The sequence below is a fragment of the Manacus candei genome, unplaced genomic scaffold, assembly GCF_025592945.1.
Source record: "Manacus candei isolate 608988 ecotype Guabito, Panama unplaced genomic scaffold, ASM2559294v1 h1tg000026l, whole genome shotgun sequence".
Taxonomy (NCBI): Eukaryota; Metazoa; Chordata; class Aves; order Passeriformes; family Pipridae; genus Manacus; species Manacus candei.
In genome coordinates this window covers 6,884,399-7,000,648 of record NW_026138074.1, presented here as the reverse complement: position 1 = coordinate 7,000,648, position 116,250 = coordinate 6,884,399, and the positions used below count along the sequence as shown (strand labels likewise).

General features: G+C 37.6%; 1 protein-coding gene and 1 non-coding gene across 12 annotated transcripts; one reads left to right on the top strand and one right to left on the bottom strand.

Moving 5' to 3' along the window:
* Nucleotides 1-1,056: 1,056 nt before the first annotated feature.
* On the bottom strand, nucleotides 1,057-94,867 carry SLC4A7 (solute carrier family 4 member 7). 11 transcript variants are annotated; one of them, XR_007904751.1, is made up of 27 exons: nucleotides 94,675-94,867; nucleotides 59,452-59,533; nucleotides 48,296-48,439; nucleotides 46,017-46,152; nucleotides 44,330-44,490; nucleotides 41,969-42,157; nucleotides 33,533-33,648; nucleotides 31,946-32,103; nucleotides 30,310-30,397; nucleotides 28,553-28,699; nucleotides 27,089-27,192; nucleotides 25,399-25,573; nucleotides 22,895-23,028; nucleotides 22,081-22,326; nucleotides 18,807-18,912; nucleotides 16,756-16,917; nucleotides 15,684-15,797; nucleotides 15,104-15,265; nucleotides 14,595-14,846; nucleotides 12,320-12,388; nucleotides 11,729-11,902; nucleotides 11,268-11,399; nucleotides 10,444-10,535; nucleotides 8,610-8,717; nucleotides 5,434-5,534; nucleotides 3,565-3,639; nucleotides 1,057-2,648 (listed from the first exon to the last, which is right to left on the bottom strand). XR_007904751.1 is itself a non-coding variant. In XM_051788962.1 (26 exons), exons 1-26 carry the CDS (start codon nucleotides 94,720-94,722, stop codon nucleotides 5,453-5,455), a joined length of 3,750 nt encoding a protein of 1,249 aa, XP_051644922.1. In that variant the 5' UTR covers nucleotides 94,723-94,867; the 3' UTR covers nucleotides 1,057-5,452. The 11 variants fall into 11 exon arrangements, 7 of the variants coding, with proteins under 7 accessions (XP_051644922.1, XP_051644918.1, XP_051644917.1 ...); XR_007904752.1 differs by having other exon boundaries at nucleotides 1,057-2,566; XR_007904749.1 differs by having other exon boundaries at nucleotides 3,565-5,534.
* TRNAG-GCC (transfer RNA glycine (anticodon GCC)) lies at nucleotides 75,182-75,252 on the top strand. The gene has a single exon. It is a non-coding gene; the product is annotated as a tRNA-Gly (tRNA).
* Nucleotides 94,868-116,250: the final 21,383 nt, after the last annotated feature.

The following is a 116,250-nucleotide window of genomic DNA, read 5'->3' as shown; positions in this document are numbered from 1 at the left end:
TGAAGAACCCATAAAGACAATGTTTGAAGAGTATTTCTTTCATTTTATTGACTGAATCAATATGGAAATCTGTGTTTGCTGTATATGACAACTTTCACATGCATATATATTTATCAGAAATTTTATTTAATAACTCCTTTGGGGATTCTGTAAAGATTAACTAGAATCCAATGTAAGGTTCCTGCTTTCCTAACAAATAAGAGTATTCAAGCTTCTGCTGGTTTGGGTTTGATTGGATTTTTTGTTTTCTCTCTGCACCACCTCAGTTCCAGTGGAGCCATAAATGGACAGGCCTGTTCTCAGATTCCTGACCTCACGCAGTGTCAGTCTCTGGGCTGTTTTCCACAGCATAACTTTTATCTGTAGTCTGCCTAAATCCACCCTGTTAATCTGCAGTTCACAGATGGGGGGGGGGGAGGGGAAGTAGAGGGAGGAAGAAAAAACCCCAGATTTCTGAGGTCTAGTGAGCAGCTCAGTATCAACTCAAGAAAAACACGTAGCTCTGTGAAGTTCATCCTCTCCGCCCTTGCTACCGGTCAGACCTTTATGGGGAATTACACCGCTATGACTTGGAGCCTCTGTGAATCACGAGAGGTTGTCTAATGCCTCCTGAACGCTCAGAGCTGGCAAAGGTGCAGGGCTGGGGAAGACGTCATCAAGTGGAATGGGGGAGGGATGGAGATACTGCCCTTCCTTCCCCCTTCCCTCCCGTTCCCTTCCCGGCGGCCGCTCAGCGCGCCGCGCGCTCCACCCGCCCCTTCCCACTCACGCCGCGGCGCGCGCTCGGCTCCGCTCCGCGGCCCGGCGACGGCGACGCTCCCTCCGCCCGGACGGGCCCCCGCGGCCAATCGTCTCCCCTCTTCTTGGAGCGAGCCGGCCCGCCGGCCTATCGCGAGCCGTCGTGCTCCGCAGCCCTGCGGGACGCTGGCTACCGCTTCCGCCCGGCGCCGTTGCCATGGGCACGGGGACGCCACGGCCGAACCCTCCCCGTAGGGTCAGATCCCGGCACCTCCAGGCCCCTGGTCCCGGGCAATAAAAACAGAAACGGCCTGAATAGAGTCCAGGAGATTTTTTTATTGCTTTTACCAACTTTCTGAAATGTTACAAAAGATAATTTTATTCTAGCAGTAATTAACACAAAGGCTGAATCTTTCACATTAAAGACAAGTCTGAGAGTTGTGTTTTCTGTATAAACTGAATTTTGATTCTACAGCTGGAATAATGTTTTCGTTTGCTTTGGATTTGGTTATAAAGTAAGAAAACGTCACTGTAATTAGAAAAGCAGTTGTAAAAAATTCAAACCGTACAGTATGTAATCACATTTCAAATAAAGAGTATTAAAATCAAAACCTCAGTTCAGCTGCAGAAGCCGAACCTGGAAGACACTTTTGCACAGGACCATCAGCAACGATAGAAAAGAAAATACTATAAATGATGTGTCTTTCCAATAAAATAATTTAGAAAAGTATCCATTTTCAAACTTATTCATTATTCCAAATAAATGTCAACAGATACTAAATTCAATATGAAAGTGTCTTTAGGTTAACTTCAATGCCAACTACAAAGTTCTAGAGGTTTTCACTAAAAACATTATAAAATAAAATCGACTTAAACTTACTGAGCAATTTGCTTTATTTATAGCACTACATTTATGCTGACTCAAAGCTGTGTGTCTCTATAGTCTTAAAATTTGCCATAAAATAAATTACTGCTGGTATAAAGAAAATATTTCACACATTTGTACTGTACTTGATAATTTTGTCCTAGATGAGTAATTAAAACATTACTAATCATAAAAAAGCAAAAAGAAAACTAAGCTCACTGTGGTGCTCATCTGACAGACTAAATTTGTGAACTGAAAGTCATGAACCATTTACCTTATGATTTACAGAACATATGTACAAGACAAACCCTTTAGAATGGTGCAGGCTCTGTGATGTGACAACTATTTGTTACAGATATATTTTACAGCCTGTTGAACCTGCCTTTAGGAAGTTACTGTATACAGACAGAGATGCAAGTGAATGAAACAAATGATAACTTATGGGAGAACATTCATTAAATGTGGAAAAAATGGCCAAGATACTTGGTTGGAAAAAAACACTATTAGGGCACCAAATTCTACCCTAAAAGGTTTTATGATGACAAACTTGGCAATTTAGAACATTTCACGGAAAAATTTTAAAAATATTATGTTATAACTGCAAAATTAATCTAGGAAGAAACTGTCATTAACTTGGGCATATGTAAACAGAATGAGAAACATGTCACTGTAATACATATGAAAACAGTAAGAATGACTTGTCTAGAATATAATTTAAACATGAAACTGCATTTTAAGTGATACATTTTAGATGATAATTTAAATGGAGTGGTCAAAATTAAGACCTACACTTCATGTAAACATTCATATTTTTAAATAAATTAGAAAAAAAAGAAAAGAAAAAAAATGAAAAAAGAAGAAGGGGGGGAAAAAAAAAAAGGAAAAAAAAAGAGGGACTTCCTGAGGTGGCTCTGCAGCCAGGTACACAGTAGCACTAAGCTCCATTCCAGGAAACCAAGGCATCTAAAAAAAGTGCAGGGTTGTTTATTTTTCTCTGACTGTTGGAATGGAAATACATTGGTGTAGTTTTTACAGGGTTTAAACCCTATGAAAAAAAATCAGTGCACAGCAATTATCACTGCTCTTTTGCATCCATTAAGGCAAAATGTATATCTAAAATAGAAACTACATCCTTAGCCATTTCATTTTAATACCATGCGTGATTTTAAAGCAGAGAAGGTGTAAAATGAGCAGCGAATCACTTAACCATGGATTATCAATAGAGATTTATGCACTTAATACCAGATCTTCTCCTGTTCATATGGGGAAAAAGTGCAAGTATAACGTGCTACTACTGCCTAGGAATACTGGAACTAAAGATTACTGTAAACTGGTTTGCCAAGTTATGGTCTGGCACTGATTAAAATATCTACACAATAAATAAATACTGTGATTAGACTTGTGGGCTTTGGTTTTGTTTCCTTTCTACTTTACTAGAAATATATCCACTTCCTGTAATATTGACCTAAACTTAACCTTCCCAAAGTAGAAGCCAGATACAAGGTGTGCAGCACCACAGAACCCTGATTTCCAGCATTAAAGAGTTAGAAATCCAAGAGGCTTATAGTAATTTTTTGTGTCTTTGGAAACTGTTGCAGGACTCTGAACATTAAGTGTAAAATACTACTGGGAGGACTAGAACAAAAGTAATGTGTTGTGGACGATGTTACCTAAAATGCTCAAAATATCTTCTCTCTTCGATTCAGCAAGAGCTACTTAGTAGTCAACAACTGACATGCAGATATGTGCTTTTTATTCTTTTAAATAATGTAGAAAGTTTTGGGAAACCATCTGCTGTAGTTTCACTGTATCTCAGTTTGATCAGAGGGAAAACATGGGTTATTTTCTAAAAGAGCACAAACTCAAACTAAGGCACAAGCTACACTACTATCTAAGAACACCGGTCATTACACAGTATTGGTCAAACTGCTAATGCAGGCCTCACTTGCTTTGCCACTGACCTGAGCCTTTGTTATGACAGTTTGGATACCATTATTCATACTGCTGTACACTACAACTTCCTTTCTTTAAACTGTCTTCTTGGAATTCAGTCAAATGAAAAAAGGAAAAAAAAAAAAAAGGAAGAAAAATGTTAAATAATTACATTACATTTAAAGGGAACAGTAACAGTCCGTGTAATGTAAATGCTATTTTTAAATGTTTCTATTTATTCCCACTGATTGCTTTATTTTTGTAATATACAATTACCTTCTCTTGAGATGACACTTGGTTGAAGTGCACCAAAATTCCACCTCAAGTGGTATTTTCAGATAAAGTCTGCCTTCCTCCAGAATCAGCTCCTTTTACTGGACCACCTCAACTGGTCCATGATAATACTCCCAATTTTGCCAACAGTTTGCTTAACAGCAAACAGCATCTTCTAATTTTAAATTAGCACAGATTCTAATTAAAGTCATTGCAATACATCCAGAAAGGTCTAGTGGCAATACAGAATGTAAAGAGATGGAAAGTAAATACAAAAAAACCCCCTAAGGTATAAGGCAAAAAGTATTAACAATGGAAACTGCGCAGGTAATTGATCAAGATTTTCATTTATATATAAAATTCTCATTATTTCAAATATTATAGTGCTAAACTCTAGAACTTGAAAATGTTAAGTATAATAAATGCACACTGACTGTATCTTTATCAGTAGAGCCCCCCAAAAATCCCATTTACTTTAATAAATGAATATTTATTTCTTCAATTCATTGTACATGATAAAAATTTATACTAATTAAAATAAATAAAATGTTTAAAAATAAGTTGGTGTGATATCATATATGCCCTTTACAATGGAGAGGATCAGAACTGTACACACAAATACCACAAGCAATTAGTAATCCATAAAATAATACTGATCATAAACCTATTCCAGAATTAAACTACAGCTAATTTAATCAAATACACAGTAAATTTAAAACCCAAGAAATATATTTGATGAAGACATGAAACTTTTAGAGTATTTCATTCTTAGAGTGAAGTAAATTAGACTCTGCAAGTTAACAGAAAAAAATGCAAGTAAAAACCAGAAGAAAAGAATTCAAGAGTACTGTTGTGGTAAGTATGTATAACTTTGTAGAGACCAAATTGCTGCCTGTAATTTCAAATTATATTGTGTAAACATGGAGTGTCCAGAATGGCAAATACTGACTTGGGGATCTAACTACAATTACTGCACTCATACTGCTACTGGACAATAATGAAAAACTAAGACACAATTAAAAATAAAAAAAAAAGGGAAAGCAGGAAACCAGGGTATTTAGATATATTTTAAGGCTTAACTAACCATCTGACTTAGGGCTCTAGGCCACTTCTGTAGAATAGGAGAGATAGATTCCAGAAAACACTAGCATGGAGTGGAGACATAAACCACAGCAGTTCTTGTCAACAGCACATTAATATTTGTTCTATGAAACCACAAAAAAAAGTATACCCTGCAAAAAAACAAGCACTAATTGCCTGCATGGAAAACAAACTTCTGTAGCGCACATTATAAACAGAGGTATTGCAAAACTTTAAGCCATGTGGACCAGTAACCATCAGCAAAAGCTGATGCAACTTTTATGCACATATTGATTATTGAAAATAATAAGCATTCATTACAGTCTTCCTATTTAAAAATTAAAATAAAATTCCCAATAAAATAAATAGCTGAAGTGTGATTACCACTCCTCTTACTTATTGGAAAAATCTTCGCATTACGCAAGCATATCTACAGTGCCCTAAACAATGGCAGAATTAAATATATGTTGCTCCTTAAATTGGAAATCACACTTCCATGGTATAATATCCTACAGTGATACATATATACACACACAAATACACACAATTCCTCTTGGTTCCGTTCTATAAAGATGTTTCAGCATCCACATATTTCACAACAGGTGATTTTTCCACTTCTATTTTCACACTTTCTGGTTTTTCAGGGCTGTTCAAAAACAAAGAGGAAAATGCAAGGTTTGGTTCACTTTCAAACATTTTATACTTTACAAAGAACACTAGAAGTATTTACATAGAGACACTTTCATGATGCAATTCTATTAAATTTTAGTAATTGTTAAATACTATTCACAAGAACAGTACAAGCCTAAAGAGAGAAAATGCCAATCTCTCATCCATAAATACCATTTCCAATCCCACTGCTATTATTGATTTGAAGCTGTTTGGCAAAACATCTTTAAAAAGAAAAAAACCAACAACACAGCAACCTGCAAAATCGTCTAGTTAAAAATACTCAAAAATACTTAACAAGCAATATTACTAACACTGCTTTATTCCTGGACAGGGAAACTATTTTGTTCGTAATACAAGACTGGGAAAACATTTAGGTCTTTTCAAAAGGGAGAACCACACTTGCAACAACAGTAGAGGACAGTTAGAAACCTGCATAAGTGTCCATTCAAGTGAAGTGGAAGACCCTAAAGACAAGTGGTTGGCTGGCACCTGAACAACTGATCCTTTTAGGGACGCAGCCATTGAACGGTGCCTTATTCAAGGGCAAAAAGGAATGTCCCGAGGTAACTGCAGGACAGTAGAAGATAAAATGAAAGAGTGTAAGAGGAAGGATTCTCGAGGCATGAGTATTAGAAGAGATGACATCTGTAAAGTTGCTCTCTAAGGAAAAAAATGTATTAAAAATTCATACAAAAATTCTGTGACTCCTTTGAAAATACAAGTGTGTGCAGACTCCACAGAGTCTGTAAACTATGACAGATGGTTGAGGGAGAAAGAAAAAGCAATCTGAAACAGTTCAGAACCAGAAAAAAAAAAGAAGAAATGTATTTTCTTTTAAATATATTATTTTTAATAAATAATGTCAACCCACACAACATGTCCTCTGGAATTATAAAAGACATGCTTGCATTAGTATTTGAAACTGATAAATCTGAAAATAGCACTGCCTACAGAACCATTTTTACCACAGCACTGAATATCTGTCCATACCATGAAAAGAAGACTGTTACACAGAAAAACCTTAACAGAACTGAGATGAATAATTTACTAGTAATTACTTTTGACTGAGCAGTAGTGACATCTCTAAATCTTGACAGCACCCACTAGACAAGAAAGTGTAGCAAATATCTCAAAACAGTAACTGAGTTAAGGTTCAAGGAAGTCCTGCCTTTTAACATTTTCTAGATTGATGCAATATCAGATTGCCTCTTGAAAGAGCTGGTTTCTGGCATCAGTTTTTTATTTTCAATTTATAGTTTTAGGAAGTTCTCTACCAAGATGAAATTTTTACTGTACTAAGCTCAAGCAGGGCATGTTATGGAATAAAAGGGAAATGTCTAATAGCAAAACATAACAAATGGATGGAATAATGAATACATGCTTAGTAATCAAAAAACATCGCAAAATTGTCAGAAGCCTGATTTGCTAGTACTGCATATAATTCTATACTAACTTAACTTACTCAGGAAACAGTACATCTCCATCTTGTGCTTTCCTAACTTGTAACTACCTGAAAACCAAAATTTTAATTCTTCTGGAAAGAGAAACACAGGTCTGTATCTCTTCAAGCCTTATACACCCAACAACTATCAGATAAGGTACTAGAAACATCCACAAATTCTGTAACAGATTTCTGAGAATTTAGCATGAAAGAAAACAATTAAAAGAAGAGGGTAGACTGATAGATACGCTCTGTTATCTAATGCCTCTATTATTTGTCTTCCTGACAGTCTTGTTCGTGTAGTACTCAAGTTTTAAAAAATGTTTCAATTAAACACGAAATTAAACATTTTAAAAGTGTTTAAACAAATACAGGCTAGAGGTTCACTCGAAATGGTGCCTGCACTCACAAGTCTCTTCAGCTTTTCCTCTTCACCCTTGGCTGACCTCCTGTCTGGCCAAAGCAAAGCCGTATTTCCATGCCTAATTTGGAGCAACACACGTGTTGAATAGTCAGATGGTACAAAAGTGCTAAGTGGCCACTCACTTCTACTGTTTCCATGATGCAAGCTCAATGGCACCTGAGATAGTTTGCACAGTTACATATGAACACTCCCTTCTCACCATGAACTCCTCCACCAAGATGTAATTTTATACAAAACCTGACAATTTTTTATCTTTGAAACATGCCTTCCTTTGACAGAATTGGCTGAAAGGGATCAACCAAGAGAGATGCGTAGACAACAGGATTGCATAAGCTTAGTGTTCCAAGGCAACCATGCCCATTCTCCCTTCTTTCCTACATAAAAACTACTAAGCAATAGTTGCATTGTGATGGAACAGTTCACAGATACCAGTCCCTATAAAATACAAGCCTTTCAGGAAGTTGAGGATATTCCACGTATTCAGGTTTTGGTTTATTTCCCTTGATAGATTTGGCCAGACAGGAAAGAAACTAGGACAGAAGAGCAGAATGATTCATTGCACCCAGAGTTGGTTGTATGACAGGGACTTCACTGAGAAAAAGGCTCCCAATCAGTACAGAAGATGCACGTCAGCTCACAGGGAACTGAACTCCTGATCTGTTCAGTACCTCATTCAAATATATTTTATACTTAGTGAAGGTAGTATTTGAGACAGGTTTAATTTTTATAATATTAAAAATGAGTTGAGGAAAATTAATCAAGTGACCCACCCACAGAACCCTAAGGCAGATCCTAGGCAGCATAAAGCAACAATGAAAGTGACTTACCATTATTCCCAGTCGAATTTGTAATGTTGAGGATCAAACCACTCCCATGCTCATATACACTCTAGTATTTAGAAACCCTAAGCCCATCAGAGCAGTAAACACTTGTATTAAGCAAATAAAGAGTAATTTCAAAATTACTATTTAAAATAATTTATTTAATTAAATAATTCCTTATAGAAATTTATAAACTTCATAATGAAGAAAAATTAAGTTTGAATTCAAGTTCCTCTAAACTAAAAGTCAGTAACTCATTACAAACCACATATATTCATTTTTTTGATATACATTTCAAGAAATACAAGTACAGCTGCTAAACACAAGACCACAGTTAGAAAACATGTGAGTAATTATAGCTACCTCAGGTTAGCTCTGGTTACTTTGGCATTCTCAGTACTCATGGAAAGAGCCTTCCACTGTGCAGTTTTGGCCATTTCGTCTGATATGTTTACAACTGAGGGATCAATGCTAAAGAACAAACATACTTTCTGGTTAGTATTCAATTCCTTGCAATAGTATTATACTTACTGTCACTCATCATTTACATCAGTTGTGCCTTTTCTCAATATTTACACAGCCACAAGTTGAGTTCATCTCTCAAAAATGTATTTCAACAAAAAAATCGAAAATTTAACTCACTAGCACTACCATAACCACACATCATCTTGAAAGAGTTTTTCACATAGATACCACTAAGACATTGAGAATATTTGAGAGATAACTCCTATGCTCAGAAATAATGAATTTAATCACACTGTTCTGCTAAGGTTTTCATAAACCAGTTACTTTAGGTGGCTTCCAGGAAATAATCAAGAGCAAAGAAGCAAATGTTAATAAACTTTCAAAACTAGTATCTCAGGTGAGAGTTAAAACTACTAAAAATCCAGAAATTACAATTATCTAGACAGATTTCAAGGTTTGGTTTTTTTCCAGCAAAGCCTTACTAGACATTTTTCAAGGTTCTTTTGCCAGACCACCCTCCTCCCAAGTCCTGTAGAAGTTCACCCTCAGAGATGGTAAGTTTTTAAAATCTATTTCCACTTTTGTCCCCCACACATTTACATGTACAGTGGACTTAGGTGTTGCCTGTAGGTATGTTTTCTGTCCTGTTCCATACTTAAGCTTCACAGTCTACTCCAGGTTATCTGTAAAAGTTTTTCAAATGGCAAAGAAATTTTTCAAAGCCATTTTTCCTCAGGAATCCCCATAGGATACAAGGCAGCAGAATACATAGTAAACACACACACAGAGCTGATGAAATCATAGTTCTACTGTGAGAGCAATTAGCAAGTCAATTGTTTTTTAAAAAAGCTTTAGCATTTAGTATTTTCATTTGAGTTGCTATAGTCTGATTAAGCCTGCTTTCCGAGTAATACTCATCAGGAATAATTTCTGCCTGTTCCCAACTCACATCAAGGTAGACCTGACACTACCCTAGATTCATAGGAAGGCCAATTTTTAACCCAGAAACCCTCAGAGAGGAAAAGAAAAGTGGTAAGCTACTTGTCTGTCACATCTTCAGAGTGTGTTGGAACAGTTGTAGAATACTTGACACTCAGTTAAATACAACCCCCAGTAAGGGAGAGACATACTGAGACAAAATGCCTTCCAAAGCTGAAGGAATTTCCATCAGTGAAATTCCAGCACTCCCTTTTCTGGAAAAGAACCTGTCCTCATATCTACTTTCAGAAAATGACCTTTTACTAAAGTAAAAATGGTTGCCTGTAAAAAGTAGTTTTTGCACCATAGAAGTTACTGACTTTAGACCTCACTGAAGTAAACCAAAGAATTAGACACTCAGACTTCGTCTGAAAAATCCAAGTGGCTGGTAAACACATGGCTCAACTGATGCTATTAGTTGCTTAATGCTCAGTATTTCATGCACAGTAGCACACAAATATTCCATAAAAACTGACCAAGGATGCTTCTTCACCTTTAGTACAGCTGGTCGAAATTGAGTCATCTGATCTGTTCAAGATGGTCATGTAAATTTATAATTAAGATGCAGTTTTAAAGAACAATGCAACATAAAAATACTACTGTAGCATCATGAGATATACCTTCATAATTCCTAATCATGGCTAAGTTACAAGCTTGAGAGGAAAAAAAATTAATTCAACCCATACCAACTTAATATAAAGCAAATTACACCATGTGATACAAAAACTTTTAAAAGACCAACATGTTATTATACCTGCATTTCAGCGTTTTTACAGGAAAATTCAAACTTGCTTCTCCATATGCAAGGTGTACGCTTTCATTGTCTGAAAGCATTCTCTCTGCTTCCTGTAAATTCCAAGTAAGAAGTTTGTAAAATTAGTCATGCAGCAGAAACCAAAGTATCTCACACTGACAGTTATTCCATTCGGATAAGGTATCGGAGTTGCATGCAGGAGAAAAAGCTTATGACCTTTTCTCTTAGAAGTGTTTTATTCAGGCAAGGGAGATGGGAGAATGGGGAAGGAGGGTGTTACAAGCTTTGTAAGGAATTCAGCTAGGTGATGTACAGCAAGGCTGGACTTTCATGGAGAAGTTACGCAAGCTGTATTACTATATTACTGGTAACTCGCAGTTGCTTTTAATGAAAACACACACACACACGAGCACCATATCCCTGATACTATGAACAGTTCTGTGGTGAATTTAAGCAGGATAAGGAACCCTACTCCACCACTTCCATCTCCCCTTCCTTTTTCTCTCCCTCTTCATTTTCTCTCCTTCTAATCTGATGAAAGACAAAAAACTCAACATTTTTGTGTTAACTACTGCTTCTTTCCACTTTGCTTGGTAATTTTCATCACAAATAAGAATCACAGTCCATAATAGCATAATTGAAACAGTGACTTAATTCCTTAACTGTCAGCAATAGTTCCTCTAGAACTAAATCTCATTAGTAAGGAATTTCAAAATGTATATTTGGTATATAAGGTCATATGCTCCAGTCACTTAAAATTCTTTTTCATCTTATTATCTCCTAGTAATTTACAACATGCTTAGTTTGATTGTTTTCACACTTACTTCTTTCTCTTTTATCTTTTTGTCATCTTCTTTCTTCTTTTTACTTTCTGGCATAAGATCATCAAGCCAACTAAGTTCTCTTTTGGTGAAACATAAATCCATGAGCTTGCGAATAAACACTAAAGCTAGAACCTTAAGGGAACCACAAATGAAATTATTTATATTTAACTATTTAAATGAACAAAAATTCACACATGCTTTCAGTACACTCAATCTGTAGTTGAAGCCCTTTTTTCTACTACTAGTTTTATCTTACCACAAAGTTAAATAATTTCCACTTTCAATAGCTACTCACAATTGAACTGCTTATTTTCAGGAAATGAAAAGTCTTTGTGTTTCAAAGGGGTTTTTGGTTTCTTTCCCACTCCTTTCTTTCTTATAGCAACAAACATCTTTTGAAGAGATTCTGGATAAATCACATACTCTGGTAAAATTACTAACTTGTAAAAAAGAAAACTTACCATCATAGGGAAAACAACAGCAGCTGCAGAGGCTTTAATCACCCACAACAGAACTAGACAAGTGAGTTGAATGACTGTAAAGATATGAACCTTCCAGAGTGGCACATAACGTAGATAAATCAAGTCAGGTTGATGTTTGGCAGGCATTCCAAACAGTTTTATACGGTCAAAAAACTGCACAGAAAATGAAATCATCCTTCAGTTAATTATTTTATGTCTCTCCGAAAGAAAATAAACATTTTTACGGGACTCCACAAAGGTGAGTTAATTCCAAATAAAACACTAATGAAAGACACTGAATATACAAGGAGGTGGAACTGGGGGCTATTTTGTTGGGTTCCCCCTCTCACACTAATAATAAAAAATTCCAGAATATTGCAGAAAATTTGTTTCTTGGTTAGACTATTGAAGGAATAAATTAAAAAGAACTGGAAAGTGAAGGCACAATACTGTAAGAATCATGACACTCAGGAAATTATCCTACAAGCTATTCAGACAATATGGAGTAGCATTATTGTGGCTCACATAATGTGGTCTGTTACAGTTTTCTTTTCAGTGTTAAACAAACTGCTCATTAATATCAGATTTTACCTGAATGCCTTTTAATGAAGATACTCCCATGTAAAGAAATACACCATACAAAACTGGCATTGGAATAAACTGGGGAAGAAAAAACACTCACAGTTAAAAGTGGAATCAACACGGCATAAGATAGCAGTCCATATCAGAGAAAGACACGGACCAAATTATTTTTTACTTTATATTTTACTGAAGTGAAATCTGTAAAATCTGAGGCCCTTTATTTATAGAGAAAATACATGCATCAGTGAGTAGCAAAAAAATCTAGAACTAACAAGGCTATCCCCAGGATTAAAAAAGCAGTTCCATCTCGACTGCCCCATTCATTCAATTTTCTAGGTTGCAACCAAGATTTTTATTCATGCTAAGTATACTGCTTTATGTTGCAATTTGATAGGAACTGTACTGACACTACTGGATTCTGCACAACTTCATGAAATTACCATATGAAGTCTTACTTTTGATCACTTATCTTGCATTTCTGGAGCAGTTGAAACAAAAACCCCACCATACCAGCTGAGCTATGAAAGTCTGCTAATTTTTCAGAGCTAAATTTTGCTTCAGTAAGATCAATTTAAAGTTTACTGTAGATAAAATTTATAATAATTTAAATAATAATATATAATATACATCTTATATAATTTAATATTAAATAATTTTATCCTTTAATATAATTTAAAGTCTAGTAAGATAAAGTTGTCCACTGATTTCAGTGGCACTTGCATCAAACCTCTACAGTGAAGCTTTCAAGTAAAGGACAGCCAACGTACAATTTGAAATCTTAATAAAAACTGCTGCTATCAAGCTTGAACTTGAACTTAATCAAGCTTTGATTAAACAGTGTGGAATAAAACTATGCCTTAGGGATTCATTACTGCATGTGTGGTGTGGCTAGTGTCTTCACTGTAAGCTCTATAATTTGATATTTTAACTTCTACTGCATTAAATCAGTATAAATCCACACATGGAACAAAAGCACAGCAACTGACAGATGCAAGGCTTTGTTCTCCTTACTTCTTTTGAACAATAACAGTCATTCACACTGAAAAAGAAAAACATTTAATAAAAAACAAGAGAAATTATTTCATTCCTACTACCACAGGTCCATTAAAAAAGCATTTGTTTCTAAGAATCAGCTGTTTTAACATGGGGTAAACATCTTGCTTCAGCAATCAGCACTTTTAACTTTTGCTTTTGAGCAACAATAAATCTATTTCATTATTTTTGCTTTTGTTTCTGATTATTTGCATTATATAGCGAAGTTCTTGGTAGCTTTTCAACCAGAGACTGTCAACTCTGAATACCTATTTTTAGTAACTAGTACGGTCTTATTGTTTTCAGACCTTGACATTCTTTAACACATACAAATGGCCAATTCTTTAGAATTTGCAATATGTAACTCTAATTACTAAACTATAGCTGTGTGTTCACAGGTTTATTCCTTCCCATTATCTAAATTTAAGAAGCTATGTTTCTCATGAAATTACTTATGATCTGCCTTTAATCTGACTTTTGCAAAGTTCTATAAAGGTACTAGCAATGATGCAATATCTGATATTCTGGCAACAAAGAGCAGTTCTTTTGTTTCTCCTTTTAACTACTGGATTTGAAACAACTAAGCAGAAGTTGAACAGCTTTTAGTAAAATCTGGTCAAAAAGCCACCCAAACTGAGTAGTTTTCTTTCAATAAAGTCCTTGAAAGGCCACTAGGGATATCAATTAAGAGACAAAGTGTAATCTGAAGCTACAATACAACCAGCAAAATCACTATTACACCATGATGATGCATAAGATAATCTTGACACTATAAGCATCAAATGAAGTTTAATAAGATGAAGATAAGAACAAGTGAACAATATAATTTCTGACTATCACCTTTTAAACCAGATGGTTTTGTTCCTTCTGCTGTATTGTATTACTTCTGCTCAAGTAACCTGATATCTTTATCACACTCCTCTTCTCTCCTCATTTATGCACTCACATAAAAACTACGTTTTTTGGGTAACATAGATTCAATAAACTAAAAAAGAGCTGGCAAGAAAACCAGGTATGACAGACAAAGGTTGCTTTCTTTACTACTCACTACATTCCTAGTTTTCTCAGATTTTGTTTTCTTACATCCTCCCACACTGTTTCTATTCAACTAACATCTGTTGCTAAAAAAGAAATTAAAGAATGGGTCCAGGTATGTTTTACTTAACATAATAAAACTTCCTAACATTATGAAATGCTAAATCACAACATCAAAATCAAAAGCACAAAGAAACTATTTTGGAAAAACATTTACCTTTAACACAGAGGTCATGAACACTGACATCCCCATCAGCACAAAAATCATCAATCCTGTCACTCGCTGCTCCCGGATTCCCAAAAACTTTGGTTGTTCTCCTGGTGCTGAGCACTGAGATTCAACTTTCAGGCTGTTAACGTGACTTATAGACAGGACAGTTGCAGCAACAAACCATGGTAAACCCATGAGAGAACATATCCCCAACATAACACCAACCATCAGCAGATCAAGATGATAACCACAGCCTTTCTGTAAAATTAAGCAAACAAATATCTTGATAAACTTTCTATTTATATGATACCATATTTCCAACTCAGCCAGTAAATAATCTATAACTATAAAATTACATACTTTGAGAGGGTCTACAAAATTGTATTTGTTCTTTATTAGTCAATTTAAACATTTATTTAGTAGCTGCTGTTAATGTTCCATAAATTTGCAGAATGAATCTGATTTAAAATAAACTTGACTTACGCAACACTAGGTTCTCAGAAAAATTACTTTACCTTCAGTTTATGCTCTTTCCTGTTTATAATAACAGCTGTTATTTGTTGATCCATGAAAATGAGAATAGTACAGAGTAAAGCAGGAACAGCAGCAACTAAGAGTGTCCACCAAGGGTTGCTTCCAAGAGGATCTATGAACCATCCTCGGTCTTTTCGGGTGGGCTGTAAAAAACCCCCAACAACAATAAGAATTAAATGACTATAAGAGAATGCAGATTTTATTGCCGCAAACAACTTCAACGAACAACAGATCAGTTTCTTAAATATGCATTCAGATTTTTTTCCAATGGCTTTGACCAAAAGACTGATTTAGCTATTACAAGTGAACATAACATTTTTGTGGAAAAAATTAAAACAAATCCATTCAATCCCTCATATTTGTACATTTGCACAAAAGAATGCTTCCTTTTCAGTTATAGTATAAAGCAGTCTCTTCTGTCAGGTGAGACATCCATCTTTTCTGAGAGACTACTTGATCAACTACATTGTAAGCAAAAAAGAGACATTTCTGTTTCTATACAACTCCATTGTTTTATTGTCTATAAAACTGTAAGCATTTTCAAAAGGTTTTATTTCTTACTTCAAATTTCTCTGGAACATGGAGCTTAGGAGAAGGTATTCCTATAAAATAGTCAATCAAAACCATGATTACTATGGTCAGAAATACTGCAAAGTCACTGATGGTAGAACGCACCTATAAAGGAAAGACTCGTGTTAAGTCTTGTTTTTTCATCATTACAATTTGCATGTACAGAAAGACAATTTCTCCCCTATGAAAAGTGAAGTCTGTCTACATTATACTATGTCACTGAACATGACATATTTTCTCTGTTTTTTCACACTAAGCTGCCTGCCAGCATATGAAGTTGCATAAGATAAACATTCTGTACATTCAACTACCTCATAATGCTGTTCATCCAATTACCTCATTTAAAAGTGGTTTACTGCAAGAGGCAAAATAACTCCCTCATCATCTTCCTGTCCCCTCAACCCTACTAGGGGACTCAGCCATCACAGCTAGTGTCTTGTAGCTTAAGTCAGTAACATTACTGAAGAGTTCTGAAATCAATATTCATACATTTGATGTTTTAATCGATAGGAGGCAGATAATCTGCAATACATTCAGATTATCAGAGATAATTTTATTAAACGTAAGGAACATTTTGCAAGAGTAGGCTGAGGTTTACAGAAGATCTAACCACTTCATTCTGCCACAAGAAAATGTGTAAATCAGTCCAAGGATCATCATCATATTAGCCTCTATTAGAAAACACATTCCCCTGAGAAACCACTCAGAACTCTACAAACATCAGTAGTCTGGGGAAGGCAATCAACTGTTTTGTACGGATAAGCGAGAAAAACAGCAGCAGTATTATCTCTCCAAATGATATCTGGCAATTCCCATTAACTTAGGGGATTAGGTCTTCCAATGTTTAGAACATCTTGTTACAACTATACCAAAGTACAGAGAAAGAACTGAATTTTCTGCAGCCAATTTCTTTCCTCTAATGTCTTCATTTTTGCAATTATTAGCTAATTTTGGGGGTTTAATTTCCTTTTCTGTCTTAAAATAAATATCATAATAAAAATTTCAATTTAAGTTATAGTAAGGTATTTATCACAAGATAACAATAGTCTCTAATCAGAATTACCTTAGTTGGGAAATAGCGTTTAGTCTTGAATTTCTTAAGGAAAGAGGAGAGGAAAAATGTTGTAAAGAATAGTATGACAGACCAGAAGAGAACATCTGGAATATATGGTCCGTGATGGCCACAAGCTGATCCACGAAACACACCATGAAATTTTAAACATTCCTGCAAAGAGAAAAACTCATTAAATTTCTATGTTTTATACATTTAGTATATTCAATCAAGCTTGCAACTTTTTGATTTAAAACACATTTGAGAACGTCCACAATCCCAAAAAAGGGGGTTCTTTCCTTTATCACTACCTACTCTGAAATGCCAAAAATGTGTGCTGTCTGTTCCAGAAAAGCCACAGCAGCCATCACTGATTATTTCAGGATGCCAAAATGTTGGGAGATGCCCAATTCCTTTACATTCACATTATTTCTATTCTGTTTCTCAAAGCATTGCAAGATAGAATGTATATAAAATAAAAGACTGAGGACTAAGCCCATGAAAAGCAGAAGATCCAACATCAACTTTCAAGCTAACAGACATAAAAAGACCATCTCCTCAGTTTCTCCCTCCTCTTTATTGATGATTTTGTTTTGTTCTGATACAGTTAAGGAAAACAAACAGACTTCGTAAAACAAGATTAATCCAACCATAAGAAAAAAGTTTCTGGTAAAGTAGAAATGCATGGTAAATAATGGATTTGAATAAAAAAGAAAACAAGGTAAGATGATCCCTATCCAAAAGGCTTATTGAAATGCAAAGCAAAAATTTAAAGCAGATGCAAGGAGGTACAAGGAATCGACAAGCCAATAAATCAAACAGTTGGAAACAGCACTGCCAAACCTAGTCTTAAAGGGGAGTAATCACTGGAAATGTAACTTATGACAAGAATTCTTCCTGTTAACAACGTAGTTTGATTACAAGCACAACCAAATCCTGGATCAGTTCCATCTCTCAGGTAGACTAAAGGTGATTCAGAGGATGAAAAGGCATATAAAATAAATAATAAAGTAAATATAAAAACTAAGTCCAAGAGAAACTGCCATTCTAAGTGATTATGGTAAACTAGAAGTCATTAGTGGTACACAGAAAACAGCACTGCTAAAGTCCAAGTAAAGCACTGAGGTTTTAGCATAGTACTTTTGCTGTGGAAAACACATATTTCAGTGTTAATGTCTAGGCTTAGACACAATGGGAGCCCATATACAGATTGCTGTTGCTGCTTTAGTAGCCTCAGATGCCTAAAGTGGGCACACAGAGCTAGTAAATGCAACACAAAATTTATACCAGATCCAAATCAAAGATGTAGGTGGAAACAAGATGCCAGGGTACACAAAGTGGCTGTACACAGCTGCATTTAGTCCACCTCACACCACCCAAGGAACTACTAATCAGCAAAAGTGTTTCTCCCTAAAGCCTCTCAGAGCACTTCCACATAGAAACTATCCCCTCTTTACCTACCCACAAAATCAGATACTGGTATAAAATCCACTTCAGAAGGTAATGCTTTCAACCTTGTTCCAAACAGTTATTTTCAATTTCAAATAATTATTTTCTTCCAATCAATATTTAGGTAGTTCCTTTGATTCTGTTGTAGTCATACCAATGTCCAACAAACTAATGTAACATGTTTGTTACCACATTTTTACTGCAGATTCCATCTTTACATCATCTTAAAAATATTTGTTCATCCTTTCCAGGAAACGGAAGAAACAAAGTTCCTGTTTATTCCCCTCATCATATTCATCTGCACTTCACAAAGACAACTGTGGTGCCTATCAGGTTAAATTGGCTACCTAAAGCAGACTAGTGTAGCATTAGTATTAGCATTTACTAAAATATTAGCATTTACTGCCCTGGACTCACTCACTGAAATCTCTACAATGACTGTTTAAAACCTCATGGAAGGAATGAGAGGGTTCAGAAATACAGTTATAAGGAAAACAAACCACGTTCAAATAAAAAAAGAAATCAGATAAAAAAATATTAATCAAACTGGTATTGTGCAGATATTTTTTATACATACAAACACACAGAGACATATATAGATCTCAGATACTCACAGAAACTGTAAGGTTGCTCCATGCTATATCTTCCCCAGACTTATTCATACTCCTCCACACACGCAATGTTTCATTGCTTGGTTTCTCAGGCTCAGAACACACACATCTGAAGGGAAGAAAAAAAATAGTTTTCCTGCTTTTAAGCTGTATGTGCCAAAATGCAGCAATTTGCAGTAAATTCAAAAATGCTTAAGAGTTTAAGCCGGAGTTTATCTCAACCTTTTATGAAAGAAGCAGAGTACAAGGCTCCTCCTTCCAACAGCATGCGAACTACTGGCATGGTGGGGGAAATCAAGAATCAAAGACACAACTGCTGAGGAGGTTTAACAAATAGTACAAAAAACCCCCAAAACTATGTATTTTAAAGAATGAGAAGCAGGTAAAATATTGACTTAACTATTTGACTGATCTGCCAGTTTTTAAAAACAGAAGCACCTGAAAAAAAAATGAAATACAAAACATATGTGGACTTCTACATATTGTGAGTAACAGATGAAGACAAAAATCCAAATGACTCCACTTTCCAGCAACCCTATACTAACAAATATTGTGTTATTTTTAAATAATTCAACAAACTTGGCACAAATAGTTTTCTATGACTGTGTACCAGTAAAGGTTTTTAGACTTCTATACTGCATAACATCCCACAATGAGTGAATCTCAGTTAGTCTTACTGCATACTAACATAAGAGGAAACAGAGATACTGAAACCATTTCATTTAAAAAACTGGTGTAGATGACTACATTTCAACAACTCCTTTTCAAACTAGACTATGTGACTAGCCTCTAGAAGTTTCTAAGTCTTTTGTCTGTTCTAAAGCTCCGATAGTTAGCCACTTATCTTATATTTGCATGCCTTCTGATCTATACATGACCAAAACCTGTCATGCTGAAGTAAGACACCATTTTTGAGTATGCAGTGAGCTAACTGAAGATATAAATGCATACACTGTTTGGGTTTAAAGCAACTACCTAACATGCTTTTTTTAGTAACATTTTTGTAGGAGTAAAAGTGTCCCTCCCTACTGCACTCTTCTTCACACTTGGACCAGAAACCCTTCTGTCAGACAGGTTGACAGAAGCACACATCAAATAAAAAAATAAAAAAAACTCAAACCAAAACACAATTTTGACTTAATGGGATGTTTTCAAATAAAATTCAAGTACACAAATGATAAGCTTAACAGGTAAACATTTATGTAGAAAAAAGAAACAGGTAATAAGGAAGAAATGAGTCTCCTTTTCTATGAGATTCACTAAGACACTAAAAAAAACCCCAAAGAACCATGGAAGGGCAAATTTGCATTTGATGGTGTGAAGGTAAAGAAGGAAAAAAACCACTAAATGTGCAAAGGCAGAAAGAACCTAGATTTGCAAAGTACAATGTTTTGGGGACTTAAAAATTAGTAAGTAAACATATTTTGTTAACTGAATCCTACAGTAACAGCATAAGGAAATAGGAGAGGACTGAAAAGCAGTAATTCAACAAGGTAGTTGCAAACACAGAATCATCAGACGAGAAAAGAATTGCAACCATAAGTATGATGAGAAAAAAACAAAGCATACTTAGTTGTTAGTCAAGGCAGTAAACATAAACAAGCATGCTGAAAGGGAAGACTGACAAAAGAAATTTCTCAACAAATGCAATGAAGATAGCGGATGCCACCAAGTAGATAAGTGGAAATCCAGAAGAAGAAAAAAAACATAAAATGTAAGAGTATTGAGATTGTCTTGTGGCTCACTTAGATAAGCATGCTTGTTTTGCACGCTCTTCACCATTGGGGGTACAGAGGGGAAAAAAAAAAAAAAAAAAGAGACAAAGAGCAATTGTAAAAGGCTGAATCTCCTACAGCTCTGTGATAGAAAAAAAATACAGGACAAATCAAAGCTGAACACCGTGGCACGTCCTGAAAGACATGATACCTCACAGAGACAAACCAAAGAAAAATCACACTTTCTTCTCTCCACCCTCGTGGCCTGCCTGTGGCAAAACACAATCAGGTGGCGAGGGTTAGAAGACCTACAGAGCAGTTTCTGCCTTATTAGTGAATTTGACATGCTCATATAGGAGTCCAGTGAGGTCCCAGAGCCATTTAAACAGAGGGATGATCAGCCAGTAAATAAAGGGAAATTGGGAAGTGAATGTACTTCCACGGTCCACTCCTGGCAACAGGACCTGGTCTTAAAAGCTGTTAAGACAATAAAGTGAGTGCAAATGTCATGTGTGAACAGAACACAAGAAGCAGTCTGAGAGGGTGTTTGCCTTTTCATCCTGAAAAAAAGTAGCAAAGAAGCATCAGTGTTTGTAAAAGTGAGAAGAGATCTTGGAGTAGACACACAATAGTCAAAACCTTGCCAGGAGTCACGCTGTGTGCAAGATGAGCTCTGTCTTAGCCAGGCAGAGCAGCTGACCAGTGGAATGGTGAGTACTCTGCTCTCCAACTAGGGAGTGACTGCCCAGTGCAACAAGCAGGAACTCCCACCTCAGGTGTATGGACATGACCTCGCTGGGGGCTCCCTCACCACCACTTTGTAACCACACAGGTACAACTAAAACTGGAGGATGTACATGTCCAGCAGGAGGGGGGGCATTAGCAGAGAAACCTGTACTCCTCAAAGATGGTGTGTGAGACTGTAATCCACATGTCTGGGGCAGGAGGGTAAATATTGGTGTGGGTGCAATTAGAACTTTTGGAGATTAGTAACAGAAGACAATTTAAAGATGTATAGGTTCTTACTAGTATTTCTGAAGTGTTCTCACATTGTGGTTTATCTGCTGTATTACTGATACTGATCTTGAACATATGGATCACTGATAAACAGTTAATTTTGTGTTGCTGATGAATCAAAGAACAGCTGCACTTTTGATTTCATTTAAGCTATGTGAAATGAGCAGCTTCTCTCAGCAACGGTGAGCAGAATCTCCTTCTGGCAGGTGTGAGCTCGTAATCCAACTCCTCCTCTTTCAGGAAACTATAATATAAGCTTTGATTTCTAGAAGTAGTAAGGCAGAACTCCTTTTCTGACCTTTAGTAAAGCTGCAGTTAAAGCAGGCTTTGTCACGGCCCCTCATCCCTTCCAACCACCCATAGCTAAGGCAGAGAATTCAATTCCACTGCATCCTGAATAGAATTTTTCTGAGGTTTCTCATGCCCATACCAACCCCAGCATTCCTCCTACCCTTCCTGGAAGAGGCACCCATTGCTAGTTAGTAAATGGTATGTCTCTATATTTTCCTACTTATTTCACTAACAGATAGAAACTTGGTACTTACGAATATAAAGTCAGTTTATTCAAATCATTGTGCATATTGAAGGCATATACTTCTCCCAAATGAAAAAGCTTTTCCAGTGCCTCATAGATAAATATGATGCATATAAGGGCAGCAAAAGCTTCCTCAGTAAAACGAGTGATGTAGCACACAAGGCTGCTGGCATCAGTGGCTACAAGCACAATGCATAGAAATGCAGTCCACAGACCAATGCTAGTTCGCAGGGAGAGGTAGGAAAGATCGTAATCCCTGTGTGAACAAAGAAACAAAAAGTATTAACTGAGCCAAAAATCATGAATACTATATTCTATTTGAAAACAGATACTGAGGCCAAGTTCAATAGGTATTCATCCCTTTTCTCATCCTTGATGTTAGCTCTGAAGGACACAAAAACTTTTTTTGTCTAGTCTTCCACCAAAGCAAAGCAACATTGCAAGGTGTTTCTAGGATTGACAGTGCAACTACCTAGCTTGGGAAGCACCACAGGGATGATCTCTCCAGAACTACCCAGACAGTTTCTCCTGGATTGATCTGCCAATCAACCCTTGCTTACCCCTGCAGAACCAAAACCAACATGTCCATTCACTCAGAATATAACTTTAATTAAAGTCCTAAACACTTCTTATCACTGATTTTCTCATTAAGGTTCATCAGTGCCTCACAGCTTTCCCAAACTATATAAATTTCTCAGTCTCTTGCCACTGCATTTATCATCTTAGACATATACACATTTAATGCACATAATGTTTTCAATTACAGCTATTCTAATAGGTTAGAAAGTTAAAAAGTTCATCGGGCTAATATAAACATCACTTACCTGCAAAATTTAAATAATATTTTTTCAAATACTAGAACTGGTCCGGTGCTTCCCAAGATAGTAAGAGGTTGCCCCGCAAAGAGAGAATAGGCAATCCCAGTTAATGAGGCTCCAAAGAGAGACTCTATTGCACTCTGTTTGGGGGAAAAGAAACTGCTGTAACTATGCTGCCTTTCAGGTTAACGTTTAGCATCACATCTGCATAAATACAGCTTTAAGACGCATTAACTTAGAAACAAGACAAGATGCAAAAACATTGCAATTAATATTGATGTTTGAGACAAGAATAACTTAACACAGTTTTGCAGTAACAATACCATGGACAAAAGATTTTGAAAGTTTCACTCCTGAGAAACATAAAGCCATCCAACTAGAACAAGTTACTAGTCCTGCTAGCTATGGAGGAAAAGCATACCAACAATTATATATATGTTTAAAACATAAATTAAAAAAAAAAAAAGTTACTGAACATGTAGTTTATGGGAAGAATTATCTGTCTCTGTAAAGAAAATTAATATATATATTGCAACATACCTGTGCCAAAACATGATACGGCCTGCCGTATCAAACCTGCATTAGTCAACCAAGCATTACAAAAGAAAAAACAAACTGACAGGTGGAGGTGCAGGGGAAATTACTGAACAATACTGGTTTATGTATACATGACACCAAAAATAGATGAGCAGTAAACCAATGTCCCACCTGGTAATGCATTTCTTTCACTGAATTAAGATAACTACTTCAGTTCTTGAATTAAATGTTTTACTGTAACATTATCTGCTAAAAAATAAACCAGTTAAAATGCACCTCAAAAGGGAGGGGCAGGAATTTTCAATACTAAAATTATACTAAATTTAATTTTGAAAATACTTAACTACACCACCTACCACTATAAGAAGTCATGGACTACAGATTCCTGTAATGGAATTACAGGGTTCCTGATGGAATTTTTAGGCGTTTGCTATTATGCAATTATGCAAGCCTAGTATCTGTGCAATCTTGAGCTCCAATTCAGGAAAGCATCTGAAAATGGTCAAAATGGTTTGCTGAACTGGGGTTATTAAAAATGAAAATGAATCCTTCGTCCATTATATTAGGAAAAAAGATATAATCCCAGTCTCTTGTTCTATTACCTTTGAATTACTGCTTTTGGTTAGTCAATGCATTAACCTTGGGGCTCTCAGTCAGGGTAGCAGGGAGAGGAGTACTGTGGACGTGATGACCTCTGAGAATGCGAGGGAAGGTTTCAAAGACAAACTGTGTACCTTACAGTATCAGCTACTGTGCTTGAACATGTGTGTGCAGTAACTAAATGTTTTATTCAATGATGCACACCAAGTATCTGAAGGCAGGAACAAACCCACAAACAATTCCAGATAGCTAAAAGAAAGAAGGTGTTTAAGAATCAAGCTTTAAAAGGAGTATATTTTCATAATTATACGTGTAAATTCAGAATTTACACTGACATTTTGATAATAATTCCTACATTTAGAGTGGCGATACCAGCATGCAAAAAAGATACAATTTATTTCTGTATTTTCTATCAGCTTCAAGTGCTACATCAATTAACAAAAATGTGAGTCAACGGAAATATTTGGAAGAGACAGAAGAGTTAACTGAATTTTAATATAATACAAGCTTTAAAACTTCATCTAAGTATCAAGTAGAATTTTATATCATTATAAGTTTTACCAGAATCTTAAAATTTGTAAAGGACATGTCTGAATATATGCTTCCCTCCCCTGAAAGGACAAAGCCTTGTTTCTTTGTGATAGATTTAAAAACAGAAAATACACTTCAAACTAGTTTACTCATAAGCCAATTGACACTAAGTTATAAACATTGCTGATATGAAGTAATTTTTCCCTGCTCCAAAAACTCAAGTACAATGATATTCTGGTGAAAAAGGTGCTGGTATTATGTTATATAACGCTATCAAAATTTTGTAAGGACATGATTCACATTCAAATCATTTACAATGAAGAGTATTTTCTGCTCATAAACCTTAGACACTTGATTTTATTGCGACCAACATACCTTTAGTGCAAGCACATACATATCCTGTCCGTTACATAAACACACAATGAACTGCTCGCCATACACCGCAGGCATTATCATCCTCGTAGGCCTACTACTCAAGGCCAGTACATGTTCTTGGCTATCCACCTTGAGCCTCTGACTTTGCCTAAAGTAGGCCTAGTGGGATGGTGCACCTTTACTGCTATTCATTACTTTTAAGTAGCCAAAAAGAAGGCAATGCAAGCCATTCATCCAATAAGGCAGGATAAACATTTTTTACCTCCACTGTGCATCTTCTCCTGTTCACATGGGTTCCCCACATTTTCCACAGCATTTACCTTTTGGGGAAGATCTGCTTTGGGGCAGGCTAATCAAGTGCTGTGGGTAAATTCTTCAAATACAAGTATAAATAAATGAGACAAATGCACACAGTGACTTGCCTCTGAAGGTCTAAAAGCCTGGCCACTACCATTCTTTGTACTCACTATTCTGCCTTGTGTAGCTTCTCCCAGGAGCCCTCCAAAAGTGATTACAGGAGACATACAGGCACAGTATAGGAAAAGAATCGAGGCCAGGCACTGCAGGCTTAATGCATCCTTGAAGTCACTCAAGAAAAAAGGTGCTTTCCTTTGGATGTCAAGTATCAAACCACCAAAAAGCCTAAATAGGTGAGATGAAACTCGTCAAACTGTACACTAAAGGATTCTAGCTAGTTCAAAACTATGGGCTACACATCACTGCCAGTGCCTATTGCCGGCACAAATTAGCTATTTCATAATCCAGATTAAATCATAACAGTTAAAAACATAAATGAGAATATTATCTATTCCAATTCAGCAGTATTCCAAATACAATCAAGCAGGTTAGCCACATTTTTTAAAGCTGGCTAGGTATTGTATATGGGCTAGACACTGAAAAAATATCTTTGCAAACTATTTTACCTAAATGCTGTTTAAAGTCAAATCTGTTTTATGATATTCCAAACAAGGAACAGAAGAAATATGCTAAACATCAACCAAGACCACTGCACTGATACATTTCAATATTACTACTCCAAGTAGTAATTTTGAAATACTACTTGTTGGAGTAGTGATTTGAATTCCCTACATACATATGATTAGGTCCATAAATAAATTTAGGTTGGTATTTGCATCTGGAGTACACAGATATTCTATAAGTGTAAATACAAAACCAAACATACGTAAGTTAGTTTAACCAGATAAGTTATTATCAAGATATTAAAAAGATTTGGCAATTTAAAAAAACTTTAGGACTCCAAAATACCAGGTATTAATTTGCAGTTACAAAAATTTATTTTAATTATTAAAAAAAAACAACCAAACATTCCTAAGAAAAAGAACAGCTTCATCTGTGGGCAGAAACGAACTTCTCAGCTCCACATAGTGTCTACAAAGAGGCAAAAAGTAATTATAACAAATCACAATGGTAAAAATCAACACAAATGTTGTAACGCCTTTCTCGCAAATGTATGAGAAAGATGCATTGCATTTGGAAGTTTATTATTCTGGGGAAAACAACACTGCACATATATTCCAGAATCTCTCAGTTGATTTAATCTTTACTCTCATTTGAGATCTTAAAGTTTAATCTTAACCAAGTATTTCCAGTGTTGAGATTTCTTTGGAAAGTGTTTCATAATTAACAGAGAATAACAACTGAAAGAAATTCCTCAATTTTATTTTAGGTCTAAAAGAAACCTGACCAAAACCCAAAGCTAACCAATACCAAAGTACTTTTTGCCACTTTATATTTCTTGTTGTTCCATTTCATATATGTTTAATAAAACAGATTTGCATTAATGGAGATTTTTAGTACCTAGCCCAATACTTAAAATTGCATATGCCTGCTGTAATTATGATAATTGCATGCTCTTGAAGATTAAAATTTAAAACCCAACTCTTAAAAGTCAGTTAGTTAAATTAGGCAGCATCTTATGTGAAATCCTTCGCAAATGTGTTGAGAAACATTGCCACAGACTTGAAAATACTTCAGCAGATTGGCACTTACAGGCAAGAATCCAACACTTGAAAAGGACAAAGGATGCACTTTGACACTTATAGCATGATTTTTTTATGTTCAAATGTCAATCATTTAGATGAAGATTTATCACTTCTATTTCTTTATGGTAGCTAGCATTTAGGGAAGTGAACACACCTTCCAGTTCTCTGAAGTTCAGGTCCAGCATGATGGCCTTCTTCTTTGAGAGTCTCTCCTGTAGGAGTAGATCCATTTGGAAATTTAGGTGCCTTCCTTTTCTCCTACAGAAAAGACAGGGGGGAAAAAAAGGAAAAAAAAACAAAAAGAAAAAAGAGAGATTCTCTGAGTCTATGAAGTATAGTTAAAAGACAGCGTGCAGAGACATTATGCCTTCCAAACCTTTTTTGATATTCCCAGATTATCAGTAGTCCTCCGTTTGCCAAATTCATCTTTTGTTGTTTACAGACAACTAGAACTGTACAACACTCTCCAAAACATCTTACTAGTACCCTGCACAACAGTATTAATCTTTCCTCTTTCTACAAGAAATAGGTTCCTGAAACATGATAAAACAAAGCCTGGCTTTTCAAGTAGAGGCTCAACCATGAGACCCAGAAATATTGAGATACTTTTTCTCAACCATTTCCAGAGCAGAAGCCTCTAGCACTTTATGACATGCACAGTATTTAACTGAAGTATAAATGACAAGTCACTCCCCTCCTGAACAGGCTGCTCACCAGCTCCTCATAAATTTCTCAGCTGAATTTTCCTTCCAAAAAACCTTGAGTCCTGCTTATTTTGGAAAAAAGTTACATGGTAGCCTCAGGCAATTCACCAATAAACTGCATTGCTGTCACCCCCTTCTATTCCAGCGGCTCCACCGAAACACCACTAGACTCAACCTTCTGAACCAAGAGCATTGGTCTCTCCCCTGCTTTTGATCCCGTCGGCCCAAATTCCCCTAAGCTGTAAAGAGGGAGAAGGAGAAGAAACAATCTTTCTAAGGACTCACTTTTCCTGGTTCTCATTCTAAGCCTGTATCATCACAACTGAGTGGTATGATCAATTTTTATCTATTTCATAAATATTCTGCGAACACTATAAGCTAGACAAAATACATTAAGGCATTTCAATCAAAGCTGCATGCAAACAGAAGTTCTTACAAGAATAAAAATATCCTTGCTGATCATTTCTAGACTGGTAGCAAAATTTATAATACGAACTCAGGTACAATTTCTGACCAATTCTCCTACTTCTCATATGAACTCATTTCAGTACTTCAGAAGGAAATATAGTAAATACAATTTACTTAACAGCATAGCAGAAAACTGATTAATGTCTTTTTTCCCCTCTTCTTTTCTTCATGTCTCTTTTTTAAATTTTTTTTTAACTTAAATTGACAATCCACTTTTTCTTGCAAAATAGATGTGGGGACTTTCTTGATGGTTTTCAGCCAAAGGGATATCAGTTAGCAGTATGCCCAGGTGGCCAGAAAGGCCAACGACATCTTTGTCTGTATCAAGAATAGTGTGGCCAGCAGGACTAGAGCAGTGCTTGTCCCTCTGTACTTGGCAGCTCAAATCCTGTGTTCAGTTTTGGCCCCCTCACTACAAGAAAGACTGGACTTTTTTTTTCTTTTACCTGGGAAGGAACACTTTTTGGCGGCTCAATTCGTATAGAAGGATCCCACTCTCCTGGAGGCAGGACTGTCACTTGGTCTAAAAATTCATCAATTCCTGACAACAAATCATTTCGGTCTTTTGCTTTATAGGCAACATCATGGAAAACCTACAGGAAGAAAGTACTCAACATTTGTTTTTATTTTATTTTTCTGAAAGAGTAACTGGTTATCATTATATAATGATTACACTTCATTAGTTTTAATTTAAAAGACCTGGAAAATATAGGTCCTGAAAAGTTTGACTTCTGCTTTACCTGCATACTTTTGCATTAAAAGCTACCTGTATGCACTGCCATAAAATGAGGCAGTTTTATCTTCAAACTCAGAATGAATACTGAGTTCACTTTTAAAATTAAATTAAAAGTTAATCTTCAATATTCACGCCATCAAATTCATGTACTATTGCCTGAATAATTCTGCCCTACAGCCACTGTACCACTGTGCTGTGCTAAATCAGGACAGAAAGTATTTCAAATGAGTTTCAAACCAAAACACGAGTTTTTATTAAGAATAAAAACTTCATTTGTATACATCTAGCTTAATTAAGTTTAAAAGACTACTTAAAAAGCACATGAAAACAATCCTCCAACTATTAAAAAACAAAACAAAACCACTGCACTGTTTTACAGATGACAACAGAAAACTCTGAATTGACAAACAGGCAGTATAAAATAAAAAAACAGTCCTTGAACCCCAAGATGTATTTTATACACAGACAGAAGAAAATGTGCTAGTTTTGCTATTAAAAAACTGTCTGCAGAAGATGATCCTAAATTGCTTCTGTACGCTTGAAACCTGAACTGTTTGTCTCTAATTACCTGACCATTAAATTATCTGATCTTAAATTAGATCTTGTAAGCCTATTTAGGTCTTTTTAGACCACTAAATAATTCATAGTTTTTCATATTTCAATGATCTACAGTATTCCTAAAAATCAGATCAGCCTACCTAAAAAAATCAGAACATGCAACTAAAGCTTTCAATATTCAGTTCTCACATTGAACAAAAACTCTATTCACAGGCTGGTTACTCAACTGCAAAATGACAATTTTTTGGTTTACATTTCCAAACTTCAAATTGTGCTAGAGTAAAAAGTACTTGAATTTCTGCCAGATAACCCTAAAAATTATCAGTAATTCAGTAGGTGGCGCTCAATGCAAAGCCAAATTTAAAACATCCTAATTCTGCTCAGTAAGATGGCAACGACCTTAAAAAGTTCTGATTCCCCTGTGGCCTTTAAAACCAATAGGGCTCTTAATATATGACTTCAAATGGCAAGAAGAATTCTAATTTTAATTATTTGACCTTGGTTAGATAAAAAAATACCTATGATGACTCAATTGCATGCATTCTTAAAACCTTCTGTCCTGAACACTTACACAGTTTGTTGTGTCCTTTTTAACATACAGTGATTCATATCAAAACCAGTTCTATATAGTCTTTCTGTTAACTGATTTAAAACAAAAATGAAATCTATACACCAAAGCCAAAATAACTTTTTCAGAAATGCATTTAGGATTTCTTCAAGACAGACAAAGAGGAAAGTTAATTTACCATGATCTACTTCACCAACACAAGAAATAATTAACCGTTATTTATTTAACCGGTTTGCAGGGGTTTTTTCTTTAACCTGTCACTCCAAAATCATTTCTTGAAATCAGGTGGTAAATATATTATTCTAGACTTTAACTACAAGCATTTAAAATACATCACTCACATCATCTGTCATAAGTGTTGCTATTGATCTTCCAATTTCATGGTACTGTGGAGCTTTTCCTACTGGTCCCAGTAATAAAAACAAAAACCTGTGGAGAAAGCAATGGAGCTGAATATGGCTGACTCATCTGCATGTACTCAGAAGGGGTCTTTCAAACTAATGTTTAAGCAAAATTTAGTAGTGAAGTAAAAATATCATTTTTACCATTTCAGATCTTAAAAGACTGCTGCAACACTGAAAAAACTTGCCTCAAAGTCATTATAGGAAGGAATTCAAATCTGAACCAAAATTTCTTCAAAAATCTTCTTAAGTAAGCCTAACGCATATGTTAACAGACAGTCTCTATTTCCAACCCCAGTAATAGTTATTGCAATTATTTTTTTATTAAAAACAGAAGAAACAAAAAACTCCACCAAAACCTTGAACACAAGTAGCATCTTATGAATTCAAAAGGATACAAACCAAGGAGTAAAAAGTAAAACCTCAGTCATTTGTTTCACAACCTTCTTCCTATAATCCATGAAAATGAAGTTCCTAAGCACAACACACTTGAAAGAAAGTAACATCATCTTTTATCTCACAGTACAAAAAGCTCAATTCTATGTCTCCTTTACAAATTTACTACCCTTATTGAAACTGATAGTGCATCTTCAGGATCCAAGCATGCTATTCCAAATCTGCAAGTCTACACCATTCTAAAAACTTAGAACAGAATTTTAGCTACATTAATACAATAATCTGTATGCAGAAATTTTGGAATTTTCCAAAAAGCATAAGCACTAATGTCAAGTATCCTCTGAAAATTCTCACATATATTTTTGCCTTTCAAAAGAGTAAGCTGAAAATTACAAAGATAAACAAACACTGAAAAAAAACACCAAAAAACATGAATGTACAAATGTTGCCAAACACCACATAACAGCCCCATACATCAATGTGCCCAGAAAATCAAGTGTCCTCCATGATGACTGATGAAATGATCTGCTACCTTCATCATGGATGGGACCAGCATTTTGATATTCTGAACATCTGTAGTAAACATACCCACAGTATACTTGTGAGACCCATGATTCTGGGGGAGTAGGGGTGGGTGCACTAGACTGGATGGCATATTGCAGACTGAAAACCACTTCAATGTATTAGCTGCAGATTGGTTACTCTAGTGTTAATCATGTAGATTTGAGCACATAATAATTAAAAAAGGTCTTTCTACCACCTAGGTTATTCATATACAGAGTATTTGTATAGAAAAAACAGAGATTCAGGTCAGACAATCTTTCAGACTTAGTGAGCTCTTCCCCACTGACAAGCTGTGTCACACTGAAGGGAATTATAACAATCTTCATGCCCATCTTTAAAATGGCAACACAAGCTTGGAAGACTCACTGCTTTTACTCCAAGTCATCTATCAGTTTCAACTCCTGCACTTGCTTAAAACAGCATCATAACATATTTTATGCATTCAGAGAATTTTATGGTAGATCTCATTCATTCAAATTTTGCAGCAAATGACTGGCATAATGTTAAACAAAACTCTACACTTCTTGAGCTTAATACAGTATACATAAAAACTTTCAGCTACTTGAGATCTTAAATATTGCATAAGTAAAGCCAGACTTTACAGGCATTTATTTACCGTGTAGGAACTGGAACCTCTGTGAGACCCGAGAGGAGCACAGCAGGGGAGAGCCTCACAAAAGCAATAATGGGTCTTTCTAAAAAATCTACTTCTCCCACTAACACATTTGATGCTTCTGCTCCTGAAGGAATTTTCCTCATGAAGTTCATATCAACCTATTCATACAAAGATGAAACAAGTGTTTTTATTCCCTTACATTTTTTAGCAGAAATTTTGTAACATAATTACATTTATCAGTATTTACTAGACATTTATGCTACAAAGAAAAATTAAAAAGCAAATTAAGTATCCCACAGTACAGAAAAGACAAACACATTTAGAGAATGTCAGCCATCCAGCCAAATAATAATAAACTATTTTCTATAAGTTAGAATTACTAACACCTAGAAGACTCCAAACTGCATAATTACCTTTCTAATACTATAATGACAAACATTTTATGATAGGACATAAATTAACAAAATCTATGCACAATTAACTAAAGAGAGTTCATGTAATTACACATGGTTTCTAGAATGCAGTGAGTTATTTCGCAGCTGTGTATTTCAAATGCGTCATAATTTTGAAAAATAATCTGTATGTTTATCTCTTCATCCATAAAGAATATGACAGCTGAAAATCTTCACATCCGTTTCTGTACATAATTACACAAGTGCATTAGAAAGCGGTGCAGGACATGAACTCTGTGTTCACATACACACACACAAGCACCAGGTACATCGTTAGCTAGGGAACTTACAGATGGCCTCTTGAGTCCCACACCAAGTGTGCCACAACTACAGTGCCAGGAGGCTGACTCCTGTCCAACAGGAGACAAGGCAGGTGTACACAAGGACAGGCCAAGCAAAAATACAAAAACTGTGACAGAGGAGCAGGAATATATGGTACCTACTATGATTAGATCAGAACTACACTGTAAGTTAGCTTTCCTTACACATAACTATTGAACTTGGCAAACCAATTCTCTTACTGTGTTTCGCAGTACAGATGACACTACAGACTAAGTTTTATAGTAAAAGCCATAATGGAACTTGCCCAGGAAATTTAAATTATGAAAGAAAAACAACAGATTTACAGTAGATTTTTTTACAAGGTTTCCTTCAGAAAGTGATAGTATATGTTCCTAATGATTAAGAGGTACAGTAACTTTTGTACAGGAAACTCATAATACATGTACAGCAAATCCTCTTTAAAAGCTCTCTTCAGAAAAAAAAAAAACACAAACTGAAAAACAAACAAGAAGTCGAAGGAAATCTACAAAATTCTTTTCACATGAGACTCAACAGTAGATCTGAAAATACCTCCATCTGCATGAGAAAGTACAGCAGCTGCACTCTTACGTTACCAAAATACTGAGAAAATCAAACAGTACGTTCCATCCCACTGGGAAGAATTTCAAAACATGTGACACATCTAACCTAGACCATATTCTGACACTTGTATGTACAAGTTATCTCTAAGTACCTATGTCTTGTGTACACTGGTACATGTCTTAGTTGTAACTAAGGGGGAAGTTACAACCAGCACATTTTTTGTTTCACAATTAATTTGTGCTAAACACTAAGGTATTTAATGTTTACTTACCTTACTAAAATCAACGGTGCTGTTTTCTCTGCTTCCTCCTGTCCCAGTACCTTTAACATCTCCACTTTTCCCAGTGTCTAAGTTTCCAGGTGCTGACTGTGGAGATGCTAACAGCCCTAAATTAAAACAAAGAAGTTAAGTTCAAAATGGTGCATGAAGTGAACGGAGTGTGCAACACTACCAAAACTCAATGTGGCAGCTTGCTCAAAGCAAATGTGCATGTTATTCAGTACAAGTGCCCTACATTAGTATCATAAATGCAACACTAACAAGTCACTGTGTTGCCAAATAATGACACAATTTAAAAAATTAAGTATTGCCCAAATGATGGCCATTTGCAAAACAGTCACCAGAAAACATCGCAGCTATTTCAATCGCAGAAAAAATAACTGCTGACATTTTAGTCATAACTGATATAGTAGTTAGTATATAGCACCTTCACCATACTAAGAAGTCCTCAGACACCAAATACAAACACCTCTGCTATCTAGTCTGCTGTGTGGCAGCTACTGCAATTGTAAAAAGCATCAGGAGGCCTCAGGCGACAAATACAAGGAATGATATCCTAACTAAGCTGTACAAGTAAATTGTGTACTGCATGACGGATAGACAGTTTGCAAACCATGATTTCCATCAACAGACCAAAGTTCCTACTATTCATCTGACCAGATGTTACTATATGGAATATACACTTTAGCTGAAGAAGCATGCACAATGAGGTTATTCAAGCTCAACATACAGCTTCCCGCTAACACCTGCACCAAAACAAAACCATCTTATGTAGCTTGCTACACTGCCAGCAGCACTGAATTGCAGGTTCAGTAAAGGATGCAAAAGTCAATGTAATCCAAGTGTTCATACACACTGAATTCCATGTTGCGTCATATACCCAATTAACATTTAAAAGCTGGTCTAGGCACGCATAGTCAAGCCCAAATCCCACCTTTTGGATTACAGAGCTTTTGTTGTTCAGTTTAACATGCACTAGAAGTGCAATTGGCCTTCTTGCTTGTCCACACCTCTCAGCTGTGGTGACAGAACATGTTTTCACATGCTTTCAAAACCACATCTACACAAAGACTGAAGTCTGAACATCTATTACAAAGAGAAAGTTTGTATTTAAATCAAGTGTCACACTAGTCAAGATAAAAAATTAAGTCATCAATGGCTACATTTGGGCTATTGTTCTATCATAATTACTGTCACGTAACTCTTTGCATACCTCCATGTTTATAATTTAGCAACCTCGATATTTTTTAGCATTCAAATGACAACTGAATTCATTCTATTTCACCCCCATATTTGTTTCCAAAAAAACTCTCTCCAAGAGTCATCTTATCAACAGAAAATATGCAGGTCCAAGCCTTTACCATTAATTTTCATTCTTACAGTTCATAGGGATATAAGTGGTATGGGTAGTTTTTCCGAAGCAAAAATCAAATGAAGTTAATAGGTTGTCATTTCCTTCATAAATCCTAACATGCACAAGTAATGAGCTAACGCTATAAATACTATGTTCAGTTATCTAGACAACAAAAAATCCCCCCAAGAAAACATATTCTACTTTTCTGCTCCAAGATTTAAGCATCATTCACAAGAATCACAGCATCAACCACCTGTGAAATCAGCTGATCAAAAGTATTTAACTGCTTAAGAGTTGATGTGTTTGTAGAACTAGAAATAAATATTAAACGGTTGTTACAGAAGAGCAGCATAATATAAAAGTTTATATGTATAAACTTTTTCTACTTTGTCCCCTCTTCCAGTACAGGAAACTCAAAATGTTTGTAATTGATGAAAGATGAGTCATAATGCATCATTCAGCACTTTTCAGAAATGCACTGAGAGCAAGAGCAAGCAAAGACTAGAACAAAAAGGGGAACATCAAGGAGAAGGACAGAGAATAAGGATTCTACATATTAGCATAAACACTTATTATTTCAGTACCAAAGTGATACTGATTCTTCTAAAAGGTTTGCCTTCAAAATTTCTCCAACCACTCATATATGTTCAAGCTTACAAGTTTCAGCACTGACATTTGTCTAATCTTAGTCCTTTCTGCTGGCCTTGCAGTTGGACAGACTGCTGCTCTCACAAGACAAAACTGCTTATACGTTTTCAGACCTGGGCAAGCATTTCCATATGACACTGCATTTCATTATGCATATCAATCAATCTGATGTTTGCAGAGAAACTCTGAATAAAAAGTTATCTTCTCTAATACTGAAACAGTTCAAATCTCACACTAATAAAAGAACTTATTTCCCTCTCTTCTCCGGTTCAGTAGATGCAAACTCAGAGGCTACTGCAAAAAGGACAACTACCTAGTAGTACTTTTCAGACTATGAGACAGAGAAATTTATCATTACCAAGCTACCAAGGGGATCATTAAAAACACACAGTACTCTTCTTGATGTTGTTAGTTAGGCAGATGTACCACCTGTCTCCTCCAAAAGACAACAGTGGATTGAGTGTTGAGTAATTTGGATTATAACCTCTTAGGATCACTCAAGTCAAAGTATTTATAACTATACCTTCACTAAAGATCATGTGCATTTTCTAGCAATTGTCTCACATCTCTGCTTCATATAAGATGAGGAAGATATGAGTTCAACACCTAAGCATGACTATTTCAATGTAATTATATAGGTAAAGATTATATAATAAAAAACTTTTAAATATGAAGTCATACCATATTTATATTTGAGGAAATAAGAAGCAATTTTTAAAATTAAATTCCAATGCAGTCTTAATGTGAAAAAAATTACTAAGAGAAAGCAAGTATGAAAACCTTTCTGAATTACTATTTTCAGTAAGTAATTATTTAAAGAGCAAAGTTGTTTTAAATGTTATTTTGCTCAGTTCTAAAGTACACTTATCAGTGAACCAAAAGACCTCTCTGCTGCTTTGCTATTGCTCAGACATCAAGAAAGCTCAAAGAAAGTTGGTGAATTAACAGTTCATTTTTAGCTGTGACACAGTTCTCTTCCTAGCCTTACCAATGGAATTCATTATTCAATAGTTCTTCAAATGATAGCAAAAAAAAATTAAGAGAACCTTTTGTCTGGTTGACTTACTACGAACTGATGACTGGTTGATGAAAATTAAGTGGTAGACAGAAGGTGTGTCCCTCTTCCCTCCTTTTACAGTAACTCACATTAAGCTCAGTAACCTTCCAGCTATTAATAGTAAAGACTAAAAAATAAACTCTGAAGAACACAAGGCCAAGGACAGATGAATGCTAAACAGAAGAATGTCACCTATTAGAAAATTAACACAGTTCCTAATGCTCACAGGAGGCAAAACCAACTCAATCACACAGATGTGGAAAATGTATTCAGATTGCAATATTATGAATTACTAAAGAGGTAATACAGAGCATACTCTATTGTAGAATAGAGCAGGAAGATTTTTTTTTTTAATTAACACCAGGAAGATTACTTCTTCCTCAGGGTTTCCTTCTCATTCTGCTTCTCAAGAAAAAGATTAGTCCAGTTGCAGCTCTGAAGTCATAGTCTGAGAATGTCTTCAAAGGCATCTCTAAGGAAAAGGTGTCTTTCTGTGGTCAGATGATTACTTGAATTAAAAAAAAGGGGGAAACCCCAGAAAACAAAAATGTCTTCCATCATCGTTGGTGTTTAACATTCTCTGAAAAGACTTTTACTTATGATTAACTAGAAAACCATCCCTTTCAGATTTTTCCTTTATGAGAAACATCGGAACAAAAGCAATTTGAATGCAATTTGGAAATTCTGGCGGAAAGCTTTATTAGTGATGATAATAATAGCATAAAGTACTTTATTTTCATTTGTTTGTCTTCTCTTGTGTTCTAAAGACCTTGGGTCTGGCATGCTGTCATTCCTGTCAGACAAATGAGAACTGGAAAAACAATTACAGCTGTTACGTTACTTCTGGTTTCTAATTACCTTTGCAAGATGACCCATGAGAGAATAAACTTCATGTGAATGCTCTTAATTTCCCAAAAGGAAGTCAGAGAAAGAGGTTTTTGTTTGCTTTTCTGAATTTAAGTAATGACGAGGCCCCTATACTTCATCTGAAGATAACAGCTTATGACACAGTTTGCTCTTTCCTTTTCAGTGACTTGGTTGCCAAATATGAAAAGGCAGACAACCACAGCCTTTTCTCTATCAGCATTGTTTCACTGCTGTATGTAACAATGTGCTCTTATTTATTAAACAAGTGAGGAAATAGCCAAGAAAAGCCTCACCAATGGAAGACCTGTTTGAAATCAGCCCCTCTCCCACCCCACTACACACAGGTCTAAAGTAGACAAACCTATACACTAAGTTTTGGCAAGACAAATTTCTGAGAAGGGGAGGAAAAAAAAGGCAGGAGGAGGCTGAAGGCTGAAAAGAAAGATGATCCCTGCCTTAAAAACGTGATCTACCTAGAAGTATCATGAAGTCTATACCTAGGTAATAATTCTGCAAAAGTAAAGCAAGTATAAGACTATGACTGCAGAATGCATGAGTAATGAAACTTTTACTAAAAACAATTCAAGAAAAGTTGGAATGTTTTGACAGTTTCTTTCAACTAATCTATACATCAATATACCTTTTTACATATAAAGAACAAAGTCTTGCAAGACAAAAAAATAAAAAAATTGCTGAGCTCCAATCTACAATTACAAACTCTTAACTACCTTCTCCAATTTTGCATATCAAACACAACAAAACACTGATTGAGTGTCTGATGCTGATGCAATCCACTAATGGAGAGTCATCTGGAAACAGTTGTAGGTGAACTGTACCCGAAAATTTCATCATAATGTCCTATTGGTTTTAACAGCCGTGGTTTTTAAAAGAAAAAAAACAACAATAAAACTGCTTGATGACTTCATTATACAACTAACTATGAACACTACTGATAATGGCATCCTTCCTAATTCTTTTCATATCATCTCTAATACTTCACCATCACTTCAGCTGTACCTATCTCAGGATAACAAACACTGTTTTAAAATATTAACCACTGATAAAACCAAAGCAAAACCTGATATGGACCGTAGGTGAGTGAAAGGAAAAGGCCACCATTTTTGACATTTTGCTTATATATTACATTTTAAAGCCATATTACTTTTTAATTATACAAATGAATGTTAATTAAAGAATTTTTTGCTTGCTTTAGTTAAAAGCTAAAAAGTTAAAAATGCCAAACAAGAAAACAATCACAACTGAGAAGAAATAAACATGCAGGCAGAGGTAATAGTTATCATATTCCTTTGTGCCCAAGTTATGTGCCAAAAACATCGCAATGCAAGTGATCCAGATGCAGAGAGCACCACACATGGACAGCTTAAATTTCAGTAGTTGCCTGGTGTTTTGCCAATATTTTCCTCTGTCTTCTTTTCCTGGCTTTCCTGCAACTCTAAGTCCTCCTCAGGTGGATGAATTACTACTGAGGGAATGTCATCACTGGCAGGTGACACCAGCAATTCCTTGCCCTGAAGTGGACTTGGCTGGGCACTTGTGGTTGGCAGGAGACTGCACGTAGGACTGGAGGGTGGTGTGTTTTGAGGGGTAGTTACAGGTGTTGTACACCTCGAGGCTGCCGGGGTTCCAGCTCTTGAAGAAGGAAGAAGGTAACTGAGAAGAACTGACAAACGGCTTTCTCTTCTCAGGGAAATATTTGAGGCAGAGAGACCTGTTCGCAAAGAGTGGCGGGAGGCTGAAAGGCCTTCCCCTGAGATAAAACAAATGGAACACCATGAGGCTTACAAAAGGGATATATTAAATTAAAAATAAAACAAAAAACCAAACCCACACAGAAACAAATATGCATGAACAATTTACATAGCAAATTGCAAGCTTTACAGGCCAAAGTGTCATACTCATGCAAGTAAGACAAGAGATAAGAGTAAATCTGATTTCAGACATTACAGAAGTCAGAAATTACTGAGAAGTACAAATTAGAATGCCAAAGATCTGTGGGAGAAGATATTACCTTATTTTTTATCTCTTGAAACTGACTCTTAATCTTTTCTAGAATAATTTCTTATTCCAAACTGCGCAGCAGATACTGTTAATGCCATCCAAAAAGTACATTGAAAAATCATTAGCAACCAAAACATTAAAATACTTCAGTTAACTCCATTCACTATATACCAAAAAATTTTTATTTAAAAAGTGAACATGATCAAACATATCCAATTGTGTTAAATGCAACTGTCTTCCAATATAAGCCTTGTTTTACTAAGAATTTTCCCAGGCAGTTGTAGCCTCAACACATATTTTTGAAGAGGGCACAAAAATGAGATACATAGTCCCTTCTCCATTTCCTCTTGCTATGACTTACCAATAGCCCCAATATGCCTAAAATCAAACACATTTCTCCAAATCCATTGTTATTTTTCTTGCCCTATCCAGTTTCAGTGTCCCACTAATTTCATATGAAGAGAACATAGTCTTGTGATGGTTCCCTCAGATTGGAGTTTGCAATGGATTTCAGTTCTTCCTTAAGCAGGAAAAGAGACTGTTGACACTCATGTAAGCACTTCTATTAGAAGGTTTAGCAATACCATTTCTCCTGTTTACCAAAACCACTTTTCCTGGGATGGTAATCTCCTCGAAAAGATTACTGATTACTTCTCCTACAATGCCTGAACCCAAAACATGCTGTTTTCATGTACCATGCCATCAAGTAAGGAAATATCGAAGTAGACACGTTTACTCTCACATTTATAGTAGGCACTACTGAGACCAGTACGCTGAACAACCCTAGAATAATTTACAAGAAGGATAAAAAGCATGCCTAGGTATAGGTTACATATATTCCCCTTCCCCCCCCCAAACAATGAAAGACTGGATCCTACAGATACAAACCTGATTTAAATTAAGAACAAAAGAATCAAAAATCAACTATTAAAACCACAAAACTGCACTGCAGTAAAGAAAATAGGACCAGCAGAGCAAACTGGTTGATTTAGCCTGTATTAATCACTACAGTAATAGCTAGATTTCTGTCAGTATACTTGTGATAAATCACGAACATGAGATGTCCTAAACAGACACACCCCTCTAAGGAGCCTAAGAAGTACTATGCACATGTGCATTTTCAGTTTACCAGTTTAGAAGATCACTGTAGGATTATAAAGAAAGAAGTAAATCGGTATATGTTGAGAAAAAGTTCACCAAATTATACTGGTTTCTAATTTCAGCATATATCCCATATTCTGTTGTCGAAATAGTATTATGAATAAACTGTGCTGGAAAGTGGAAGTGATACACGAAAGGTAACTGACAAGCAAGAAACCTTAAATAAAAATTCTCAGAATTACAACTGGAAACACAGGTGTTCAAGGATGGAAAAAACCAAGTCTGTGTGTGAAATTTTCATATTTGTTGAACAAAACAGGAGACTTGGGAGTTACAGAAGACAATACACTCATATAAATTTGGTGCATTTTCAGTCTTGAAAAAAAAATTCTGAAACTATCAGAGAAATATTTAAGCATACACTTTATACTCCCTGCCTAACAAAAAGTATCAGTAAGCTTGGGCATTTGTTGTAGAGTACTCCAGAGTATGTAGCTCCTAATGAGTACTTAAACTAAGTGAAACATATTTTATGCAATGAGGCATCTTTCAAGACAGGAAAAGAAGTTCCCTTCAAGGACAGTTTCATGAAATCCTTAGTTTTCACTAAATTAAAAAAAATTTTTGTCTTAGTTAACACAAGGCAAAAGAAAACAAAGAACAGAGATGGAAACAGAGGTCACAGAAATACAAGAATACAAGTAAGCTGCTCTGCAGTACCTATTGCTATTTGGAGTTTGGAACTGGATGTCTAGAGTAGATTTTCAGGAACTGGTTCAAAACAAGATGTGGTGCAGCTTCTAAAAACATTGCTAATACCTTTCTTGGGTTTGGGATTGTTTTTCCCCATTAGATCCTTTTCTACAAAACCAGTTAAAACTAAAGAGTGTCCTAGCTAAATGTACTATCTTCACCATTGGCATGGTGAACTTTTTCTAGCCATATTAACATAACAACACTGGAATAAAACACATAATTGTCAGCATCACTGAACTCATTCTATGATCGCTATGTCAATCTCTTGGGCAAAGACTGTATAAGCAAGTAGCATCCATTTTATACACACATATAAAGTTATGCCACGATGCTGAAATTCCTCAAACATTGCACATTTTATACAAGCATATACTAAAAAACATTAGGACCAATGTAGGTCTATTTCTATACTTTAAAATAATAATGCATGCTGTGGTATACAGGCAGGAGTAGAATGTTTGAGTAAATTAAAAAATATCCAGAAACACCATCCACATTATTGTTAGTTCTTTGCTCATGAAGAGGGAAACACTTATCTGCTATTACCAGCTGAGCTTTCCTTCATCTCCAAGTGAGAACATTATTTACCAGGTTAGTACAAACTGGATGCTACAACTTATCTCACCATTTCGTTCAAGCAAGTGAGGGTCAGAATGTTTCTTGCCTATATCTGCGAAAGACCGAACCAGAGGAATCCGACTGCTGAATTTTTTCTCATTCTGATGATGGTGCCTTTTTAGGAGAGCCTCTCTCACATTCTCTCGTATGGATTCATCCAGCTGGCCAGAGGCAATCATGTTGTCCAAAACCATATCTATATAATACAAGAACAAAAAAGGAAATTATATAGGTAGCTATCAAATCTCTCCTTCACCACATTCCAGCACTGTAGTTGCACCAAGTTAGAAAAAAAATTTAATCTATTCCAATAAAAATCTTTTCTTTAACAAAAAAGTTATCTTCAAGAATCCACAGGAAATTTTCAAATGTCACTAAACAAGCAGATGTGAGAATAAGGAAAGCACAACATGCAGATCCAAGAGACAGTATTTATTAGTAGCACCATTTCAACAAATAAATTACTTAATATTTTATAATGTACTGGCATTTACTTCAACTTCCAATGGTGACTCCCATTCAAAAAAGTATCTAATGTAATCAACAACCCTACACTAGAAGTGAGTACACAAAGACAGAAATATGATGGAAAACAGACATGACAGTCTTAACCTGGTGTTACTTAAACTATATAAAAGTGAAAGTTACTACAGAATGAGATGAATTCCATAATTCCTCTGTCATCTTTGGATGCCCTAAGATCCTGAGACTCTCTACTGAACTTCATGTGATTCACATGCTTTAGAGGAGGAAGTGTAAAACAATATCTAGTAATACCATGTAAAACTAACTAATCATCTGCCAAACAATATCGAGTTTCAAAAGAGCATCTCAGCAGTATGCTCACACCAGGAAAGAAAGCCTCCATATCAGGGAAAGTATCTACTGTGATTTCTTAGCTGCCCTTTTTTCTAAATAATAAAAAGTAAAATAAATCCATAAAAAAGGCCCAACCAGCATAAGGCAACAAAAACCTATATGACAACTTTTCAAATATAGATTGCCAATGGTATCTAATGTATCGAGAACTCAACTGCAGTGCTAAACTGAAATGACATAGAACTTTTCCCAATGAAAAATGTTACAGCTCAGGATACCTCACTAACAAAACTCTATGCAGCGAAGTGTCTGTCAGTACAGTGCAGTTTCCTTCTGGGATTACTGGTAACACACAGCCATTTGTTAGAGGTTGTCAGAAGGAAACCTGCCACCTTCTCCCTCCTCTTTGAGTAAGAAACAATAATACCTACTAGGTATTCCTGGCTCATGGAAACAAGAGAATACATTTGTATACCAAAGACTGTTACCCTACATACTTCACAATGGTACCTAAAATTAACTCAAAACAAATTCATAAAATCTCTTAAGACATCCTAGTTCCAACTAAAATACCCACTATCAAGAGCGCCATTTACATAGAATTAAGCAATAACTATTTTTCTTATGAACTAAGATTATTGTTAAATTCAATTATTAAAAATAATATCATAAACAAAAACATTATATTTACAAACAATGCATTGAATGCTCTTGTTCAGTAAGTCAAGAAAATAGGAAGGGAATGACAATTTCCTGAGTGAATTTTGAAGATTTCAAAACAAGAAAACATTTCAAGCACTGCCAAAGTTTTTAAGGCCAAAACACCTTGTCCACATACATGTTAGTCTGCCCTAATTCTAATATGATTCCTGCAAATGCAATCTGCTGTGTGGTACCTGTAGCAAGAGATACCAGGAAAATTGTGTACAATTAATTCAAAGACATTCAGGCTAAGCAGATATATATAATGTACATAGATATGTACGTGTGTATGTGTATATATTATATATACATGAAACTCTCCAAAGTTGACTGTGTATCCCAAATGACGATGTGATTAGTGAGGACACTCAACATAGTAGGTCAAACAACATGTACGAAATTTATTTCTGCTCACCTCGTATAAAGGTGAAAAAAATACCAGATGTGCAACAACCAACTGCACTAATGGCATCAAGTTAACATCAGCCAAATTATGATTAATAATTATGGTACTAAAGTGCACAAATAACTCCTAAAATGTTCTGGCAGATATTTACAATTCATCTGTAGAAACAAAGACAAAGAACACATTCAGCGATTAGAACATAAAGGCAAATTCTGGGCCTCATCCTAAAATACATATGAAAGGAGCTCCTACTCATCCAGTGTAGTTTTTTGTATGTGAAGTTTGTAGAAACCAAATTCCTTATAAACAGATCAAGAAAACTGCAGTAAGCATGCACATACCTGTTTCTTCAATATAGTATTTCAAGAACATAAAGACACCACCAAAACCACCTCAAATAGATTAAAACTTAGAAATATTTTTAGAAAGTTTTGCTGCAACCTGCTATCTCATCAAGTGTGTTTGCTCTCATGTCCAACATGACCGTCCCATTTAGAATACAGCTTCGCAGTTCAAAGAGACTGTGCAGAGACAGAGTTGCTACATAAGGCTTGCTCCATCGATCACCGCCATCTTCAACATCCTCTTCAAATTTCAGCCACCTGAAAAGCATTCACATACACATACTTATATTTCTCCTGGAAAGAAAATTTGGCAAGTAATCTCATCCTTCCATGTGGCTCTGGCATGACACGGAACAGGAAATCGCATGAAACCAAATCACACCGCCTTTCATTTTCTCAGACAACCCAACTGATTGACATTTTTGTCAGGCCTTTTAACCACACTCAAATGTTTTAGTTTTTGCCCATTTTGTTTCTTTTGGTTTAAACAATACCTGTCTATTCACACATTCTTGTGAAGAGTATTGATCTGCATATCTTGATTTTGTCAGTATTTTAGGACTAGAAAGTTGTCTGAAACACACCATATAGGATGTTCAAGTCTCCTAAGGGTTCTACGTCAGATATTTAAGAACTGGGCAATACTAATATGTGCAACTATAAATTGATCTTGATTCCAACTCACAGGCATTATGCAAATCAAACTTCTGCAAAAGCTAGCATGCAACAAGGTAGTTGGAAGTACTGAATGCAGAAGAATTTATTACAACGCATATGTAGAGGGAAGCAACTAAACTAGCATAGGTCAAAAACAATCATAGCATCCTGTAATGTTCATGCATGCAATTTGCAAAAAACTAGTCAAATACTACCCAAGAAAAACATAATACCTGGTTTTCTTTATGTCTGAGTGAGAAAAAAATGACACCAATATATCGACAATAATATACCAGAGAGATACCACTCTATGGATGAACACCTGTATTAGTAACTCAGTGCAGTCCTACCTTTCACAACGTTCAGTATGATCAGTACTAGGAAACTGAACACACCACCAACCAGTAAGACTGAGGATCTCTTGAGAAACCATATTGATTCTTTCAAAGTTGGACAAAAAAATCCAGAAGTTTTGTTTTGCTGAGCATGACTTGAGTAGACAACTCCTAGTTAGTGAAGATTCTAACCCAAACTCGGTTTACAGTTCTTTGAAATAAAATCACTATAATATTGTTGGGAGGAAAGATTTATAAGTAGAAGAATGGCGAGAAGGATGGTAGATTCGCTCAAGTGACCTTGCAGCTGGGAATGCCAAGGTCTGGAAAATAACAGTGTGGGAAACCCCATATACAATGCCTCCTGCTGTTTATCCTCTGTCTGTTTTGAGAAGTAGAATCTCTGTGTAGAGATAATAGAGGTCTTTACAGAGACTTGGAAGCACTCCTACGGACATGCTTGAGCTCTCTACCTTGGGAGAAAGATCAAAGCTCAGAGATTATAAAAAAGTACAGGAGGATAAAAGCATGGTGCTAAACTACACATGTGCAGGCCTTTCATACACGGGTGCAAACAGCAGGCCCACTGCCCATCAGGATGGACTGAGCCTAACAGTGCCAGCGTTCCTGCTTGTGTGTCTCAGTCTGGGTGCTGCTTCAGAGTCCTCCAGTTAGCAAAGTAATGAAACAAATCTACCCTTTGCATTTCAGCCGTGGTTTTGTGGGTGTTCTGGTTGCCTATGTGTGTCGACTCACACACGTACACCTTGAAACAATCTACTCCCAGCATACCTAGCCGTTTCTCTCCATTCATATTCTTCTCCATCCCTGAAGTAAAGTTCATCCATTTCAGTGAAGAGATCATGAGGAATGTGTTCATCGTCATCTTCAGTACCCAAGATAAACTGCACCCGTTGAGATGGTGTGTCTTGAAGAAAAGGAGAAACTTAACAATTAAAAGAATTCATACTTATATTACACAAGAAACACTACATAACAGTAAAAATTCCTGCTCTCAGTTAGAAACATGCAGCACAACATCTTACTTTAAGAGGGAAGAGGAACAAAAGAAACATGGACATTTCTTTAAAAGGAGGTTCTCTGAAAATTTTGCATTGTTTCTGAAAACAACACATCTGAAAACTTACGTTTATGAAAAGTAATTAAGTATTTTTAGCTCTTCCATAGATTGCCAATGTGAAAAAAAAATCAACAATAGAACTGGTTGAAAAAAAGTAAAAATTAATAAACCAAAAGGCTAGAAATCTTATTTTCATTTTGAGAACAAAATAAATGATACCATCATAACACAGACACTAATTACAGGAGAAAATGAGAAAACAAAACAGGTTGTTGGAAAAAACCAGCCCAAATAATAGCTGAAGATACTCAATTGTGAGTACCTAGGTACTCGTACTGTTAAAGCAGAAGACTTTTCTATGGCCTGTTGCTACTAACATAGGATAAGAAAAAAAGTAATTTTTTCATTGTGTAGTTGAAGCACTATGTATAAATTAGCATAGCAAAGCAGAAGCTATGCAGCTAAAGTGTTGAGGAAATATTTTACCTTCTCATAATATAATGCCCATCGGAATAGGCTCAGTAAAAACTTGTAAGGATATTAAACAATCTCTATTGATTAAAAGTAAGTACTGGATTTCAGTGCTATGACCAAAACTTTAAAAAAAACCCCACCAATAAAAGCACATGGTTTTAGATACTTTTAATACCTATATAAAGATTTTGTTTCAACTCAAATTACAACAGTTCAATAATGTAGTAATTATAATGTTATCTCAGGAAGGTCAGAGACCAAAGATCCAGGTAAATCTCAATTTTAAAAATTTTACTTTTTTCACTGAAACATCACTCTCACAGCTATGAGATGTGAACATACAACTGTATGCTTCTAGTGTAGAAAGAAGAGCACCCTTTAGATTTAGACATAAGATCTGAATTACTAACAAACTTCATTCAAATTTGAATTTTGCTTATGCATTGATGTTCTGGCATAGCTCATCATCCAGTAACAGTTCTGAAATGAGTTCTTTTGAATGCAAACAACATTCATTATCAGACCCATAGCAGATTGTTTCCGTCCCAAAACCAGTACACCCCAAGAATCCTGCCATAACCTATGTATCCAGGATAAAGAAGTAACCAAAACAGAGGACTGATTTTCTATCAATTTAATATCACTTGGTGCTTCAAAAACCGTACAGCAAGACTCTACAAACATAATGTCAATTATAATAATTTACATTTGGGAGGGGAAACCTTGAAGATGGATGAAACCAAGAACCAGAGGAGAATGGCAAAAGGAGACTTGTCAAAGCATTTCCATTGGAAGACTCCTTTTTTCAGGTATTGGTCCCGTGAAGAATATGGTTCTAGTTATAGAAAGGTAATAGTGAATAGCATGATGTCCACACTGGAATTCAAACATTGCAGTGTAGCCTGCCCATTCACTGCAGTCTAGGAATAAAAGTGGGCATAGGGTCTTGAAGAAAAACTGCTAAGAGTACTGCCAAATAATTTCATTTCAGAGAATGATAAGAAAAAATTATCATCTCTTGAGGATAAGAGGTAGACTGGGGGGCAGTTTATGATCCACGAACTTAGGAGGCAGTACAATTCCCTTACTAACAGACAGGAAAAAGGCTGAAGTAAATACTTAGATCATTGATCAAATTACCATGGCAAACGCTGCTTCACAGCTACATTCTTACTTTTAAAAATCAGACGAAGAAGCATACACGACTACACAATCTGAAAAAAGGTGTCTAATTTAAATAACACAGATTTTCATGCTACAGGAGAGCATTACAAAGCTCTAGTCTAACCTATTCAGTGCAGGCTGCTGAACATTCATGTGGACAGCTGGACCAAGTCCAATAGCTTATGACTTAGACAAAACACAACCACAAAATCCTTGTCTGGTTGTACACAGAAAGACGTTAATTACAGAGAGAATAAAAGAAATAGCACAAAACAAGCAACATTTAAGCAGAGTTAACTACTACAAGTTTATTTTCAAGAGAGGCAAAGAACTTGCACAACTAATTTCTTACCATATGATGGAGATTCTCTGCCATCCTCTCTGTCAGTTTCTTTTTCTTTTTTCCTTCTGTGATGCCTGTGCCCACGATGTCTATGCCGTCGACGGCCTGGCTTTCCAAGTGGGACATGAACTCCAATATACACAGCTCTGTGGCCTGTTTAGAAGGAAATAATTAAAGAAAAACTGACCTGCTGCCCATATTTAGCATCTAAAGACAAGGGGTTTGAGAAAAAGAAATCCAAAAGCACTAGACAAAACTACCTGTAGTAAACTACTAAGAGCATTTCGTTTCTGTCCTCCCAGGGTGTCAAGTAACTAGTGCTAGACTCATTTCCCTGATAAATTGGGTCATATTCTTACTCAGTTTAAAAATTCAATTGAGAAACAAGTAATACATAAATACAAGCTTGACCAATAACACTGAAAGAAACTACTGGATAAACATGAAGCCAAGGCAGAGGAATTACACAATGCTCCTCTTTTTTGCAGGGATTCATATCAGGACAGTCACTAGAATGGCATAAATGTAATCTCCTGCTTCAGTTTATTAACATCATTAAGAAACTGACCCATCATTTAGAGTCTGCAAGGAGTTTTCTCTTCCTGAAAGAGCTGCCAACATTTCCTCAAGTAGCATGTGACACATCTAGATGGAACTGATGTTCAATTATACCATTCATTTACTATCAGGAACATAATAAGAACTTATGTTTTGAAGTGTATGCCAACACTTCAAATAACTTACAGAGGCTGATGTTTTTTTTTTCCTATCCTAGATTTTTTTTTAATAAATTTAGGAGGACATCCTCAAATTAATAGACTGCTCTTTAAATCATATACTTTCAACATCTTGTTTTTCCTTTGACCTTTCACATTAAGACAATACTATCATCAACTTGGCAAAAGAAATCAATCAACAGACTGTTATGAACATATTACTACCGTGTCTCCTGTAATGGAGATAGCATATACAATAGCATTTCAATTCCTATTTAAACAAACAATCTCCGGAAGAGACATATTAACTAGAAGCCTGGAGGTTAACGCTAAATATTCTGTTTCATACTGCAGAAGGGTTATTTCAGAAGACTGACATTAACCAAAGGAAAAGGAAGTGGTTTTCCAGCTCTTAGACAAATTCAGCAAATTTACATGATACAAGCAAGCCCTAGGAGCTGTGACTGTACACATACATGCACATATATATGTGTGTATAGATTAGACTGAAGATATTGAAAAATCCCGGTGATTAGAGTTCTAAAGAAATAAAAAGTGGTAGGATGTCAAACCTGTTTACCAAAAAAGAATCCCTAAGCTTAAAAAAATACTGGCTTTATAGAAGTTTTGTGTATTTTTACAGTGCTACATGACTAAAAATACAAGTAAAAATCAGTATTAACAGATGAGTAAGTTCAATGTTTAATTAATTTGGTGAAGATTCCTTTTCACGTAACAAAACCCAATTCTTGACAGACTTCCAACACCAGTTTAATTAGAGTCAACCGACTGGCACTATGACCAAGTCTGAAATTAAGTATATTAAAAGCTATTTGTTTCCATGAGTGGAAAAGAGATTAATTTATAGAGTCCTATTTATAGAGAGAGACTTGTCTTTTGTGAGCTTCTTCCAACAGGAATACCCAGACCCTGCTGGGTAGCCTGACCTCCACCCTCCATGACTGCTATGCACAATGCAATTCCCAGAGAACTTAATGCCAATGTGACATCTAAACATAAATCAGTGCACTTGGTATATAATATGACCAGGAGGCATCGTTAGCTATGGTCATGTTATTGATACTATCATGATACAATAATCTTATGCACAGAGAAAGCAAACGTAGTAGGCTCAAAAATAATTGCGTTACTCACCACATCCCACTCAAAGCTGCCTGGTGCAACCTAGCGAGCCACCACTCACTGCAAATGTTATCATGCCTGTTGAGATTTCTGTTTTATTTTATAAGTTCAACTGGCAATTATAAACTACAGTTTTATATTTATATATATATATATATATATATAACTTAACGGTTCTATTCGTTGTGTTGGATTTTTTTGCAGGAATTATCTCCTTCTAAGAGAAACTCCAGCATTCTTCTACCAATAGAACATTTTATATAATTCCTTGTTTTAATATTGTTAATAAGACTGTTTTAAGCATGTGTTTTGAACATTGCACACACAAAAAAAACCCCTTGCAGTAATGTGAAACTGTTCAGGATTTTACTTCCTGAAAAATTGGAAGGACTTCCACATTTTGGTCTCTTGCTTTACTCATAAATTAGAGACTAAGATTCCACACTGTTTTCTGTACTCAATAACAAACAAAACTCCCACACAATTTTTTCAAGGGCCTGCCTCCATCTTCAACAATATAGCCTGCTATTGCAAAAATTGGCATTTGTAATAGTGTGATCATTTCCACAGTCAAAGACTACGTTGCAGCATGAAGAGGAGGTAGAACAAGCAAATGAGGAGTCTATGTCCTTATGAGGAGTCTATCTTCTTTTACAAAATTGCAGTCTGACAAAATTTTTTTCAGTAGAAAAGTTTGAAAAAGAGCAGATATGTTGCAAAGGGACAGGTAAAAACTATGGAAAGCCAACCTGAAATAAGCAACAAAACAAAGGTATTTTTAAACAACCTGTGCCCAAAGCAAATTCCTTTCCCACCAAAATGCAGTGACCTCTCAGCTATGACTACCACAGAATCAAGTCCAGGTACCTCATGGTTGCTTCAAGGTACACGAAGTAGGCACTGCCAGTCAGTCAGCCCACAACCTACAGCACTGACATTGCTTTTCAACTCTGAAAGGAAACTTTAAAGAACCCACCTTCTCGCTATCCTAGCAAATGAAGGTCTCACAAAGACAGGAAAACATAGACACAGTCTTGCAGGCAAATGAAAAAACAAGAATACCTTCCCCAAACCACTTCTGTATATGCAAAGTGACTGCTACACCTGCAATGGTATTTTGGGACGATATGAAATGTTGATGAGCAAGATGGTTTGCAGTGATGATTAAGTAAAATGCATCACAATCCAATGTAGTTCTATCAGAATAACTTGAAGAAAAAACTTGATGTTGAAAAAGAGCCTCTGAATTATTTTTCTTTTTCAGAGCAAGCATTGGGGGTGGCAGTACAATAGACTAAGACAGTACACCAGACTGTTGCTTAAGAAAGGGACTTTTTTTCAGTATCACAAACAGTCAAAAATAAAGACATTTCAACTACTACCTAGGAAATCCAAAACTATTACTTTTGAGTATACTGCCATGTTTACACAAAAACATGTTGCAGGTATATTCACTCCAAAGGTAGGGCAAAACTAGATAATAAAACTTGGACAAGCTTAACTTTGATTCTAACTCAACAAAGAAAAGCACTGAGAAGCCCTCTAAGAATAAGACAGCTGCATTGAGTAGGTCAGTGTTCCCTTGAGTTTCATTATTCAGATAGGAATAAGAATATTTGGAGGTGGACAGATAAAGATTTACTTACTAACACAATTTACAAGGAAAAGTAAAACAAAACAAAAGCACGGGGATTTTTTTTCCTTCATTCCCAATGAATTGGATAAAACAACCTATAGTACCCTTCAGCCTAGCAAAAAAAAAAAAAAAAAAAAAAAAAAAACACAAAAAAAACCAACAAAAAAAGTTAGCTCTAAAAAGGCTGGAATGTATATTTCTAGCATCACTGTTATTTCTAAAAGGAACACTACCTTTTACTTGAATATTGTTTTTTAAAAGCTTGAAAAGTACAATTACGTGACCTTCAAAGCTTTATTCACATAAATGTCTGTACCACAGTACAACTTTCAAGCAAAGCTTCTTACAGAATTACTATAAACCAATAATCAATAGAATTAGTAGACTGCCCAATACTAAATTTAGTAATACAAAGCTCAAGAGATAATTGCTCATTTTAATCCAACATGACTTTATCCAAGCTTAGCTGTTCAAATCCACCAAGAGCATTTACTACTTAAGGCCCTTATCAGTATGAAACAAATTTAAATGTTAGGAACTTGCAACATCTCTATCACATGGTTGGTATCACTCCAAAAGTAAGTTTGTTTAAAGTCCTTTAAAATTCACAAAAAAGAAAATGCTTTAAGTTTCCCAATTTCTCCCCAAAGCTCCTATGAAAATGGTAATAGAAGACTTCTGAAGTCTGAGAGATCAAAAACATGTATCCAAAAATCCTCTGATGTGGCAATGCTTGAAGTACAATTCCACGCAGAACTTTCTCTTTTCTTTGGCTAGATGCCTTTTAAGCTTCATACAAAGAATAATATTCTTCCACCACATGTTAATAATGGAAAAAAATTCAAGTGTATATCTATGTGAATTCTCAATTCCTGTTACTTAGAAATTTGAACTAAGAGACATATATTATTGATGGATGTAAGGACCATCAGAGACGTGAGCTACCTGGTCCAATCTTGCTCAAAGTACAGCCAACTTCAAAGTTGAAGCCATCTTTTTGATCAGGTTGGTTAGGATGACAACCAGCCAAGCTTTTAGTACCTTTAAGGATATATATTCTACAGCCTCTCGGGCAACCTATAACAATCTATAGCAATATACTGCATGAAAAAATTTCTTAAGTATTCAATCATCACTTCCAGTACTTCATCTTCATGTGGTTCCCCTCACCCTTTCACAATGCACCTCCAACAAGAGTCTGACTCCATCTTCTCAATAAACTCCCAAGTCTGCTGAAGACAAAAACTTTGCGACAAGAATTACTATTTTTTCTGAAAGTCTTCAAATAATAATCTGAAGATATATCATTTATTTTAAACAGAAGCCTTTATTTAATCAAATAATGTCTTTGTCTATCTTGCCCCAATACAGAGCATTCCATTATGGAAAAACTGGAGAATCTGCAGGAGAGATCCTAATTTGTTCCTTTAGATCATAAAATGGGGGAAAAAAACCCAGCTGTTTTGTTGTCTCTTAACTGACATCTCTAAGTGCATTACCCTAGTAGGAAAGATTTGGAACATAGCATCTCATGCCTTGACATTAATTTCTCTTACGTCACAGAGTACTTGTATGCACAAAAATAAGCTCAACACAATCTATCAGCACAACTTCTACCTTTTCAGTCACAGGACTGCTCTGAAGGTAGAAGCACACAAACGGGAAAAATTACCTAAAGTGGATGGAAGAAATAAGTGTGAGAACAAAAAAGTCTTTTCACGCCCCAAAAAACTTCACAACCCACAGGTCTTCTCCAAATAGTCCCTGCTCTGGTAAAACTTAAGGAACAAGAAGAATCCCTCATTTACACACACACACACACACCCACCGCCCTCCCCCCACCTTGTTTATTTATAATGAAAATTCTGAAAATTCACTCAAGTCAGTAATTCACTGAAAATACTTCTGTGTTAATTCTCTAATTTTCTAATTAAAAGTAATACCTCAATTCTGAAGAATGCACAATTAAACACATAAATTAATATTGATAGTGAAACTCTTTGCATAAGACAAACTGAATATTTTAAAACAAAGAGCATTTTTCAGTTATTGTATAAACTTTAATTGCCGAGGACTCTGCGCTTTATTAAAAGAACTATCTGACAAAAGCTATCTCTTGCTTTCAGAATTAAACATTTGAGATAAATTTTTCAAACCAAATCTGTGTAAGGGAGTAAAGAAAATTCTTTCACAGGATAGCTATATGCCATAGCTGGAACCCAAAGGTTCTCCACAGTGCAGCATATTTTAGAATCCACAACATCTCCTAAACTGTACTCCGAAATCTCCTACTGCTCCTAGTAATTAAGTATATCTGAGAATACACTCTTTATACTTGGATAGATAAAATGGAGAAGCATAATCCAAAACCACAGTAAGCACAGCATATGGTAAGGCAGCTCAGTAAGAGTGTTTTCTCACTACACAACAAAAGACAGCATTATATTACGCTAACAGAAGCAGTAAATGCTAGATTTCTCATTACACATAAAAGTGATTTTTTTCTGACTTAAAACCAAATGTGAGTTGGTAGGGGCAGTCATAGAGAGAAATGCACTGAATATTCCCATTTGACATAATCAAATACTCAAAAAGCCATAATCAGTAATTACATTAGACATGCAGGTAGGAACAGTAATAGGAAAAGCTTAGTGCCAGCTGGCAAAGCCACACAGGGATTCTGGCACAATACATGCACCCCAGGTCTCTGTGGTTCACTGCCAGCACCCATGTCCCTTGCCTGGGAAAGGAGCCAGCACTTGGTACTGTGAGAGCTGGGCCCCACACTTTATCTGAGATGAAAGTCTTTGGTCCAGCCTGTCTCTGCAGCAGAGCTCAGGAAAAAGGATACATACCCAAGAAAATTTCAGAGAGTAGTTTCTGTTGGAGGAGAGAAAATCTAGAAAGACACAATTCAAGCTAAAGTCCCACTGAGATCCAAGACTGGCCCTTTGTCCACTAATCACATCATAAAATCAAAGAATGGTTTGGGTTGGAAGGGACATTAAAAATCATCAGGCCTCCATCACACATACCTCCACTGCCCTGTAAGGACAGAAGGCTTCTACATTTGTAACACTGTGCATGTTAAGTATTTAAAAAAAAACTTCTGCAAAGAAGACTTTTTATCTTCATCAATGGGTCACTAATACAGACACTTTATAATTTTGATCACACTCCTCTCCTGTACAACTGCTTAAATGGATCGTTTTGCCAAATGCATCTATTTCCTGATATTTTAAGATATGAAAAATATTACATAGGGAATCTTCTCAATTCAGGGATATCACCAAAGAGCATGGATAAATGGTGTTCTGCAAGAATCGTTGATGGCCATCCTAAATTATTTTTGTTTTCAAAAGTAGTTTTGCATTTTTCTACTTGTGGACCACATAAAAAGACACAACTTCATGAGAAACCATTTCAGATTTTTTTTCCTGTTAAACGTGTTTCTTTTTCTAGACCATAAGGGGTCTCCTAAAGGTTAAAGCCTTCATTCTCAGTTTGAGCACCATAACAAACCTGTTCTGTACTGCCTATTCAAATCTCTACAGCCTATTACAGAACACAAAAACATAACTAAGCACAATCTTCAACTACCAGCAACTACAATGTCCTGTTTTATTACTTGTGTTACCTGCTCCTGTACAACTTGTTTCTTAAAAGATTTGACAGCAATAATTCATGGGTTTTTTAACAGTTGAAATTTAGATACATCTAGAATAGGTAGCTAGTATTAATAATAGTAAATAATAGTAAACCTGCCACCTGAAAAAAAATCCCAGCAATAGATTCTATTACAAGTTGCCCTATAATTCTTAGTTCCCCAGAACCCTTTCATAATACTGAAACAATTTTTAATAACTCATAACCCTTTAAATTGCAAAACACTCGTAGAGCAAGTCTTCCACTTCTGTACACAATATTCACTTATAGAGAAGGAAAAAATTTAATTACCTACCATTGTCAACTAAGATTAAGCTTTTTTCATAAGTAAAAACTAAACCATCAACGTGTAAGAGATGAAAGGGTCACCTGAAATGTAAACACTACTTACACCTGCCACAGGATCGTGTGAGAGTAGTGTAGCTATTAAATCATCTTAACTCTTGAAGCTGCTGCTTGGATTTATGCCACAGAAAACTAGCCTACCAAGATACACATTCTTGACCTCAGATTGTTCCCGGAACAAAACTTCTGTTATATGTAAACTCCTTATCTTTGCTATGCTTGTAACTGGTCTGCTAAGAGTAAAAGAATACATCTCTTTTCCCTTAAACTGTATCTAGTGGATGTATCCTCAAATCAAGACTGAAAATTAACTACGCATTTTAAAGGATAGGTCTCAGTAGTATCAAGCCAAACATCGTAACATAGGTTTAAGAAAATCTTCCTTGAACACCTTCCTTGAACATGGTTCTTAAGAGAAAACACCTTTAACAAGATCACAGAAAATACCTTTGCCATTAATATTCTTGCCTTACTTTCACCTCCTGGTTTACTCTGTTATTACTCTCATTCATTGCATCTCAAAGAGCCTGGCATCAAGTTAAGAACATCAGGTGCTCTTAAAAAGGTTATTTTAAGATGTTATTCCCTCTTCTAGTTCTTCTGTAAACTGACATTTGTTATTTCAAAGTAAGGCCTTACAGCTTCAGTAAAGTGCAGTACCTTTATTTAGTACACACACAGTCTGCCCACAATTGCAATTTACTGTCTCTAACCATTTCTCTTTTACAGGAAAAGTGTTAGGAAGCAAATAGCCTGTGCCCAACCTTTCTAAACTAAACACTGTCACTCCAGATAGGTACCACACTTTACCAGCCACCATAAATAGAATGCAGAGCTTGAGAAGCCCTAAATCCAAGATCTATTTTTCCCTTTAGCATTTGGCCCTCTTTCCATTAGCATTTCATCACAAAATTTCCAGAAGATATTAATATTCAATACTGACAACAAGAAGAAACCTTTGCTTTAGTATCAGTAGCAAAATTATACCTTCTACAGCAGCAAATCTATCAACACACTTTAAAGCAGTTAAATATCACCTGTCCATGCTGGCTCTTAAAGGTTTGGTGCTTCACATCATAGCTGAACTGCATTTACTGCTTGCTGCCTCTCCTTGAAAATATATCAACACACACTTCTGGAAAGGTTCCAAATTCCTAGAACTGCTTTTCAAGTCACCAGAAACACACGCTGAAAGACTGGACTGAAATAGTTTCAGGTCTTAAAACACTTCCAATGCCTAATGCTTTAGTACAGGTCTTCTTAAGCCTACGGGAAAATCTTCACGTCAGAAATGAAAAAGAATACTAGTTGGAGTTGCTTTACTGCTTGCAGCCAACAATTCCATTTCTCCCCTTTTAAGATTTTAATACCACAATTAAAAACAAAACCTCAAAATCCCACATACCTACTTTCATCATAATAGCTCATAAATAATGATCTCGTAAACAGAGTTGTTAAGTTCACATAAGTATATCATCTAAAATACCCTGAATTTGAAGAATCTCTGAGAAGATAACTATATGAGTCATAAACAACCACACTTACATTCCTTTCTTTTTCATACAGGAAAAGAAAAACTTGTTCTTACTTTGGAACAATTTCCACTGATTAAAGTCAAAGTACACATTGTCCCTCCCTTTCGCCATTCTACCAGTAAAAAAAAAATTCTTAAAAATATAGAAGACACTACAAAATATGTGAATAATTCCTACTCACGTGTGAAAATGTGTGCCTATATCAAGCTTCAGATATTTGATAATCCTATTGGAATACATTTTTCTTGTCAACCTTGTCAGATGATTCTTACTAGTTATTTGTTTAACCTCTGTTTGTGTTGAGACATTTACGCTGGGTCACTCCAAAAAGAGTGAGATGTAGTAAAAGGAAAGATAAGGCTGCATGACTAAGAGCAAGGTGAGGACAGTGAGATCTTGCCTTCTCCTTTTAACTGCTGACTCAGTTGCTCATCAGACAGAAGTCTTCATTTTACCTTAATTTATTCTTTGACTGTGGGTAAGAGAAGGGTATTTTCCACAGTCAGCGCTTAAATTGCCTCAAGCAGCCTGAACCCCCTGCCTTCCCACCCAGTATCTCAGGTAACTACAGTGCTGTACTAGCTGAGGCACTCCTACCAATGTGCTATGAAAGAGACTGGGGAAATTATTTGGCTGCACATTCCCATGTCATTCGTTGTGGTTGAGGCATTACAGCTGCTCAGGCTGCTGCCCAGCACACCACTCCAGCTGGATGCCTGCTTCCCCTTTAACCCCTGCCTGCCTGCAAAACATACACATGCTTTCTCTGGGTCATCTCCCAGAGAAAAGCAAGAGAAGGAAATTAAGGAGGAGACAGCTTAATTCTGCACTGAAGATTTAATTGCAGAAATAGCCAAAGCAGTGGTTTCCCCACTGCTCAACCCCATCTAAACTGGCATTGTCACAGCCTCTGCCACTGCACCTCTCAGCCTTACATTCATACTTCCTTCCTCTGCTCAGCACTGGCACACATCCATCTGCGTGGCAAATCAGTTTGGGATGCTCAATAGCTGAGAGCTTGACCATCTTCCTTAGTCAGGGCTGTTACATTTTCCACTGGCTTAACATACTTAACCAGGCTTATGGTACGGTCAGACAAAGGAGAGTGTTAGTACAAGACAAAAAAGAGTAGGAGAATGAAGGGACAGAACAAGAGTATGACTGCAACAGCAACAAACAACTTTAATCATTTTAAACCATCTCTTGGTGGTATAAGAAAAATGTGACAGCAACCTAAATCAACTTCTTTCAGCTAGAAACTGCTGCTGTCATGGCTCTCTCCAGCGTTCTGCAGCAGTAAGAGCCAGTACTACTTAGTGAATCTACTGATAGTCTTTTAGCATTCTGCAAATGTTAATTAAGCTTCAGAGCATTCTATATGAAAGACAACTAAGATTTAAACACTGGATCTCTCTAGCTTTTTCCCCTGGATTCATTAATTAGCATCCATGAATCTTCATCTCAATCTAATTCCTTTTCAAATAAGAAAGAAATTGTGTCTTAGATGAAGTATCTAATTTTACATTTTGCTACATGAAACTAAAACAGTGCTATTTTCACTGCTAAATGCAAAATGTTGAGTCAAATAATGAAGACCAACAGGATTCCATAGTGCTGTAACTGACTGCAGATTGTGGCATGGACAGTTTACTATGGAACCAGAAGCACTGTTACCCATCTGTTCAGACTCTCAGTATTTAAAATGCATGACCATAATCACAAGAATACTTAACTTTCAGAAAACAAAACAAATATCTCCCTCATGACCCCTGTTTCCTGAGTTTTGATTCTGCAGAACTTGACATCACTCATGCTGGAAAATTACTTACCAACAGCAATCAGTTTTTCAAACCTAAATCTCAGAAGCAAGTTTTCCTTGGAAAGCTTCATAAAGAAAATTTTTTTTTAATTTTCTTCTGTGACAGATTTGAACAACAGTGAGTATTTACCAGCATGCACAGAGACCAAAAACACAGGGCAGGTCATCTCTATCTTTCACTAGTTTTATTTGCTAGAATTTCACGATAGCCATAAAATTCTGATTCCTTTTAGCATGGAAAATACATCTTTTATCCCTAGGCAAAAAATGCGTGTTAAACAAACAGAAAACCACCACAAACTTACTCTCTAGTTCTTCCTTCTCAAAATTTGTATTGATAGTAGAGCTGATTTTGCCCATATCTACAACAGCTTCTTCATCGTGACCCTGAAGAAAGAAGACACAAGTTTAAGTTAAAATTCAGTAGAACTATCTTTTTCCTAAATTTCTAAATATGTTCTGAAACAGTATACCAAAGTTTTCTAAACCAGTACATTTTCACCACTTAGAAACTGAGAATGAAAACATCACTGAAAATCTACCCATCCAATTCTTCAAGAAAACATTACCCTATATTGAAGGAAAAAGAGAGTAAATCAACAGACAAGCTAAATACCACGCAATTTGCTTTTTCAGTGCTCTTGATTTCATCGTATAAATGGTTAGGACGCACATTTCAGGAGTGCAGTATTCTTTTAGTTTTGTATTCAACAGCAATCAATCTACTTTTATAAAATAACTGGGAAATTAATAGGAAGTTACATAACTTGACATTCAGAGATCCTGAACTCATCTGCTTAGAGGACAATTCCTGAGATTTTCCAGCACAAATAAGAAGCTTTTGTGAACAAAGGGGTAGCAAAAGGTTACACAACTTGGGGGCCTCTCCTACACCAACAGCTCTGGAAAGATGAAAATAACTGCTTCACTCAGGTTTCAACAGCCAGCTTGTTAACCACATCCCTACCTAATTCACTTTTTTTTCTTAGGCACAAAGTTAAAAAGCAGAAGTTTCAAGAAGACCTGGTCAGATTCCATTACTACTGAGATCACACCACGCATAATGTAAAACCTTAAAACGCTGCCTTTTGCTCAGTCTTGACAGAAATTAACTGAGCAGCAGAAATCTCAATCTCATCTCAGACCTGACATCAAAAATAACATTAAACTTGCCTTTCTGCATGTGTTTGCATTCCTTAGAATACAGTCCACTTTTAACAGCTCACAAATTACAGCCTCCTGACAGAACTGGTTCTCCAAAAGACCCACAGCCTAAGGGTAGTGCTTTACATCCAAGTATAAGGGCACACTAACTGCTAAAGATTACTGTCCCTGCTCTTTCTGCTCCCTTGGGCACATGCTTTTTTCCTTAAACCAGACCTAACAACCATGGCATCAGATAAAAAGTGCTTAAGCAATAGATTTTATGTTTTTAGCTGTTTTAATAACAACTTAATTAGTTTTCCACTGGATCAGTTCACTAAAGTGACTTTTCCTGAGGAAAAAAACAGAAGCCTAAATCCGGAGTCTTACAGGGACTGGGAACCCTAACATTGTTGACACTCACCTAAACTTTGGTCTTAGAATTATGCAATTGCTTTATATATAGAACAAATTTGTCATCTCACAGGAAAGCGACAAGGATGAAAAACAACATACCTGTTTAACAGGTTCAAGCTAAAACAAACTGTAGCAGGTCCCACCCCCAGAGAAAGCTGGTTTTGGACATGTAGCTCCTCAGTCTTAATAAAAAAAGATATTTACTACAGTGTATTGTGCACACATACAAACACACACCAAAATAAATCTAAATTTTAGTTTGCCTATTGGGGAAAGGAGATTAAAGAATATGAAGATGACAAACACCACATACTGGGAACAAAAAAGTCAGATGAGGTTTAAAAAAAGGTTAAAGACAGTTAGACCGCAAAAAAAAAACAACAGCAGTTGGCACTATGTAAATAAGCAAGAATACAAGAGAAAAAAAGAGTGGCACATGGCAGAACAAGCCTCTGAAAACTAAATAAAGGTTGACTCTGAGTTGTGTCCCTAAAAATAGGGTTTTCAAGGAAGGCATTACACCATAACCTAAACTTTGTCACTACTGCTGCATTGCAAAAGTAGTTTTTCATGTAGGGTAGAAAAAAATCAAAATTCCTGCACACTTCACACAGCTACAATTAAAAAAATTGGTGTGATTAAACCAAAGTCATGTCTGTTGGACAAATCTGTGAAAATGTTACAAGGACCTATTAATGAAGAATTGGCAGAAATCTGAAAAGTGTCATGGTAAGATGATGGGAGAGTGATGGGGGGCAGGAGAAATAGTATTTCCTGTCTCCTACACAACAAAATAAACTATATTGTAATACACTCCAGTTCACAGAAACAGATACACACAGTAATCTTGAACATTACCATTAAACTCCAAATAGAGATGGATATAGATGGAAGAATCACAAATCCTCTAAACTATCTCATTTTATCACATGTGAGAGAAAAAAAAAAACCAAAACTAATAATAGGAAAATTGCTATCAAAACCTGTTCCATAATTACCTTCATTGATATAGCCACAGACTGCTGAAAAATCCTGTATCTAAATACACCCATCCTCAACAGTCCTTTTAGGACCCTTGAAATCTGGCCAAACACAGAGTTTTTGAGCAATAAAGGAAGACAAAGTTTTTCTCCAGATTATACAAACTACTGCATACCAATAGAAAACTACATACACACTGCAGAAAATACACACACAAGAAAAGATTTTTATCTCCCAATAACATTTTGAGACAGTATTTGCTGTATGCCCTACATCATATTATGAATATTTATCATCCTTTGTTTTAGTAAAAGAGGTTCTTTGCCAAACTCAAACATATAGAAGCAGTCTTCAAAAACCACATAATGTGTAAAGTAATATGACTTTTAAGATTAGATTACAGGAAGGCATGTGTGCCCTTGCAAATGGTTCTATCACTATCTCAAAGTACTCAACATATGCAAAGACTCTTCCAAGAATAAACCATCAACAACCACAAATATCATACATGAAGAAAGCATATAATTTACAGCCTTTGTTCAGGAAAACACAAAGCATCATTTTAACATATCTGTTTGCAATGCTGAGAGCAAATCCCAGTATGAGATACTTTTGCCTTAGGTCAGGTAAAAAAACCAAAAATATTCAAATACGCTATAAAAGTAATTCCAAACTACAACCTTTCCCTGGTTAAAAATAAAGTCTCTAGGGCACACGTTTCCAGTAATTCTAGATCTATCATGTCAGTTGAAGGTACAAAAGCGAGGGAAAACTATTACAGTTGCCATTTTAGTTCTCTCTTCTACTTTCTGAACTTCTTACATACATAAAGAGCAGTGGGATTGTTGAGAACTTGTCAACTTCCCTTTTTTAGGCACAGAGAACGACTTGACCTTAAAGCAAGCATTCCTCTGCAGTTTACCAGCCACTTCATGTGAAACTTTACATGCAATAATCCCACAGATGCCCAAATACAGCTGCTGAAGACGAGCCAAAGTAAAATTCAAGACTTAGAATGTATGTAACTTTCATTTCCAGTCAAGAGACAGAACAACTGAGAAGGGAAAAAACCCAACAGAAGCAGCAACTAAGGTACCCCAGAGAAAGATTAAGTCTTCATGTTTGTCTTTTTTCTTTTTTTAAGGAGATAGTAATTTATAAAAACAGAACAAATCCAGCATACTTCAAATTGGGGGGGGGGGGGAAGTAAAAGTACATTGTATTAAGATACACTACGTATACTTTTTCCTAACACAAACATACTGTAGAAACAACCCTCCAGTAAAACCTTCATATTCAGCCAGAGGTGCCTACATACACTAAAACCTGTCTTCTCAGCTTTCTAACTCTCACCAGCATGAATATGAAATCCCTTTTCAACTGCTGGAGATCAGATCAACACTCTGTGTTCTACCAGACTTCCAGTAGGATTCCTCTTGCCACCTCTGGTTTTTGAATGTTTTTTCTCAGTCCAGGAGGAAAGACTAATTCCCTTTGCAGACAAACGAGCACCCAGAAACTCACTTCAAGTGTTAGAAATTAACACTTCACCTTGTCAAACATCTGTCATCATTTAGTACAGTACACTTTTTATATCTACAATATTAGTGCTACATGTTTTTTAAAAGTGCTGTTGAAAAAAAAAGAGTCAATCCTAAATTGCACGAACCATGAAGGAAAGCTCCTAAAGTTTGGAAGAACTGACAACCTCCAGCAGTGTTAGCTACCACACAGTGGACTAGCACAAACATGACGCACAGAGTATTAAATCCAAAGGCAAGTTTCCACGGTCATCTGTACAAGCTCTTCTCACCATGCAACTCACTTAACCTTATGCAGTCACATACACGACAGACTTCAGACAGGCACGCTGCCAAAGTGCATCACTGAATAACCACTTCCAAGACAGACAACTTGCTAGCAGCACATTTTTAAGGTACCTGAAATACAGTTCAGTCAATTCATTTCTGGTGTTAGACAGTGATCATAAATGGCTGATACAGCTAACCGTAAACCTTTGAAATCTACAAGCCATTCAGTAATTGTTTTGAGAATAATTCGAGCTCAACATTTAAGAACATCACTTAACTAAGCCAATGTTCATGTGCTCCATTTACACTCTCTCAGATCAAAGTTCTTCCCCAGCAGAATTACTGAGAGACTTGCAGCACCAGAAGAGACAGCACTAGTGCTCATGGAAATAAGTAAGTAGGCTGTGGGAGAGGGCAAAAACAAACAAAAAATCCCACATCCACCATCATCCCTCCTCTCTCACCCCCAGAAAAAAATTACACTACCACTTTCATGCTACAAAGAAGCTTTGCTTCAGCATTTATTGAAGTAGGTGCAAATGAAGAAAAAAAAAAGTAAGAAAAAAAAAACCCAAAACCAACCAATTAAGAAAACAACTAACCCCAACTCATGGCAGGGTAGAGAGGGGATGTATTCATATCTACTTTTTTCCCATATACATCTGTCCTTGGCCAAGAGTGTAGTAGTTCTTATTTTAATAACTGCATACACCATCACAGTGAACCTACATACTGTTTTATGACTGTAACTATAACCCAACCTCTCTGGTTTGAAGAGAAAGCAAGTAACTTCCCCTCTCCTTCCCACAAGAACCCCTGGATACATCTCCACTTTTGTAGAGACACCAGATCCGGCAGACAGGATTTAGCTCTTAGGCTGGAATGTGGCACCAACAAGCCGTTCCCCCCAAAGCAGGAGCACACAGACCCAACTGGCAAATCTCTATAAGCATGCTACTGTAGATTTACCAACTAAGATCAACATCACATTTGTTCTTCATATACTGCTCTTTCTTCCTTCATCATCAGTATATAGGAGAGCAGTTAAGCTGGATCAAACCACCCATCCAACACAACAGTAGAGGCCTACAGCAACAAGTGTAAACCTAGGAAGCATAGCCTAAGCAGGATTTCTGTTTCATTATCAGCCCTCCTTTGTTGGATCTGCATTCAGAAGACAGCCATCAAGGAAGGCTCCAGTGATCAAATCAAGCAAAAAATTTAAATAACAGAATACTTCCAATATTGCTCTGCTTCAAAAATAAAGGTTTAGCTCAAGAACCAATGAAAAAGAAACCCTTCATTTTGCCCATACATCTCAAAGATAACCAAGGAGGAACTACAAAACCTCAGTTTGCAGTTGTATCCAGGTTATGTGGATGTATATATAAAAAATATTTTAAAACTGACAATTTTCATAGATAGATAGATAGACTAACTCATTTGTTTTGTTACATAGCTATTGAAATATATTGTTCAAAATAATTAAGAACCAGCAAGGCAATTCATGATTCATTTTCACAGCCACATTTCCAAAGCAGTCTGTTTCAGAAGCCTCCATTTCTGTTCTAAGCACACATAATACTCCATGTCGTTCGGAAGTAAAATACATTTCCAATTTATAGAATGCACATACAGACTTCTCTCTATCCACACAACCTCCCAGAACTGCAAGTTAATAACCACTAATAGTTCGGGAAGGGGAGAAGAAGGGAGGGGGGGAACAGACAAGACCAATGTTCTAATCCTACAAAATTAGGAGATAAGTCTACCAGTGACAGCAACCCTGAAAGTGATAACAAAAGAAACCAGAAAAATATATTTGATAACACCATCTTTGATTACTGTATGAAGAGTTCAATGATAATCATTCTACCTCAGACAATCATCAGGTCTACCCTACAGCTCTCCCACTGCTACTCATACACAGCACTGAGCAACCTTAGTTAAGAACGAGTAAATTAGAAAGGGCTTTTTGACATGGTTTACCTGTAGGAACGACTAATAGCACCACTTGGTTAGTTCTAAATATATTGTTTTACTTCTTTCAAACTGAATCTGCTTTTAAACCAGAAGTAAGGTGAGCCCACGGTGGGAAGGAGGGCAGGCATCTCTGGTTGTTGCCTCCTTTAAGGACAGTCAGGATATGAAAAATTAAAGTTCTTTCTAAATAACAGTAAATGAAGGTATTGCCCAGTCCATTAAATAGTCCTATAGATGCATCTGAAGTAAGTTCTTTGGCCACAGCCTCTACACAGCAATACTGTATCTACAGAAGTTGCCAGAGTGATGAAACACTACCAGTTCTAAATCAAGCACATCAACCTAACAGCCAAGGGAAAATGCACCAAATATAAATGAGCCCTGCCTCATTTTGTCACAGTACAATTTTTAGCTGGCCTTGCCCTCTAAATATATACGGATGAGAGTACAATTAATAATAATTCACAAACAGAACACTTGCCAGGTTTAAAATAGGAAGCATACCGTATTGATGGGTTCCCCCTTAGTTGTATTTTCTATGGTCTCATTTGCACAGGAGCAGCTGCTTTCCAGATTTTTTTTTTGCTACTATCTTAGCACAGTGTATTGCTCAAGCACTACAGTAAAGACTCTAGTACAGCTCTATGGCTTTAGTGTCACCACACACGCACATACCCCCTTTTCTTGTGAATTTTATCTGTGGTTGTACAATGACTATTGTATACAATAGTCCTCACATGTAAATGAAGATCCATCCTAATCAAAGCAACTCAGAGCCTCGCCTGAAGGTTTAACATTTAGATTTCAGCAAGACCACAGCCATAACGAAAGAGGTTAGAAATACTTAGACAAGTTTTTCTAGCCTACTAATCCTCTAATTAGCTGCTCAGCTTACCCTACTAAATACATCTGACCAATCTCCTTCTAGGAGACTTACAAGAAACACAGCAGCTATACAAACCTTGTTTGGACAAGTATGTCCAATAGACATAAACAGACTTCAGTCAGACTCTCCACAAGTTGCATTTTACTTTTACTTTCCAAAACTCTATGTGGATGGCAGTAAAGACATGTATATGTGCTACTTTAAAAACACCACAAAACCCAAACCCTTTCAGGAAAAATGACTCTAAACATGTTAATGTTTTGCTTCTCATACCACTGAAATCTAATGTTTATAAGTAGTTTTATCTCAATACTTCTAGCAGGTGTTACTCCAGCCAGGGTGACACTGAGCACCACAACCTGCAAGAGAAGCCATGTCCCATCCCAGACAAATCAAACACATCTCTGAACAGTAAACAAAGTGTCTGTGTTAATCAGACCAGAACATGAAACTGGGAGAAAAAGTCAAAAAGAAAAGGAAGCATAACACCAAGAGACTGGTCACAACTGTGAATGGCTGTCAACTGTGACACACCACAGCAATTCGTAAAAAAACCTGGGTTAGAACAAACGCAAGAAAAAAGGATGGCTTATTTCCTAGCAAAGTATGACTAAAACACAAGTAAATACTTGATTAAAATTAGAAGCCCATTTGAAGTCAATGTGAGCATCCTGCAAGCCAGAAAATTTACCATAACTTACCAATTAATTTAAAATTATTTATTTGCATAATCTTAGCAAATAATGTCACCAATCCAACACAAGATATCAAACTGCATATCTAATATTATAGTAGCTATTTTACAAAGTTGCTTTTTATCACTGCCTCACAGGACTAAATTTCATTCAAAAAAAATCTACATCGCCATTCACTTAAATTTCTGAAATTTAAGTTAAAAAAAGTTAAAAACAGTTAAAAAAAGCAGAAGTACCAGAGTCCTTATAACAAGCCACCTCATATCATTACCTAGTCTTCTAGGCATATGCATGCTTCATAGAGTGCTGTGTCCAGAGCCAAAAGTAGCATCACAATGAAAATCAAAAATCGATCACTGTTCTACAGAGACCCTTACAAACAAAAGGCCACTGCAATCTGATGCATTTTAACATGTCTAAATCAAACTCTTATGCTCACACAAGGAAATAGAAAATTTACTTGTCGTTTTATAAAATTTATATAAAATAATTCAGGAATCTGTAAAGCTTTACAGCTTAGGAAAATTCCATTCCCTAAGTTTTAGTTTCCAGGAAACTCTTAAAGTAGTAAACCCTGTAACAACACTGCATTGCAGTTACATGGCAGTGGTAACAGCAACCCATACAAGTGCTAAGCAATAGCTTGTAATACTAATATTAGAATTGACTGCTTCATTATACAAATCCCCACAAATGGAGTTTTTTATCTGTGCCACTGAGGTCTGAAGAAAATGCTATCTCCATGATCATTTTACCTCAGTTACATAGCTCATTAAGTTCCCTTTTTTTTTTGGTCAAAAAAAAACAATCAATAGATTATTTCAAGATTCACTACCAGAAACATCCCTGCTATACTTGCATAGAATCACTCAAAGCCACAGCTGATAACCTTCAAATTAAAAAAGGCTGACTCAAAATAATGCAAAAGAAAAATAAAAAATAACCCAACACAAAACACTCAGCCACTCTCAAAATCTGGTAGTATGCTCTCACAATTGTAAAAGTATATTTTCTTTCTGAATTAAGCTGGTTACTATGATTAAGCAATTTCAACAACAGAGCAAATATCCTCCCTAATACAGAAATCTGTACTCAAAGTATTATTTCTATCACCAGATCTTTCAAAAATTTCTTCCACAACTGGTGAGTCTAAGGTAGCACACCATTCTGAGACACAGCTGTTACATATCACTTGCACCAAAGCACGTTTGAGCCGTTATTAAGTAATACAGCTGCTATTTACATACAGGTTGCATTTTCTTCCCTTGACGAGCTTCTTCCATGCTGATGTGCAGAAGCGGAGAATGCCCTTGTACGAGACCCTGTAATGAACCTCCCAAGAGATCAGAGCCTGCGCATACATGACTGCTTTAGCTCGCTCTGCTTGACACAGATGTACTCCGGGAAATTGCTCTCCAGCCAATCGCTCCCGCTCCAGTCTCTCATCTCCCAGGCCACTGATTACAGCTACTGCAGGGTCGCACAGCAGCAGAATGGGCAAGGCGGCGTGCCTTCAATTCCAGCTCAGAGAATACCAAAAAAGGAACTGAAACAGAGTTCCAGACTTAACATTTTCTGTATCAGCAGCTGCTAAGAACAGCTCCAAGATAATATTTTTGCTCTGATCCAAGACTTCATTAGCACTACAAAATGAAAACACATTTGTACCTCAGGTCCCAGAACAGAACAACCCAGAAGTCAAACATCTGCTAAATGTGTTTATTGCTGCATTATCAACCTTTCACTGAATATCCATTATAAAGCAGGTGGTTTTTTTTACACAAGCCATATATTCTTGTTTGACAAAATAAACCAGGGCTTCCTAAAAAGAGAACCCCTCATTTATTTTTTTTCCTGTTGAAGAGGTAAAAAAGCTTTGTTGTTAGCTGCAATTAACCTCATGTCTGCCGCCTGAGTAAGATGGCTCTCTGTTCCAGGTATGATGTGAGTAGCAGTACTTTTTCCTCACTTAAGCCAACCTTAGAAAAACGCAACCTTCGCTCCAGCAGATCAAATTCAGAGCTTCAGTTCGCTCTTTCCCTCTTCATCACTCATATACCTTAATCTCCTTGTCCCATCATAAAATGATGGGAAAACCGGCTCTTTAAGGTGTTATCCATAAGTTAACCTTCATGACACGCCACTGCCTTCCTTGTTTTTATTTCTTTCATTCCTACTTCTTTTATGACGAGAACTCTAGTAATGAAGCTGGACTGGTGCCATGCCAACGAACAAACAACTTGGACAAAATAAAACAAGTAACATACTGTTCATAAACTTGGTGCAAATACCACTAGCCACATTGTGCAACTGTGAAGACTGTATTTATCACCTAGCTGCAGAGAAACAGAAGGCCACATTCAGTTCCTCTCACTGTCTTTCTCAGTCCAGAAAATTCTGGACTAGAGTAATACCTCAATAATTCATAGACTACAAAAAGTATTCTCAGATAGTGCTGACAAGAGTTTAAAAGTAGTTGGTTTCCACTCTGGAAATATATGTACACTCTAAAATATGTATGCATCTTTTCACTTCCAAGCTCTTGAAGGTCTCTCTGCTGCCATATGTAAATGACCATAAACTAAATGATTCATACAGGAAGCACAAAGTCAAACAAAAATATCAGATACCCTAACTCTTAGTGCTCTCTTCTCAACTGTGCATCCTAAAACAAACCTGTTCTTTTCCTGATGCAGAGCACAGATACGTACAGTTCTTCACCTGCACAGATGAATACTGAAACAGCTCTGCTGAATTGTGTCCTGGTGTTCTGACTCTCCCGTATTTCAATGCACTGTTTCTTAGCATAAATCCATACTAGAAGTAATTCAGTTGCTACAAGTTCAAAAAGATGGTTTGTTTAGGTTGAGGGTGGGTGTATGACGGGGAAAGAGGCTGCCTATTCTTTTGGAATAGAATAAGTGGGGTGGGAATCACAGGTTTGATTTTTTTTTTTATTATTATTCTTTTTATGAGTTTGGGAAAGAATACTTGCTTTGTTTGGAAACTTACAGAAACTTACAGAAGCTTACTGAAATCTCTTTACAGGCTGTAGTCAACCAATTCCTAGTTAACAGTCACTCAATTTTGGAACAAACAAACAAGAAAAAAACACTCAGGAGCTGTATTCGTTTTTTAAAAAGCAGAAAGCAAAGAACATGTTCACGAAGAGCCAAGCTGAAAAATCCAACACTCCAAAATATAAACGTGTTTTTTTCAAACAGATGGAAGGTTTTGTCTTTTAAGTCCTATACCAAAACACTTTGTGGATAAACATCTGCTCTTCCCTAAGAATAAATATCAGGAAAAAGCTTTGCATTAAATGGAGAACAACACAGCAACTTCAAACTGCAACTGTCTTAACATGTTTAACTATAGAAGTATTCCAAAACAAACTGTAGGCAAATATATTCAAAATTATCACATCCTTGAACATGTTCAGTGACAACACTCTGAGAACTCAGCAGAACTATTTGTGCTGCAGCAATATTTTAGCCATGTGCTTTATGCTGCAAAAGAATCTCTGTGAAGTCTATGAGGACTTTTTTTTTTAAATAAAAAGAAAGATAAGTAGCTATCAGGAAACATACATTTTCTTTATCAATATATCCTTCTTAATTTTCACTTTTATACCCCTTCAAGCTACACTTATTTGATCTTATCTCAGTCTATAAAATCACATCTTTGAAAGACAGGTCCAAAAGAGTAAATATCTCTTATCAAAAAAAAATTCTTTTGAGCTCCTAGATCTTTTCATCTTTTCACAAGCGATATAGAACTATGATCCCAGTCCATCATAAGTGGCAGTGAACTGCCTTACTGCGGGGTCTGCAGAGTGTCTAGCAGGCAGAGCTAATATGCCATTCTGAAATGGCAGGACATTTAAAGCAGCTGCAGTAAGCAGGACTGAGCCCTCAGCAGAATGTACCACATGAGCTCCAGTCCAGTTGCTATCGGACAGAGCCAGATATGAGCGCAAGGAGACTGAGTGTTTCTTTGCTTGCAAAGAGGCCATACTGACATACCCATACACCTGGCCCCGTAAAATGGTAGACCTAGTATGAGGTTTCTATTGATATTTTAAAATTCTGTTTTGGGGGGTGAGGATTGGGGTGTTACGAATTGCACCCAAACTCAATAATCCAATTGCACCCATAATCCAAACTCAATCCTTCCTTGTATGAACAAATCAGAGTACGGAGTTGGACTTGATGACCTCAATGGGTCCCCTCCAACTTGAGATATTCTATGATACTATGACCATCTTTTCCAATACTGCAGCCCCAAAAAAAACAACAAAGGTTTACTGCTGCCTTTCTTCATGCATCTGAACGGGCAGAATTTAACAAACTCAAAGCACCTCTCTTTAGAAAACAATATAAAAACCAAGAAATACTTGTGAGACAGCAAGACAATACTTCTAAATGAGGCTTTATTTTGGAGGGGGCAAATCTGGCCCAGGTCATGGGGGAGTCAGGAGAGAGGCAAGGTGCCAGGGGATTAAGATGACGCAGGGGCAAGTTGTATGACACAGTCTAATGTTAGTATGTCAAATACCACTATGGATGTGTCCTAGTTAGAACAGCTGGGACCACTTCATCATTGTATGGGTGTAACCCAAAACTGTGTATTCTATAGCCTTCCATGCCATTTCCCAGAAACTGTTATCAATGAACCATTTACACCATCTGCCCAGAGCAGGCCTGACTCCTCAGGCTATAAACTGGGGGTTAAGAGGCCTGTGAGATAGGAGGGTGTTCTTGTCCTCACGCCCATTGAGGAACCCCCCGCCCTGAGGGAAGTACTGAGCATTCCTGCCTGAACTGGAGAATATATAATCTTGGAGTCTTGGAACTTTTGGAACTACTCGTGGGATCCAGAGGAAGACTGCAGATCACCGCTCTCAACCAGACTGCAGATCACCACCCTTGACCAGACTGCAACAGCACTCTCACCAACAGGTTTTCCCCTCTCCTTTTACTTTGGACTCAAGGGGCCCAAAGAACACCACTCTGTTCATGCCCCAGGGTGCTGGGTTATACATTTGGGTTTTGTGGGTTAAAACCAATTGTTTGTCTGTATAATCGTACTTATTGTATTATTTTATTAAATTGTTATTCTGACTTATAATCTCTCTTTTGAGTTGGGTTCATTTCCCCTGCTGGTTTACCATTAAACCAGCACAGGATGGTTTTGTTCAGCTTCTTATTAAATGGGAACCTACTAACTCATATTAAGAAGAACAGCTTCCTAGGAGTATCTTATTACAAAGAAATTAAATCTAAGGTATACCTCCAAAGAGATGTTATTACTTTAGCAAGGGAACACAGAGACTTTTGCAGACAGTGGCTCATCATTTAATGAATTAAAGCTAGCCATAAAATCCAAAAGTCTGACTGCCTTCAAGTATTTTTCATAAAAAAATTTTCACATAATAGCTAGTTGCCAAGGCATACATCTGCATAGCACACTTCAAGCTTGCCTCAGCTTGTATCAGCACATACACGTGGAACTGGGTGTTTCCAAAAAAAAAAAAAAAAAAAAGGAAAGAATACAAAAAAAAGATGTATTCTATGCAGATATTCTCTGGTGTATTGTCGCAGTAGTGGACTCTTGAGTTTCACAGCACATTGCAGGAGAGCTGAGAGGAGCCACCGGGATGCTGAGAACAAGCATGAATGAGGCAAGATCACTAGCTTAAGCCCTCCTGGAATTATACAATTACACATCGTTTGGACAGCTGAGAACTTACTCTCTAGAGAGGATACCACTGAAATTTATAATCCGAAACCTCATTAACAGTGAGATTACTATGCTTTCTACTGTACTATGTACTACTTCATTAATCACCCCACAGCCCTGATCTGCATACACTGATGAAGCAGAACAACAAGAGATGTGTGTAAAGCTTTTGAGTACTTATTCCTGGACTCAAAAACATCCCTCAGCAGAGAGGGATTAAAGTGACCATCTTCAAACAGAACCCCCCCAGAATTTCACTCCAGTATGTATGAGCATGAGGTCAGCACACATATGGCAGTGAGCCAGGCTAGGGGGGATGGGTGATTTGATTTTTGGGAGTTTGAGGGGGTTGGGTTTTTACTCTTTGGTTTTCTTTTTTTTGGGGGGGGGGGGCCATGTGGTATGGACACACACACAGAAGGATGAGGATAATTTCCTAAATTCAAACCTGCTCACTTTACAATATATTCCTCATCACTTGCCACATGTTTAAATGTTTTACAATCGCTTGTATAAGTATGTTGAATCATAGAATGGTTTGGGTTGGAGGGGGACCTTGAAGCTCATCTAATTCCAACCCCCTGGTGTGGACAGGAACACCTTCAACTAGACCAGGTTGCTCAGAGCTCCATCCAACCTGGCCTTGAACATCTCCAGGGATGGGGTAATCTGTTCCCTGGGCAACTTGTTCCAGTGCCTCACCACCCTCACAGTAAAGAATTATTCCAGATATCTAATCTAAACCTACTCTCTTTCAGCTTGAAGCCATTCCCCTCGTCCTGTCACTACATGCCCTTGTAAATAGCCTCTCTCCACCTTTCTTGTAGGCTCCTTTCAGGCAATGGAAGGCCACAATTAGGTCACCTTGAAGCCTTCTCTTTTCCAGGCTGAACAATCCAGTTCTCTCAGCCTTTCCTCATAGGAGAGTTGCTCCATCCCTCTGATCAATTTTGTGGCCCACCTCCAGACTCGCTCCAACAGGTCAATGTCCAAATACTAAACATTCATCCTCTAGACTAATTTCCCAGAACACATGGCATAGAAGCAAACAGCTGATGAGTCCAGATATGAAATAGCATAATAAGGGGCAGATGATTTTATCTTGTTTGTATAGACATTATTTGAAGTACAGGCACAAGAAAGCTTTTTCCTGACAGCAAACTGAGGAGGAAAATAGAAAAGGAAAAGAGAAAAATAAATTTTTAAAAAGTAAAACCATCCAATTATTCGCTTAGGGCAGATTCTTCAAATACAACCAAACCAAGCTACACCCACAAAGAACAGTTCCCTGACAAGACCACCAACTACCAGCAGTTAATAAATAAAAAAATTATTCTTTCAATGAATGCTGCAATTTCTGAATATTTACATACATGTTTTTCTCTCCACAGCAAAGTGAAAGACCATGAATCTCACCAATTCACATGAATTCAAGCCTTAACTCTTCACCTTCAGCTTTCCCTGTGTCTCAAGTTCTCCATTTATATAACTGCATCCCAGTCAAATCAAGTATCTCTAAATAACTTACTGACATGTTTACTCTTAGAGTGAACAAAAATGACTACCTACAGATCAAAACTCAGCAAGCTATAATGGGAACGTAAGGCAATGTTTCCAACATTAGTAGCAGGCAACTGATACAGCAGGAGGAATCAGCAATCTGCTGGCCCACGACATTTCTTTTTTAAAAGAAGGCAGGAAGAATGGAAGTAAAGCTCCAGGTCTGCTAATGACCACTGCAATCTGAAGGAGGGCAGAATTCCATCATAAATTTTTAACTTGCTAAGTGCTGTAACATACAGAATATTCAGGTGCTGTTATTTGCAGATTATTTTAATAAAATGTAAAAAAAAAAATCCACATATTACATCTCCCAAGTTATGCTGAGTAACTTCAAGGTATCTGAAATCTACTTTTATCAGGCATACCAGTTAGCCTATTACCACTGTGACATGTTGAATGTCAGCTAGTCATCAGTGTATTAGCAAGTCTTGAACTTTGACAAATATCACCCTGCTTACTTCAGAAAAGTAGCATGACACACTTGAAAAGAAACCAAAAGTTCTCTGCTACTGTCAATTTGCAGACAGTATAGACACTTGTAACCGAACAGAAAAGGCTCAATTACATAAAAAACAAGGCTGGGCTGGTTGCAGCCATTGATGCTGCACACACAAAGTCCTGAGCAAGGGGAAGCTACACAAGCAGCCTGTAATTGTGAAAGCAAAGTTCTTCAGGAGAAGAACAGATGGGAAGATCCAAGAAATTGTTAGTGCCTTGGCTTTTGTGGCATAAAAGTTTTTGTTTTATTCAAAATTTTTTAAATAAAGACAAGGTGTAAAATGAGGTGAAATAATAATAATAAAAAAAATCACTAGCATTGGTGGTTCAGTGGTAGAATTCTCGCCTGCCACGCGGGAGGCCCGGGTTCGATTCCCGGCCAATGCAAGTTGGTCCTTTTAGGGATGTGATTCTGTCCCTCTACTCTGCCCTTGTGAGACCCCACCTGCAATGCTGCATCAGGCTCTGGGTCCCCAGCACAGGAACGACATTGACCTGTTGAAGAGAGTCCAGAGGAGGGCCACCAAGATGATGAGAGGGATGGAGCAACTCTCCTATGAGGAAAGGCTCAGAAAATTGGGATTGTTCAGTCTGGGAAAAAGAGAAGGCTTCAGGACGACCTAATTGCAGCCTTCCAGTACCTGAAGGGAGCCTACAAGAAAGATGGAGAGAGACTATTTATAAGAGCATCTAGTGACAAGACGAGGGGAATGGCTTCAAACTGAGAGTAGGTTTAGATTAGATATCTGGAATAATTCTTTACTGTGAGGGTGGTGAGGCACTGGAACAAGTTGCCCAGGGAAGCTGTGGGTGCCCCATTCCTGAGGTGTTCAAGACCAGGTTGGATGGAGCTCTGAGCAACCTGTCTAGTTGAACATGTTCCTGTCCATGCCGGGGGGTCTTGAACTAGGTGATGGTGCCTTCCAACCCAAACCATTTTATGATTCTGTAATTCTGATTAGAAGTAAACATGTATCTTAGTTAATATTCATTTCAGAAAGCTAACACTGTCAAGTTCTGTTTCAGTTTGTTGGGTGTTTTTTGACGTTTTTGTTTGGGTTTTTTTCCAGCTTCACAAGTTTAATCAGCTTATGGGATAGGAGACAGGGCAAAGTGAGAATGACACCTCCCCTGCAGAGATCAGGATCTAGTTAGTCCAGCTCACCCCTACCATGAAGCCATATCTTAAGATGTGTACTTTCTTGCCAAAATTTCTTCCACTTTCCTCTTGCAATTCTCAAGTACAACAGAGTATCTTATATGTCTGAAAAGTCTAAAATAACCTTTATAAGAGAAGACATAATTAGACAAAAATCTCTCAGATCTTGAAACTTCTAGGAGCCAATCTAAAGGGATTGGCTTTAGAAGGGCCACTGAGGGGACATTTAAAAGGGGATCCACTGTGTTCCTTATTTGCCCTGCCTAACATCACGTAAAGCTATGCAGCTGAGCTCCTTTAGTTTCTGTTCAAAGAAAGCAAGTAGCTGATTTTCTGATGTACTAAGAAGTGTAATGTTTTCACTATGTCTGACTAGGAGGTTCTGAGAGAAGTCAGTTTAAAAGGTGTTGATTCTGACACAACTGATTCATGTATGCCATTGCATATGATACTAATTTTACAAGAAAGTTCAGTTCACAAAATGCAAAGGGAAACCGAGACAGAGATCTAAAAATTAGCCAAAAAAAGAAAACCTAACTCTAGCTACTTCATGCTTTGTCTCAAGGACAAACTACTGATACTGTTTGTAGTATTTTATTATTTTTTCATTTTGTGAATAACTATGTAGAGGACAATCTACAATACAGTATTTTTAAGAAAGGCCCACATACTTTTCTTGTAAAGAGAAAAAAAAAATGCCGTAGGACTCTTATTGTAAATTTACGACTTGAGGGGCTATTTAGTAAGAAAAGTTGACCACATCCAACACATGGAAGGCAAATTAGTTGCTCTTGATTTGTTTAACACTTAGAATTCTCTGCTTTAGAGAACTTTAACATCATTTGCATGGGAGTTCTAACCAGTCAAGAACTACTAAAAAGGGTGCTCTGTAAAAATGCATTTTTAATTACTTTAAAATAAGCAATAGAAGTTACCCAGCTTCCTAATAAAGCCATAGACTACACTTCCATGCACCTTAATCTGTACACTGCCATCTAGTAGCACAAATACAAGTTAAAGATTGATTTTAAGTGAAATTGGAGCATGCACAACAAAGAACTTAGTCTTTTGGCTTTCACAATGACTTCTGGAAGAGAGACAATTATGCAGCCTTGCATAAAGTCTACCCATAAAAATTCTACTGCCATGATTTTCTTGTAAGGCAAATTTGAACTTGCAGAGTAAACTTACACCAGCCATGCTCCATGAGATGCAACTACAGCAATTCTGACTAGCCCTAGGAACTCTAAGGCTGGCATCCATAAATAAACGTCATGGCCCTAGACACAAAGTCCCTGCCTGCATTCTCTGCCTGAACTTGAAAAGAGATTCAACACCTTTAAGATGTCCTTACAACCACAACTGATACTTTTAACAGATAGAAAAATAAAATACCAAGTCAAATACACAGTAAACCAAACATTAAGACAAATACATAAAATACATCATCCAGATTGGACACCTAAGCAAAAGACCTTCCAGCAATATGAATCAAATATGCTACATCCAATAGCTACAAGAACTTTACCTTAACATTTGTAATTCAGGGTTTTACAGCTAGCAGGGAAATTTTAAATGCTGACAAAAATGCAAGAGTTGATCTAGACAATGGCAACCGTTCCTGGCAACCAAATGAATTTTCTTCAAATATCAGATAAGGGAAAAAAAAGGAAAAAAACGGCATTATGTTTCTAACTATTTAGAAACTAAGTCTTGAGAATAAGTATTTCTTTCTGATACTATCAAATCTATAGAGAAGCCATCTACACAGAATACAATAATTGCTTTTACTGTGACATAAAATAAGAACAACACAGCTTACAGCCCTGGGGACGTGTTATCATATCAAGTAAATTTCTGCAATCAGATATCTTAATTACGTATGCATTAATACAACTTTAAATGTTCAATTGGGTTTTTCTGGGGGTGAAGAACATCTTTACTTGAAGGTTTTTAGCAATTTAACCAAGCTTTCACCATTCCATGATTCCAAAAGACTGTGTTCTACCTCAAATTGATACAGAAGAGAGCTTGAAAAAATAAACACAAGACATATGAGGAAACAACAACTAAGAGCAGCAATATTGAAACTTTCTCACCTACCGCCAAAACCAACAGGTTAAGAAATATTTAAATAGGAAAAATTTGAATATACTTGTCCTCTAGGCAACTACCCATGTTTCTTGATTAAGTTTCTCATTTGTCTAGATCATATGCATATTATAAGCATATCCATCCCTTTTTCCAGTGTTACTTCACCTAAGTCTGGACACATAGAAAGAAATTAACCTATCCACCAAATTATTTGCTTTTATTCTTACATTAATTCACAGGACTGACTCTACAGAAGAAAATCAACTGCCTGTAAACTAGGTTGGAAAAGTGTCACCAACAGCATGTTGTAAAGATCCCCCATGTACAAAACAAACAATCAAACTGGCTTCTACTGCACTCTAACCTTAATCAAATGAGACTGTCTCTGAATTACAATAAGGCATTCAACTTTGGCAGAAAGTGGTACCTTTTTATTAACATTTGAATACACTTTGATATTTGGGGCAGCACGACATCATAGCTTTTGCTTATCTTAGCACCAACTTCAGAGCTTCTGTCTGAGATTTAATTCATTTAAATAGAAGCAATAATTTCATATCTGATATAGTCACCTCTTACAGACTTCCTCAAAAACTGAGGTTTCCAAAAGCATCTGTCTTTTCAATTTGAACCAACGTTGATTATCAAAATCAACATTAACAGAAGCATTATTTTTTAAAAAAAAGCATATAAAGCAAAATCATTCAAGCAAAATGGGACAAATAAATGATTATTTTAAAATATTTATAACCAGGTCAACTGTCTACTAAAAGCTATTTATGTTGTCTGAGGTCCCTGTACATTGACAGGAACTCAAAGAAAGGATAAGATGCCCTTTTCTCAGTGGGACAGAACAACTGTGCCAAAAGGAAGCTCCCCCATTAAAGGAAAACTGAACGATAGCTCAGCTTAAAATTACAACATCCATACCAGGACACTAGGGGGAACCTAAAAGCAGTACACGTCAAAAATCTCTTGCATGCACTGATCCTGCCATTAACCCCCAATTTTCACTCATGGACAAGTGATTTAGATATGCAAGAAAAGAGAACTTTTTTCAGACAACTGAGGTCAAAGCACTTAAACATCTGAAATGCTGTCATACAGACTACAAAAATGGGAAAAAAATCATGGTGTTCTGATAACCTCAGAAAGGAAGCTATTGTACAGTAGTACAGACAACATCCATCACTCTCAATTGTTACAGTTCTTCTAGTCTTTTCTATTGAAGAAAATTATCCAGCTGCAGGCTCAAACAGCAAGAGAAGTATGCTAAACAAAAAGCAGCTTAAAAGGCTGCAATGCTTATTTACACTTAATGTTTAGGAAATGAAACAAAGCAAATAGTCTGAAGAAAAGTTTATTCTATGTATTTGAAGTTTGTTTCTACTTTTGACTCATTCCATAATGCAACTGGATGTTTGGTATATATGGCATATATAATGTTATTAGTAACTTACACATATTCATAAACATGTGTTCTCTCCTAAGCAGTATCATCCTGAACACACTACACAACAGAGGAACTACACCACAGTTCAGACTTTTGGAACCACTTTGTCAGCAGGCTTCACTTCTCTTCTAGGTCTTAGTTTGAATATGCAAGACAGCCCCACACTTCTAAAAGCTCTAGAGAAACTAAGAAGCATTAGGAGACAAAGATAAGCATGTAGTTTTAAGAGATGTGATTAATTAGGAACATTCACTGCCTAACACTTTATAAGAAGGAGGATGGAAGAAGAGGTTGATCTAAGAGACAGTTCACTAAGGGCTCCCTGAAATTCACCCGTTTTCTTTTTCTTTAAATAGCAATTCTCTTACTTTAATAGCTCTATGTACTTATTGACACTTCAAAGCCGTATTACATTCTGTAACTAAGCCTTCCAGAAAATCTTCATATTCTTTCAAATAGCCATTCATGTATTTTCCAGGTGTTGCCAACTAACTTGATTAAAGTCTTTTTTACTAATGTTATCAAAAGAACTGCCAATGCATATTAATAAATGCACAAACATTAGTTTGTTAGACTTGAAGACCTCAAAGGTATCTTCCGACCTAAATGATTCTATGATTTTAATGGAACATATCAGTGCTTACACTTCTGAAGTGGAACATTCTCAACACTTTCTATTAATCAAGCATCAACTCAAATACAATTTTTCAAGCACTATCCTCTTCACCCAGATTTTATGAACAAATAGCAATATAGTCACAACACACACACACAAAAAAAATCCCTCTGCTTAAGTTGCTTTAATTGGAAATTTATAGAACTGCAGAGGAAAATTCTAACTATTGTAAATTAGGAAGCCACTGAAGGAGCCATTTGCAACAGGATAATACTAAGAAGCCATGAACGTAACTCACCCACACGACGCTGCCTTGACAATCAGGGACCACTTTACTAACACATCATGAGCAGGCCTTGAATTACAGGCCTCTCTATTACACTAACAGAAACACAGAAAAAACATTCACCAGTAAATATTTAAAAAGAGAAACCTAACATAGCCCTCAGTTGCAAGGGAAGATAAATGGCTAAATCCTCGACTTTTCTATTGTGCTGTAGCCATATTCTCTAGCACCTTCTATGATGAAAAGATGTCTTGATTGTTCTCAAGTGCGGTTTTAGAACACCATGACAGGACCACATCCAATTATTCAGTTTAAAGCAAGGAATTCTGGCTGTTTCCTTCCATCTAACCTCTGAACAACTCTGCTATAAATCATTGTTCCCATTAATAAGACTTCCGTCAAACTACTTGCTAGAAGTAAGTTAAACACATTAGCTTACAGAATTAGTAGAGGACACTTAACAATGACCAGCTTTCTCATCTACAAAGAGTTCCATGACCAACTGTACAAAGAGCTTTGTTTCTTTTCCATGGGCTCATTTAGTCTTGTTCCTTTACTAGTAACAGTTTCTGGGTTTGGACTTTTTATGACTTGGATTGATATAGGATTATTGACCTTGTCATCAGATAGAATATAAAGCATGTAACTTATTTGGAACTTTTGTCCCTTCTGGTGATGCAAAATTAGGAGATAACTGCTTAGGACTGTCTCAAAGCATGATCACGATGTATCTCAAGGGGGAAATAGGATTATTCTTATAGGTTCTGCAGTTCCTGATACTTTGAGGCCATCTGTCAACTTGAAACCATTTCAGCTGGAAAAGGCCTCCAAGATTATAGAATCCAACCTTTAGACCGACCATAAAGAGATAAGGTTAAGGATAGAAGTCAGGTACACCTCCTCCTAACAAAGAAAAGCACTGGATACCAAATAATACACCAAAATAAAAGGGGAAAGGTGGAACTACAGCCTTGTCAAGATGCCTAAAACTCATCTCTGTTGCTTGCTGTTACACATGAATTTTCCATGGAATGCTTGAGAATTACCTTGACCACAGAGCCTACAGAAGGACACTTTCCTTCGCCCCATATCACTCCTCACAATAAACCACTTTCTTGACCATTATTTTAATGATTCCTATATAAGCAAGAGGAGGTTGAAAGCAGTTCCCAGATTCTTCTCCTCTTTTCTATGTTATACTTCACTTCATGAATACTACTAGACTTAAATGTTTATTGAGGATCTGTTAGTGAAGTATTAGACTTGTACAAGACAAAAGTATTTTGAGACAGAGTTCTACAGGAGACAAGTTCTGCAAATTAAGGTCATATCCATTCTTTTCTGTAACAATATAACTTCTTCCATTTAAATTTAGTACATCTTAAACACAAATGTACACAATGTTCACCAATAAAGAGACATTGTTCAGTCCTCATTAAATTGAACAGCATATTGTATTCATTCATGGCATTTGGGTGGTTTTCTTAGCAACTCTCAAGATGGGGGAGAGAATTTTTTTTCTGTCTTCGCCTAAGAGTCTGTTTTATACTATGAGACAACTGAAGCAACAAACAGGTTCTCCATATCATGAAGAGGTCATAATACACAAAACTATTTACAGCCTTACTTACAATTGATCCTCTGAGCTTGACAAGAAATAGCAGTAATGCAGGCCACAACACATACGTCAATATGCCATCTTGGAGTTATGTATTCTTTACTCTCCAGTAGAAATTCAAGCATGTTGTACACTCTCATTTTACTTCCAGAAACAAGCATGCATACATACCCTTTCTGTCACTTCTGCAAGTACTCAGCTCCCCAGCTGCAATCCCCTTGGGCTCTCAACAGCTTTCACAGCATCTGACACCTGTACTGCCACTGTCCGTGTCTCTCACCAGCTCCTGCCACCTCTGCAGCTTCTAAAACAAACTTAAACCTCTCTTTGGAGATACTGCCAGCATTCTCTAGAAACTATTTCTGAAAACAGATACACATTTCCCTGGATCCCGGGTGCCTTCACTGCCACCAAGTTCACCTTCTGGCTACAGACCTCTCCCCCAGCACCTGGAAGTGGACACTTGTGACTTTACTCAAAATATGCCCCAGTGGTGATTTCAACTCAAAGTATTCTACAACAAAGACTACAGCCTTAGTTGTTTGAAAATTCCTTATCTAAACAGTGATCATCAAGCCCTACACATTTCTTCTAAGAATAGCCAAAGACAAAAAATGCCTTTTGTCAAAAAGCTGAAGTTAACTATTTGTGAATGCATTAACCCCCAACATCGTTTTCAAAGTGAAAACTTTGCACCCCTCTCATAAAGAAAACACAACTATAGAGTTGATATATGTGGACTAGCAAGGGCACACCACTTGTACAGCATAGGAATATGGCCTGGGAAACTAGACCTGGTTTGAGAACTACTGTTTCAACATGCAAATGTTCATCTTCTACATTGCCTCCAGGATCCGGAAGTTTATACTCATCACACACCCAGCCTGGGCTACTGTAAATGCAAACAACAAACCACTGAATGTGACAGAGAGAAATTCGTTATCTTATTTAACAAAGCAGCGTATTCCAAATTGTTTGCTGTATTAGGATTAGCTAAAATCCCATATACCAAGCGGGTTACAGTACGTTAGCCCCATCACCAGCAAGAAAAGACACTGAACTTTCTTGTTTGCCTGGCTTTTCAAAAGGTTTTGTCAATGCAAAGCACAGAATACAAACAGTAGGTATATTCTTTCACCTTGAGCATAACAAATTTCCTCCATTCCCTACTTATGTTTTGCCCTTCATTTATGTCTTCGTAGCAAGGCAATTCACTTGTGCTTGCGAAGTAAAGCCTCAGACTAACACTACTTGGCTTCACTCAGTACAATATGGCCATGTTCTTCCTGAACTATAAGCCAACAGGCTTACCTACCAAGCACAGTTGCAATATACAAATGTTATAAACTGGAAACTGTGTCTATAAAACGTAATTTATGTACCTTTAATCATGTCAAACAAAATGTTCTGTTTGACAAATAAGGTTTTTTATCATGTCAAACAAAATCATTTGGTGAACAGCTGTTCCATTAAAAAAAAAAAAAAAAAAAAAAACAAACAAGCCAGCATCCTACCCCTATTTAATTTGTTCTCCTTCTCAGTGATCAGATTGGTAATTTTTTTGGCGTTGTGTCCTATTCTAGAGGCTAGAGTCTATAATTTTACTTAGTTTGAAAATAAATGTTCCTTCCATTGACTTCAAGGAAAAACACTCTCAACTTCTCAGTAAACTGATCTTCCTCAGCTGAAGCTCTATCTACAGCATCTGCATATAAAACAAGGCCCACGAATATTTATCCTTACAACACACAGAATCGTGTACAGTTACAGATTTCAGTAAAAGCAATCAAATTTGATCTAGTAAAGTACATTACACAATACGCTGAAAAGAACCTCTGGTTATGTTTCTAAAAAAATGTAAAGCAATTGCAAGCATTTTGTATAACAACAGTAGTTAAGGCAGGTGATGGATGGCAACAGTGATGTAAACAAAAAAAAAGAAAGGTTGTTCTCCCTTTTTTGATTGACATATATCAGCAGTTTTTAAAACACAAGAATTTCCACAAAATCAGTTAGAATAGCTTTAATCAAATTAATTGTATTTACAATCTAAAATTAAAACTGTACAATAACTGGTTTTGTAAACTTAATTTATAAGCTGAAACATGTCTCTCCGTTCTATCATTATCTCACTATCAACAATTCAACCAAATATTAATTACATGAGTATCTGCCTTCTTAATTTCTTTTTTGATATCTCTCAATGGCACGCAAGCGCAGCAATATTAATAAAGCTGAAAAAGGAAAGGATCTCTACTACTCTTGGGTTTTATCACTTCCTTAAATGAGTCATAACAATCATCAGATGCTATCTGTTTGTTTTTATATAAACTGTTTTAAAATTCATGGTTGGTAGGGTGTAGTTATTTGACAAACAAAATTAAGAATTTACCACTAACAGTAACACCAACTGTGGCTACTCACTAAGAAGTTTCTCATTTCCTTTTTTGTACACAAAGTCTGTCTGGAAATATGTCTGACATGTTAAAGAAATGCATGTGCTTACATAATAGTATATCCTCACAATAGTGCTACACAAGCCAAAGGAAAAAAAAATCCAAAAATCAGTAGCCTAAAACAAGCATTAAGTTTAAATAAGTTTCCAATAGCCTTTTTTAAATAGAAACAAAGAAGCAATAAATCTGGCAGCAGTCTAAATAATTCTACATTATTGTTTAGAAATGTAATTGAAGAGCTCACAATCAGTCCTTTGACTTAACAAGTTAGTCAGAGAACCCACAGCATACCTTCTTTTAAGTGTTTTTTCTGGGGAGCAACTAGAAAAGATGATCTGGTTTTGTCTAGCCCTACTAAGCCCCAGTAGCATTATTCAGTTAAAATCCCGCTATAAAAGAGACACAGATGAAGAAAGTAATTCCTAGAACATAGACTAAAGTTGCAGTGTTTCCACCTACAACAAATTATGTTTACAGATATCACATAGAGAAAGAGAAGAAAATTTAGGCTTTTCAACTGAAGCATCTCCAATATGGCAGAACTGCCTCCCATCTACACAATGAGGTATTTATTAAATGTTAAGGTAAGTGAAAGAGATATATATTATTACAGGCACATGACCTGGCAAAACATGAACAGGAAAATCTGTTGTGTTTGGTCCCTTCAAGCAGAGAAGCCAAGAAATTATGCAACATCAGCCAACGCAACAGCACCAGCCAAATAAAAACTTAAATGATTACTGTTAAAGAAAGAACAGCTGCCTTGAAGAAACAGCAGTTATTACAGGTAAGTTTACAATACTGAGTTGTTAAAATAATATTGACGTGATATACCTATCAGAAACCAACTGGAAGTAGAACAAAACATTCGCATAAATGTGTATTTTAAACCCATATTGTGAACAGAACTAGATGATAAAGTTTAATACTTTCACGACCTAAACCCCTGTGCAGTGCATCCATCTCCCAGGGCTCAGACAAGAGAGGCAGCTAACCGATGTTCACAAAACTAAAAAGGGCCCTGAAGCACTGTTCAAGTTTGTGCAACATATTACAAGGTGAAGTTTCCAACAACTGCCAAATTAACTGTCCCTTGCACATCAGAGATCTCAGCTTCAAGAACTGCACAGGGAGGATGTCACCATGCAGGTGTTGGCCTGAAGGAAGCACCTGCTGCCCCTCCCTGGTGCTGTGGATCACAGTGTCCTCCCTCATCTGATGGTGGTGTGCCATCTTCGAGGTGCTGAGTGCCCTGGTGAAAGACCTGCAGGAGGGAAAGAACACACTGCACAACAGGGAACATAAGCAGGAGGTCCTGGGAAGTCTGATGCTTTTTGAACACTGTTTTGTGAGGACTGAGGCTCATCCAATCCTCAAACTACTGCACTTTCCTGCTTATCCATATGGACACCAACGACATTTCCAAAATGCAACTACTGAGAAAATCAAGAGTGACTACTGAGCACTGTGGGCAAGGTAGTTGAGGTGGTGTTTCTCAGTCTCTCCTGTGAGAAGCAAAAGGCTCAGGGTAGAGTAGATACATTCAGAGGGTCAATAATCAGTTATTAGCAGAACTTTTACTGCTATGACCACAGGAACTTCTTTTGGGAACAAGCATTCATCTGACAAAGTGTGGCAAGAGTACTCTTGTCACCAGGCACAATAAGCTTGTGAATAAGACTTGTCACATTGAGAGAAGTGAAGACAAGGGCAACACAAGACAGAAGGTTCTCTTACTTCCCTTGTAAAGCAGCCTGTCTGTGGGCCCATCTCAAGTACGTGTACACAGCACAAGAAGTAACAGGAGGACTTAGTCCATGCACCATTGCAGAGTTATAACCTCACAGGAATTAGTGTGATGGTGGGACAGCTCACATGGCTGGAGTGCTGCAATGGAAGGACAGAGACTCTTTAGAAAAGCCAGCCTGGGAAGGTAAAGAACATGGGTTTCAATCCATGCAAAGGGCTGTTTGCAACACACACTGCTTTACTTGGAATGAGTGACAAGGCATTCGAGAGCTTATAGGAAAGGATCAGAGAATAGTGCAACATGGTTGACTTTGTACTAGATGCCTCCTACAGACCTGATCAAGGAGGGGCAGTAGAAAAAGCCTTCATTTGAAAGCTTAAGGAAGCTTCATGATTGCAGACCCTGGCACATACTAGGGCCTACAACCATTAGTATCTGCCAGTAGGGTACAGCCAAACACAAGCACTCCAGGAATTTTCTTGAGTTTGTTGAAAATGATTTCTTGATGCAAGTCATCAACGAGCCAACTAATAAATATGCTCTGTTAGACCTGTTGCTCACAAACAGGGAAGAAACAGACAGAAATGTGGAAGCCAAGAGCAGCCTTGGCCACAGCAACCACGAAAATTGTGAAGTTTAAAGTCTTCAGAGAAGTGAGAAAGACAAATAGTACGTCATACAGTGCAAGACCCAGTAGATACAGTTGGAACATGACACTCGGGAGAACAGGTTTCAGCTTGTTCAGGGATCTGATTGGTAGAATGTCCTGGAAGACTATTGTGGAGGGTGAAGGGAAAGCCTGTGAGTGCTGGCTGATCTTCAAGACCAACCTCCTCAAAGCACAAGAGGAACCATTCCTGCATGTAGGAATTCACGCAGGCCTGACAATGAACCAGTGTGAAAGAAAAGGGAACCTGTGGCTGAGCTCAAATGCAAAACAGAGAATATGAAAAGTGGAAGCAGGTGTGGGAGGAATACACAGTCTAATCGGCAGGGGTGGAGTTAGATAATCCAGAGCTCTGCTGTGGTTGAAACTAACAATGGATGTGATGGGCAGTATAAAGAGGAGAACACACAATTTGATTTTTTCCTCTGAAAGTGAAGTCATATAGAAAAAAGAGAAAAAAGACCTTTGTACAACAAGGTGTTATACACATCAGCATCTGCCAGACATCCTTTACTTAAAAATATAAGAGAAAATCTGAAGAATCAGGGCTTCTAAATGCAAACTTGAAGTCTGATCAGTTAGCAATAAACACGATTTAGTAGCTGTACTAGCTTACTCATAACCCTGTCTAAAAGAAAGAAATTGCACATGCTTCCACTTAGCATGATTTTTGAGATCCAGAACACAGCAGCCTGAATCTCTTGACATGGCAAAACAATTCTTGCACTGAGAAGCAATCACAGTCAAAAACTGGGCACCAAATAACTTTCTATTGCAACACCTCTATGAATACAGGTTTGCTTTAATGTCTTTCTGTTCTTTGGTAACAAAGATATACACACAAGACAGTCTGATTATTGATTTTCTAGTCTGATGATAATATGTTAATGAAACAGTCATGGTGTTTAGAGGCAGCGTTTTTTGTTGAAGCAAAGTCTTAACTATTTTCTAGCAAGGAATCACTGGTATCATTACCCTTGCCACAACCTAGGTACTCACAAAAACTTAGCTGCCTTTTTCTTCATCTCAAAATAGATCCCAGTCAAGACACAGCATATATTTAGCAGACATTAGTCATGGAAAATGCAGAGGAATCAGTCTAGTGCAACAATGAGCAAGGGAAAAAATAAATCTTCACTTTACACTCTAGGGAAGCATAGTTTTTCAAGACATTCTTTCCACATACACACTCTTATTACACACATGCCCCCATAGTAAAAAAGATAGTAACTGAAAAAAACAGTGAAGTTTTCATATGATTCCTCAGTTCACTCCACCTGAAAGCAGACCTCAGCTAACAGATCATCATAGTACAGCTGTACTGTAGAAAGAACAGTAGCAAAGGGCAGAGTAGGTCAAACAGCAGAATTCCAGCATACAGGGGATGCTTCTCTGTAACTCCCACTTCCTCTCAGCAGCTTCCACCCACATGCCTCATTCACAGGAAGCTCCAGTTTGCTTGGAGGCAGACTCCAGACATTCTGTTAAACTGGAGCAACAGTGTGACAACAGGTGCCCAATCCAGAAACATCTACTTAAGTTTAAAAAAACCTTCAAGGGTGTTTTTAAGTTTAAAAATATTCTGATATTTCAGGATACTATCTTAACCATACTCCAAGAAGGTAAGTCTAGATGCCTTCCAGCACAACTACGAAAAATATCAGTTTTCATTCCATATCAGCTGTAGAAAGTTTAAACTTCCAATTAGTTTGAGTAAGCTAAAAAAAAAAATACACCCACACCTTACCAGAAAAACAAACAAAATAATCAAAAAAAACCAAAACGCTGAGTCACAAGAAACCTCAAGATCTCTCACAGTAGGATTCTGGGAAAGAAGGTGACACACCTCTAGCTCACAAAATACCATATATTGAGAGAGTTCAAATGAAGATTGGAATAAGGTCCCACTCTTCAAGCTGACATTGTGTTAATCAAACATAACCTTCAGAGCAGAAGACAAAAGAGTAGGAGAAAGGGAAGATCTAATACACTACTAAGGACAAATGTAGGGCAAAGAGTCAAACTCCAAGAAAAACATAAATATACCTTTTATAAAAGTGGATTCTAAAGGAAGATACAGGATGATACAATGAGTACAGCACTGTGAATACTTCTGCTAAAACAGGACTTGCTAGAATTAATAAGCAAGGGGTATTTCAAGGTTATGAAGTACTCCAGCATTGCTGAAATAAAACAACTGGTGCCAGTATACCCAAATAGGACAACCATTTCATTACACAGCTCTGAGTCAATTTAGTTTAAGGCACTGGAGTAGGGAAAACAAAACTTCAGTTTGAGCTAACAGCCTTTCCTGGGCAGAAGTTGCAAGAGCCTCCAGACTGTCAGATATACACCACTACGGATCAATATTCCAAAACGTTACTTCAGGCAACACAAGATGTACAAAGGCTGTAGAGCTCTACTCATGTGACACTGGACAATTTACAGAGATAACTGTAATTCTCATTAAGAGCAAGCATTCACTTTTTTTTGCATCACATTTATAAAAATGGAATAGCCTTCCTGCTATACAATCCTACCACTGTTATTGGAAGAATAAAAGATTTAGTCTTTTCTGTAGGTAAAGAAATTATTAAAACCACCATAAGCCATACTCTAAAGACAAAGTGACTGAAAAGACTTGAAGAAACTAAGTTTTTTAAACTTAGATAAATAGGCACACTGATATGTAACTAAAGTGGCTCCATCTACTGGTTAAAATACGCATTTTCTTTGTTATGACACTACTGCAGCAAATTTAATTCCCAGTGAAACAAGGAACTCTGAGGGTAACAAACACAAACTAGCATAAGACTCTTAGACAGATAATCCCTTCTAATAACTGTTGAGATATGCTGGGAAGGTAGATTCGGGATGGTTGCATAATTAATGTTTAGTCTCAATAATACAAAAAGGAGCTCCTAAAATGTAAAAACCGACATTTTAAACACAACTGTTGCACTTTATTAAAAATAATGTTGTAGTATTTTCACTTACTGGTAATTGTGCAAATGTAAATTTAGAAATACATATTTAAGAACATTGTAAGATCATCTGTAAAAGAATCTAAAGTCTCATTTTTGCATTCAGACACTGGTCTACTGGATTAAGTAGTACGTGGTGCTCAACTTCATCTGCTTATATAAAAAAACCTCATTTGAGCTTCACTATTCATATCACTATTTCAAAATATTAGCTGGACAGTTACCTTCATTTTAGCAAAAAATTTGATTTGCCCTTAAACTTTATCATTCCAGAATGTGCTATACCAAAAGCATGACAGTATTCTTTGGAGACTCTCTCTAACTAAATTCAAGTATATTCAAAGTTATACTCTTTTTATCAATCACTAGTTATAGAGCAGTTCTATTTACTAAGTATGACTACAACTTCAGGGCCACTAAAGGTCCTGTGGAACAGATATCCTTGTGTAAGGACATCAATATTCAAAGGTCAACAACAATTATGGTGACATGTCAAATCACCTGCAGAAGCAGATCAATCACATGGATATAAAGCAACAAATACTCAACTTGGTACACCTTACAGCTTATTTTGGAGAGTAAACAGAACTACTACAATGAAGCTTAATGAAAGTTCTCAAGTAAGACATCAAGTTTTTGACAGCCATGGTAACTTTTCAAGAACTCAAAAAGACTGCCAGATATGCACTTAAGAGCAGCTTACAATACTCTAATCCAGAGGCCCACTACACAGTGCAAGCTGTACAAGGCATGCACCATACCCAAACAGCACAACACAGAAAAGCAGCTTGTCTCTCCAGTCATAGATTCAAGACTGCAAGGCTGCAAAGCTAGTACAATTCTCTCTGATCAGGGCTATTTAGCTAGGACACTGTCACACAACTCTTAACTCTATTGCTTTAACTTGTGCAGAGCATGTGTTCAGCCAGATGCCACAAACTTGTGGGGGAGGAGAGTTTCCTGCACAGTCCTCAATTATGCAGTACAAACATACCCTCAGTTGCCCTTGTCCAACCATAAAGGGAAAACACCAGTTCAAGCTTACTATGTTAATGTGAAAAAAATCTATATTCACCAGCATAATACTCTTCAGACCTGTCATTTGACTTAACATAACAAAAGCCCCGTGTCAAATAAGAAGGCAGCAGATGAAAGTACCTGTAACCCAACTGATAATGTGCATGCACAGCTGTTAAAAAATAAAAAACAGCAGACAACCACATAGCCACTTCAGAAAAAGCACAAGGACATTAATGCCCTCTTCAGTGAGAAATGGCAGACCACAGTACTTTTACTGCTTTGATTAGGAAAGCCAGAAGGAAAAGCTGGAAATACACCCTTCTCCAACAGAGCCACTTTCAGTTCTATCATCATCTACAGTAGAATTAGTGATAAAAACAGATGTGCTTCATCGAAAGAAAAAGAAAACACAAACCCATTACTTAGCTATACTGCATGGTCTACCTTGTGAATATTTTGAGATACATGAAATAGTACCAAGTACCAAAGGAAAAAAGTTTCCACCTACTTTTTTTTTTTAAGGTAACAAAGTATTTTGAAAATATTACCTGCAAATACCTAGAAACAGAACAGCAATATATTTTCCTTTAGATGCTACTTACAGCTGTTGCAAAGAAGCCCACCAAACTAGACAGTAATGAACAGCATAACGACAAAACCTAGAAGTTAGATCTAAGATCACTGGTACACAGTATCAAGCATTTTAATACCATTATCGTAATTGTTAAACTCACCACTGTACAGAAAACAAACTGCCATGTTCCACTCCTATTTAAACAAACCCAACAAGAATTACCATAAGTAGATGCTGAGGGAAGAGGCAAAACAAGACAAGCGTATAACAGCTCCTCCTTACACTCTCACAACCTCCAGCTGTTTTCAAAGTCAGACTTCCCAAGGCTGTTGCTCATCTATTTAAAAACCTCAATGTATTTGTCTTCCAATGCTTGTCCAACCTCCCCTTAAGTCCACAAAAACTTTTTATGTACACATTGTATAACAAGTACGCCTGTGAATCCCTACACTGAGTAAAGAATCATCTTGTTTGTTCTGAACTAAGCATCTAACTCTGATTTGACTGTGTGCCTCCTCTTCCATGTTCACCTACTCTCTCCAAAGCAGTTTTATAGAGCCTTACCATATCACTGTGCCATCATTTCTACCAGGCTGACAACTCTTAGACTGTTGAATTCATTCTTATCTTTGAACTAATTCATGTTTTGTTGTCCTTTAGTGAAGGTTTTCCAATAATAATGTATCTGTTCTGAGGGGCAGAACAGCTTACAGTATGTAAGGTATGAAAGGACCACAGATCTATGCAGTTCCATGTCTTTTTCCTATTGTATTTTCTAGCCATACCAGATGTTCTGATCATCAGCTGCTCTCTGGTTGTAATAACTATCAGGTATTTGCTTCACCTCCCCCTTCCAACTTCCATGTACACATTGCCACCAAGCAGGTTCCTCAAAATACCCAAGTCCTAAACACTTGATGATTCTCTTCTTTAAGACTGGACCTAAAATACAAAACAAGGAAGGTTACAGGATATTTTATACTTTTGATTTAATAAACAGAGGGGGAGGGGAACATGTGACTGACAGAAGCACTCCTCCATATGAGAGGCACCAGAACTTAACACATATCTAATACTATATGAACACAGAAACAACAGTGGACGAAGGAAGAAGAGAAAATTTTAGAGAGCTCTTTGTTTGATTATGCTCCTGTACTTTTAAGCCACTTCACTGAAGTTCTTAAATTTGATTCTCACTTTCTACAAAGTCCTTTCATCTTACTGAGATGTTTACCTCTGAAAAAGCTATGCATATGTAAGCAGTTTCAGCAAGCTTTGCAATCAGGAAGGTGGCCTGTACTGTCAAGAAATACAGGATTAGAAAAATTAAGTCAAGCTGTATTGTCAAAAATACTCGTATTTTGGATTAAGTCGCTTTTGTGTATCTAAAATTACACCTTTCCCATACAAAACCCACGACAAATCCAATATTGTGCTATACTATGTAATTGCCCAAGATCAGCATATTCTGCCTTTTCTGTAAGTCATTTACCTGTTGTGTTTTCCACAGAAATTCCTTTTTTCTAGTTCCGGCACTGAGGTCAGGCATTGCTGTTGCAAGGAAACCAACCTGGACCACTTCACTGAGCACCTCTGTTTAAAACACCTACATCAAAAATGACCATGCAACAGCACAGCAGCTTTTGCATCTGTCCCAAAAACCCCTAATTAATTTCTGTTACAACAGAACCTAATGACTCCTGCCAGGCCTGACAAATGTGCTCAAGACACACTGACTTTCACATCATCTGCAATCCTCTTTTTGTTTGGATTCACCTGAGCGTAACCATTACTATCTTCAACTTTAACCCCACACCTGAAGCCCAGAGTTTTTGCACCTTGCTCTACAAAGCTTAGCATCTCTTTACTACATGGGAGTATTCTTCTGCCAGCTCAGAAGAGACACCTGATACAGAGGAGCAATGTAGTTTTAACATGAATTAAGCCTATCAAGCAGTCTGCTCTTAATTAGAATTTATCTTGAGCAATCTAACATAAATTGGGAATATGCCTTTTGGGGGCAGTGACACGGTGGAAAAGTGGTCTGGAATAGATCTGCAAAACACTGACTTCTGAAGTCATCTTATAAAGATTGTAACATTTGCAAAATCCATGGACCTTTGAACCACTAAATTATCAACACTCTTGTTATAACAAAGGAAAAACACACTGAACATACTGATGTCACAGGAAGCGAATACTTCATTAGACTGCCAATTTTATCAAATGTGACTCAAGTCTCTCCTTGAAGAGTAACAGAAAAACGATGAAAACGCATGGGTTTTCAGTATTATTTCTCTGTCCCCCACAGCACGCTTTGTGTTACAAACTACACAAGCCTCCTCTTCAGGCACTGTAGACAAGTTGCTGTGCGACACCTTTTTGGAAAAGGCCCTGAAGGAGAACATCAGAATAAGAGCTCAAAGGCTCATTAACAAAATCCAGACCTTGAGTCATTGGAAGGGAGGGGAAATTACAACCGTGGAACCACATGTATGTTTCAGTAGCACAGGAAGTAAGGCAACACATGCCTGCTTTACTGAGCCACCGGCCCGGGAAGGAAACGAACCTCAGCTCCGTGGTTTTACCCATCTGCCTCCCAACAACACTCCCACCCCTAGGATTAGACACCCGTCCCCACCACGCCGCCGCGCACCTCGAGGGCGAGGGGAAGCTCGCCGCTTGCCATGTGTGCGCACTTCTCCCTCGCCCAGGAACTCGTCAGCGAGCGGGGCAGGCAGAAAGGCGAGGCCAGGGGCGGCCGCGCCGCCCACCGCCGCCGCCGGCACAAGCCCCGTGGGGCTCTCACAAAGGAAGGCGAGGGGGGCGGAGGGGGGATCCGTGCAGACGCGGCCGCCGAGCGCACGGAGCCCGCGGCCGAACAAAGGGCTCCGGCCCCGCGCTGGGGGGGCCGGGGGGTGAGACACGGCCACGCGGCCGGCATGCGGGCACGCCGGGCGACAGCGGCCGAGACCCCCCGCCCGCTCGGGGACCGGCGGCGCCGGGGCCGGGGAGCCACAGCGGGGTCCCCGCCGTGTCCCCCGACAGAAGGGGGGCGGGACGGCCCCTGCGCGGCTCTGCCCCGCGGCGGCCCCTTTGTGCGCCCCCCACCGCACCGCACCCCCGCGTTACCGTGGTGAGCAACGGTCTCATCTGCTCGCCCGCCCGCTCCTCTTCCATCGCGGCCCCGCCGAGATCGCCCGGGAGCGAGAGAGAGCGAGAGCAGGGGGCGCGGAGCGACAGGCGAACGGCGAGCCGGAGCCGGACGCGGGGGCTGCGCTGCCGGGCGGAGGGAGGGAGGGCGGGCGGCGCCGGTGCCCTCGGGACGGGGCGTCCGCGACTGCTCCGCCGCGCCGGGGGCTGAGCCCGGACCGCCTCGGCGGCGCGCCCGCTGCCCCCGCCCCGCGCCGCCGCCCGGGCCAATGGGAGGCGGCGCCGCGCCCGCCGCCCCGCCCGCCCGCCGCGGCCCCCCGGGGCTCTCGGGGCCGGGGCTGCGCGGGGCGGGAGGGGGGCGCGCGGTCCCACGCGGAGCCGCGTGGCGGGGCCGGCTCTGCGCGCCTCGGCCGCTCCCCGGCCGGCATCCCCATCCCCGACGGATGCCGGGGCTCAGCTCCCAGGATGGCGCGGCGGGAGGGCAGCGAGCTCCTAGCGCTGCCAGTGACTACGGCTGTTCGACGCTTCCCTTTCTTCTCTTTTTTTTTCTGTTTTATTTTTTTGACACCCTTCGCACTTGCTGGTAACTTCTGCCAAGCTTTTACACGCAAGCTGAAATTTTCCATGCCAGGTGCCTGCCTCAGGCTGATTTTTTTTTTTTTTTAAGTTATCAAAATAATTCAGTCATTTCCAAAAATAATGTTATTTGACCTTGCATAAATATTCCAACAATCCTTTATTCAAAAGGCCCGGAGGGGTGGCGGGGGAGAGTAGTGTCAAGGTTGTGCTTTTGGCTGCCCCTGTAAGGCTTCGGTCTGGTGAAAGTTTTTAGAAAGAAACATCTGTTTGCACTTGTCTACTAGAGATAACTTCGCCTTGTCTGCCTCTGTGAAGATGACACCTCCTCGGGCATATTCGGTTGTGAAACACCTTGTGCTGACGGGACTGAACATCCACACACAGCAGGTGAACCATCTCTTCATGCTTCCTCTCCTTGAGGACATGCTCATATCACCCTGGGGCTTCTCCTTCTAACAACATCCACTACAGTCTGGGGGGAATTGCATGCTGTGGCTCCTTTTTCCACTCTGACACCCCACCTGGCCTGAGGAGAAGGCAGCCTTTATTTGCCCAGGACTTCTGGACTGAGCTGTCAGCGAGGCTCTAATACCATGAACACAAGGAGTTGACGGGCACCAGGGGGGCAGAGAGGCCACACTGCTCCACACCACGTGCAATACAGCTAATTCCTTAGACCACTTTCAGGATGCTTTGGGCTTAGTGCTTATTTGTTACATACAGTGTCTGAACTCTGAATGGCTGGAAAACGTCAGGAAAAAATAGCAGTGACTTCGCTGTAGGACCAGTCCCAGGCTGATGTATGAAAAGCAGCAAAGTCTGGAGTCAGTTGATGAGAGGCATATGGTTTTTAGGATCAGACTAGGATCACAGGAGATGCAGTGTAAAAGAGAAGGCAGGCAGGCTTATGCAGATACAATATATCCACGACGCGTCAGGGCAAGGGGATCAGAATTGGATCTGGGTCTCAAACAAGCCCTCTCAAATGGATATAGGAGAGCTATTGGTCTTATCAGCAGCTTTGTAAGCAGCAAATGATAGGAATGTGTGCACCAACAAACACCCTGCTGGACTAAGGGCACTATAAAAGAAGGCTCCACAGAGCCCACAGACAAAAATGTAAACCAGGCTGTAGAGGCAAAGCAGGCCTCTCACTCTGCCTGCCAGCAGGAGGCTCAACACAACCTGAGAGACCCACTTCCTTTGGAGGCTGGCCACAGGAGAGTGAAAGGCTCAGAACCTTTGCCTGAGCAAGGGCAGGAAGAGTGGGCTGGTGACCAGTAGCCCCCTCTGTGCTTTTCAGGAAAGGCGCTGGCAGAGACAGATCAGTCTGCAAAAGAAATTGGTTCAATGTTTTTCTGAACAGAAGCAAATGTTCTGGAAGGAACAGCAGGTGCACACACTGTTGGATGGCACTGGGCACAAATGCAATCCTGGCCATAAGACCAGAGCTCAACTTGGAAGAAACTTGTAAATTAAATACTTGGCATGGGCCTACACCAGGTCTCTATAACCTGTACTTTGAGGAACTTATCATTAGTGTAAGCTACACCTGCTAGTTGTACTGAGGAGACGAAGTAAGGCAAGCTGTGTGGAACTGATTGAACAGGGAGCAATCTTAACACACGCTTCAATCAAAGATTATGACCTGGATCAGGTCTCAGCTGAGTTTGAATAGATAACAGACAGAAATAAAGTGCTGTGCACAGGCACCACAAAAATAATAACCTTGATATAAAGGGCCTTGATACACCTGGAGTATAACTGTGACCTATTCCATCCTTTCCTCTTCCAGGAACAGTACTGGCAGGTTTCAACCCAGATAAACCATCGAAAATGGTCTTGTACTAGACAGCATGGATATAGTAGGGATGTACTGTAACTTCAGGTCCCACATAATTGGTGCTAAATATGTGTCTTGGGAGGCAGATTGCGGTCCTTCATTGATATTGGGATAAACACAACCCATCTTCACAAGCACAGAACTTTTCCATTCTCTGGGGACTCAGTCCAGAGAACAGTAATATCTAAAGCAGAACTTCCCTTAATGTGCAGTGAACTACAGTATTTAGTGAGATTTCTTGTAGGACAGCAGATGGAGTGTTTCTAAAAATTCAGTCAGAGTGAGAAGAATGTTTGGTCCATCAAAATGGAGCCTACTGACATGAATGCCGGTTAGGTTTTGGCATAAAAGAATGTTCCTTTTCCATTATCTTCTTGATCTCTGTAGAGGGATCTCTGACAAGATGCTCTAGCACTTTTTTCACTGGCATCAGAGAATACCCAATGGACAAATCAAGGTTCAGCAGGGCTGTAGGGACCAGCATTCATTCACCGTACTTCCTTTGCACACTATACTGAGAACAATATCTCCAGGTGAGCATGCAGTCATTTGCTGAGCTGAAAAACTTGTTTGCTCACTGCATTCCATCTGGTCACCATATGTATAACTATAGCAGAAAAGGCCAGCCTAGCTTTCCCATGCCATGCTGCCTGAGTGAAGAGAAAGTGATGCCACTGCTCACAAGTTGTCCAGAACTTCCAAACATTCAGAAACCTACCAAACCTTCTAGAATTCATTATGGAAATAGAAGCAGGCCAGCATTGTGCACATGAGCGTTGGTGTGACTGTCACTGACACACCAGGTGACACATGAAAGGAGGTGGATAGGGCTCATGTGGCACTGAAGAAGTGGATCATCAGTATCTTTAATAAGATAATGTACCTGGTCCACCAAGAGTGGCCTGATGGTGCTTTTCCTCCACTCCTCTTCCTCCCTTTCCTCCCCTCACCCCTCCCTAAACACATTCTTGGACACAGATAGAAGAGCCAGAAATGGTTGGATAAGCCACATCTCTGATTAGGAAATTGCCCGTCTCCTTAGGGCAGCACCATCAGTGTCAGCTTTACACTTTATTCTCCTCCTGTTTAATTTCTTGCCAACTATCAGGCATTCACAGGGCTCAAAGGAAGGAAGTTAGGGGCTGATAAAGGCACCTTCCATCCAGCCTGACACCAGCATCCGATCCACTCCAGTCATCAGCTGCTCTGGCAAGTACAACCCCTGACAGGAAGCTACCACAGACCTCACGAACAGGAAGAAAAGATGACGTTTGATGGGATAACTGCAACAGCCATTACCTCTACCAAAGCAGATTCTTTCTCAAGGCTTTTATCTGTTAATACAGACTGTTCCTATGGGCTGACCAATATTATTAATGAAAACATAAACAACTTTAACAGTGCAGAGTACCTGGTGCAGGTAATCACAAGAGCAGATTATTTTAGGTGCAGCAGCGCCCCTAAGAATGGTGAAGGAAGAAAATGCTAGGAGTCAGTATTCCGTAGTTCTTGTTAACCTTTTCTTCCCAGACAAAGCAGAAATTGTTTCCATGGCTAGGACAGAGTCTCAGACTGAGAAACCACCAATGCAAAAAGAAAAGGAGGAGCTGAGGGGAAAAGAAGATAAAGGGCCTGGCCTTTCTTTCTCATTAGAGCATCTGATGCTGGCAGAAGCAAATAAAAAGTCAAGAAATTAAATCTTTGTGTGAGGAAGAGAGGAAAGCCAGTTTCTATAGCTGCACCAGGACAAAGAACATTTAAAAAGGAGGAACAAAAGTCATATAAAAGGAGTAAGGGCAAAAAGACACAAATACTAGTGCAAACAATCACCGGTGCAGAAGGAAACAGGCAAGAGAAACACCTGGGTAGGCTGAGAAGACTGGCTCCATCAAAGATGTGGAGTAAGCCTGGGGACAAAGATGCTGATTTCTTGGGGATCAGAAAGGTTAAGTATTAGAGGTTAAAACTGCAGTGAGGGGAAGAAGGGGTGAGGAAAGAAACACAAACTACAGCGCTGCAAAAGAAGAAACAGGCATTCTGGCCTAATGCTCTTAAAGACAAACCAAAGGGCATAGGGAAGTAAGACTTCACTGGCAGGAGGCAGATTATAGCAGAAAAACTGAAGAGTCTGAGGACTCCTGCCAATGCACTTTCTATATCACAATTTAAAAAATGAAGCTTTCTCATATGTGGTCAACTAAATGGTGTATTCTTTACCTTCTGGGTACTGAAAAAAAGCCGAAGACATTTGCAAATAAAGGGCGAGTGTCATGCAATACTTAACATGTAAAAAAATTACCAGTTGAAGTGTCTAAAATTGGATACTGAAGATCAGTTGAAACTCTTGACATTGCTTGGCTAGCCACCTGCAAGAGAGTAAATTCCCCTTCTCATATTTGTGAAAGCTGTCATGAAAGTCAGTGCTTATAAAACAAACAGACATATAAAGCTGAATACTTTAAAAAGCATAAAACAATAATATCACCCTAGAGCAGTAAATAATAAATATATCCTAAGTCTGCACAACTAAAATAAAACACTAAAACACTGGGAAGTTGTTCATTAAGTAAATGCTGTCATATTTTCTATGCTGAATACAGCATGAATGGTCTTCTAAAAAAAAAAAAAACCAAACAAAACAAAACAAAAAACCTAAAGCAAACTAACAAAAAAACCCCAAATCTTGAAGCAACTGTGTAAATGAAGACCATCTTATCAGGCACATGAATAACAGGGTCAAATCTATACTAACAGCAACCTGCATTCTGGTAGATCCTTAACTAAGATATACAAGCGTTGAGTGCTCATCTCTGCACAGTTTGTGGGTGTAATATTAAATACAAAACTGTGACTAAATATTTATTGTACATTAATATGGTCAAGAATCAAAGTTATTCTTGTTTCTTCCCAGAAGATTTATTGTACTATGTGGTTTTTAAATGCTTATGAAGAAATAATCACAGGCATGATGAGTTCATAATATAAAGCTAAGAAAAAAGCAGACTAGAGAACAAGTGCAGCATGTTTGAGGTATACCAAAATTATCAAATTCCAAAGTTGAGGAGTAATCAATCTCCTATAATTATCTCTTTTGTGATTGCCCTCGAAAGAAATTTCAGTATAAACAAAACAGTGATGTCACCACCATTACAGTCACTAGCTTAAATGAATACAGGTTCAGATGAGTAAAGTAGATTTGAAAGGTATATAGCAAGTCAAGACAGGTTATTCCACTTCATTTTCTCTCCTCAATTCTCATGTCTTTTAAAAGATCAGTTGTAGTTTTTTTCTTTTTTTCTTCCACATAAAGAGAAAGAATACACATTTTAGAACAGATATGTGTTTCAACTGTTACTCAGATCAAAACCGGGTTTTAGTCTAGGGAAATTTGTTTCACCTTGTCTTTAAAAAAAAAAAAAAAAAAAAAAAAAAGAAAAGAAAAATCTGCTGTTTAATAACTTTCTGGTATGTCACAATAGTAAAATCAGTACATACCTCTGACAGAAGGAAAATACTTACTAATGTCAGTGTATAGAACCTGGCCATTTTAGAAGGCAGGTCAAATAGTATGAAAGGTCTCTAACAAATTACCAAATGTCTTGACAGTATGTCCATCTATTGTTATTTATCCCTCCTTAGCACTATCTTTAATTGTACGTGATACCTACCTTGTCCAACTACAGTAACACAAATAACAGCTTTGGCCATCAACAGTAGCACTACCAGACTTCAAAGAAATTTCAGTTACACTTCTACATGTCATAATATATGCAGCTGATTTTTAACACCAGTTTATATTTCTTCCCCCATCCAGCTTGTGTGCAATATCTAAAACGTAAGAAATTTCAACCCCTTGTATAGAAAAGCAGTGAAATCTATCCTCAGACTTAACCATGTGTTTAATGCTCACTGGATCACAGTGCCAACTTACACGACCACGGCCAGCTTACTAGAAGAAGAGGCCTTCCTGACGTTCCACCTTCACGTGGTTTAGCTCTATGGTAGCCACGATATTTACTTTTATCCCCGGGACAAAGAAAGGAACAGTTGTTTAACATAAAAGACAACATTGGGTCAATTTAGGCTGAAAAAACTTTCTAGACATCAGAAGAATGAAGGTCTAGGAAACCCTTTTTAGATTGATCTAGGGAACCTTGAGAAAGCAAGAAACACCTTAGACCTTGAAGTAGTAATTAAGCACTTCAGCATGTAAGTGCCTGCAGTAGGAGAAGACTCTTCCAAGAAAAGATTTCAAGAAGTTCTTTTCAATCCTGTAGTTTCACACATTTCACAGCTGCACTTGTTCCTTGTTTTCTGTACAGGCTCTCAGTGTAATATTTTAACCTCACCCATGCAGGCCTTCACATCACCAAAACAATCAGTACCCTTTATTATAGCCCTACTTAGCCTAAAGTCACAAATTTAACCTTTAACCTGTTCCTCAGCCAAGGAAGAATATTAAAAGTTATTCAACTTCTGTAAAAGTTTTTCACATGCACAGCAAAAAAAGGAAGACAGCAAATAAACACCAAAGATATTAATATATCCTGGATTACAGGTAGCTGAGGTAAATTGTGCAATGTGGGACACCAAATCTCTTTTCCCATAAGGCTCTCCAGATGAGCATATTCTTCCCACACAATTTCTCTTCCATCACCCTAGGGAATTTAATCATACCTGTTGTGATGAAAAGCCAAGTTCTAAATGAGTTTGGACACCCTCTGGACTCAGTTCCAAAACGCCCAATTAACTACATGCCAATTATCTACATATAAAATGCCTTCAGAGTTGGCATTTATGTTTCACAATGTCATACCACAAGGTCTTCACCCAGGATCTGGTGACTATATATTTATAGACAGTTTTAACATCATTTGCATTAACACAATTTTCCTTTCTTTCAGTAATCAGTTGAGATATTAAAAAAAAAAATACTACATTTATGAATCACTGCCTTTGAAGTGAACTATCTTTACTACATAAAAAGTTTTCAATTCACTGTTGTGATCTTTGTTTTCTGACCAAGAACAGAGTCAAAAAGCATGTCTAACTCCAGATAATTTTCTTTCATATTTAAGAAGTTTCAGCTCATGAGAAGTAAGGTACTTAGAGACAGAAAACAGCAACATAATGAAGTTATAGCCCTTTAATATTCAAATAAAACATTATAATAAATAAAAATATAATAAAATATAATCTAGTTACAGATTGCAACTGTTTTATTAAATATTATCAAATTTATTAAACATTGCCTTTTCCATCTCTTATGTTCAAATATAACCTATTTTCTCCACAAGAATTAGGAAACCTTTACTTTCAAAGGGGAATTAAGCAAGAAGATACCAATAAGACAGGAAGGCAACTCACTCCTGGTCTCCTAAGAGAGAACAGATTTGAATGTTGTTTCTAACAGAGCATGGAACATATAGTGAAAAATGTGTTTGTTGATGAAGGACACAACTGATGCAAATGAGGTTACATGTTCCTCTAGGCACAGCTTTGTGATATTTTGGGGGAGAAAATGGGTGGCCTATTTTGCTTCCCCACTCACTTACAGAGAAACACTGCACATCCTCACTACCTCTGGGTTTCTGGCACTGACAGAGGAGCATGGATATTAGGAACATTTATTTACAAGTCAAATACACGTCCCACATTTTGATATGCTGTAATTAACTTTAAGACGACAGTGCTGCTAATGAGCCGCATGTATTCCCTAATGCAAATCAGATTAGGAATTACTGAGATTAAAACCTCCTCGTGTGGGGACTGTTGTCAAAGTCCCTTGTGTAAATGCGACTTCTAGAAAGTTCAAATCTATCTGAGACTTCTAAAGAGCAAGTACCATACATTTAAGATTCCCAACTGAAAGGAGAAAAAAATCAATGGCAAATAGATACATTGTTGAGGAGAGAAAGTGATTACAGCATAAATCCAGAGATTACTGTCCCCCTAAATATTCTTCTTAGCAAAAAAGATTCCTCATAAATCACCGATAGATAACACGAAACAAAGTAATACTTTCCAGGTCCACAAAAGAGCCCAGAAAAAACCAGATCACAGCTGAAAATTTTCCTGAGCCAGTATCAAAGTGCACTCTTGTTCTTGTCATTCAAGACTCTTCCACCATGTGCTTTCAATTCTATTTCCAGTCTGGAGATTGCCATGGCACAAATCCCCCCCATTAGGCAATTCTGGGCAAAGAAGCTCTGAGGGTTAGAGCAAGAATAAAGCAGCCAGAAATGAGAATGGCCAGCTAAGGAAAGCAAGGTACAGCATGGTCTGTCTCAATTCCTAAATTGCCCGTACTCCAGTCTAGAGGATTTACTGAGTGAGCTGGCAGTGCGCTGAGAAGTGATGGCCCAAGGCCATCACAGTGAAAATGGAAACTGCTACCTGCACTTTCTGTGCTATACAACTTGAGTTCTTAGAATATTTATGAAAATACCAAATTGTAAGTAAATGCTACCCAGGACCATTGTTCTGTCAACAAATGGAACACATGTTTCTGCAGCACGCTGGTAACTGAGTAGGAGTCAGATTACATCCCATCAGCCAGCTGAGCTAAGTTTTCCCTTGTGATTGCAAACCACCAAGTTGTTTTTGGCAAGATACAAATAGCTGTGTCCCTGACAGACATCTAGGCAAAGAATTTCCAATTATGGAGAAGTTGCATTTAAGAGTTTCAGATCTAAAATATGGACTTCACCTTAATTCCACAGCTGTTGCGAAACAATTTGCCTGTGAAGTTACAATCCAGTCTGAGGGAAAAAATCATAGAAGTTCAGGAAAAGTTTGCTAATGCACTTGCATTTCCCTAGCAAAGGATTAAAATGCCTATAAACAGGGCACGTGGATTTACAGTTTTAGTAAAATGCAATCATTTTATCTTAAAATTGGCTTTTTTTAATTGATTGATTGATTGATTAATGGGGGATGAGGTAGAATCTATTGATATCAACATTTAGATAGAAAAGATACAGAGCTTCTTGGATTTTCTTCCTTTGAAATTGCAACGTTAAAATTTTATGCTGTCTCCCTGTCTTCAAAAATCGTCTGGGTACACTGACACGTTCAGCTTCCACTCAGGTGCCTTCAAAAATCCTTTGTCCTACGAGTTTAATTTCCTGTGTATTTCTTATTGCAAAAAGTTGTTCTGTACAGGTTTACAAGTGCATGGGATAGACACTACTGTCTTTGTACTGCTGAAGTGCACTTTATACTCTTCACAATACTAGTTCTTTATCTGTTCTGTTTCAAAAGTGCAGTATAGTTAGACAGTCTCAAATTTCTGTCTGATAATGGAAAAATCAGATTTCTTGAAAGACAAAACTTTTCTCTTTGTGATCATGCAGTTCACCTACCATAGCAGAAAATTTCATACGCAACATTGGCTAAGGAATTCATCCAAAGGATTTTAGTAAAATCAGATATTAGATCATTTATGAAATACATTAAAGAAGAAACAATATCTAGATAAATTAAGTTTAAATAAATAATAAGGAAAGAGAAAATATGTGGAAACAGAATATGAAAGTAGATTATTTGGTAAAGATATTTACAAGACACACACAAAAAAATTATATCTTTCAAACTGGGCTACCTAGCCTGAAATATTTCACATTTGTAACCAGATGTCTGTACTAGTCAGTAGACAACCACATGTGCCAAATGGGTTACAGTAGTTACTCCAAAATTTAAGAAACAGTAGGTTCTTAGTGAACATGTAACAATTTAAATTTCAAATAGTCAAACCTGGAAAAAAATTTAAAAATAAGCAAAAATCTTGAACCTAACTCATGACTCTCATTTCAAGTCAGTTCCTAGTTACGAAACTCTTGCTTACTTTGGTGACTGTTGCATCTGCTAAAGTATTTCCAGACTAAAATATAAAACAAAGCAAGGAGCCCTGTGCTACTCCCTCAGGCGTGGTATCTTAGAATCATGGAATAGTTTGGTTTGGAAGGGACATTTAAAGGTCATTTAGTCCAACCCGTCGCAATGGGCAGGGAGATCTACTAGATCAGGTAGCTCAGAACCCTATCCAATTTTATGATTCTGTGATTCTCCAAGGTGATATGAGTATTATTGCCATGGTAGTGATATTAACTAAAAGTAGTGGTTCTGAGTGACATCAACAGATTCATTACTACTTTGTGAAGAGTTGCACAGAATTTCTGTTCACCTCTAATTTTGATACAGATTTTCAGATTATTTCTTCTTTAAAAAAATGACATAATTTTCACTATCCTGGTTTAAGCATTTTATCAATGGATATAAGAGGATTTTTTGAAACAAATGTTATCACCATTTCCAGGACAACAGAAGTTCTTACAGCACCAAAGGAAAAATGCTGCCAAAAGTAGAAAATATTAAAGGACAATAGCGGTATTGCCTAAAACATCCTCGAGTAGCCTAATTTTTAGGATATCAACTTTGATGATTTGTACCAGTGACCTAAATGCATGTTTTCACTTAGAACTAGCATATACCTATACTTTAAAGATCCCATTTACAGTGCTTAACTCTCCTGCAGCTTATCTATTTTATTTGAGCTTAAAAATTATTTTTTTTCTTCCATATTTGTAGTTCCAATACTCCAACGCTATTTGATTATAAAGACTCATGCTAACTATGTCTAACAGAAATACATCTTGGCCTGGATGTAGAAGGGGTAGAAAAAGTCAAATACAGTCTCTGCTGTTTCATTCTTCCCTGAACAAGATACAGGCGGAGCAAAAGTCTTCCTTTACTAAAGATTTACAACTTGTGTAAATAATTTTGGCTACCCTGGTTTGACTGCATCTGTGTCAAGCAGTTCATGTACAACCTAAGAAATAGCAGTATATCATCTCAAAAGTGTGCAGGGAGAGTCAGAGTAAGAAAAGCTGATCAGACATGAGGCCATTCTGAACTGAGAACCAAGTTGGCAGGTTAGCATGGAACTCTGCTGGGGCTAATCACTCTGGTGAGAAATAGTCCATACAGATGTACCCTCAGATAGTTCCTGACATTTTATGACTCTCCTTTGCCTTTTATGGGAGCTGCCATTTATAGCCAAGAAATTGTTCTTATTTTATTCCTTCACAATTTCTGGATCTAAACCAGTACTAGAAGTCTGTTCAAGACACCCACACGAGATTTTCCAGTTTAAAGCTGCCACCATCCTGCTGAACCTTGACAGGCACTGTCAATGGTCTGGCTTTCCACCTTGTCTCCCCATTAATATTTGTCTTAAGCTTCCATTTATATCATTCTGTCAAAGTGAAAACATACAGAGACAACACTTTTTATCTTCAGCTGTGTGGTGGGTTTTGGAGTGATTTTGACAATTTTATTTATAAGCAGACCTGCTTAAACTGTGAGTAAAACATTAATTTACACCAGCAGATACAGAAATCATGTTTACACATTCAGTTCTGACTTAGTATAATTGTAACATACCTTTTGATCCCTAATTGCAAGGTACAATAAGAACATACAGTCTTGCAATCATTATACACACATTTTTCGCTATTTAATATAAACTTTTTATGATAGCTGCAGAGAAACACATTCCAGAAATTTAGCACACCAGAATTGTCTATAAAAACAAAGTTTCTAGGATTTGATTTCTCAGAGAAAATATACATAATAATGACAATGTTAGGGCTCCAAGTTTGGCCTCTATTCTCAGATCATCCAAGATATTTAAGTGTTGTATTGCATTTCAGTAAGAAATTTGCTCTCCACCTTCTTCTCCATTACAATTTCATTTGAAAGAAAAACAAAACACTACTGAAAATAGTTGTTTATTTAACATTAACATCAGTCCAGCAAAGCTCTGCACAAATCCTCCAGTGCAGAATACGGCTTTCTTTGTTTAAGCTTCTAAATTACATTATATAGAAATCTATTAGAATTTATATCACCCACCCAAAATCCTGTATAAACCCTAGGCTCTGCAAAGTGTAATACAAACCAAAGATAGAAGATTGCAGAAGGAAATAAAATGCCAAACATAAGCTTCAGAATTTGCCAAGAAAACTGTAGATAAAAATAAAGCTTGAAGGTTAACTCTAATACTTGGCTGCAGGAAAGCTTACTTTGCTGAGGACTAGAGTTTAGAATAATTCCCCAAAGAACTCTGGCACTAGTAGGAACAGACTGTAAGGACTTATGTTATTTAGAAAACAATTCCTTCTACAGCCAGAATGATTAGCTTTCAAAGGCACATCTGGCTTTCCCCCTTCTTAGTTTTTAGTTAAAATAAAATTCATTTGCCACTAGAATTTTTTTGGAGAAGACCCAGAGTGGATAAAAATGGTTCCATTAAAATAGGACAGCTTTGCAACAGAGATGATAAATTCCATTATGTCTCACAAAGCAGGAGCAACAGTAATCAGACATTTCTGGCTGCTATATGTTCTCTCTGGCTACAGAGGGGAAGGATTTTCCCCTGTGAGAAGCTACACCCAAAATACCACCTCTGAAGATGTCTAGGCCAGAGACAAGTTAAAGTTCTAGTGTGTATTGCTACTACCAAGTTTCAAGTTTTGCACAATGTTCCATACAAGGGAGTATATCCCACCATTTATTTCTATCACTGAAATGCTCTGTTCAAATCTAGTCCCTGAGAGAGAGATTATATTAGCTGTTCGCATGGAGGTAAGGAAAAATCAACTCATAACTTATGAGACTCCTTCCCTTGCACCTATTATTTCTGACTCACTGTCAGAAGGCTGGTGTGTGATCCCATTGGTGTGTGGTTTAATCTGAACCTGGGCTGCTGCAGTCTTGCTCTCCTCTGCATGCTACCATTTACCTCTCTTGTGCTAGCACTGCTGCTTCGGCAATTGTTCAGTGTGGTGAGACAGCTGAAAGACATTCCTAAAAAGAGGGATTCATTTTTGTCTGGCTCTGCCCTCAAAGGAGAGAGGACCATGGCAGCCTCCAGTAGTTCAGCTACAGTTGCTGCCATACCGCACCTTTGCTCTCATCTCCAGTTTGCCCATCACATCAGGCTCTACTGTCTCCTCCATTAGATTTTCTAACCAGAGCCCTGTGCTTTTCTCTTGCAGCTTCTCACAGTCAGCTGAAGCTCTTCCTAAGCAACCCCTGAGCTATCTCATTCTTCCCCTTCCGGTCCCCCTGCACTTAACATGGGTGAAATTGCTGACATGCAGTGACAACTTGCTATAAACGCAGATCAAAAATATCCCTCTTGTTTACTTACCCTGCCTATTTGCAAGACTTGTTTATGTGATAATCTTTGAAGTACTCGCTATGTCTGTGCTATATACTATACAAATACAGAACAAAAATTTCAGCTAGAGAAACAAGGCAATAAAAGTTCCATATCCTAGATCCAATAGAGTGTACACATTCTGTGTGTATCCATCATATTGACTAAACACCACAGACAGCAGCTCTTCCACTCTATTTTCAGATGCATGTTCTAACCTTGAGCCCACTTTCAGCCCAGTTCTAGTAAACTCACGGACACCAAGCTTGCAGGATGAAAAGGAGGTGACGCAGCACTACCAGCATGTTATTTTCAGGCAATAAGGTAGGAACAAATCAGGCTGTTCCTTCTACCCTTCCTGCAGTCCTCGAGCAATATGCATACTATAAATCTGTGGCACCTCATATTACCTTTATTAACAGGCCCAAACATGATTCCTGGTAACAAAGTCTAGACTGCGTTACTAAAATAAGACAATAGAAACTTAAGTACTCTTTGGACATACTTTGACAGTAGATTGCCAGCACAGGTGCTATGTGACTGGTCCTGATAAGAACAATCCTCCAGCAACTATCTCACAGTGTCTTTGTTCTTCAGGTACTATCAACTTCAGTTTCTTGCTAGAACTAGGAAGAACTAGGAACTAGAACAACCTAGGAACCCAGACACCATCACTCTTTTTACCTTGCCACGCAAAATCTCCGCCTGAGAAGTGATTCTTGGATCCCTTGGGCCTGTAGGTTTGTACTGCCTCTTGGATCTTGCTTCAGGACACATTTAATCATTGCTGAAGCATGGAAAGCAAAAGTGGGCTCTAATGAGAAACACCTGGCAAAAGTACAGCAGCAGGCTGACTGAGATATGAGGAAAACATACAACCCAGGCTGCTCTCCTCCAGAATGGAAAGGTTCTTGACAAATCCAGCAATGATGTCACTCCAATATTGTCACTTGTCACTAGTGCTCCATAAGACCCAGGAGGGGAACTGCTGGCAGTTCCCATTGAAAATGGATTTGAGGGATTATTCTTGATGGCAAATATACATGGAGGAGGGCAATATGGACTTCATGTACAGCAGGAATAACTCTGCCCTAAGGCAGAGACTTTGAAAGACACACAGTAAGAGCAAGAGAAGACAGTTCAAATTACCCTGTGGCACATACTTTTCTCACTAAGGAAGTCTGTAATCTACATTCCCCCTCCTTTTCAAGGTATAAGTTGCATACAGGCAGCTAGAGAATAAATAATTTGACTTTTTAAGACCAACTTATTCCAGTTATATGTCCCAGTGAAGCAGACTGAAGGAAAGGACTGAGAAGTCCTTTCTGAAAAGCACACCAGGAGGTTAGGAGAGCTTGAAAGTGATCCTGACTCTGAGAAGCAGCATGTGACAGCCCGTTGGCCCCTCTGTCCTGTATATGCATGATATACATATATACGTGCATCTCCACTGCACCAGAGTGAGCAGTTTAAACTGATACCTTTCACCTCACAACTGCAAGCAGAGACCACTCCTGTGGCCAGGTCCCGCAGTGCAGCTGACAGGCACTTGCTAACACAGCTTTGCAAGTGCCCACATTCAAATATGTTTCTCAGACAATGAATTTTGACAAGATACCCACTGGACGTGATTCACACATCTTGTGGAATACAAGGGGAAATTTTCCAGATGCTTCGAAAACCAGTGACTTCTGAGTCTAGGGTAACTCTACATTCATTGGGACCACATACCTTGCCTTCCTATCTGTCTGTACTGTACCTAAACAAACTGGCTGATACTGAGGAAGTCAATATCTGGGAAGTTTCCTCTGTTTTTTAAAATATATTTATTTTAAGACAAATTAATATTTAAGTACTGATGGATTTTGAAAGTTATTAAATCTCCTCAGATTTGTTACTATTTGACTCTTTAAATCACAATACCATCAAATAAAGGAAAATATGACAAATCAAGTTAGCATCTTGCCACCATATTTACAGAGATTTTGCACAGCATATTAAAATCCTTTTTAACACAGTTTAAGCTATCTTTTCAAGCCTTACCCAGTTTTACAGTCCTGATTGCGTTCTTGCAGCTACAAAGGCTGTTTAAGTATTACCGATAGATATCTTGACATTTTAACCCTTATACTCATTGCTACATTTCCCCATATATGTGCAAAATATAGTAAGATAACGTACAATGGGAATATAAAATTTAGGCCTATTGAAAGCCTGTCAAGCGACCAAACTCAACATCCTGGGCCTGTTTGGGTAGTAATGAAGTCTGTCCTTGCTCCTATCCAATGCTGGGGTCTATCAGCCAAGGAAGGCCGTGAGGCCAAAGCCTTTGCAGTCGTTACCTACACTGTAATAGTATCAATTTAAGCATACTGGTTTGAGGAAGAGGTATCTTGCTTGCAGCTTTTTTCAAAGATCAGCACTTCTAAAGTAGAGCTTCTGTGCTCCTTCAATGCTAAGGAAAAATAGCCTAGAAAGCCATCCCGCATCAGTGTAAGTGCTCCCTCTTCTTTGTGCTCATAGCTAAAGTCTCATACAGCCAAGGAAGACAGGACCAGGTTCTGTTGCCCATCAGGAAAACCATTATTTCAGAAAGCCCTCTTTTTTCTGTGACAAAATCTAGAATCCTCACCTTCAACTGAAGGGTATACTTCCCACCTGGGTAATGTTCCTTCTCCCTTAGATAGTCACAGAAAAAGCAATTACTCAGTAATGAAGAACTTTACAGGACTTCAAAGTGTGTTTACAAATAAATTTTTCTTGCATCAGAGAAACATGTCTTCGAAGCCTTAAGTTCTGCTGCTACACCTGATCGTTCCTGATGGGCACCCAGACTACTTCCCAGCAAATGTATTCATTTCACACACAGTCCCAAAAGCACTAGTCCATCTTCTTAACTGACCCTCTGACAAAGGCAGTCCTAAAAGAGACAACTGCACCATTTCCATCTTAATGGAAAGGTGGCAAGGCAACAAAGTAGAGAAGCAATGACAGATTTTTTTTTAAATGCTAATGAATTTATGGAATAAAAAATTATTATTACAATTAAAACATGGAAACTTGACCTTGTATATAGCATATGTAGGACATGGAGCACAGTAAAGGTCCTACAGAACAGTACTTTGGGTGCTGGCAGGATGCTCTTCACAGTGCCTTTTGTGTTTGTAGTCTCTCACAATGACATATTACAAAGACTCGGAGCACAAATAGCCTAGCAGCCAAAGGCCATTATCTGCTCTAGCTTTTAGTGTCAGACCTGGCTTTAGTCACGTTGGCCAAGACTGGTGACAGGCATAAAGGAATTGAACAGTTGGACTGAGTTCATCTATTTGGAATTAGCTTAAGCACTATAGCCTCTCTCTTTACTTCTGCTAGCAGAGATTGATTTGCATTCACTGTTCCATGTGGTACCAAAGGACATGGCTTCACACTGGCAGCCTGAGTCTGTGTCACACAAACCACTGCTGCTAGGTTGAAACCAGCCTTCTGTATATTGACTGCTGTGCCTATAATGTTTGCTTCTTATGTTATCTTATTGGAACAGCTTTGCAGAAATAGAAGTTATTTAATAATTCCTTATCAAAGCTTCAAGCTGGGTTTTATCTTTCTGCTGTTCTTGCAAAGAATATTGTTTGTGAAAAATTAATCTGACCAAACATGGACTTCTTTCTGTTTGTTTCTATGCCCATGAAAGCATTGATACTTAATTTCTTGTCCTGTAAGTAGTCCGTCAAGTTTAACTATATTCCAATTTAGCCAGTAGATATGTTTGTACCTGGATATACCTTCTCCTATCTCATGAACTAAATGTCAGTACCATTGTTTTTAATGCAATGTATGACTTACACGACATCTTCACATGCTAAGTGCTATACATGTTGGATATGCTAAGTATGTATTTTGGATCTCATAAGTGCGAACGACTACAACAGTCTTTATAAGCTTAACACCCTTGAAGAACCAGTATTGGACACACATTACTCTCTTTTAATGGAGGAGAAAGAAAGGTGAATAGCAATCTTGGACTAAGAGCAATAGCTTTTTTCCTAGAAATGTATATTTGGCAATGTATGATGCTCTTTTCAGCTGAAGGTGACTGAAGACTCACAATAATAAATTAATAAAATCAATTAATCAAAGAAAGGGAAAGAGGATGCAAGGGAGAAAAAGAGACTGATGGCTTTCCATAAAATGTTTCGATTCCAGCTTTGATTTCCTTTCACTTTGTGGTTAGCTGTTGCCTAAGGAAAACTCTCTGATCGAACACATGACATCTAATGTCAGATAGAGTACATCTAATGCTTTGCGTGGAGCACTGTTAGTTTACCAAAACATTGCATCAAATCCCTAACTAGTTCAAAGGGTGTATGCGCAAGTTATTACTTCCCTAGAGATAGAACAATCCAAATAAAACATTGTTTCTGCTCCTTGGACCAGAAAGAGAAAAGGCTAGATTTGCAGTAACAGGGCCTCTTAACATCAGGCCTATTTTGGCTGACAGAAATGACTTGAAAGATTGTCAGCTTTATGCCTTATGTGAGGGCTGTAAAAAGGTTGCAAGAATATCACCCACATACCAACAAAGGATTTTTTTTTGGTTACAAGTGAATTTCCTATATCTCGAAGCTTTCTGAATTACACTAAGAGGAAATTAGATTTTTTTCCCCTGTTGCTGTAGAAAATTCCATTCATGAGAATTAGATTGACAGTCTCTGTATCTCACACTATCCAAAAAGAATGTCCCATACACATATTAGCTCATTTACTGTTATGAATTGTAACTGCTTACAGCAGCACAAAAAGCCCTGGGGACCATTTGATGTAAATTCTGCAATCGCTTAATTCCATGCAGCTCAAATGACTTCAGTGAAGATATTTCAGATTTATATAAGCACCAATAAGCAAAATTAGAACTCAGAACCACACTTAGCAAAAATTTCTCACAGTCAGTCCTACTTGCAGAAAGAATTTTTAGTCTTTCCTTTTAAACATAGATAAGCCTTAAAAAATCCCATCCTCCTTACAAAGCACAGGCACTGTTGCATTGTTTTTACATCCCGCTCAAAGTACCTTTAAGAAAGAAAAAAAGGTGCAATTCTGTATTAAAATCCTGGTACAGAGTATCGTTGTTGGCATAAACAGAACTGCCTCACGTTGGCACAACTTAAGCTGTATCTCTCTGCAGACAGCTGCGTTCAGAGCAGACACTGCGGAGTTGTCATGCTTTCACCATGTCATGTATTTATGATCCCACATGGAAAAAAAAAAAGGCTGTCCAGTGATATTTTTAAAATAAGTGAGAGCAGGTAAAAACATGCTCTGCTTAGAGCTGCGCCAAGAACACCTCATTCAAATACATGCAGCAAACACATTCACTCATACTCCAGCCCTCCCACAAAATTTTCCAGCCCACCAGCATGTCTATCAGCTGCCAGAGCAGCTTAGAAAATTACTTAACAGTACTTGTCAGTAGTATTTTACCCCTGTCTATTTTCAGGTGCGTAATTCCTAACCTGAGGAATTTGGGCAACTGTGTATCTTTGAGGATCCAAAACTAAACTTCACTGAATATCAAGTAATTCAACACAAATCATTATTTGAAAAAACCTACCCTGTCAAGAACATATTCTTACCAAATCCCAATACCAGATTTGTGTTATTCACTTTGCTGTCTACAATCCACATCCTACAACTCCCTGTAGCAAATAACTAAATCACACTTTAAAAAGCTGGCACTTCTAAACACAGGTGGTAATTCATGACTGAAGTAGCTCCTTGCTGGACAGCAGGTAAGCTGGTGGAAAATGTCTGGGGCTTCACTAAGTGAATACAACTTGCTGCATGTGGAATTGAAACACTGGCAGCATTTCCCCCCTACCTCTTACAGCACATAGCAGGAAGCTGCAGTTACTCACTTTGATAGTGCCACCTCCAATTCCTAGGTCCGTTTCTCTTCAGGTGCCCCAGGAGACAATGGTACATGGAAGGACCAGTAAATGGCCTTCTTGCATGGAACTGCACCACTGTTCGTGCAGATATCTGTGAATTCTGAGGAGGAAATATTTTGCCCACTATGATTTTTCACCTTCTGAAAGTCTTAACAGGCCCAGGAACAGGCTGCCCAGGGAAGTGGTTGTCACCATCCCTGGAGGTATTTAAAAGATTTAAAAGACATGGTGCTAAAGGACACAATGGACTTAGCAGATGATCATAAGGGTCTTTTACAACCTAAATGATTCTAAGATTCTAAGATTCTAAGATTCTATCTTATGACTGCTTCTAAGGAACTTATAAGGTAGAAGAAGTGAGAAGAATTATTAGACTTACTATGGCAGAATCTTGCATACTGAGCACTGTGTATTAGCTGCTATTCATTTAACTTTAAACCTTTATTCCTTCTAAAATCAATTTGAAAGCTTCATGGATTAGTCTAACATACAAGATATACCACAGAAAGAACACAGAGAATATTTCTCTGCAAAGTCAGGAATGCTGATTTCAAAAAATACTCTAAATCACGCAGATCATCATTGGCCTCAAGAAAATGTTTTTAACAGTTTTATGGTGTAAATTCAGTGTTCTTCAATACATTTGGATCTAAAACTTTAGAAAGTAAGAAACCTACCACACATAGGTTACATATTTTGCATCGGTCCATTATCTACAGTGATCAGCACGTGTGTTTCTTTTTCTGTGGTTGTTTTCAGGTTCCACATCTCTGTCTGCTGGAGGCAAACACAGAGAGAGGTGATACAATCTTGTCTTATGGATTTCAAAAACAAAAGCACTCAAGTTGTGAGTCTGAGCCTCAGAAAAGAAGTTCAGACATCATGCACTTCCACTGGTAATTTTCACGCCTGAAAGAGACTCAGTAGTGGAGGAGGATGACTCTATGTGAGCAGAACCCAGGTACCAAACTGGTTAGTGATGAAAAATATGGGCAACAGCTTTCACAACACTCATATGCGTAAGATTAGCTGATTCCAGCTCATCCTCTTAGTTCCTTCCTTAAAGTAGCTTCAAAGTGCCCCAACGAATTTCAACAGGAATCCTAAAAATGTACTGATCTGATAAACAGCAATTAAGATTTTACATTTCTTCTGTTGCCCCCAGGTTTAAAGGAGATTCTCATAGGATATCTATTTCCTCATTCACAGAGACATGATCCTGGTTCATTATATGTATTCTGGAGACTCAAGACAACCAGACAAGGTCTAACCACCTAACTGAAGATGCCCTAGACATATAAGCCTTGCTTAGAGACACAGAACGCGGCTGCATTTCAGCAAGCCCTTGCTGTCTTCATTGACTGAGAGGGCTCTGGTTTGTTGGGCCCCATTTGAAGGAAATCATAGAATAAAGGAACATCATCTAGAAGTTTCTCTCCCTCCTCTGAGACAGGATCATGCTTGACACACTGACTGTGCATTTTTTTCTCTTGTCTCCTAAAGGTTGCAGAGTGGCACTACCTCGGCTATTAAATGAGGCCTTGCCTGCATCCAGTCTAAACATCACTTGCTGCAACTCAAGTACTATGTAGAGATAACACTGAGAATCCTTCATTCCTTTCCATTTTGCAGCCATCTTGTCTGTATGTGATGTCTTTTTTCTTTCTTTCTTCTGATTGCTCTTTCCTAGACTAAGGACTAACATCTTTTCAGCCTTGCTACCTGAAGTTACCAACAGGAGGATAGCACAGCATTTCATTGATTGTCATACTGACAACTCACTTGTGTGTCTGAAGAACTTTATCTTAATTGTCATGGATTTCAAAATTCATTATGATTACATCATATACCGACAGGCACTTTGTCTCTTCACTGGTAAGTGCATTAATTTCATTTAGCACTGAATGGTATTATTCTGCTGTGCTATGAAAATAAATAACTTGTAAATGCACAGAGCTTTT

Excerpts from the sequence above, each read along its gene's own strand:
- SLC4A7 (XM_051788962.1), bottom strand. The coding sequence starts at position 94,722 with ATGGAAGAGGAGCGGGCGGGCGAGCAGATGAGACCGTTGCTCACCACG. Across the intron at positions 30,398-31,945 it reads GAGGTTCCAGTTCCTACACG|GTTTTTGTTTTTATTACTGG; the intron begins GTAAATAAATGC and ends CTTTCTCCACAG. Across the intron at positions 18,913-22,080 it reads AATAAACTGACTTTATATTC|ATGTGTGTGTTCTGAGCCTG; the intron begins GTAAGTACCAAG and ends TCTTCCCTTCAG.